The sequence below is a fragment of the Gigantopelta aegis genome, chromosome 4, assembly GCF_016097555.1.
Source record: "Gigantopelta aegis isolate Gae_Host chromosome 4, Gae_host_genome, whole genome shotgun sequence".
In the NCBI taxonomy this organism is placed as follows: domain Eukaryota; kingdom Metazoa; phylum Mollusca; class Gastropoda; order Neomphalida; family Peltospiridae; genus Gigantopelta; species Gigantopelta aegis.
The window spans coordinates 91,633,890-91,756,822 of NC_054702.1; the positions used below are offsets into that span (position 1 = coordinate 91,633,890).

The following is a 122,933-nucleotide window of genomic DNA, read 5'->3' on the forward strand; positions in this document are numbered from 1 at the left end:
AAAAGTTTAATTAACACAACTTACTTCGTTTGGAAAATTAGTTGAATTTTGTAGAATTGGCTGAGCATGCTGGCTAGGGACATGACGTTATTCGAATGATTATATACGTTCAATAAAATATTTGTTTTAGGTTTCTGGTCAGAATGGTTCTTATTACTGTAGGAAGATTAAACATGTATGTAATAAAAAAAATTGTTTTTTAAATATACCATACATGCTTATTATTTTTATATTTTCTTTTAGTGAATTACTTATATATTATAACTTTATCTAGGGTTTCTAGAATTTTCTAAAAAGCCACTAGCTGTGGGATCAGTGATTTTAAAAATCTTCTGTATGTAATTTGTTAACATATTTTTTGAAACTAGAATTCACCGTGAATTGACAACTCGACAAAGAAATTCAACAACAACGAAAAAATAATAATAATTTTAAAAAATTTAAAAATTATGACGTCAGTAGTCATAAAACATATGACCTCATTTGCACATACCCGGCGTATAAATTTAGAAATTGTCTAGCCTTAGAGTCAGACAAATAGTTTCTGGCACGAGTTCTTTTGTAGATTTTTATTTTTATTTTTATTTATTTTTTTGACACTTGTGCCAAAAAAACCATCTACAAAAGGACTCATGCCAAATACTATAATACTATTAATATTAATACTCAGCTACATTGGTTTAACTAAGTAGAAGTATAAATAATGTTGACAAAAGTTTTGATAAATACACATAAACATGCGCGCGCACGGACACAAACCAACTCATAGCGGTGAGAAATATAATTAGGGACGGGAATGATTGAGGCAAACCAAGTTTGGGTCCAAACTGCCTACATTTGATCATGTTCGATAACTCCAGAAAAGAAAAGCTGCGAAGATGTAACAATGGAAGAAAGCTGAAGTGCAAACAATTATTTTGTGATATTGCATTATGTGTTTGGCATATGCATGTTTTCTGGCATTATTTTAACTTTTGAAATATCCATGGTGTTATAGTTATTTTTGTTGCATTTGATATAATATATTTAACTTTGTTTTCTACTTTGGAATCAACTACGCAAGAACTCTCAAAGAATCGAAAGTCGTGTGTGTGTATTTAAATATTTTTTCTCACTTGCAAATATTTTTTCTTCAAATCAATCATACATTACAATGCTCATGTGCAGATGCAATTTCTGGTTAGTAGGCAGTTTCACGGTTATTCGAGGATACCTGGTCAGGTCCAGGGTAATACTCAGGGAGTTGATTGGGCATGGAAGCCCTCCAATCCCATCCCTCACCAAAAACTGATTAAATTTACCATTTATTAGATACATTTTAAGGCTTCTGCTAGCAAAGGGTTTCACAAATGACATAAGTGCAGGACACACATTAAATCAATACTTTTCTAAATGTGCAGGGTGAGTTGCTTCCCTCTATTTAGCAAATTTAAAATTAAAAATGTGGGAGAAAGTTTTGAAGGTTGTTATTTATAAATTTATTTTGTTAATAATGACACAAGTACTTCAATCATGATTTGGACAAACACAATCAATAAATCATGATTACATACTAAAACAGGTAGGAAAAAAACTTGGGCCAAAGAAAGATCAAAATCAGAAAAATATAAAATACTCCAATCATGATTTGGACAAACACAATCAATAAATCATGATTACATACTAAAACAGGTAGGAAAAAAACCCAGGCCAAAGAAACATCAAAATCGGAATTTTTTAAAATTTTAACAAAGATATAGATGTTACCTTTTGAACTGTACGTTGTAACATATTTTTATTGTCACCTGTTCAATAGATTACATTTTTGCAAAATTTTATATGTAAAATGTTCAAACATGAATATATTAATGAAGGGCTGGTTAATAATCCTTTTTTTTTTTTTAACATATTTAAGATTCAAACTTTAGGATAACCCTGTTCAAAGTAATACACATTTTTTATTTCATACTGGCTAGTCTGAGGTGTATAAACTACATGTTCTGTTGCCAGATTGGAGTTTCCTTGTGTCATATTGCAGATGCGGGCAGGAAATTATGCAGATGGGGGTCTAGATTGTGGCAAATGAAGTTTCTAGGGGGTTTGAGTTGACTGCCAAAACATCCACCCTTAAACGCACCTGTATTGGACTGGGAAAATATTGGGTTGTATTGGGTAAATTGTTGCCCTGTTGTTTATAGGTGAAAATTCATGTCAGTTACTTTTAAAAGAAAACAAATATTTACAATTATTTTTAAACTGGGTTATTTAAAAAAACTTTTTTAGTAGAATTGTAGGTTTTATTAAGCAGAGGTGGGAATTCTCCTCGGATCAGCAGTTTTCCTCTCATGGAACATTGCGTTTCCTCGCATTTTAATCATCCTTTCCTCCAAAATGTGTCAGATGACACAGATTTCAAGAATTTCCGGGACCCCTGTAGATTTCCTCTTTTTTACCATTCACCAATTCCCACCCCTGATTAAGGGCTGGGCATTCTGGCACTATACATCTCTGATGATAATTGTTTGGACCATTTAAGCATATACATTTGTAATTCAAATTTGCTTTTATTCATAAAAATTATATGCTAATTCATGTTAAACACTACCAATGTCCCACAGCTTTTGGCACAATTTAAGTTTACATGCAAGAACACTATGCATCTTGCCACTAGACCACAGATTTGCATTGAGCGAACATGCAATCCCTACATAATAAAAAAACAAAAACTTGATTACTAAGTTGGAATGTCACTTTGCACGTCCCTATAAGAATAATAAACTAGCATATGACACTTGTTTTCAGAATGCTGGAAAACTTTCAATATATTTTATTAAATATTTTAGTATTTTGATTTTTTTTTTGAGAATTACCAATGCACATTAACTGTATTATTTGAAAAGTAAAGTTTCTTTTTTTTTAATTGTACTATTTATGACTTTTATTGACTCAAGCCTGGATCAGAGTTGTGACTTAACCTTTTGTGAAGTAAAATGCTTAAAAAGAAAAAGTATTGCTAGAATACTGCTGGAGGAGACTTTCACAGAGATGAATAATCCTAATGTGTTGTTTGGAATTTTATGAATGTGTCGGGTCTTCAGTAGGCTTGAGTTTTATATGAACTCTGATACTGATAAATAAATGGTGATCGAACACTGTTTTATAGTTGAATGTCACCGACTCTTTTGCAAAATGTACAAGAACATTTTAGCTACTCTTTAACCTTTCAAAACTCTGCAGTTTTAGAGTTAGGATTCTACTCTTGAAATACTTGAGTGGACATATTTTTACCCACTGGAAAAATCCCCTTTACTGTAGGTTATACAATATTTATTGTGTACAAAGGCAGAAGAGTGATGCTGCAATGTTCTGTCATCAACCGTAATGGTGCATACATGTATAATACAGTACGATGTCAATTTTTATTAAAATTTGTTTTAAACATTGCACAGTCTTTAAAGTTTTAAAATATTTTGTGAGATTGTTTTGTTGTTTTAAAAAATATTGTTAATGACAAGGCAATTTCATATGAAAATGGTAAATAATATTTTACAGTTTGTCCCCACTGCACACTTCCTACCATTAGGTCAACATTACTTTTGGACAAACACCTTTTTGTGGAACAAACATGTACTGGTAGAGGCTGAGGGTATCCATATTCAAGCTAAATAATAATAATAATAATAATAAATATTGACAAAATTGATGTATTTACTTATAGTAATACAGCCATCTTATTATTTTTCTAGATAAAAGAATGATGAATTTCAAAGAAGCCTACTTGGACACATGTTCAACAGTAGGTACCTTGGCACGATGTGGAGACTTGTTGGGAATGCAGAATCTTGTTTGGAATGGTATGGATTTTGTACTGATCACTACAATCTCTGACCCCATATGTCAATGTTCAAAATAAGCACTTGTCTATTAGTCCTGACAAGTGAAAATGTGCTCAGACAAGCAAAATATAAATTAGTGGTTGTCAAGTGAACGAGTAAAATGTCCAGTGCAGTTTTATTTTGAGCAGTTAAGAACATTGTTGTTGTACTTGGATAAAACAAACCATTTATTTGGGCAAGTACAAATATTGGCAGAAAAGTAGATTTGTATATTATGTACTTCTCCAGTGCACAAGTGAAACATTCTGCTTATTTTTGTCACCTAAAACTGGCAAACACTGACAACTGTCCAAGTCAAACTGGGCCACCGTCTCCAGAACACATCTTCAATCTTTCAATCTGTACAACAAAGCAAAGTTAAAGCACTGTCTGAATGGAGCAACACTGTGACAAGTTTTGGGACATGAAACAAGACTTGATCCAGACAGTGGTAATTTCCATCTCAGCTGGACTCCAACTCTAAAGCATGATCATTAATATAGCTTGAATGCAGAAAAGAGATGCAGAACACACACATGTATTGGTCTAGAATACAGTGGCACAATGCCCAAGACCTGTGTTTTTCAGACTGGCTATCAAATAATTATTTTGGGTAAGCCCAGAGGCCAGTGAAAAAAAATAAAAATACACCGGGCCGTGTTAACAGTTTCTGATCACTTCTCTTTTGATCTGCACTGCCAATAGTCTTCTTAGTACCTACCCGATACTGCACTTTGCAAAGATCTATTTGCTAATAAATTACAAGACTTGCAAAAAATTACTATTATAAGTAGACTACATGATGTTATAACACAAATATGTAACAAAGTATGTACATTAAAAAAACTGGTTCCAGTTTTGTTTCTCAGTTTATTAGGCCTACTAATTGTGAGTGTGCGTAAATCAATATTAAATTCTAATTTATGAGTGAATTTTCAAATCCACTGGACAGTTTGAATAAAATGATTTTTTTTAGAACCCCTGGTATTACTTCTTTTCTCAAGGATGCATACCACCAAGTCAAATCCCAAAGATGACGACAATAACCTGTGGCTAAAGCTGCTACATACAGCATTTCAGTCAATATATACACAATGGATATAAATACTACCACCCCGTAAATAAAATATTGTATGGTGGGAGGGAGTAGGATGTTAGTTTCACACATGATGGGAGGCATCTTAGAGTATTCCAAGGCAGGATTTAGCTCAGTTGGTTGAGATGCTCGCTTGAGGTGTTTGCGTTCCAGGATCGAACCACCTCGGTGGATCCATTCAACTGATTGGGTTTTTTTTTTCAGTGCACCACAACTGGTCAAAGGCCGTGGTATGTGCTTTCCTTTCTGTGGGAAAGTGCATATAAAAGATGCCTTGCTGCTAATGGAAACGTGTAGCAAGTTTCCTCTGATGACTATAGAATTACCAAATGTTTGACATCCAGTAGGGGATGATTAATTAATCAATATGCTCTAGTGGTGTTGTTAAACAAAACACGTTTTTTTTAGTATTTTATTTCTGCACAGAATTGTTATCCTATTTTTAGCAAGACCCTACACAGAATTGTTATCCTATTTTTAGCAAGACCCTACACATGTTTCATGCTGTTATATTGCTGTAGATTATGTTTACAGTATTCGCTTGTTTTCTCTGTTACAGGAAGACCAGTTGATGTCAAGGATAACCGAGGATGGAGGCCGACTCACGAGGCAGCAGCTAATGACCATCCTGGCTGCCTCGAGTTCCTGCTGAGACAAGGTATGACCTATAACCATACTGTATATGTCCTGTGGTGATCTGTTCTGCTATAACCTATTACAATACTGTATACATCCTGTGGTGATCTGCTGAGACAAGGTATGACCTATAACTATACTGTATATGTCCTGTGGTGATCTGCTGAGACAAGGTATGGCCTATAACTATACTGTATATGTCCTGTGATGATCTGCTGAGACAAGGTATGACCTATAACTATACTGTATATGTCCTGTGGTGATCTGCTGAGACAAGGTATGGCCTATAACTATACTGTATATGTCCTGTGGTGATCTGCTGAGACAAGGTATGACCTATAACTATACTGTATATGTCCTGTGGTGATCTGCTGAGACAAGGTATGGCCTATAACTATACTGTATATGTCCTGTGATGATCTGCTGAGACATGGTATGACCTATAACTATACTGTATATGTCCTGTGGTGATCTGTTGAGACATGGTATGACCTATAACCATACTGTATACATCCTGTGGTGATTTGTTGAGACAAAGTATGGCCTATAACTATACTGTATATGTCCTGTGATGATCTGTTGAGACAAGGTATGACCTATAACTATACTGTATATGTCCTGTGGTGATCTGCTGAGACAAGGTATGGCCTATAACTATACTGTATATGTCCTGTGGTGATCTGTTGAGACATGGTATGACCTATAACCATACTGTATACATCCTGTGTTGATTTGTTGAGACAAAGTATAATCTATAAATATACTGTATACATCCTGTGGTGATCTGCTGAGACACGGTATGACCTATAACCATACTGTATATGTCCTGTGGTGATCTGCTGAGACATGGTATACCCTATAACTGTACTGTATATGTCCTGTGGTGATTTGTTGAGACAAGGTATAATCTATAAACATACTGTATACATCCTGTGGTGATCTGCTGAGACAAGGTATGACCTATAACCATACTGTATATGTCCTGTGGTGATCTGCTGAGACATGGTATACCCTATAACCATACTGTATATGTCCTGTGGTGATCTGCTGAGACATGATATACCCTATAACCATACTGTATATGTCCTGTGGTGATCTGTTCCTGTTACATGCACCGTAGTTTTGGAATTAAATATTCAATTCATATTTGTGTGATTTATGTGTGTTATTTAGATGGAGTGAAATTACAAAATCAATAACCTGTTAAATTAAAATAAAAAACCTGAAACACGACTTATTTATGCAGGATATAACACTTTCATACAATTTTAATGACTATTATTATTATTATTATTATTATGGTACTTCAAGTGCAAAAAGTGTTTTTTAAATGCTCAAGATTAAATAAAATACATTTAAATTAATAAGATTAAAAATAAATCACAATATTGAAACATCTACCTTTTGCAGAAGCCACAGATCTTAACTGGGAAACATTTGAAAAGGAAACAGCCATGTTGTTAGCTGCAAGAAATGGTCACACCAGCTGTGTGAGACTTTTGCTTAATTTCAATGCTGATCCCAATCTGTGTACCAACGAAGGCTTCTCGCCACTTTGGGAAGGTAAATTTTGTCATAAATGCTGTCATAATGTTCTCTTTTTCTTTCATTTGTTTTGGTGAGAATGCTAGAGAGAGAGGGAGGGAGTGGGGGGGGGGGGGGGAGATTACATGCATGTACATTGAGTACGAGTTTAAATTTTACTTTGCATTTGTTTAAAGTATTATTTTTGTTGTTTTTTGGACAATCGCTTTATCAGGTATGTTTTTACAGCAGTATTAAATAATTATAAATTTAATAATTAAATACTGGTAATTTTTATTCATATTTCTTTTTAAAAGTCTGTGGTCAAGTGAATTATGTTTTTTCAATAGCATATAATTAACAAAAAGTTAAAAATATCATAAATTAGAAAAGATGTATGTAATAAATAGACCATTTAATGGGGTATTTTTTTTTTCAAATACATTTTTTGTCAACTTGTGATGTGTAAAAACCCTATTTTCACTTGTTGACATAAAAATCGTATTAAAAAACAAACATTAAGTAACCTCTATTTATTATGCATTTGCACAGTGATCAAGAAATAATTTAACTGACAATCGTGCTGTAAACTTGAGTCTGACATACTCAGCAAAATTAATTAGTAGACTTTTTGGTCAGATTTTCCTAGTGAGCAAGTTTTGATCACAAACCATTGCTTGAGTAAATTTTGACCAGGGATGCATACAGAAATTGTGCATGTTGAAAGTACCATATGTAAACAAAAATATCTACTGGCCCTTATTTAATTTGATTGAGTATATAATCCTAATATATCATGAAAACCACACCCAAAAAACCCATTGAAGTTGCTGAAGCAGATTTCCAACTATAGTCCTTCCCAGCCAGGGTTTCTGCCAGAGGGTAAAATGGGTATGGCATATTTTGCATATAGTTTTTTAGTTTTTGTTAATATTTTGATAAAATTAATTGCTCTTTATCATTACTGTATGATTTTCTGAATGCCAACCCTAAACGTAACACATTTTCTTTCTGGGGGAGGCCCTCCATATCCTTTGTTGACTGTGGTTGCATTCACATGCCATGCCATGCCCAAAAATTTCTTTCTGGCAGAAACACTGCCAGCCTCCATGAACATTCTTTTTTGTAAATAATTTCAGTTTTATTTGAAGTAAGAAGAACTGTAAAAGTGTTTTTGAAATAGCAAAAATCACTATTGTTGTGTGCAATTTAGAAAACAGTTGGTTCAGAACTAATGAACTTGTAGTACATACCATTGTAAGAAAACGACCTTCCCTGATGGGAAGGACTATAAAGCACTTGATGTAATTTCAGCATTAGTGGCACGATCCAGAGACTGCATCCGACTGTTAGTTAAACGAGGAGCTGATGTGAACTGTAAGACATATACTGATCACACACCACTCCACTTGGCAGCAGAGAAGGGAAACACGAATATTGTGGCTTATTTTCTCAACCATGATGCTCGACTTGATGTATTCACTGAACCCCATCTTAGTCCGATTTTCGTAGCAGCCCATGCTGGGCAGGTGGATACTCTGAGGGTACTCCTGAAAGTGGCATCAGACAGAGGTTAGTCATCACCAGTTTCCTGATTTTAGTAATGACATTTGTATATACATTAGTTTCCTATCAAAATAAATCACTATTGTCAAATTGGCTACAAAGCAAATCAAAATAACTGTCCAATAATGTATTATGTTTTATCCATGAAGCAGCGATTATAGTTCAGAAACCTACTTCCTGAAATGATATTCATTCATTTCATTTGAACTTATTTTCGTGCTTATATCCAATTACGGTTCAAGCACTTTGTCATGGGCACACACCTCAGCTATCTGGGCTGTCTGTCCAGGACAGTGGGTTAGTTGTTAGTGGTTAGTGAGAGAAGAGGGTATAGTGGTTTTAGACCTAACCATTGAGCTTAATGCTTACGGGTCTGAGCGGAAAGTACTGAAATTATGCAAATCCTATATTAATATTTTTCTTCCCGTCGCCAAACAAAAGTCATAGGAAATCCCGAATGTTTTTTTATCCATATAGTGTTTTACATTTAAAACATGTTTAAGATAAGATATTGTTTTAAGAAATAAAGAAAAAGTAGGATGTGTTTATTTTGTTGGGGGAAAAAACCCAGAACTCTTACTATCCTACAGCATATGATTTTGTGCACATAACGGAATTATCAGAGGGAACATGCATCTATGTTACTAAACGTTTTTGAGACTTCTAAAGACAGTGCCGACTTTGTAACACTGTGGTGCTGACTTTGTATCGACTGCTATGCTGATTTTAAACGGATATATTGTATCTTTCTCACACTGGCAACGTAAGCCTGTTGTCTTATTATTTTCTTTCAAAAAGTGTGTTAAAATCTAGCCCACACATCTTTTTAAATTTTCTGACAAATGATTACAGCTTTTGCACAAACAATCCCTCGTTTATGTTGATACTGGATTTGCATAACAGACAAACAGACGACAGACGAACAACAAACTCGTTCATTCCAAATTTTATGCACAGAGTACTGCATTTGTTTACTCTGTATATATATATGATTGGGTTACAGGAGCTGACGTCACTTCCCTTCCATGCCAGAGTACTGGAGGCGATGAAAAAGAAACATAATGGCTGACCCCAGTTAGCAGGAATAATAATGTTTTTTTTATTAATTCTAAAATTACACATTTTTCATTTGTTAAACTGGCAGTATTTGCCTAAGTGTCCTTTTAAAGGGATAGTAAACTCAAATATAAGCCTTGTGTGTTCGAAAGATGCATACCCGGACCACCAACACATACTGACACTTTAAGAAATGAAAAACACGTAATTTTAGAGTTAATAAAAAACCGAGATTATTCCTGCTAACTGGGTGCAGCCATTTTCTTTTATTTTCGTTGCATCCGGTATTCTAGTTCCTACCAACTCTCAACTCCTGTATGCACAGTGTAAACAAACGCAGTCATTTACGACGAGGTGAAAGTAAAGGGCTTTCATCAACCTCAAAGCTCGAACTTAAGAATTTGTCTCCCACAGCAATTTAAAAACAAAATTGCTGAGGATGAAACGGCCCACCAACAGCTATTTAAAGCCTTTAAAGAGTTTTACAGCAAATAAGACTGAAAGGTTATTTTGCTGAATGTAGATATATTTTAAATGTACTAATTTTATATACTGGCAGCTAATGTACACCAGGTGTAAACAGTTTGCTATTATTGAGGAGCATTTACCAGTAGCACTTTTGTGCTATCAGTGATGCTCCCGACCTACTGCAATTTATATCTCAACGACGGCAATTGCCAAATAGGGTTATACTACTTTTCTTTCTGAAAAAATCCAAAGAAAAAAATGCATACTATTAGGTCTATTGATAGCCTATATTGGAGCAAAAACAACCACTCGTGATACTCAAGTGATAATATTCTTTTCTTTGGGACTACGTAATTGGTCAGTTCTGTGATTTTAGATGGGAAATTCTACTTAATCAAGAGTTTTACAGAATGATTTACCGTAATAAAGCATGACGGCTGATAATGTCCATTACCATTTTAGGGATGGCAGGTATACTTCCTGTACATAATTTTGTGTCTTGACGGCAGTAATTAATGGCTTGCAGGGGCATAAGTAGACTTTTGAAATGTGTACTCAAGAAAATAGCGAAACCACTCAAAATCGTGCCATTCAGTCACTAGTAATTCCAATCTGTAAAACTTATTTTCTTACAAACGCTTGTATTGGTCAAATTCATATGAGATCTTTACGACTGTCATATCTTCATGAAACCCAAGCTTTGAATGACGTTGGGGATTCCCCTAAAGTAGAGCGTTAATACGTAAAGTTGAGAATTTAGTGCGATTGTTGAAAAAAAGGTACTCAAATAGCTAAATTGCATAAAAACATTTTGTCCTCAAATGAGTACATTGCTTACACATAGTTACGCCCCTGGCTTGCCTACCTATCAAATATACACCTGCCATTCGGGAATCACAGGTGAAGGCCACTAAAAATACTGGTATAGACCAATTAACTAAGAAAATACTCCGTTTATCATTTCAGTACGTAGGTTATCGCATGGACAAAACATGATACAGTTATTTCGACACTTTGACAATGGTGGTTTATTTTGTATTGTAAAATAATATATTCTTATTGCTGACTTACTGGGATGGATATTATTACAGAACATTGCGCAAAAATCAGGTACGTTTGTTTCTCAGTTCTGAGACTAATTCCTGACGTGACGCGTTAAATATTAAATAACCACCAAAGGTGTATTCACTGGAATGGTACGAAATGGCTGCGCCCATTATATATAATAGCTGTCACATTTAACAGTTTTATTAATTAAATATAATAATATACTTGTTGATATTAAGCAATAATGTGTATTATATATTGTTGAATATGCATACCAGTCTAAAAGCCTTGTGCGACCATTCCTTTAATATGCATTAATCATTCAGGAAATACTGCAACTAATACTGTTTTATTATCAGCAGAGGTTTTTTAGCTGATTTCTTAATCATTATATTGTTTATTCATTTCAGCTTTATCATTGTCAAGCTGAGCTGCTCAATTTAAGTTTTTTGCAAAGGATATTGACAAGACCAATAAAGTATCATAATTTAAACTGTGCTGATGTATTGTTTAACAAAATACCTTGAAGTTCTTTTCTTTCATTAACTGACTGTTTTTATTTTTATTTTTATTTATTTGCTTAGATCAGCTTTTCCTTGTTAACGAGACTGCTAAAGATAATGCATCTCCCCTGCTGATAGCTGCCCAGGAGGGTCACGCTGAGTGTATAGAACTGTTGCTCGACTGTGGGGCAGATCCAAACATTCAAGTCACAGAAACACAGGCGGCAGCACTGCAGTACGCCATTTACAAAAACCATTTACGGTAAAAGTGGTTACTTTTATATTTGGAGCTTCAACCTAATTTTAGTAGTACTCAATTTAGGAGGGAGGTTTGTGGTGGCTTTGTTTAACAACACCCCAGCACAGATATAACACACGTGGGAAATGCATTAAAAGGCATCTACTCAGTGATTTCCTTGATGACTGACCAATGAAATTAACATTATTGAAACAGATTGCTCTTTGACATATATCAACTAACAGTGCAAGTGCTAATTTGCCATGAATAAGTTATAGTTAAAAATTTTTATTAAATATCTTTTAAACCTGGCTTTTGAGAATATGTAAGAAATAAAATACCACACTCATATCAATTAGATACTATTTATTTAACAACTTGTTTGAAAACATATCTAAAGAACAAAAAGAGTTGGATATGTTTTGAGACAACTTACAAGATAAATGGTATAGGAACAGCCAATTATGTTAAAATCTGTATTTAAAAGCTTTGTTAACTTTTACCGGCCTTGGTGGCGTCATGGTTAGGCCATCGGTCTACAGGCTGGTAGGTACTGGTTTCGGATCCCAGTCGAGGCATGTGATTTTTAATCCAGATACCGACTCCAAACCCTGAGTGACTGCTCCGCAAGGCTCAGTGGGTAGGTGTAAAACCACTTGCATTGACCAGTGATCCATAACTGGTTCAACAAAGGACATGGTTTGTGCTATCCTGCCTGTGGGAAGCCCAAATAAAAGATCCCTTGCTGCTAATCGGAAAGAATAGCCCATGTAGTGGCGACAGTGGGTTTCCTCTCAAAATCTGTGTGGTCCTTAACCATATGTCTGACGCAATATAACAGGAAATAAAATGTGTTTAGTGTGAGTCGTTAAATAAAACATTTCTTTCTTTTTTCTTTTAAAAACTCTGTGCTCATTCCATTTGGATAAATTATTAGATTTACATAACATACTTCATTATACAAAGTACATAATTATGTAATATATAGAATGTTAAGTTCTTGGTCACAGCCATACTTTCTTCCCTTTTTGTCTCTCGTTAATGAAGTATAAAGGCTAGATATAGATATTATTATCCAGGTAGTTCAACATAACCGAGTTAATAATAATCATACGAAGCACACGTGTAATAACAAGTGTAATGACATAATTTTGGGAAGCGACGTCATAACATGACTTTGCTTCTCCAGTCCTACCTCAGACTGTGCATTTGAAATATGATGTCATTTCATCGTCTCCTAGTTGCGGCTGAAACATTTTGATATTTGCTTCTTGTTATTCATAAAGAAATCAACAATAATAATATGGATAATAAAGAAATTATTACCCTCGTGTGTGAGTCGTACTGATTTTAGGAAACTCGTGTCAGGATTTATGTATTACCCTTACTTTCGCTCAGGCAATACAAAAATCCTGACACTCATTTCATAAAATCAGTATGACTCACAAGCTTGTATAATAATCTCCTATTTATTTCCGTCATTGGCAACAACATTTGCTTGATGTTTTCATGTTTAGGTCCATTTGTCAACTAGATTATTGAAACGTAGTTTATTATTGTATATATCTACCAGGGTATGTTTATCTCAATACATTTTAAAACTATTTTTTAATTAATCAATTTATTTTTAAAGAGCTAAATTAATAATGAATTCTACATCACAAATTATTTCTTGATTCACCAAATCGGTGGATGTTAGCCGAGACATTTAATTAAGCAGAATTCTTGTTGGTTGAATTTAAAGAGACAGTTCTTAGCTTGTTATTATTGTTAAAATATTACATAAATGAATGTATGTTTAATGACACCCTGACACAAACATATAGATCAGCTATTGTGTGTCAAACAAAGGTAAACATCAATTACCGGGTAAGATGTTGCTGTCTAATGGACATTTGAATGACTAAAATTGCGTATTAAAGATATTTTTCCTGTGGGGATATATTAAATAGAGGATAATAAATGAGTTATCAGTTATTATCAAATTTATGTTCTGAGTGAAATAATTTTCACTTGTCACGAGGGACAAAAATTTATAATAACTGGGACTGAGTTTGTTATTCTATTTATCCCAGCTATTTGTGGGTTTTTTTAAAGCCTTTATTTTCGATATAGCCTACATCGGCTACACGTCCATGTATATAGAAATAACATAAACTACTTTACTGTTCTGGGTATTGCTTTAACTTTGTATTTTATTCACGGTTCACAGATAATTTTTAAAACCCAAAGTTCTATATATTCTTTTTAAAAAATCTGTAATGATGAATTGCATTAAACTACCACTTTATTACAAGTTTAACACTGAAACCAGAAAGACGTAAGCACAAATGCTTTAAACTATGTGACATCATAGTATATGCTTTGCCAAATCGTGATACGTCATATTTAGTACCGACAAGGTGATTGGTTTGTTGGCATCAAATCGTCCAATAGTAGTGTACGTTAAACCAATGCATGACAATTTCTGAGTGAGAAATTATTATTTTTATTTTCCCTGTTATGAGTGCCTGCTGGGGTAATAAATGTCTTTCTGATCGTCCTTGAGTTTGGGCTACTTACAAATATTCGGTTGATCAAAAACACAATGCATATATATAGACACTGATATTGTAAACAAGAAACTATATTCATTGTGTAATTTTAGTCTTTAAAACATTTTATTAGACGACAACATCTCAGGTCAGTTTGTTTAATATTTCAGTTTATTTAATATTTTTGTTTAATATTTCAGTAACAGTTTTTTTTTTTAACTTTCAGCTGTGTCCAGTTGTTGCTTCCAGTCACAGATCTCACCAAGGCAGCTGCATGTTCCGAGGTATTCATGCATCCACTCTTGTTGGCCCTCAAATTGAAAGACACGAACATTCTTCAATTGTTAATGGATGCGGGCATCGAGGCTAATGTTTCTCTACCTCTCGACCCTGAAGATCATCCCTTGCTGGTGAAATTTATGCCAAAATCCATGCAAACATTACGTGGATCTCTGCTTTGTCACATCGAAGATGACTGGCCTGAACAGGGTGTGAGGTTGCTGTTGAAGTCAGGGTTAACACCAGACAGGCTGTCGGAACACGACGTTCCTCCTCTTATTGCAATGTTGTGTAATGAAAATCTCAGGTTCTGCAAACTGTTGCTGCAGTTTGGTGCTAACCCCAACGTCTATCACAAGCATGTGGTGGGGAACCTGGCAATGATAGTGGCGCTAGGAAACGACCTCTCTATCAGAGAGGAGTGTCGGAATGGTGGAGACATCAAGTTAGAGAACTGGTTTGTCTGGCCTCTGTTGTTGGCTGGTGCGGAGACAGGGAGTCTTTTCTCTGGCAGGATAGACCAGAACGGTCTCCACTCACCAGAAATATCAATCCAGAATTTAATTGACGAATATCATCCATCCAATTGTTTTACAGCATTTTCATCAATTATGTGTTTCTGCCATTTTTTAGACATTCCAAGTGAACTTTTGGAACAATTTACAGAGAAACAGAGAAAGCACTTTAAAAAGATATCAGGTATTTGTTGTTGTTATTTATAGTTTTTGTTTTGCCGTTACGGAGTAAAAAGTCGCAATATAGGAATTACTTTGTTACCGGCAGTGGCGACAGCATCAACTTTTGATTTAAAAGGTATATATTAAAGTTGTTTAGATCAGTTTCTCACAAGCTGTGTCTTAGGACAGTGAAACTTGGTTTATAGTTGCACATATGGGTGTTCATCACAGTGCACCAAATAATTTTATGGTAGACGAGACATCAAATTCTGCAGAATTCTTGTGTTTATTAGTCCCTTACTAACCAGAGGGGATTATATGTTTAGTCTTCATCATTGTCTGTCTGTCCGACATGTAGTGTTTTTAGGATGTATTTTTCCCACAATGCCTCAAGAGCTATTGAGCTAAAATATAATCGTTACAGATCAAGTTTGATTTTCAAGGCAGTTTACTCATTTTTGGCAGAGTTATGGCCCATGAACTTAGCAGATATAAAAATTAGTTTTCCATCCTTTTTTATCATAATGCTGCAAGATTGCAAGATATTGAGCTGAAATTTTGTGTATAGCTTTATCACGTACTGTTACAGATCAAGTTTTATTTTCATGGCAATATATTGAACCCAGTAGGACACATGTATTGCTTTAGCAGTACTGTCAGAATGCTTGTTTAACAATGCATTACTGACCTCAGTGGTGTCGTGGTTAAGTCATCGGTCATAAGGCTGGTAGTTACTGGGTTCACAGCCTGATATCGGCTCCCACTCGGAGCAAGTTTTAATGACTCGATGGGTAGGTGTAAGACCACTACACCCTCTTTTCTCTCACTAACAACTAACCCACTTCCCTGTACAGACAGCCCAGATAGCTGAGGTTTGTGCCCAGGACAGCATGCTTGAACCTTAATTTGACATAAGCATGAAAAATAAATTGAAATGAAAAATAATAATGCATTTTGTGTTATAAACTGTGGGTTATAGAATGATTTGTTTGAAAATTTGGTTAATATGGCCATTTTATCCCAGCCATATGAATTTCATTAATCTGTTGTACATAGAGTATGTAGAGTAGGTTTTGTCTGATACTACATTTGTTGAGTGAGCTTGATAATAAAAGCATAATAGGTCAAACATCATGGGATTTTAAATATATTCTGTAAATTTTCCTACACATGCACAAACATGCATGCACACACACATACACAACGTCTGTGCTGTGGAATGTTAAATTTCATTCCATTTTTCGTTCATTCATTCAAACAACTTTATTTCTTCAAACGTAATCATGTATGATAAATTTAATTTTTTACTTATAGCATCCACATACACCTTGGCACATGTCTGTCGGAAAACTATTGTTTTGGAATTGGCTAAGAAGAAAAACTACAAAAAGAAGAAGATTGAAAGTCTTGGAGCAACAGTACCGGTGGCCGTCCAGGAATATCTCTTGTTTTCAGAATTTGAACTGGTGGCACAAAACATTTTACAAATTAACAATGCTATTCTGTGACAGCAGTGTGTGTGTCATCTTCTGCTACTGTGTTTCAAACAAGAGTTGGCCATTTTCATTGCAGTTTCACCTTAACCATCATGTGATGTGGGTCTCAACTTGTTTGACTATAGGTGTGAGGATTTATTATCTAAGATTAGTGATGTTCTGATTAATCAATTTGTCAAGCATTGAGCGATTGACCTATTTGACCAGTTAATGGAGTATAAGATTATTGATCAAGTAGAACTGGGTATTATGCAGAGATTTAGCATGGGGATTTAGCTCAGTGGATTGAGTGCTCAGGTGCTTGAGTCGCAGGATCGAACCACCTCAGTGGATTTGTTAACTGATTGGGGTTTTTCTCGTTCCATCCAGTGCACCACAACTGGTCAAAGCCCGTGGTATGGGAAAGTGGATATAAAAGATCCCTTGCTGCAGTAAGAAAAATGTAGCGGGTTTCCTCTGTTGACTACGAGTCAGAATTACCAAATGTTTGACATCCAATAGCCGATGATTAATTAATCAATGTGCTCTAGTGCTGTTATTAAACAAAACAAACTTTTTTAATACATAGTTACTTCCCTTCTAGTCTTGGTATTCTTGATGCACTAATGTACAAGTTAACTGTTAAATCCAATTTACTTTTGCTCTTTAATAGTTTATTCAATGACTATATATAATATACTTAATGCATACCTAATAGAAACATACCATGCTATTCAAATATTTACATGAAGAAATCAAACAAAGTATTTAGTCCAACATAATTTTAAAAACAAACCAAACAAAAAACCCTTAAGAAACAATCTGTCTTTTCCTTTCTTGGTATTTAATAGTTTTATAATAGAAACCAATCTACATCTCAGAAGTATTTGGTATAAATAACATGAGGTACATTTAATTGGTTATTGCCTTTATAAGTCTAGACCAAGGGCCAGTTGTTCCGATGTTATCTAGTTTAACCAGTGGTTAAGATACATTATCAAGACCAGATATTAAATGACTACAAAGAACAGTTAAAAAAATATGCTGATATCTGACAACAGCATACGGTATACACTCGAAATAAAATACAAAACTTGTTTTTTGTAGTTATACAAATATATATATAAAGGAAAAATACCAGGTTTTTCAGGGTTAGCTTAACCATGCTTTGAACAGTTTGATTGAAAAGCAGTTAAAGAATGCTTCCCATTGCATAGATTTGAGCAAAATGTTCAAATCAAACATTTTGTGATTTAGTTATGGTATATGACGTTGACCACTTGGCCTCAACATAACAGTCACTTCAAAAGAACTGGTGAGAGGCATTTGTATTAAATATTTTGTTATTAATGTCTTGAACTTAAAATCGACTGTTAAGGACATTGACAGTTGACTGTAAGGGATATCCATTATTATTATATCATGTGAAATTGTTACTCTCCCACAAACCCCCACCAATTACCTTGATCTTGTGCCCCCCCCCCCCCCCCCCCAAAAAAAAACCTTTCAATTTTGTAACTGTAACTTTTTATTTTATTTGACCTGTGACTAGAGATATTCATGGCAGTTAAATGTAGTGAGGCCATTTTGACCATTGATACTAAAACTCATTTTTTATTTTTCAGTAGTCTGTATATACATATTTGGGTTATGTGAAACTGTCATAGAGTCAGTTACTATGGTGTATATTGTGAATATAAATAACCATAGCTGTATTTTTTAGTGACATAAAACAACACATTTAGTACTTTTCATCTAGGTTTTTTGTCAATTGCAGGGCTTCTAGAATTTTATAAAAATCCACTAGCCATGGGATCAGTGATTTTAAAAATTCACTACCCTACTTAAAATAAATACAATTTTACTAATAGTAATAATCAGATATGTCACCTAAAGAGAAGGATTGAGCTTAAAAATCGTTATACTGGGTTAAAAAGAGGGGACAGGATATTCCTATTTACAAAATAAGTAAATGCCGCATTTGACAAGGTGTGTTTTCCACTAGCCGTTGGGCTAGTTATGGTAATCATTTACTAGCCCAACACTGAATATCACTAGCCATGGGAGTGGGGCTACCATAATCTAGAAGCCCTGCTATTGTGCATTTGTCAGCAGGATTTGTAGTCCCAAGTTACAGATCATTGTACCAAATTTAAGTAAAATGTAACTATTTTCTTTTATTGTTGAGTATGTTCAGCCATTCACTGCCATTCCCATCTCACTGTGATACATTTCAAAGATTTTCAATATTGACAAATACAATCGGTCCAAAAAAAAATATTTTCAAAAACTTATACACTACAAAAACCCATTAAATGAGTCAAGATGAATATAAAGGCTACGGTAATCATGTCATTTACCTTCATGAACAGGCAGTCTTTATAAAAATGTTTATATGTGAAGTGCTCTTTAGTCTGGTGGTTGTTACACAAGGTGCTCTCTATAACATGTTCAGCTGTGTTCACAAACACTTCATTAGACTGTAAATGTTTCACAGTAAACAGCATTTCATGAGCCATGGAAATTAGGTTTGCTTATCCTTGGACTATACAGAGAGAGGTGGGATGTAGCCCAGTGGTAAAACACTCGCCTGAGGCATGGTCAGTCTAGGATCAATCCCCATTGGAGGGCCTATTGGGCTATTTCTTGTTCCAGTCATGCCTGATGCGTGATTGGTCTAGGATCGATCCCTGTCAGAGGGCCCATTGTGCCATTTCTTGTTCCAGGCAGTGCATTATGACTGGTATATCAAAGGCTGTGGTATATGTCATCCTGTCCTCAAAATGGTGCATATAAAAGATTCCTTTCCAGTATTTGAAAAACATAGCAGGTTTTGTCTCTAAGACTATTTGTCAAAATTACCAAATGTTTGACATCCAATAGCCAATGATGAATAAATCAGTGTGCTCTAGTGGTGTCGTTAAACAAAACAAATACTAACTTTTAACTATACAGAACAATATAGGAAATAAACAGTTTTCTGTCTGTCTAGTATTATTTTGATGTTGCTTCGGTGGTTTCCAGTTTCAAACCTCACTGTAATTCACAATGCAAGAAGACCTTAAAGGGACATTCCTGAGTTTGCTGCATTGTAAGATGTTTCTGACAAATAACATTTTTCTACGATTAAACTTGCATATTAAATATATTTTCTTGTTTAGAATATCAGTGTCTGTATATTCAATGTGTTTCTGGTCGTCTTAATATTTGTAAGAAGCCTAAACTGTATTTTGTCTTAAATTCATATGTACGAACAAATTATATTTTAGGAAATAAAATTAAATTTAACCTAGTACAAATATTAGACCGATCAGAAACACGTTTAATATACAGCCACCGATATTTTATGCAGAAAAATATATTTGATATTTAATCGCAATCATTAAAATGTCCGTTAGTTGATAACATCTTAAAAATGGCAGCAAACCCAGGAACGTCCCTTTAATGGCAGATTGTTAAACCATACTGTCTGCCATTCGCCAATCTGCAAGTCTTATTTTAAAGATTGATTTATGTTAGTTTTATATTTGTAAGAACATGTTTTTATTATATGTTAATTTAACATTACATGATGAATATATTTTTATGACCAAAGAAACCAAAATTATTACCGATAGTAAGCCTTGTTCGTTTCTTAATTATGGATACCATCAATAATTAAAATTTTACAATACATATTTGTATTTGTACATATATTTAAGGAATGTCTGAATAATACCCTAAAGACACTGAATAAAATAAATGATTCATCCATAGATACAAAATTGTTTTTCTTAACCCAGAAAACAAGGGAAAAAAACAGTTCTTTGTTTCCAGTAAAGTGGAATAATGTATTTGATAATTATCATAATTTCCTGTGTATTGCCTGTGGGCTGTATGCTTTTTAAAAACCTAGAAATACATTATGTGGGTTATGTGACTGTTCTTATTTTATCAGGGCAAATGACTGGCATTTAATTTCATGTGGGGAGGGATTATGTCTTGGATTCCTTCCTGGCATATCCTTAAATGCAAAGAATCCATTTATAATAACATGACACATTTTTTGGCAAATATTTTAATAGGATAAGTTCATATCAAAATCGAAGATGAAGTATCAAATAATACTAATATATATTGTTGTATTTCATACTACAAACGTATAAATGAAAAAGTATATACATGTATAAGCACGGTAACAAATTAAATGGAATACATTGACCCTTTTTATCACTGAGACATCTTGTTTATCCTTCAGAATTCTTGTGTATGGAACATGAGACAAAAAGTAGGTAAAAACATCAAAGCTCAACTTAAATTTGTTAACACAGTTATTTAAACGAACAACAACATAATATTTATGAGGATGGTTTATCCACCTAATACTCAAGTGAGCATATCACAGCACTCTATATCCGTTATTTTATTTATCCTGTAACATTCCAACATGTGGAACATGAGACAAACATAAAAATATCAAAGTGTAATTTAAAAAATACATCATATTATATATACATTTGATTTTAGAGCTTAAGCAGGTATTTAAAAAACCTAGACACTTATAAGCACTTAATACTTTATCAGCATATCACAGCACACTATTTTATACATTATGTACATGGTTAACAAAATGAAAACAAGGTATAAAACAGGAATTTAAATGTCAAACCAACTTGTCTTCTTTTTTTTCCATAACATTGAAATACTGAATAACATCATTAGTAAAAACTGGATATTATCTTTTAATAAAACCCAAAATATAACATTAACAAAGATGCATTACATCAACAAGAAAACAAAATCTATACATTTTTCTAACTATTAAATAGTTGTACTATTTGTTATAAAAATGAGTTTTGTTTTAATTTTGGGTGAATATCAGTAAAAACTATTAGGATAAAATTGATTTGCTGCATTAAATAGGTTATACAGTTTGTAACCGATACTTTTTATTTATGAGCATTGCTCTACATAAATCAGATTATTTATATTCAAAGGTTAGGGTTCTCATAAGTATTCCTGTTTTAACAGTAGACTTACAATTTTATAAAACTTAATATAAAATATAAAAAAAACACATATTAAGCTATGTATATGAAATATAAAATATATTTTATGTAAACATAATGTAAAGATATATGGTGTGATTAGTACACACTACTGAATTATATATTAAATGTAAAAACCAAAATGGTTACAATTATGTATCAACAGATCAGTCACTAGATTAAGATAATACTGATTGCTGACTACACAAGTTGATTATTTTGACAGATGAACAGATGCCTCCATTTTAACAATCACATGAATACATTTTTATTTTCTTTATCTTTTGTTACTAGCACGTCCTTTTCCTCTGCTTATAAAATTATGAAATCCAAACTCACGGCTTTAGTAAAGTCTTTCTCAAAAATTATACAAACAGCATGTAATTAAAGTCTGGAGACTTCACTAAGTATGGAGTGCTTTTAAATGTCAGCTTATGAAATCCAAGGCTTTCAAAGAGATTTTAAAGAGCACAATTTATGTAACAAATCTAAGACAAAAACAAAATACTTGAAAGATTCTTAACAAGTCTGTATTCATACAGATATATAACTAAGCTGAGTACAAAACAATGAGTCCAGATTAAACAAAAGACAAATTGTTTGTTAACCATAATTGAAATATCTGTTGATACATAATTGTTGAGCAACATCAATTTGCTATGGACAAATACATGAGGCAAAAAATGATGGTATTACCCTGATGGCAAAATACAACACTAATAGGGCAACTGTGAAATCAGCAGCATACTATTGTGTTGGGTTGTTGTAACATGATTAGGTAAACTGAAATGGACTTAACACATTTTAAATAGAACATTATCATCATCTTCTTTTTTTATTACTGCAATTGTGTTGTGTTATTCAAAGGTCTGGGGGGGTTTATTATTCTTCTTCAAATAAACAAACACATTTTTCTTTCTCATCCATAAAAAGTGAATAAACTAAAATATGTTTTGTATACAATCTCTAATATGACTTGCACATAGTGTACTCATTTAATTTAATAATCACTGGCAATTGGCTCAGTATTATTCTCTGTGTAATTTAATGAAATAGTATCTTTATTTTTTTTTAACATTTCATCTACCAAAAAACATTTTAAACAATTAAAAACACACAACACATAATACTCCAAACTAATTAATCTTTCACATCAGCAAATACAACCTGGGAATTAAGTAACAGTTTTATATACGATTTGTTATGTCATAAGTTAGTAGTGTTAATGTTAGTACTGCCGTCACCTTTTGGTATACTGGCAGGTACATTCAACCATGCAATTAAAGTCACAGTGATACAAGTTTGGATGCATAAAAAATGTATACCATAACGACAATAGAGAACTGCTGGATAAGCTGTTAGTAATTTGGAGATTACAGATATATTTGCTTTTGTTTTTTGGGGAGATTACAAAGAAATATTTTTGTTTTAGGGGGATTTTACGAAATTACAAATAATCATTGATATTTTATTAATGCTAAATTTCATTCCACATAGGATATTAATTTTAAAAATGTATCTTTATTTTATTAAACATAATCCATTATAATAAAAAAGATATGTATGTATTTGCACTGTGACTAGTAACCAAGCCTATTCAGTCCTAGAAGGAATATCGTCAGGTGGTTTTGAATTTTCCGTTTGTGTATCACAGGGAACATTTGGCTGGATTGTTGATGGTGATGGTCCACCTGAATGGTTGGGTGATGTCTGTGTAGCAATGTCTTTTTCATAAAATATGGATTCTTGTGGTGAGTTGTGCTGTAGGTCACCTGTACTGGCTGCCACTGTTGGAGTAGCTGCAGGGGTCATCTTTTTGTGGTATGGAATCGACATCTCGGATACAGACAATCTTACTGAATTGTTTCCCGACTTGTTCGATGGCCTTGGGGAAACATATTTTGTTTCTGTCACCTCTTCAAAATCTTGCCTGTTTCTTTGAGATGGAATATCTGTCTTGCAGTACTCGTTAATCTTCTCATGATACTCAATAAACATCTGACGCTGTGCAGGTGACATTTGTTTCCATACAAAGGCACCTTCACGCTAAAGAAAGAACAAAAAGAAAGATCAGTTCTAATTTCATAGAATAATAATATAGATGTATTATTATTTAGAAACAAGTGGCATATACAGTTAACACTGTAACAGATTAAAGATGGACGTTATTCACTTTCTTACAAACATGCACTGAGTGTGTGCCTTAATGCAATTTATATGCAACAAGAATTCACATATAAAAAGTTTTTAAATGGAAAGGAATGTTGTTTAACACCACAAACACACACACACCTGGCATTTATAAAGTTATAAAATGGTTGCTCATCTGAATGCACCCAATTCTGTCAGTCCTCTAAAGATTCTCTAATAACACAGGGGGGGGGGGGGGGGGGGGGGGGGGCTTGTGGTTATTACAACAAGAAAAAAAATCTTGTAATAGGCATATAGCTGAAGGTATGCTTAAATTTCAAAGAAAAAGTTAATAAATTATTTTGGCAGAAAGCTACCATTATGCAACTTTCAGATAAAACAAAGTTAACAAAATTAATATACAGTGTAGTTCAATTACAAATTACAGTGTGAGAAAGAGACAGACGGGGACAGAGAGAGACAGAGACGGGGGGGGGGGGGGGGAGTACATCTGCAAGAAACTTTTTTGTCTTCAAAATTTTTATTTGCAATAGTTTATGATAGTAGAAAATTGAGTACCATCTACTGTTTAAAATTTTAGAATTGAATAGCGATCTCTGAAATTTGCGTGGCGAATCGGGATGTGATACTGAACAAAATGTTCCCTGATATGTATTTTTAGTATTTGGGTTAAAATATAAGCTTGGTACCCTTAAACCAAATGGATAATTTGGATCAGCCCTGCTGTTGTAGATATGCTGAAAGGATATATCCTCTTTGAAGAAACGCTGCTTTCCATCTCTTCCTTTTAAAAAGTTGACTGGGACTGAAATAGGGGAAAATTAACAGTCAATACACTTTAAAGCTTATTATTACTAGTATTATTGCCGTATATTTAAGATCAATTAAAAAAACACAAAAACAAACCCCACCCATAGTTGATTTTGTTTTCATCCATATTTATAATTGCACCTTGGATCATTATATTTGCAGTATATATGTATAAGCCATATAATTGTATACATTAACTGCATTATTAACTATTGTCTGTTGGACATTACAAATGTTATGGAACAAGTGCTAAATATGTCAAGTTTATCTGCTAAAAAAGATTAGACAATACGAGTATAAAATAGAATACATAATAAATAAAAATGTGGTTCATGAATACATGTACAATAACAGTAGATTTTTTTCAGTTCTTCAAAACTCTTCTTTTTTTTCTTTTTTTTTGTCAATCACATTACCAGGACATTATATGAGGCTATCCCTTGTTTAATGATTTATTATGGAAGAGTGAAAAAAAACTAAAGTATTTTTTGTCTTTTAACTTAAAAATTACAAATAATTTTAAGGTAGAACCTAACACCAGTATTACCCGGTAATTGTTATTTTAATTTTACGCTGCCTTGGATTGCTTGGTAACAACCAAACAAAATTCCAAAAATAGTTGAAACTGAAATTTGAAAATGTTTGTGGGCAACTCTTTAAATTCATATTACATGTATATTCAGTTTTTTGTTGTTGGATATTCAGTTCTTTTTGTGTTTTTTGTATATTCAGTTGTTTTTGTGTTTTTATATATTCAGTTGTTTTTGTGGTTTTTATATATTCAGTTGTTTTTGTGGTTTTAGTATATTCAGTTGTTACCTGCTCCCAAAGCTGGATCTTTGTTTGGATTTGCAAGATGTCTGTTTGATCCAGGTGGCACCTTCTCCGATTCATAAACAAAATCATCTCGATAAGTTGAATCTAGTGTGTGCTCTGGTATATGATGAGGCTCATTGGATATTCGATGTGGCCACCAGTTACACTCATCCTCTTGAGTATCCCTTGTTGTCACAGTTGCTATGGGTTCATTCAACAGTCGAACATTATGGCACAGAAAGCCACAGTTTCTTGGCTGGGGATTATGTGCTCGGAAGTCTGAAATTGATTTAACTACAGTTCGTGTCTGTCGAATTGGAATATCTGGAAGGAGTTTTCTGGTTGGTAAGGTGTCTTTTTCATATACTGGTTTAATAACAGGTGGTGAGAACCTTGGATGTACTTCCTCGGCTTCCACACTTATCACACGAAAAGTGTCTGGGCTGAAATAATAGATTTATTAAAAATAAAATGTTTAAAATACAAAATTAAAAATTAAATTATCACGGATTTTCATTCTACAGAATACTTATATATTGTATATTCTAGCAACATTGATAAAAAATATTTAATTAACTAATTTAAACCAAACCTATTATCTAACCACTTGCACTGTTCCTAAACACAAAGAATAAAGTCCAGTCTATATGAAAAAAACTTGTCAACCCTATTCGAAACCAACATACTCTATGTTTTAGATAGGGATGTTAGTTTCTTGTTACATCGTTGTACTTGTCACTCGCATATAAATTTAATGTCATGAGAAAAAGTTTCTCAAACTAAAGGTCTATGGCATCCGATATAGGAAACTGTATATCTGATTTAGGCACAGAACTGAAATAATATTTTGGGAAATACATAAAATGGAGGCTGGTATGAGTTAAATTCTGAACCAAAATGTTGACAACTACAATAAATTGCTCTCCTACTTTTATTTTTCGTTAAATTTTACCCACATTTTGTCCAGACAGAAATCTTGAAAAAACAATTATAATGACACAGATTCCACATACTAGATGATAACCATGTCAGCTATATCGACATAATTGAGATCGCATAGGGCAAAAAGCATGTAATTTTGTGTCGTCTGCCATTTTGATTATTTATGGAATATTCTCCAAGAGGGGTGAAAGGATATGACTTAATATGACAACGTCATAACATGTTATGATATAAAAACAAACGTGATGATGTCATATTAATTTTATTTTTATTGTTTGTTTAAAGATACCACTAGAGATCATTTATTTTATATTAATTATGCCACATACTTTGGAGGCTTTCACCCCTCTTGAAGAGTATTCCATAAAATAGCAAAATGGCAGATAGAAGAAAACTGTATGTATTTTGCCCTATGCTATCTCGGCGAAGTCTATACTGGCGACATCGTTAGAGTCTCATATATGGAATCTGTGTCACTGTTATATACTCTTCAAAAAAAGAAACGCAAAAGGGTACAAATGGGTTATAACTCCGATTTTATGTTTCCTACCGGTTCATGCTTTGTGAATATAAGGTCATTGCATGTCCCAAACACATTCCCACGGTTACATTCGATAAAACGCAGCTACTGTACAATAAAGTTCCAAAATGTGAATATTCGCAAAAACGCAGCCACGTGCAAACCATGTCACCACTGCACGTGCGTTGTCTGCACGTGCGTTGTCTGCACGTGCAACATGAACACCGACAGCATAAAAGTGCAGGGTGTTCGCTTGCCTGGCCTCTGTATCTGGCCGACAGTTGACAATCCAGGACATGCCACGTCTCAGTGAACCGCAGAGAAACAATGCCATCGGCCGACTAGACGCAGGCGAATCCAGAACGGCCGTTGCCAGGGCATTCCATGTGTCCCCAAGCACCATCTCCAGACTGTGGGACCGTTACCAGCAACATGGATCAACACGTGACCTCCCTAGATCCGGTCGACCACGGGTCACTACCCCCGGGCAGGACCGCTACATCCGGGTACGCCACCTTCGGGAACGATTGACTACTGCCACCTCCACAGCCGCAGCAATACCAGGTTTGCGCAGGATATCCGACCAGACCGTACGGAACCGCCTACGTGAGGTAGGAATTCGTGCCAGACGTCCAGTTCGAGGTGTCATCTTAACACCACAACACCGTCGACTCCGACTGCAGTGGTGCCAGATTCATCGACAATGGCCTCAACTGCGATGGAGACAGGTGTGGTTCAGTGACGAGTCCCGATTTCTGCTCCGACGTCATGATGGAAGATGTCGCGTGTATAGGCGTCGTGGTGAACGTTATGCGGCAAACTGCGTGCAGGAAGTGGACAGATTCGGCGGGGGTAGTGTCATGGTGTGGGCAGCCATCTCACACACTGGCAGAACTGACCTGGTCCACGTGCAGGGCAACCTGAATGCACAGGGCTACATTGACCAGATCCTCCGGCCACACATCGTTCCAGTTATGGCCAACGCCAACGCAGTGTTCCAACATGACAACGCCAGGCCTCACACAGCACGTCTCACAACGGCTTTCCTACAGAACAACAACATTAATGTCCTTCCTTGGCCATCGACATCACCGGATTTGAACCCAATTGAGCATCTATGGGACGAGTTGGACCGACAGCGACAACCACAGCCCCAGACCCTGCCCGAGCTGGCAGCAGCCTTGCAGGCCGAGTGGGCCACCATCCCCCGGGACGTCATCCGTACTCTGGTTGCTTCAATGGGCAGGCGGTGCCAGGCAGTTGTCAACACACGCGGAGGCCACACCCGGTATTGACTCCAGATGACCTTGACCTTGGTGGTGTGTCCTATCACTTACTCACAATGGACTAGAGTGAATTGTGAACAATCCTGCAAAATTTGGTAATTATCGGACTCACCATTCAATAATTAAATCAATTCTCCAAATGTTACGACAATGTGGTTTTGCGTTTCTTCTTTTGAAGAGTATAGTTTTTGAACAACTTGTGTCTGGACAAAATTTGGGGGAAATGTAACAGTAATTAAAGGTAGGAGAGTAATTTATCGTAGTTGTTAACAATTTGGTTGGGACTTAGTCCGAACCAAAATGTTAACAACTACGATAAACTGCTCTCTTACCTTTATTTTTCGTTAGATTTTACCCACATTTTGTCCAGGCAGAAATCTTGAAAAAACTATTACAATGACACAGATGCCACATACTAGATGATAACTATGTCACCTATATCGACTTTGCTGACATCGCATAGGGCAAAAAGCATATAATTTTGTGCCGGCTGCCATTTTGACTTTTTATGGAATACTCTCTAAGAGGGGTGAAACGATATGACTTTTTCAAACAACGTCAACATGTTACGATATAAAAGCAAACTTGATGATGTCATCTTAATTTGTTTAAAGATATCACTAGAGAACTGATTTTATATTAATTATGTCACATACTTTGGAGGCTTTCACCCCTCTTGAAAAGTATTCCATAAAAAAGCAAAATGGCAGACGGCAGAAAACTGCATGTATTTTGGCCTATGCGATCTGTGGAATCTGTGTCACTGTAATAGGTTTTTTCACAACTTATGTCTGGACAACATTTGGGGGAAATTTAATGGTAATTAAAAGTAGGAGAGTAATTTATCGTAGTTGTTAAAAATTTGGTTCAAACGTTATTGTCCGAACCAAATTGTTAACAACTACAAAAAATTACTCTCCTACCTTTAATTGCCGTTAGATTTCCTCCAAAGTTTGTCCAGACACAAATGGCAAAAAAACCACTACAAATATACAGATTCCACACACGAGACTGCAACGATGTCGCCGATATTGTCTTCGCTGAGATTGCATAGGGAAAAATACATGCAGTTTTCTGCCGTCTGCCATGTTGCTTGTTTATGGAATACTCTTCAAGAGGGGTGAAAGCCTCCAAAGTATGTGACACAATTACTATGAAATCGATGATCTCTAGTGGTATCATTAAAATAATAATAATAGTAATAATAATAATATGACGTCATCACGTTTACTTTTATATCATAACATGTTATGATGTTGTTAGATTAAGTCCTATCCTTTCACCCCTCTTGAAGAATATTCCATAAAAAGTCAAAATGGCAGCTGATACAAAATGACATGCTTTTTCCCTATGCACTCTCAGCGAAGTCGATATAGGTGACTTGGTTATCATCTGGTATGTGGAATCTGTGTCATTATAATGGTTTTTTCAAGATTTATGTCTGGACAAACTTTGGAGGAAATTTAACGGCAATTAAAGGTAGGAGAGTAATTTTTCGTAGTTGTTAACAATTTGGTTCGGACAATAGGCCTAAAACAAATCGGAGCTGGGTCTGTGAAATATGGCATTCTAAAAAGAAATGCATTGAATCCAATACGACAAAACACACATCTGTGCTAATGGGAACAACAAATATAGTAACAGATTACATAAAACGTGCTATGTTTTGACAAAACCAAACACACCAAACCCAGCTTCAAATGTTAATGTGTTTTCCTTAATATTAAGCTATAACGTGCACCAAATATTTTAAAGGAAGGACTTTCCTTTGGCACTGTCACTAACCCTAACCTTAACCCTAACTCTATGATAAGTATTTATAATGTTCTTTATTATAGCCTACGCTACGTGACAGTGCCAAAGGAAAGTCCTACCATTTTAAATAATATATACATAACAATAGAGAAATACGTACTTGTACTTTTGTGGCACTCTCTTTTTTCTGGCAATTGGGGGCATATAAACTGCCATTGTGCTGGGTTTTTTAAAGGTTTTTAATCTGTATTTACTAGTTTGTTACTGGAGTGTGCCGCCATATTGTTGACACGTAGTTACCAAAGTGACAATCTCGATTATTAAAATACAAAAGTACCATATTGACCAAGACTACTTAACAACGGAACCGGAAATAGTTCTCTCTTGACAACGGAAATCAACAGCAAATTGAGCAATGGCGGCTATGGTGCGATTGCAAAAACAAATTGATGGCATTGTCGAAGAATCTTATCTTTTAAAAAAGTGAGTACACCTTGTTTTGCAGACAGTCTGTGTATGTTATAAATTTCCACTTACTAGTATTCCATTTAGTCATGTCTTTAAAAAAAAAAAAAAAATCATAGTAAATGCACTCGAAAGACTCGTCAGTTGTCCTATTTTGGTGGGAGCTTGTTTCGGTGGATGCGTTGAATACGCACAACAGTAAGCATATTTGAAGATTTTGTACCTTGTCTACTTGTGTGGGAAAAGTAAAGAAACGTCTGTAACATTTTAACTAGCCCGAGTACTCTGACTGTAAGAGAGCTAGACGGACATTTGGACATAAACACGCTCTCATTACAGTCAGAGACCAAGCTAGGTCTTTTTTTGGCAATTCCTGACTACCAAACGGTAGGCAACGAATCCCGCTCTAATACCACAACAATCCTATGTTTGACGTCAAATACTTTTACATCAATCATTTTCGAGTTAAGTGATACCAAAAAATCCACATATTAATCACTAATACACATACTACAGAAAGAAACCCGACAGCACCCACATTCAGCTACGCTTCATGACACTCCGTCGCAACAATTACAAAGCTCGGCGATCTATTTCGAGACTGGGCGATTCCGCCTTGTGCAGCAGTTACAGGGGTCGTCTCATAAGAGGAGGCAGTACGTAGCACATACCTTTGCCGTATCCTGTCGATAACACCCCAAATGTATCCTTCAAATTCAAAATGGAATCAATAATGTGTAATTGTTTTGGTTTAATGACGTAATGAAATCCAAATTCATCCAAAACGGCATTAGCCAACTCTTCCATGTTGTAACTTTGCTTGATATGAGATGGCCCCTGTAACTGCTGCACAAGGCGGAATCGCCCAGTGCGCGATCACGTGGTCTACGTCTCGAAATAGATCGCCGAGCTTTGCAATTGTTGCGACGGAGTGTCACGAAGCGTAGCTGAATGTGGGTGCTGTCGGGTTTCTTTCTGTAGTAAGTGTATTAGTGATTAATATGTGGATTTTTTTGTATCACTTAACTCGAAAATGATTGATGTAAAGGTATTTGACGTCAAACATAGGATTGTTGTGGTATTAGAGCGGGACTCGTTGCCTACCGTTTGGTAGTCAGGAATTGCCAAAAAAAGACATAGGTTGGTCTCTGACTGTAATGAGAGCGTGTTTATGTCCAAATGTCCGTCTAGCTCTCTTACAGTCAGAGTACTCGGGCTACATTTTAACATGTGTAGAAATTTTCACATAAACACTTAAAACAGGGCATACAATTTGGCACGAACGATTTTGTTGTTCGTCTGTCGGTTATGCAAACCCAATATCAACATAAACAATGGATCATTTGTGCAAATCTGTACTCATCAGAAAATCCAAACAAACATGTGTTGGCTAATATCATCAATGTTTTGCATGCAGTTGGAATTTCCTGACCTAGACGTACGTCATATGTTCTTGATGGTAATGTTCTAACCAGCCTTTTCTCCATCGTTCATCTACTTTCATTATAAAATGCAACCTGCATTAGCAATTTATCGATGTTTGCTGAAATTCTCAAACTCCTGACATCACGATATTCAGTGTTTGAAGCACATCACAGAAACTTTATGGGTAGTTTCTAAGAATATTATATTATATACCGATGCAATTTAATGACACTGATGAAAACAAAATATGTTTAAAAACAATTATAGATGGGTGTTATGAAAATCTCTCACCGCTATTCCAAGCCAATTGGAATAAGTTGTCTGATTACAGATTCTCCGCGGAGTTCGACACTAAGTCTTTTATAGATTCTTTCAGACTGAATTGGGTCAACTAATAGCAAACGCGATGGCATTCTAATGGCTGTACCTAGTGTATGACAAAATAACTGATAATATTAACCTTGTGTCTGTTAAAGCATGCCAATACATAGTCTCATCTGGTACATGTGAAGGTACCTGTGTAGCTACCATTAGACTGATTTAGTTTAAAACCCATTTTGCCTGTCACAAGAGCATCTAGGCTACCATGTATTACAAACATGCACCACAGTGTGCAAGATCTCGTGCCACCGTTGCAGGAAAATCATTACTATGAATAGCATACTATGGAGGTGCATCAGACGGGGTATAAATATTGACCTCTTGCATTGTCATAGTAGTTAGTTGATTATGTTATAAACATTAGCTTTAATGAAGGTGTAATAATTGCATGGAGCCAGGATTTGATTTATTTATTAATCAGTAAAAAACTGAGAACATACTATTATCTTTATCTTCTTTTCTTTAAAGATCACACTTGGTATATAATATGTAAATACATTTCATTTATGTATTGTTTCAACTCATGTGTCAGGTTACAGCAAAGTGGCGATATACTAGTCTTTTTAAACACAAAGTGTGATATGGCTGGTTTTTTTAGTGAAGCTGAAGAACAGAGGACTTTGGAGTACTTAGCCGCCCGAAGGATTCAAGCATGGTTTCGTGGTACAAGAAGCAGAAGTTATTTGAAGTATGAACTTTATCTTGAATAGCCTATGTATTAAATATAGTTATTTGAAGAATGAACTTTCTCTTGGATACATGTACATATATTATATATATGAACTAATTTTTTCCCTTGATGACTTGGAATATTAAGATCGCCCTGATTCCATTTACCACTCCTCCTTATTGTTAATGAGAATCTGTCAACTCTGTATCTTATGAAGGAATTGTGTATTAAATTTCATTCAGTGTTATTGTATTAACAAGAATGGTGCATACTTAACAGATGCATATATTAAAAGTCATGGACAGAATTATATAGTATACCATAAGAACATTTGTTTTTCAAAATATTATTTCTCATTATACTGTTTTCTGTAGCTATTATTGATTTTTGATAAAGTGACAGTTTTTATGTACCATTTAATGGTGTGTATTTTGCAGATTCTTGAATAGATGTGCCACAAATGTCCAGAGAGCATGGCGTGGATTTTTGGGGCGAAGGTACTTCAGGATATTGGTCAAGGTAGTTAATATTCCATTAACATATCTTATGATAGGATTCTCAGATAATATGAATGGAAAACGATAATAAAATCAACCATGTTAATTAGTAAGATGGAGATGATGGCTCATATATTAGACATGATATATATAAACGGGCATATTTTAATGAAAGGAAACAGTTATGTTTGTAAAATCACTGAGGATGCAGCTGCTTCATCCTACCACCCACACCATACAGCAATGAAGAATTAAAAAATTTAATTTATTATTATTGTTCCACATTATCTCCCACCTTTTCTTGGAGATTTGGAATATTGTATTTTATGTTATGAGATTTTCTTTCACTTGTTATGTGGTTGTGGGGATCATCATGTTTATGTGTTTGAGGTAATGCCGATTAAAATATTTTATTTTGCTCTCTTTCAGAATAGTGTGTTTATCATGAAGTTGAATTTCTACAACACAATGGCCTGGAAGGTAATGCATGTACACAGTGTGTCTCTCTTCCTGTCTCTCTCTCTCTCTCTCTCTCTCTCACACACTCACACACTATCTTTCTTTCTCTCTCTCACACTTAGTTTATTATGGTCATAATTTAAATTATGCATATATGAAATGATCAATAATAGCATTAGGTTCTTTGTATTCAATCTAATCTATTTTTATTTACTACTGACAACTAGATCCAGAAGGTCTGGCGTGGCTATTATGTGAGGAAGTACATCTCAAACTACTACAGCAGAAAGCGCTACCTCGAAGCCTTGCAGGTGAAGAATGAAATATTCAGGTCAGTGATGATTTATTTATGATTGTACTTTGTATTATTATTTGTTGGTGGGTCCATTGAACTATATCTCGTTCCAGCCAGTGCACCACAACGGGTATATCAAAGGTCGTGGTATGTGCTATCCTGTGTAGAATGGTGCATATAAAGGATTGCTTGCTATTTGCTCCTCTCTAAGACTATATGTCTAAATTACCAAATGTTTGACATCCAATAGCTGATGATCAATAAATTAATGTGCTCTAGTGGTGTTGTTAAACTAAACAAACTTTTTAACTTTATTTGTTACCATGCACAATGTATTGGTTAAGAAAATCTAAAAGTAGTAAAGCAATGCTCGAATTTAATGACGGCCATGAGGCAATTTGCCGCAGTGCCCTTGTATACCCCAGTGCCCTGAAAACTAATTGGCCTTGCCCTCTAATTTGCCAAATTCAAGGCCTGGTAAAGAAGTCTGATACTTTGCATGGAAAAATGATCCGTGTTCATACCACAGCATCTATTTTGTAAAGATACATTTTCCTGCTTTGACAAATCATATTTTAATAAAATTGCTAATGATGATGATGTGTGAAGAAATTATGTTTTAATTTGTTTTTACTTTTTTCATATTAGAACTGAGTTGACTGAATTTGCTGAACAACAGGCTCAAATAAGAGAGAGGATTGCTGAGCAAGCCCTGAGGAAACAGCAGGAACTGTCTGCATTTAAAACTCACTATCTCGTTAGCACAGAAGTTATTCCAGGAATCTATAATTCTCCATATCAGCCGTACGTTTACAACTTTTAACTAGATGATATGTTGTTGTTGGTGGGGTTTTTTTTTAAGTTTGGTTTTTTCGTTTTACATTTGACTTTTCCTGTACAATTTTATGTCATCTGCTGGCAAGTTGTCTGAAGAAAGGTTCAATCACTGTTACTCTGCCCACTATTTTATCAAAATATTGTTTATATTTTTTTTAAATAATTTTTTAATTGGTATACAGAAAAAGGAAACCATATGGTTAGAAGTTGTTGTGGTGTTGTATTTACAAGTTGGTTGGATTAAAGCTATATTTTTTTATTATTTTTTCAAGGTGGATCAAGGACTAATATATTTAATGGTTATTTTGTCTTCACATCCAAGAACATACATTGTACTGATCAGTTGGCAAATATGAAATCTGAACAATCATTATATTATTTATTTTTTTGTACCCATGCAGGTATCCGTCAGATGAAGAATTGCTTTTGCGGAGTGTGAAACCTGTTATCAGACGGAAGAAAAAGCAGACGGATGGTTATATGTTTGATCCTGCTTGGCTAAGCTACAACCAGCCTCGACCAGACAGCTTGCCACCATTAAATAACAAACCACAGGTATTAAGGATTTTAGCGCAGATGAAACAAAATCTCCATTATTGTCATACTTTTTGGAAAATGTATAAAAGGTACATTATTTTTATTTAAAAATATATCTGTATTATTAATAGTGTACAGTAATATCAGATCGAAAATAGTGAAAGAAGACCCACATTAATAGATCATATGTGGTGGGATTTTGTTCTTTTTACTTCATTAGAATTTTTTTTTCAGGGGCCATTCCGCGAACCACAAGAGGTGCAGAATCAGCGGTACAAACCATTCCAGCCTTCACTGCGGGTATCCACTTCCTTCTATTCGCTGGAAAAAGCAAGAGATGAGATGAAAGCCGAGGAGTGGGTTACTCGGCTGATTGATGACAAGTATGTGTCTATGTGTAAAACTAGATCAATATCAGGGATTTCATACTTATATGCTATATTATAACCAGTGTTAGCTAAACATGGATCAAAATAAAAGGTTCTAAATAGTCTTTTTAGTGAATTTATTATATAATGTATTTGCCAGTCTGAACCTATGTTTATATTTGATAAACTGATTTTATAGTGAAACCCCTCTAAACCGGACACCCATGCTATTTTAAGGGGTATCCAGTTTAGAGAAGTTCTGTTCTGTTATTTAAAAAAGAGACTGTGAAATGTCTGTTTTGATGGAATTCTGATTTACCATGTGTCCGATTTTGAGAGGTATTTGTTTGTGTGTGTACAGGCCCGTACGCAGGAGGGGGGTGGGGTGGGTGGGTGCAAGGGACCTGGTGTATATCTATCTCGTTATCTTATCTCATCTCATCTCATCTCATCTTTGTATTATATAACTACAATCAATGTTGTTTACTGGGGAGCAATTTAGATGGTCTCAGTTTATTCCAGTTTAACAAATTATTTTCTGTTTTTATTGACCGTTTCCCTTTAAAAAAAAAAAAATTGTCTTTCAGGTTTATTCCATTTTCAAAGTTGGAAAAACCATACCAGCGTCTTCTTTACACTACATCCAAATTTGGCCATCTCCCATATGGTAGCAAGTACTTTCGAGAAGAGCAGGCCGACAAGCATGTTACACCCAAGGTAAGTACTCACTATGGCTGTACAACCAGTGTTAAGTATGATAAGCCACTAAAGGCACAAGCATTTTGAGTAAACTTATAATATAACTACTTTTATTTTCCTGCATATGTCTGTGTTGTATATAGAGGGAAGGTGTGTGTCTGTGAATGTAATAATATATATATATATATATATATATATATATTTAAGACAATTTTTTTTAGCAATTTGGTAAATGTGCTTAAATAAAAAGAAAACATATTACTTTCAAAGTGAATAGGAGATACGTAATACGTGTCTTTGAATATAGCTTGGAGGTACATGTAGTAGCATCAAATTGCTAAACGTTTTGTCTTGATATGGTAATAAAATTGATTGTATGTTCATAATTTTAACCAAATAACTAGACTACAGATTTTCAAAGCTATCTTTGCTCTATGATATCGTAAACTTCCGAAAGCTATGACATCAGAATGACACATACTGTAGCTTAGTATAATGCAACTATATGTTTCCTATTTTTCAGTCATTCAAGACGATTGTTCCACCAATTCCAATATTCAGCAAGCTAAACGATACATATTCACAAGGTCAAGTTTAAAACAGATTTAGAGATGAAATTATTCATGTTATGTAACCTAGCTATTGAAAGTTCTTGTGGGAACATTTTCCTTGGACAGCTAACATGAAATGTGATTAATATTCTAAGAGTGGAAAATCTGTGACTTATCAATGTTGACATTTGAACGCTGGAATGAAATGTTTATCTGTGCTATGACATTACTGAAACTATAACCTAGTTTTTTTTAATGGTTTTCATCAATATGTAATATTTAATTTTGATTTTTCTTCTTTTTTAAATCCCCAAAAAGTATTTAATAAGTCACCATTAGCATGTGTGGACATATTTATAAAATCTGAAAATAATGTTGAGTAGTAATAAAATTGTATTAATTTTTAGTTTTTTTTCTTCACAAATACCAATTTCAAACACTTGTCTTAATACTTGTTTTTGTTTTATCATTGATTTGTATGTTTTTTACCATGTTAAGATAGGTGATTAATGTGTACATATTTTTTAATTTGGTTTGTTTCTGTAATATTTTTATGTAGCATATACATTATATCTTCATAAATTATTGTGTATTTTTTGTATTGTCGATAATACATATCAGATTCTACAAATAACTTGTGTTTTATATATCTTAGTTCGTTGTGCACATTTGTGATTATCTCATCAAGTATACATTTTTACATTAGAATAGTCTGGTCTTGAAAAAAGTTTTAAGAAAAAAGAGTATCATTATTTATTATATTTATGTAAATACATATTATACATGTAAACAAGTTGTCAAAACATATTTCGTCATTTCAGGTTTTGTATAAACTATTGGATAATAAAACAAAAGATGATATTTGAAATGCTTTTCTGTATGGAATTACTTGATATCAGTGCCAATCTTTTAGTGTTGATTAAAATTTGACTGATCTGTGATGGTTCTGTTGTTCTTAGTGTACGATTACTGGAGTGAAGATTCTATTTATGATGTAAACATGTTTCATGGTAATGCTGAATAAACCTATGCTAATCCAATGTTAATTCGATATTGTTCCTTCCTTGCCAAATGGCATGTATGGCCCTCTGGAGACCCCTCTGTTTAGCACATTAAATCCAAAGTTTGGGTGAAAAAAGTAAAGTTTGTTTTATTTAACGACGCCGCTAGAGCACATTGATTTTTTTTATCTTATCATCGGCTATTGGACGTCAAACATATGGTCATTCTGACACTGTTTTTAGAGGAAACCTGCTGTCGCCACATAGGCTACTCTTTTTTTACGACGGGCAGCAAGGGATCTTTTATTTGCGCTTCCCACAGGCAGGATAGCACAAACCATGGCCTTTGTTGAACCAGTTATGGATCACTGGTCGGTGCAAGTGGTTTACACCTACCCATTGAGCCTTGCGGAGCACTCACTCAGGGTTTGGAGTCGGTATCTCGATTAAAAATCCCATGCCTCGACTGGGATCTGAACCCAGTACCTACCAGCCTGTAGACCGATGGCCTGCCACGACGCCACCGAGGCCGGTCCAAAGTTTGGGTGAAGTCGCCAGTTGAGATTATAGCAAGCTAAGAGTTAAAGTGATACCAGTTAGGGGCCTAATTCACAAAGGTCTCTTGGGCTGTGCTGGACAACAAAGCATCCTCTTTGCAAGTCTTTTAGCATTGCATTGCGAGATCACAGTTGTGAGAGTTTAGTGAATTAGGCCCCTAGTGTCCAAGAGAGAATGAAATGACAAGAGTGAACAAAGCAGGGTGAATGAGACCTGAGGGAGAGAGGGTGTCAGTGCCTCTGTGCTCTTCAAATATTACTCAATATATATTTAATAAATATATTTTTAACTGAATGCAAGTATAAGTTATATATTTAAAACCTCAAACGAACCAGCCTTATAGATTACCACTTGGCTACATGTGGGATATCAGATCTATGTGGTTCAACTACCAGCACAAATAACCAGTTAATAAGTTGTAAGAACGGTCATCTCCATCTTTTCTGACATGCCTTAATATGAATCACTTGTAACATTGAACTCCCATTCATGCTAGCCCCTGATGTGTGGAACCTTATGCTATTCCAGAAACATCATTTCAAAGGTAGATTTACAACAGTTGTCCTACAAACTGGCCCAACAAAAGACTTCTTGAAATTATATACAATTACTAAAAATCTCAAAACGTACAATAGTCATCACATTTACTTGTCAGTATTTTGGTATATGACTGCATAATGCGTATGTGGACCATGAAATAAACAAATTTGTTATTAGTTTAAAATGGTTGCTAAAAGTTTACAATGGTCAGCTGAAGAGATATGCAAACACCATGTACATTTTAAGTTTTGCAATGACCTTGCCATTACAAACAAGCATTCTGAGAGTACTGCTAAAGCAATACATGTCCCCTACTAGGCTCAACAAATTCTTGTAATGCCAACGTTCAACTCTGTGAAAATGGGTAAATCACCAAGAAAGTTAAACCTGATCTGTAATAGTACCTGATAAGGCTACATACAAAATTTCATCTACCTGTACACATCTTCAGACACTGCGAAAAAAAAAAAGGTCTGGAATTTCCACACAATCCCCCCCCCCATCCCCCCAAGGTCAAGTGTGAAACTGAAAAAAAAAGATAAATTGCCATTAATGTCGAACTTGATCTGTAACAGAACATGATATAGCTGTATAAAAAATGTCAGCTCAATATCTTGAGGCACTGCCAAAAACAAAGTCTGGAAAAATAATTTCTGTATCTCCTAAATTTGTAATAGTTGACTATAAAGCTATACACAAAATATCAGCTCAACAACTTGAGGCACTGGAAAACTATATGTAGGACAGACGAAACCTAGTCACCTCCGGTTGAACTGGTAGTGGACGAACAGAACATTTCCACTGAATAAATATGTCATAGATTATTTTGTAGCTTATTATCCATATGGTTCAACATGACCGAGTTAATAATAATCATACGAAGCACACGTGTAATAACAAGTGTAATGACGTAATTTTGGGAAGTGACGTCATAGCTCAGACTGTGCATTTGAAATCCTGACACTTGTTTCGTAAAATCAGTATGACACACAAGCTCGTATAATAATCTCTATTTATTTCTCTCTTATTCGCACACTCACTTTTTGTAGCTTACTAAAACCTTTAGTTTCAAATGAGATATTCTCATGGGATTTTATCCGTCTGGAAGATGATTTTTATTTTCTGTACAGAATTTTAATTCCAATAATTCATTAACAAATTCACATTCTTACTTAAAATAATATTCAACATGAATCTAAATTTATCAAAATAAAACAAAAACTGAAACTCAGTGAAAATAATTTATATTTTATACAAAACATGTACAATGAAATATTAAAGACACTGTCCCGTGTTTGTTGCCATTGTTAAGATATTTCTGGCTAATAAACTCTTTTAACGACTAAAATTACATATTAAATATAGTTTCTTGTATAGAATATCAGTGACCGTTTATTCACTTTCTTGTCATTCTAACATTTGTATGGAGTCCAAAATGGATTTGTCTACAAATAATTTTGTATGTACCAAAAACAAATTTGTATTATGAAATAAAATGAAGTTTGAACTAGTACAAACACTAGGATGATCAGAAACACATTTAATATAAGACTACTGATATTTTATACAGCAAAATGTATTAATATTAATGTTTAGTCATTCACATCTCTGTTAGTCGACAACATCTTAGCAATGGCTACAAACTTTGGAGGCCCTTTAAACAAAAATGAACACTTACATACAAAACAACATATACAACAAGTGGAAAAGTAATCTGTTGTGTGTATTCAATGTGTGCCTACAGGAATTCAAAGTGTTAAATAGCAGTTGACGGAATATATTGATATTGATTGAAACTATTAACCAAAGATGGTACAAATGTCATGGATTCATCAAATGTATTGGTAGCCATGACTTAAAAGAAGAAAAAAACCTTGCAGAACACACACTTTGAGTACAGATGAAAAGAAGTCATATGTAATATGCAGTCACAAGCAACAATGAAACAAATCAAACAACTCCAATAGGATGTTCAGACTCTGGTTGTTCCTCTTTCTCCATATCCAGGAGAAGTTCAGACGTTACCTCTGTAAACAATCTATCCCAGTCCCATGGTCGGTCATCCTGCAAACAAACAAAAAGATATATATTATACTGATGGAAAGAAATAAGGGAACACATGGAATTGTAGATCAAATTTAATTCACTACTAGGGTAATAATGTCTGTATTTCATACCAAGTTGTAACGTGGGATTGAATGTCTGCAGTATTGAATGTGTTGCCTATATGTTCCCAGTCAACTTCCGACAATATGAATTGATTTTTAATGCAGTCATTATTTCTTGTTGCTATCTGTGTGATCCTTTATTTCTTTCTGTCAGTATATGGTAAATCATGAAATTAATGTGAACAAGATACTAATGCAAGTAAGATATGAATGCAAAAAGCAACATCACTTATGTCAGGACTTTAACACTAGACCATACAACCCACAAAATATTATGTAACAATTGGAGACAACCCCACCATTCACAATCAACTCATGATATGGGTGTAATATAATTTTAACATACTGTTTTACAATTTTGAAAAACGCAGATACATATTTCAACTTGATTTATAATAATTATTGAGTGTTTACATCTAGCTATAACTACATATTAAACATTGTCGCCATCACATAGCATTTATGAGAAAAAAAACCCTCATATATCTATATATATATTTAGTAATAAAAAAGTGTGTTACGTAACACTGTTCAGTACATCCACCCCCTGTAAAGCTACATAACATTTGGATATACATCCAACCGTCCCCTAAGTGTTACATAATATTTGAATGGCCCCTAACTTGCAAATGTTATAGTCATCATTTTAGCTGTTACTCACGCATAGTGTCAGGATGAAAATGGAAGACATTAAAATGGTAAAAATTAAGTTAAATATGATTAATAATAGTAAATTATTACCTCTATTACATCTGCCTCAGTTGACAATGATTTAGCCAGTAATTTCAGATCAACTTCATTGTCCTGGAAAACAATCCATTTATAGTACAAATGTAAACAATGTTATTTATATTTTAGCCAAAACCTTAATGAGTGTATGCATATATGCAGCAGAAATAAGAAATACATTTTTTTTAATTTAACTATGTAATAATTATCTTATAGTGAGAGATTATCCAATGTTCTTGTCACATTCCATAACATAAAACACCTCACCTGCCACAAACTGGTGTGATGTAAAAAAAGAAAAAAGTAAATCTAATCCTACATTATAAAATTTCATGATTAATCTACTTCTATTTTGTAAATACAATTTTTTTAAAATTAATTACAATTTAATGGATTTTGTTTTGTTATCAAGCATTATGATGAAATTATATGGGTACAATTTTGATCCAAGTCTCACTATGATCCTATTGTTGGCACTGAAAATGTCTCTCAACTTCTGACATCATCAAAGTGAGACCATAAATAGTTTTAACTAAAAACAAAACAAAAAAGAAACACTATTCTATGGACAAAAAGTCCACCTGTTATAGGAAATGGAATTAACTTTAATATTTAGGCTAAGCCCAGGATAGTCTTAAAAGTAAGCTGGCCACAACATGTTTCTCAGTCCAGATTAACTGCTTCTGCTGACAATGCTAATGTTAATATGCAGTTCAAATAACCAGACAAGATACTGAAGAAATGAAACTAATATCAGCTGTGACAGACAAAACGTTTTCAGATGAGAAAGCAAATAAATGGTCAATGTGTGGCACACAATTACACTATCTTAATTCTTTGTAAGATAAAAGTGCAACATTTTTTTTATCTTTTTTCTGAATCTTGTCCGCATCAGAAAAGTTCCCATAAAATACATCCATACTTACTAAGGTAAGAAATGCTGCCTGTCTGAGGAGGTCACTATCCAACTCTCGATAGGTTGCAACTCGGTTCACAGCCACACTAAAGACAAATAAATATTAATGTTATCTTCACTACAGTTGCATCATTTTTAAATTCTATATGTAACTTATTAAACAAAGACACTTATTGAAATAGGTGATACATTAAATCTTAAATGTTCATTACAATTCTTCTTACTACGCCATCCCATTTAGAAACAAATTTCAGACACTTCCGTTTAACTGTATTCTAAATTTAGTATAATTTTTAAAATTATAAATACAAAGTACAACTCATTTAATAGAACCGTTTAGGGTAAAATTTCTTATGCCAAATAACACAATATATCAAACTTAAATCAATGACTCATAGTGACCAATTTCATGATGCTTCTTTTCAGTATAGTTTACCACATAAACAGTTCGTTTTGTTTAACGACACCACTAGAGCACATTGATTAATTAATCATCAACTATTGGATGTCAAACATTTGGTAATTCTGACACAGTCATCAGAGGAAACCCTCTACATTTTTTCTAATGCAGAAAGGGATCGGTTATATGCACTTTCCACAGACAGGAAAGCACATAACACGGCCTTTGACCAGTTGTGGTGCACTGGTTAAAACAAGAAAAAACCCAATCAGTTGAATGGATCCACTGAGGTAGTTCGATCCTGTAACGCAAGCACCTCAAGCAAGCACTCAACCAACTGAGCTAAATCCCGTCCCAGTATAGTTTACCACATAAGTTATATAGTTATTATTAGCCATCATAGATCTGACCATGTGATCTGTGATAACCTATCGTCTAGGTGTTTACAGTGCTCTTCTACCTATATCTGACCATGTGATCTGTGTTAACCTATCGTCTAGGTGTTTACAGTGCTCTTCTACCTATATCTGACCATGTGATCTGTGATAACCTATCGTCTAGATGTTTACAGTGCTCTTCTACCTATATCTGACCATGTGATCTGTGATAACCTATCGTCTAGGTGTTTACAGTGCTCTTCTACCTATATCTGACCATGTGATCTGTGTTAACCTATCGTCTAGGTGTTTACAGTGCTCTTCTACCTATATCTGACCATGTGATCTGTGATAACCTATCGTCTAGATGTTTACAGTGCTCTTCTACCTATATCTGACCATGTGATCTGTGATAACCTATCGTCTAGGTGTTTACAGTGCTCTTCTACCTATATCTGACCATGTGATCTGTGATAACCTATCGTCTAGGTGTTTACAGTGCTCTTCTACCTATATCTGACCATGTGATCTGTGTTAACCTATCGTCTAGGTGTTTACAGTGCTCTTCTACCTATATCTGACCATGTGATCTGTGATAACCTATCGTCTAGGTGTTTACAGTGCTCTTCTACCTATATGTGATCTGTGTTAACCTATCGTCTAGGTGTTTACAGTGTTCTTCTACCTATATTTGACCATGTTATCTGTGTTCACCTATCGTCTAGATTGCTCTTCTACCTATATTTGACCATGTGACTGTGTTCACCTATCGTCTAGATGTTTAGAGTGCTCTTCTACCTATATTTGACCATGTGACTGTGTTAACCTATTGTGTAGGTGTTTACAGTGCTCTTCTACATGTATTTTACACTTACTTCGGTGCCACTGCTACCTTGGATGTCATATCCTCTTCTTGTTGGTCTTCCAGTTCAGGAATAGCTGGAATTTCTAAAATCAAACAAAATATAATGACAAAAAGCTGTGTGTTGGTTATCCATCCATCCAAGATTTTGCACATTTTGTCTTGCTGTTGGATCAGATAAACTATAAATGGTCTTGATTACTATAATTAATCATAGTAAATATGATACTCCTAAAATGTTCCAATATATAACAAATTAATTATAATCATCTATTTGCAGGTAAAAATAATGACATACAGGTGGTAATTATTTACACTTAAATTACAAAATAGGAAGTCTTCAGAGATTTAAGAGGATTCTTGAATGTTTGTTTAATACAGATTGCCTGAGACTGTAATGTATATATCATTTGTAAATATAAACATATTGCCCGAGACTGTATTTATCATTTGTAAACACACCAGAATCAGAGTCATCGTCATCTTTCTCTGGGGACCTTGGTCGAAGTCTCTCACTGAAAGAGATCAATGTCACATTGAAATAACAACATGAAATAGATTAATATATTAACCACATGCATAAAGGAAATTCATATTCAAATAATTGGTACTATCTAAAAAAACATTAATTATAAATGTAAGTACATTAAATATTCCTGGAAGTTGTTACTATATTAGTCACATAAATTGAACAGATCATGTAAAAACATGCCAATTAGTATTTTAAAGTAAACAAAAATTAAAAATTAAATAAATAAAATTTAAAATTAACAAAACCCCACAAAAAACCCATCACCAAACATTGTAATTAAAAATATATAACATAATTAGAGTCATTTTAAATTATAACTCTAGTCAGTACATAAATTTCAATGTATTATTTGATTCCAGTATTATTAAAATGAATATTCAATAAGATATTATTTAAAAACCAAGTATAAATTACATAGATAACAAATACTTCAAAAGTACATGTACACAGCTAACACATAAAAGAAGTCACGTTATACTTGCAACCACCACAACAGTACCAAAAATTAGTATAGGTAAATTACAACAATAACTAACCTTGTTTGTATTTATGTATTATTGTTACAAAGTTTAAAGAGGTGTCACGCTATTCCACATAGTTGAGTCTATACATGTGTTGTCAAGTATTGTGGCTGGTCTTTGTATACACAACCAAAACCAGTTGTTATCATAAACCTTGTCACAGTTACAGCTTCATCTTTGCTTTTTCATTGTTGTTTTTTTACTCTTCCAGTGAACATAATCCAAAAGTACACTATATTAAATTAATGAATGCATTACAATGTGTATTAATGGGTTTAGGATATATAAGGTGGGAAATAACTAATGAAGTCCATTATATTTTATGTTAAATGTAAATACATCAAGGGTTATTACATTAAAAACCTACCAACACAGTGCCATTTTATTTCAGTTTGCATAAAGTGTATTGTTTCAATGATCAGATTAATCAAAAAATATTTTGTTTTCAAAATATTGACTAGCGACAGTTGAAATTTGAATAATAACTACAACACACATATGTATTTATTGTTTTATAATTATGTAATATCTGAAACGTCCAAAGCAAATCGTGATGAGATACTGAATAAAATTATGGAAACATCAGGGCTATTTGTGAAAAAAAGTAATATATGCCAATCTGGGCATATTAAATATATTGCCATGTAAATAATATTTATTTTTACCTGCCTGTTAAATAGTTATTACCACTATTAGATCTACCAGCAGAATGTTCGGATTATTATACATATGTAGGCCTATCTTTATCTGTGATTTTACTAATGGAACCTAAATATATATATAAAATATATTTCTTGTATATACATTAATATATAATCACTTGTACCAATTTTAACATGACACAAGTATAACGCTTCTCAATATTCTTAATCTATTACATATATGAAAAGAAAATGAATACTATAACAATGTCATATAAAATCTTCACAAATTATTGTGTTTATCCTGTAACATTTAATGTGCATGCATGCATATCTCATTAACACATAATAGATTAATTGACAAAGCACAAAGGCACACAAAAAACAAGACCAAAACAAAGATGAGTGCGTTTAATTTCAAGAATATGTGTACTGATAGATATACGAGTATTAAAGACTTGTTTACACAATCCACTCAACCATACATGTATATTACCCTGAAGAAAAATAATCTGCATCTATGTCAAAAAGTAGATCACTGAATAAACAAGAATACATACAGATGGTTAGTGAATAAATGAAAAATATATTATAGTGAAAAAAGCATTAATACATTAGCATTAAGTTAAATATAAATTCTTAAATCATAAACAATTAAAGCAATGTTACAAAACATGCAAATGTGAGAGCAAGAAATGAATATGTTTAAACATTTAAAAGAAAATCGACTAAAGGTACATGTAACATGTATAATGTAATTCATAAATTACTTAATTTAATGCTGGAAATTGCTAAATTAAAATAACTAACTAAACAATTTCAGCTTCTGAAAATTAATTAATTGGTAATTACACAAGTATCAGCATTCGCAAAAAGAAATATCAATAATTTCCTGAAATATAATTTTTTTTTGTTAATTGCTGAATACTGAGATATAGATTCATTACATTACATGCGTATTTAGATAATTAACAATGAATTTATTATTTCAAATAAAAAATATAAAACAATTAAATTTAATTTTAAATATTCAGAACACAACTTTAAAGTACACTTATATGAGACATTCTATGTGTATATTGGCTCCTTATATAATATAATGCATATTTTGACATTTAATAAATCACTAATTTGAAAGTAACTTTAAAAATACTACATTTGATCAATATGATAGAAATATATTTTAATAAACTGTTTAAAATTGTAATAATATTTTACAATAATCTTCATAAAAGACAAAGATAATTATATACAGTAAAAAGTGCTCAAAGCAAACTGCAAATTAAAGAAAAAAAGACAAAAACAAAAAAGACTAACTAAATTTTTGCAGGAGCTATTTTGGAAGAATAAAACTAATTTTGTAAAAACCTTAAATACAGGTTGGTAGATCATTAAACTTTTAGATGTAGAAACATAATGTAGACCTATGAAGTACCAGAGCATGTATATAGTACTGATGTTTTTTGGGGGTTTTTTTTAAAAAGAAAAAAAAAGATTAGAGACAGGGATTTATATCAACTGACTTAGCTAGTGAATGATTTAATGACTGTCATATTGCCAGGTTGAGCTAACTTGTCACACAGATAATATTATAAACACAAAAGTTGAAAAATTGGTTCTCAAATCATTTGAATAACCCTCTGAAAATCAAAGTCACCCCATCAAACTAGATGTGAACATTGTTTATTCAAAATCCAAAAGTTACTATCCATCCAATAATTATTTTTACAGTGTCAAAACATGATAATAATCTCACCCTTTTCTTAGCATGGACACTTAACTGATGTATTAAAAACTTGAATGGACATGCATTTTTAGGAACAGCTTGCTCTGTTTAGCATGTTAAATCTAGTCTCAGTTCTTGTTGGCAAATTTTAGACTCCTATAATTGTGTGTTTCACTCAAATCAACTACTGGTAATCATTATTTCAAAACATTAATCATAATTATGTTTAAATAAAAAATAATCTGCTAAAATTATAAAATATCTCTCTTGTTGAGAGAAGAAAAAACAAAAAAACCTGACGCTGGCCAATTTCATAAAATTTTTATATTTATGATAAGCAGGTTACATCTGTCGTAAAGGCCGACATAAGAATTTATGTTTGTCACTAGTTTAGCGAAAGACTCTCCTAGCATTACATATGTTTATACTTATTTGTGAAATGTTCTTCAATTTTAGATTTACATTTATATGGAACTAGGCCTATTTTGTGAAATTGGCTACAGATTTTTGAAACTATCTTAGCGCTACGATATTGTAAAACCATTGTAGGCTATGACGTCACTACAACACATGCCACAATGAGGTCATTTTCTAAGATAGCTTTGAAAATGTGGGCCCTGGTACTTAGTCACCAGCCCAATATAGCAGATTTAAACAATGACTCAAAATAAAATCATAAACTAGGTTTAAAAAATGCCAACAACCTGAATTTGAAGTTTTATTCTACGTTTGCACACATCTATTAAGAGAACACTGCTACAAGACACAAACTGTACCGTGCTAGACTTACTCTTCAAAATGTTCAAATCCCTCTCCTAGTTGCCTGGAACTGTGATATACGGACAAAAAGAGCACACATCGACGGAGGAGCAGGCAGGAGGCAGGCACCAAACAAAACAAGACAGCACCAAACTACATACATGTAGCTACACACATCAAGCATAGGCAATAATTAAATTAATAAATCACCCCCTGCAATTAAGAAAATGTCCACAGCAAAAAAAACCATGTCACTGAGAAAAAAACACCTGAATAGAGTCCAAGGCAAAAAAGTGCTGTGGAGAATTAAAAACTCCATGGCATTGCCAACTGATAAATACAACTTATGAATCTATATGCATTTACTTCATATTTAGCCAATCCCAAACTTTAAAGAGAAAAAAAAAACACCTTCCTGAACAGTAATCCAACAGCCAATTATAGTAGTGGGTCAGTCAGTTAGTATGTTTTTATTTCATTTAAATTTGTATGAAATTTGTAAAATAATATCTGAGAAAACCTGGATCAATTGGTTTACAAAAAAAATAAAAATAAAAATATAAGTGTTTGCCTAAATAAGTCCATGATTTTGGTAGATACAATGAGTAGAAATCTGCCCCTTGTATTACTTAAGTGTTTTTCTTTAATGACAACACTGATGAGCCTTCAGAAGAAAACTGCAACATATTTTCATCAGCAGCAAAGTATTTTTCACATACACTTTCCCACAGAAAGGACAGCACATACCATAGCTTTGATATAGCTGACGACAGTTAACGTAATTATTCAACAGCAATGTAATAAAAAATAATAATAAAATTATTAGCCAGACTAAATGTTGTAGCCACTTTGTATAAAAATTAGCAATTGGCTAAATTTGCAATGGACCAGGCAAGCCCCGACATTAGTTTTAACTACAGTTAGAATGAGATGTTTTCTTTAAATTTTTTAACAGAAATATCTGTTCAGATATAATACAATAATCACACCTTTTTATATGCTGCAATTGTAATAGTGAGGCATTTATACTACAATCCCCACATAGGAAAGTTTTATTTAATGACACACTCAAAACATTTTAATTAGTTATATGATCATATGGTTGAGAACCACACAGAGAAAAACACCTGTTGACACCACACAATGTGCTACTCTTTCTGATTAGCAGCAAGGGATCTTTTGTATTCAGCATCCCACAGCCAGGATAGTAAATACCATGGCCTTTGTTACACCAGTTGTGGAGTGCTGGCTGAAACCAAAAATAGCTCAAAGGGCCCATCTATGGGGATCAATCCAAGACTGACCGTGCATAATGCGAGTGCTTCACCACTGGACTACATCCCCCACCCCACCTAGAGTCAGTTGACTAAGATTATGACCCATCAGTCAAACCTTTTGTGTAAAAACATATATTAAAAATGCAAATATAAATATATATTATATAATAGTTTGGTATTAATAACATGCAAATACATGTACTACTTATTATAAAACAAGTAATATAGTCTAGATGCAACATGCAAATAATATTATGCAACGAAGGCATTGTAAATGACATTCATCTAATAATTATATGTTGACAGTTGTTAATAGAATTAATAATTAACAAAGCAATATTATATAATGACAATTAAATATATTGGATACTGATTATAGTTAATATGTAGTGAGTGAGTGTGGTGTGTGTGCATATGTGTGTATGTGTGTGTGTGGGGGTATGTGTGTCAGAGGTCAGCATAAATGCCCAAAAATAGTGATTCTGATAAGCAATTCTCAATATTGAGATCAGCTCATTACTTACTTGTTTTTTTTAAAAACTGAAACATTTTTTAAAAACCCTCAAAGATTGCTAGCAGGCCTCTACGTTAACTATCCCACCAGACACCTACTTGTATTTTAGTCGCCAAATGAAAAAAATGGTCACAATGTAGAGAGCTGGTTTGTATCAATAAGTATTTTAATAATATTTTTGGATGATTTGCACTTTAAAAAAAATGACTTATAGCTCCATAGGATTTTCAGTTTGAGTGAAGCCACAAATTTTAAAAGCTCATAAACAATTTAGTTTCATGGGTTACCACGTTATGGTTGAGCCCTGTATAAATACATAGTATTGTCTGGTAAGCAGATGTATGTAGTTGTTAAATGTCTTACCGTCCCCTTGATTTGGGGGTTTCTTCTCCCCAACCAGACATTGCTTTAGCAGGTCGACCTGGGGGTCCATTCTGTTAACAAAACATTATTGTTTATTATTATTAAATAGTATTTCTGCATTAATTTAAAGTGATTTCTATTGACTTTAAAACAAAACAGAGCACATCAAGATCATTAAATGCAGTCACAAAATTATTTTTCATTTTTGAAATCTGAGGCGTATCTTTAATATATTCAAACATAATTATGTATGATATATTTCAACTTTGTATAGGCACACACATATAAAGTTTCAATTTTTTTTCTTCTAATATTAACTTAAATTTCCTGATATTTATAATAGATACTTGTGCAGAGGTTCATTTTTATCAATTTCAAGGTGAACAAATCATTGATATTGGTTGTGATATTTGTGGTATAACTAATATCTCTTTCTATATATTATTTTTAGGTATTGAAAATATGTACCATAAAAATGCAAAATTCTAGAAGAATACGTTTTCACAGCAGTACTCATTTTTATCTGGTTAAATCCCATTACATTAATATTAAGTGTTTTGGTTTTGTTATCATACCTCTTTTGATGGTGGTGGAGTGGAAGAAACTTCTTCTTCTTGGGGTTCATCTGCCACTTTATCAGGAATGTTTTTAGCTCGTCGACCTTGTTTTACATTCTGCAAAAATTAATCAATTTATGTACAATATAGCCAGGTTTAGCAATAACCATTACATGGTACTATTGGTCCAAGGATCAAGAATAGTTTAACTCGATAGACATGGGACACAATGTTTTTGGAAGTTATTGTTCTAATACAATCCAGGAAGCATTTTTTTCAGTATCGTGTCACGATTCACTACACAAATTTCAAAGATTGCTACACAATTTAAAACATTAAACAGTAGTTGCTAATCAATTTTCAACTGACTAGAAATATTGCTAATCAAGTCTCAAAACAAAATGTTCCCTGCAGTCACAAGTTATTTACCTTGCTAACTTGTACTGCAATATATGACAATTTAAAATAATAAAATATGTAGCACAGTATGATCAATCATTAGAGACCGGCCTCGGTGGCGTCGTGGCAGGCCATCGGTCTACAGGCTGGTGGGTACTGGGTTCGGATCCCAGTCAAGGCATGGGATTTTTAATCCAGATATCGACTCCAAACCCTGAGTGATTGCTCCGCAAGGCTCAATGGGTATGTGTAAACCACTTGCACCGACCAGTGATCCATAACTGGTTCAACAAAGGCCATGGTTTGTGCTATCCTGCCTGTGGGAAGCGCAAATAAAAGATCCCTTGCTGCCAATCGGAAGAGTAGCCCATGTAGTGGCGACAGCGGGTTTCCTCTCAAATTCTGTGTGGTCCTTAAACATATGTCTGACACCATAAAACCGTAAATAAAATGTGTTGAGTGCATCGTTAAATAAAACACTTCTTTGATCAATGATTAGAGATGTGTAAATTTTCAAGTAGTTCCAGAACAGTTTGGGTAATTCTGGATTGCTGTAAAAACTCAACAAAAAAAAAGAAGAAAAAAAAGAAAACTAGGGTCACCTCAACAATATTGGAGCAATGACATTAAATCGTGACCATTCCAGAAAGAGCACAAGGCTGTAATCAGTTTTGATTTAAATCATAATCAGTTGAAATACTATAGGAGAAGCCACGGTGACGTCACATGTTTTGATCACGTGGTACCGCGTCAGCGCTGGTAGGCAAGAAACCAGTTGACAATACTGGCATTAGTAGTAATGAACAATCGAATGTTTTTCCGTCAATTAAATCAGTGTAGACTAGTTTTGATGAATGGTATTTTGTCATGGTAATTTCATACGTTGTTGTTAGATGCACAAGTCACTGTAATAAGGATTATGAAATTAGTTTCATCAAATACAGTGGAAGCGAAACGTTGAACAGTTAAAGCTGACAACAATCAACTTTGCCCATCCCACAACGGAGATCGTCATTTTATACAAGGTTTGTTGTATGTTATTCATTCGTAATACTAATACACGTCAGTATTTATTGAAATGAAAATTGAAAAGATAATAAAATAAAAAATAATAATAATAAAAGCCCCCACCAAACTGACATGGAAACAAAGATAGATACTCTGTGAACAGTAGGCCTACCCAGTCAATCGACAAACAACGTTTTATGTAACTTTTTGTTTGTATTGACAGATCCATTATAGTGGGTAAAACAAAAATCTGAATATATTTTATATTGTATTATGCCATAAAATATGTAGGTGGCTGGAGTATTTATATTTTTAATTAAATAACAGGGAGCTGTGCGTGTGTGTGTGCAATCAAGCATATATATATTGTTTCATATGAAAATGGTTCTGAAATATTTCCATTTATTAATTATATTATATGTTAATTATAATGTTTTACTTTTTTTATTGAAGAAGTGATCCACAGGTGTATTTGTAATGTGTAAGTTGATTTTTTAATAATAAAATAAAAGGTATAAACATTTCAGGGTGGGATATCAGATGTATTAAATCATTTGTTTGGGATTAAAAATAAATAAATACTAATAATAAAACTGGATATTGATCCACAAGTTGGTGATAGCCACCATATTTTATTAAAAACATAAATTATGTTACATGCATTTATTATACAAGTTATCTGAATTTGTTTTGCAGCAAATAAAGAAAGAAAAGGGGAGCTGATTGTATTTATAAGTATTATTGTCATCAGTGACAGATGTCAATATGTCTTCACAAATACATTTATGTGTATTCAAATATTTCAATAATATTCAATATACACAATATAAAACTTTCATACTTATATATCATAGAAATTTACCAATTTTCTTATTTTTTTCTAGGTATCAGTGATCCCTGTTTATGGACAAAAAGAGAACTGGCAACTCTTGGATGAAAAATGGGCCTTTCACGATGAATTAAGGGCGTTCAAGTTTTAGGGTGAATTAAGGGATGCTAAGGAGAACACTGGTATTAGATTCAGCGATTCTTTTCTACAGTATCTCATGTTTCTGTGCATAAGAAGGATACCAGAACCTTTTTCACTGACTTTCCAAACTACCATATGCAATATTATTGGGGCTATTCAGTATGTGATGATGACTTTGATAACACTTGGATTTAATCTTTTTTTACCAGGATCTCTATTTTCTAATAAAAACAGACTTTACAAAATCAATAAAATTATATCGAGAAACAATAGACAACACATATTTATTATTTTCTTTTTCTATTATCATTATAAACCAATGATCAAATGATATTTGCATTGTGTTAATGTGTGTCTTACATTAAAACATTGTATTGTTACCATTTACAGTAATTTGTTGTTTTAACTGGTTTATTAATCAGGTTGAAAGTGATAGCCTTTGAAACTGTGCCTCTTGTCAAAGGTAACTGACACTGTTTTAGATTTGAAAGGAAGGAATCTTTTATTTAACAATGCACTCAAGTCATTTTAATTACGGATATATAGAGTCGGACATGTTTAGGGATCACACAGATAATATTAGGGAGGAAACCTGCTGCTGTCACACAATGGATTACTCTTTCCGATTAACAATAAGGGACCTTTTATATGTATCAGCCCACAGACAGGATAATAAATAGTGTAGCCTTTGTTACACCAGTTGTAGAGCACTGGCTGGAATGAGAAACAGCCCTATAGGACCACCAACAGGAATCAATCCTAGATCGACTGCGTATTAAACTATGTCCTGGCCTGCATGGGATTAGGCAATTAAAATATTAATGGCAATTTTTATGTATATATATATATATATAAAAATAATGCTACAAAATGTTCTGAAGATGGAACCACAAAGGTGAGGGACCAAGTAAATTTGAGATGTATCCGGTTTAAAAGGCTAAGTTCTGTACTAATATTTAAAAAGGGACGCTGTAGCTAGAGGGAGCAATGTATGTGTGGTCATGGAACATGTATGGAAACTAAATTTAGGTTCCTCCATTTTAATACAATGTGTTAATATGTATCCGATATCAGCAAGTTTAAGGAATAAAAAAGGACTTGATAAAATTAATAGTTTTATTAAAGTTTTTGTAATTTTTCTAATAAGATACTTGCTTAAATTTATTGTTGATGAAAAGCCTTACAAATGAACCAGTAGACAAGTCTGATGTGTTATATATATATAACTACTGTCTATATATTGTCTACTGGTTGTTCATTTGTAACAAATGTTCATATATATATATATATATATATATATATATATATATATATATATATATATATATATGTGTGTGTGTATGTGTATCTATATGTACATATATATGTATATGTATATGTACATACATATATATATATATATATATATATATATATATATATACATATACATGTATATATACATATATATATATACATATATATATATATATATATATATATATATATATGGGTTATTTAAAATTGTTTAAAGAAATAATTTCCTTTAACAAAGTGTAGGCCAATTATTTCTTTTAAACAGTTTTAAATAAAAAATATAGGCCTACTCGTTTTATTTTATTATTTTTATTTGTGTGTGCGCGCGCTCGTTTGTAATGCTTTACTTGAAATATGGACCAGACGCTTTAAAAATACATGGACTAAAAATATTTATTCAGGTGAAAAGAAAAAGAAAAAAAAGGAAGTTTGCTATAGTTTTGAACTCGGTCAATCGTCAAATTTTATGGGTGGAAAGAGTACATGTATCTCCTCCATACAGGAGCTATGTAGAATAGCGTTCCCGTGCTACAAGCGGTAATTTAAGCACGTGTTGGCCATTCTTTGCTATTCACGCTACGCTAGTTCGCTTTGTTACTAATGGCCATTATGATAGACTTCTGCCTACCAGATGCGCGCGCATGTTGATACGTGACGTCACTTCCCTAAACACATGGCTTCTCCTATACATGGTACAAGAAGAAGGAATTTAAAAAAAACCTGATAAAATGTTTCGATTCGGAAAGGATCAAATCAAATATAGTCCGTCTCATCCTTCTACAAAACTGTTTTTTGTTAATAATTTCAGTTTGGTTTTAGTAAGAAGAAAAGTAAAAATGTTTCGGAAATAACAAAAAAACCATCAAATATTTTTGTGTGCAAGTTAAAAAACAATCAGCTCAGAAATAAATAATTTGTAGTAAATTCCATAGTATAAAAACGCATTCCCTGTGGGACAGACTATAGGTGTAATTTGTGATGGTTCATATTAATATACTCAATACTGACATTAAGAAAGAATCCTACACTGGTAGTTAACACAGTTTCAGGCATGTGATTGAAACATTTCTAAAAAAGATGAAAATGATACATGCGTGCCGAATCGAGTGCAGAATGCAGAATGCACAAGATGACTAGGGGGTTCTGGGGGCATTAAACAATTTAAAAAAGCAGAATTCCACCAATTAGCAGAAGAATCACATGCCTGTAGTTTATTAGACAATGCTACTTATTTATCTCATGTTGTACGTTAAACGAAACTGTAGAAGAACCATCAAAGTCTCAACTGCATAATTACATCCAGACAACAGTTTTTAATCACTAATAAATATCTGTGGTGATATGCAACTTATTTACATTTTGAGAATAAAAAGACTGATAATTTTTTTTACATTTTTGGTTTGGTTCTTTGACAAACTAATAAAGCAGCTGAGTTGGTGAGTGATAATTTTGGCTGATATTCATAACATTTGATAATCGATTGGACCTCAGTTTGGGGTAGGGGCAGGCCATAGGCATAGGCATAGGCCCCATGATGAATTTCAGTGATTAATGATTCTTTTATCCATGATAACTATAATTATTAATGCAGCAACAAACAGATTCTTTCTTAATATTTAAATACTAACTCTGGATTTTGTTGTACCAAAATCAAGATCTTCGTCATCCATAACAGAAATATTTCTTTCTCAAATGATATAAAATGCTTCCAAGGTAAACAAGAAAGAGAAATATGCAAAGGGAGTAGTTATTGTTATGCAAACAATTTGTAGATAGGTATACTCTATTATTGCTACAAAACGGAACTGAAGACAATATATAAAACAACAATATTGTTATTTATTGACAAAATATAAATATTCTAAGATAATGTAAAATATTCTTATTCTTGTGGTTAGACAAACGTTTGCACAATTAAGGTTCCCCTGTCATGCACTCTTTTTGTTGGGAGTATTGAAACGTAACTTTATCATTCGTGATTGTTCGGATATGTTCGTCAGTTAGCTCTCGGGTTCAGCGGAAACATTCGAACCGAATTTGGAATGCATGTGCAACTAGTACTAAAATATGACAATACAAAAATTATGATAAAATTATTAAAATTACACAGAACAAAAATGTCTTTCCCCCATCCCCCACCATCTATTGCACCTGTCCACAAAGCTATACAAGAAAACAAACTATAGTGTGAGACCGTGACCGGAAAAAATTGGGAAAGCACGTTTCACACGAATGTTTATGCGAACGAAGACAATTACGGTTTTTATGATTGTATATGGAAATGTATAAATCGTAGAGCGGAGTAAACGAGACAGCAACTGCAGACCCTACTTCACATGCCATTGTCACCCTGGTCAGCAAGATGATTAGATTTTTACCTTTAGTGAAACACGTTTGTAAACAAGCAAACATCCAAAGCCAAAGTTTTCAGCAGTGTCTGTCGAGGCAGAGTATAGTGTTCAGAAGGCAGGCTACTACAAAAGTAAAACGTTCGTTTGAGGTGGACACAAATGTTAAAGACGACGTCCTCGTCTACTCGTACACCAGTGATCGGTTCTATAAACTGTTCACTTACTGTGGCGTCATTCAGTGTTTGACTCTGAGCTATCTTGGTGTCAGTGCCTACCAGCTAAAAGATGAGTCAAAAACGGTGCAGCAAGAACGTCTTCAGTCAGACCAAAGTGGACGTCTGACATGGTGGGCCGAAAAACTAATGAATGTGGCTGAAGGAAAATACAAAAATGGGGTGTCCCTCTTGTGCTTTTTCATTGGTAATCTATTTTCAAGTCAAAGTTTGTTTTGTTTAACGACATCAATAGAGCACATTGATTTATTAATCATCGGCTATTGGATGTCAAACATTGGTAATTTTGACATTTAGTCTTCCCACTACATTTTTCCATTAGTAGCAAAAGGATCTTTTATATGCACTTTCCCACAGACCAGATAGACAATACCATGACCTTTGATTTACCAGTTATGGTGTTCTATTTTTCATCATCAATTAATATGTTTTGATATTAGTTTTAGTTTATTATTAATATTATTATCCATATGGTTCAACATAACCAAGTTAATAATAATCATACGAAGTACACTTGTAATAACAAGTGTAATGACGTAATTTTGGGAAGTGACATCATAACATGACGTTTCTCCGGTCCTAGCTCAGACTGCATTTGAAATATGACTTCATTTCATTGTCTCCTTTAAGTTGTGGCTGAAACATCTTGAGTTGGGTCTTGTTATTCATAAAGAAAATAATAATATGGATAATAAAGACATTATTACACTCGCGTGTGAGTCGTACTGATTTTACGAAACTTGTGTCAGGATTCATGTATTACCCTCGTTCTCTCTCAGGCAATACAAGAATCCTGACACTAGTTTCGTAAAATCGGTATGACACGAGCTCGTATAATAATCTATATAATAATTTAGTTACACCAACTTCAGTTTCTTTCACACCTTGAGACAGAACATGGCAGGGGACAATATTTCCATAAATTTCTCATAAATTATTCTAAAAAGTTCCATGTGCTCGAGAGAACTTTTGTTTGTGTAAACATGACATGTTTGTTAATTTATAGGGGAAAAATAAAGACTTACAGTTAACACATACTTCTTTTCTTTTCAGGATACAGTTTCCTCACTATCACTATAATATATCCACTTCGGTCCGTCCGCAGTTTGTGGTTGTTACGTGGAGGAAATGAAGTACACATACAGACTCAAAGCTGGTTTGGTAAAAGTGGTTCACTGAACGTGCCACTAAACAACGTAAGCTGCATGCAGGCTCGTGAAGGCTCGGCATCTTACATACCAATGAAAGTGAAAGGAAAATTTCTTTTCTTTCTGATTGATAAATCAGGAAAATTTCACAACACACAACTCTTTGATTATAGTATAGGATTGATGAGAAGCCTGAAGTAAGCTAAACTGTGACTAAAAATGTTTTCAACATTTAACATGTTAATTAATTACATGATGGGTCGATATTGTCAATGTGTTTTTTACATAGTGGGCCAGCACTACCAGTAGATTATAAAACGTTTTCTGCCCAACAAAATGTTACTGGCTATATATTCAGTTTTATGCAAGTGTGGTAAAGAAATTATTTGGATATTCAATACTAGTAGTAGTCACAAAGTTAATAATACAAAGCACTAATGGAGATATTGTGTAGTTGTGGCACTAGAAGTAGATGACCAACAGACTAACTCTGATGGCTAGACCAGACCAGCATAAAATGAATATACCATAGCCCTTTAAAAGTGTTTTTAAGCCAGCATTGGTGTAGATTTTTGCTAGTACATGTACTTGTTAGAATCTCTAGCAGGATTACATTAACAGGATTTTTCCCATTGGTATTGTTCATTCTAAATGTGTGAGAGTATGAATAAACATATATTTATTATTTTGATTTAAAATGTTCTTTATGCACTGTTAGGTAATACAACACCTAAATCACACTGACTTTTCTTTATTAATATTGCTACTTAAAAACTATCACCTATCAAATAACACTGTTAAAACGGTCAACAAACCAGCTATATGCCCTTATTAAACATTTGCAGGTAGGTTGTACATCTTTCTTTGGTTAAGGGACAGAGATGGCATACAAAACACTAGTATTCAGTTAGTCCCCAACCAAGTCCCATCTGTTCCACATACATGTAGTTTTCCACTCTTTTCCCCCCCACACCCCACAATGTCTCAAGATACTAAGCTGACATTTTGTTTATTGCCTTATCAGGTACCTTTACAGATCAAGTTCGACATTCATGCTGATTTACCCTTTTTTGACAGTTATGGCCTTTGAACTTGCATCCATAACAGGTGTGAGCTAAAACAGCTTGCCCTGAAAGTGCCTGTTAAATTATTTCCAAGTCCCAAGTACCATTAAATATAATTTCTTCTGTCTGGTTTATGAATCATTTAGTAGTGATAGTGTTTTCTTTAAGACACCACTAGAGGACATCAGAGACTGGGTGTCAAACATTTGATAATTATAATCTTAGAGGAAACATGATACATTTTTCCATTAGCAGGAAGGGCTTTTTTTTATTCACTTACACACAGGAATGACAACACATGCCATGGCCTTTAATACATCAGTTGTTAGGATGGGGGTAAAGCACTCACCTGATGCAGTCTGTTTGGGATCAATATTCATCAGTGGGCACATTTCTCATTTCAGCCTGTGCACCATGACTGGTATATCAAAGGTCATGGTATGTGCTATCCCTTGCTAATAAAATAATGCAGTGGGTTTCCTCTTCTATATGTCAAAATTAATAAATCTTGACATCCAATAGCCAATGATTTATAGATCAATATGCTCCAGTGGTATCGTTAAATAAAACAATATTTTTTAGGTTGGGATGGGGGAAACACAAATTAGAGAATGGATTCACAAGTGCCTGAGGAGAGTGCTCAATGGACTGAACTAGATCCCACCCTCCATTTGGTAGTAACAAGACGTCTACTTGAAATCTAACCTTACTGCCACACTGTCTTCGTCTACATGTCTCTAGTACTACTGTAGTAGATTGATTGGAAGTGAGCCAGTAGCATTTTTTGTCCAGGTGACCATTCACTGTGAAGTCATTCCAAATGTATTAATTACTATTAAACTAGCATAGGTTATAGTTTTGTTTTGGATTGTTCAAATGAATGGTCATCTGGACAAATAAGATTTCCTTTTGTTACCTCTACCATTTGTAACTAATGAAGTAAAAGGAATATTAAGTGACCAGTAAGATTTGATTTTAATTAGACCGATAGAGGTTTGAAAGTATTTGAATCTATATATATATTTTAACATTTGTTCATCAAGTAAAAAGTTAAAACTGGAAGATTACAACAGTATCCTGATCAGTACAAATCTCCACATGAAGAAAAGCCCAAAATAAATTATAGCCGAGTGACTGGCAATACTAAAATATTGATACACGTACCAGAGATTGTTAGAAATATGGCTGTGGCCTGTGCTCTGCTTTTTATTAATTATGCTTGTAAAGTTATTGTTTTGTTTAACGACACCACTAGACACACTGATTTATTAATCATCAGCTATTGGATGTTAAACATTTGGTAATTTTGACATAGTCTTAGAGACAAAAAATGCTGCATGTTTCCATTAGTAGTAAGGGTTCTTTTATATAAGCATGATCCCACAGAAAGGATAGGATATACATGTATCACAGCCTTTGACTTTGATATATCAGTCAGGTAATGGGTCATTTTGCCCTTATTACTAGTTCACCGGTAGTTTTGAGTAGGGTTGGTTAGTACCTCCAACCGAGTTGTTTCGCCCTATATTTCGATTCACCCTAATTTTTACTGTGTTAATAAGTACATTTATTCATTGATTTGTCCTATATCCATTGATTTTTAGATGTCACATATTGCAATATAGTGTTTATATTTACAGATAAAAATATAATTTTGTTTATTTCCAATATCATTTACTCAAGCCATATACACAAAATACGTACATGCCTTACATAATATACAGACAATGTATTCACATTAATAATTAATTTATGAAGTCACACTGCATACTACTGATGTGCTGTGGTTTGTTATTACATGTACTACATACCCAACTAATGTTCAAACACCGAAAACGACCCGGATTCATCAGTCATGGTGCACTGGCTGGAACAGGAAATAGCCTACTGGGCTACTTCCCGGACCTGTTTGGCTGCCAAATGGAGTGACACTGTCATTATGTCATCCAATAGTTACAAGTAGTCCTCTCTCCATGGGAAAGAATTTGTATAAAGCAATTTGTATTAACAAATTTCTATATCTTTTAAAGCGTTCTGGAAGAAGGATTTGGATTAGACTATGATTACCTGTATATTATACACTAGATAACATAAAAACAGAATTCTAAAACATTTATGAAATATGATTTAATAGCACAAGTATTGTCATATATACCAGCAATTTGTCCAAGATTTTGAAGACACATATGCTAAGAATTTTGTTTACTAATAGCTGAACAAACACATAATTTGGATGTTAAACTTACTGAAAAGCAAAATTAAAAAAATCTGAGATAATTTTTTTATCTAAATAAAAATTTACTATAAATTTGAGTGCCATTCCACAATAACAATCTTATTTATGAGAAAGTTCTTGCAATTTACTAGTGTATAAATTTAGACAACAATATATTCCAACAAAATCTGCAGATTGAAAAAAACAGAAGTCAAAAATAACTTAACGGTCTATTCAGTTTCAATATGTAAAACTGCTAAGTTGTGAAAGTAGATGATTTATATCTTCCAACACTCACAAAATAAAAACTATTTTACTCAAGAACTAAAACAAATTTTCTAGCTTCTAAAGATAAAAATTATCAAAATCACTAACAGATTTATTTCTTAGATCTATACAAGAGAGTGAATATGTCGAATGTACAACAATGTTTTTACTTGTTGAATATATATAATCCCCAGCACCAATTTTGTCAACTGTTTGTTAAGGATACTTAATACATGTAGATGATTGAAGACTAACAACCTGGGCCCGAATTCACTAAACTTTCATAACTTTGCGATCTCGCATTGCAATGCCAAAAGACTTGCAAAGAGGATGCTTTGTTGTCTAGCAGAGCCTAAGAGAGCTCTGTGAATTAGGCCCCTGATCCCATATTTTCGAAGCCATCTAACACTATGAAATTGTAAAACCATCGTAAGCTATAACGTGTGCTATAGTGATGGCATATGCCAAGGCGGTTTTACTAAGATGGCTTCACATCATCTTTTTGCTGTTCTACGAGATCACAAAGTTGCAAGAGTTTAGTGCATTAGACCCCAGAACTGGTTATGTTCACTCTGCAAATGTGACAGAAGTCTCGTATTTTACTCTCCTTTTTTCTGTTTTTAATGTAAGCTTTTGGAGGACATACAGTATAACAGGAATGATGGATAGTTATATAATTTGAATAAATAAAATTGCTTTCCTTTTAAATTTTTCTAAATAATTTTAAACATAAAAAGCTGTTTTTCTGAAAACTTTAACTTTGGACATAACCAGTTCCTGTCTTCAGCCCTTGGAATTTAGTTGCCCTTTACAACTGGAAAATATTGCATTACAATTTGAATGAAATATACTCATCACACTCTGGTATTGTAAATGAATGCTGATATTAAGTGTTTAGTAGACATCCAACAGAAAGTGCTTTCACTGCAAAATGGAAGTCTAGGACAGATGGTGAGCATTAAGAATATCAATACACATAATAAATACAATGATATTATTTACAAAAGATGATTACATTATCAAAGATCAATTCAGTGGTGAAGATGTCCTTTAATCCCTGAATGACCAAAGAAAAAATGTAATTTTGCTGTTAAAAGAGAAACCCAATATATACTGCTGGAAAGAAATAAGGGAACACATAAATAGTAACAGCAAATAGTGGCTGCAACCAAAACTCTTATCCACAGTATTAGAAAGTTAATCCAGTGCAAAGGTACCCCCCCCCCCCCCCAAAAAAAAAAACACCCCACAAAACTCTGGGGGTCTTATGGTCATTAGAACATTTTTCATCCAGGTGTAACAGCACATAAATGTGACATTAAAATGTGAGGCTCTCTGCAGTTTTACCAGAATTTCAAATTCAAAAATAGTACCCCAGTACTAAGTGCAAGCAGTTTATATTTATTACTTTCTCACACAAATATTAAATGCATAAACTTGAATTTTTTAAAAGTGCATTTTTATGCAGTGATTTTTTAAATACTGAATTTAAATATTATTTAAACAATTAAATAATAATTAAGACATATTATGTGGTGAACCATCATTGTAAAATGAGTTTGTTTTATTCCCTAAGTTGTTAAACATTTGTCAAGCTCACAAGGTAATGTGTGTTTTTTATTATTAGATTGTGGAAGTGCAAAACAATACAAAAAACTTCACTTTCAGTTACAATGAATGTTTCAAGAAATTGCTTTCGTCTGTTTAACCAAACATTAATAAATTCAGAAATATTCACAAAATTTTTAATAACGTGATTTATCCTACAACTTACCCATAACATCTGTCATAAACCCATTTGATATTTACCATTATTAACCCGGTTAATAATGTTTTGAGGTCAATGGGTCATTTGTTTACAGCCAACAAGATTTGTATTCCCAAGTGTAACGTTTTGATGAGATTTAGTTGAAGTGTGTGACATCATATTGTTGGTGAGGCTACTTCAGAACTTTGATTTACTAAATATCGAATAAAAATGTTATTTTAGGATAAATAGAATTTGCTACTCATGACTTTTAATATGTAAAATATCAAAATATCCTGGCAGAGCCTCGACAAATACTGATTAACATAGACTCGGTTGTGACGAATCCTCTATATAGGAATACCGGTAATCATATTTACAACACATTAATTTGAACCTTATTATTACAAAAAATACATACAATAAACGTGTTCTGATCAAAGGAATGAAGACTGATAACCTATCAGCACTATGTCTTGTCTAAAAGATAAATGTTAATGAACCAGTAATAAATTACAAAATAAAAATCTTCATTTGACATTATTAATGAAAAATTGTCAGCATAAATAAATGAACCTAATGACTAATAATTATTAGTGTGGCATGTTAATCCAACTACCAGATAACACCTCATCTCCATGTGTTTATTTCAATATGGAGGTTTTTAAAACTCCTTTTAATAACTAGAGAAAAATATAGAAACATGCAGATTGGGGATGTTCTGTACACACACATTTATAACACCAAAAGATAACATGACTAACAACTATTAACCAATATAAAACTAGTTTAGCTCACTATATATACTTATCAGAATGATACATACATATATATATAAATATCCTGGAACATGACTGAGACAGAAAAAAGACTTGTTTGTTTTGAAAACACACCATATCGTACTACTGTTGATGGATTTTATTAGTGACTGAATATGTACAGATGGATCTATGGAAGGAATGGACAAGTCTAAAGCTATTTTGTTCTCTTCATAATTAAGTCATTTGGATGTAGAAACATACCACTTATGTGGCATGTGGCATGGTATGTTGCCGAGAACATGCATATCAATTGGGAAAAAGTACAAAATGAATTACTACTTGTATTTATACTGAATAGGACAACAATACAGTGCTCTACAATGCAAGTAAAATACTCTCCATGGTGACTAAAAACATTCCCTGGTGTCTAAAATATAAAATCACATTCGCCAGTTGGCGACTGTCCAATGTTACTTTAATCTGTAAACAAAACTGGACATCAGAAAACAGTGGACCAGTAGCAATGCATCTTCCACAAAACATGTTTTCTATCGGTAGTTTGTTGGAAAAATAAGTTTAAGACAAGTTAATCGGACTATAAACAACGGTGACGTTAAGGGAGGTAATACTTCGTTATGATGTTATCTCCCTTAACTTGAATTTCAAGCGTTTGGAAATAATTCGGCCCCAGTTCAGTTTTGGACCAAGTCGGTCCTCTCCCATTTAGAGCCAGGTTTTATTTATGTATTAAAATGAGATTGTTGATTCACTGTGTGTCTTTACTTATCTGTTTCAAACTCAAACGTTAATTATTTTAAATGTCGACTTATATATGTGCTATGCTGGGCTCCATGTCATGCTTATCGTGATAATGGGTCCCCCCACAATAACGACACATCCAGTCATGAATGTTGTTTTAATCACGTTGGAAGTCGTGTTCACCAGTGGTGGATGAAAACATGTTTATATTTTCATGACGCGACTTTAGATGGCTTTAAAGACACAACTATTTACAAAACAGTATTTACAGATTTGCAAGGCAGTATTTGACGAAAATAAATATTATTTAAACCAAAAGTAAGGTAGCCGATTGGTAACTACTAGTAACATGTTGAAGCCTGGTAATTATTATCACAATGCTTTTATTTAACTTTTAATGAGTACTACAATTTAAATGCATATCTTAGCAGTGCCATTAAAATAGTAATTCGCTTAATTTCGTTTAATAAAATTATTGGGTACAGAATTTGATAATGATAGTTAATAGTTCTTCACTGTTTTAGTGGAACCGGACACAAACAGTAACTTGTAATTAGTATTTAACTAGGAATTACCCCTTCACAAGTTCATTCAAATGTGGTACTAATAACAATTGCGGCATTAGTAATGTGCCGTAAAATGGCAGATGAATCGATTTAATTACAAGAATATATTAGCTGGCGACTAAAATATTATACTATACTGGCCAGGGAAGAGTAAATTTGAACTGGCTTTGTAGAGCACTGCAATATCCTGAATAGGACAACAATTTGGGAACAGTCAGACATTGTCACCTGTCATACACACTCTTCCCCCCCCCCCCCTTTTTTTTCTTCAAAAAAGCTTTGATTACTTAAGGTTACTTGGACAAGACACTAAACTACTGGCCCTTTTTAAACAATGGAATTAAAGGGACAGACCCTAGTTTTTAAAACACTACGGCATAATTTCCATCTAGACTAGTTTTAGCCCGTAAAAATGGACACCAAGTTTGGTTAATTTACAAACCTGTAACAAATATGGATACAACAGAGTGTAACAAGAGTCTGTGATGTTGAAATACCCTTAAAAATAAATTAAAACGCGACTCCATAACGAGTTTAAAAATATGAAAAAATGCATTTTGTGGTATTAGAAACACCAGGATAACCAGAAACAATTCGGTTGTATGGAAATGGATAATCTAAACAATAAAATATAAGTAATGTTGGATTTCAGTGATCATAAACAGCTCTAATAGTGAAAAATATGCCTTAGTGTTTAAAAACTTGGGTATGTCCCTTTAAGTATCAATACCATAAACTGATAATAAACATGTGATAAAAAAAAGAAATAATTTGTGATGTAACATTCAGGCAAGGTTCAACAAATCTACCAGCCTTCAGCCTGGGCTAGTGAATGTTTTGTTTGAGCTAGTATTACTAATAATACATACATGTAGAAAACTAGCTAAAACTTCTTTGAGGGCTAGTAACTTTCAAACATTTGTCAAACACTGATTCAAGATTAATCTAATTTAAAAAAAAAATAATAATAACAAAATTAAATTAAATTTAAATATATAAAAATAATCATTTAATATTTAAATTTTAAACATGGGTTGAGATGAACATTTATAATTTCAGCTGTAAATCAAGTTTCATTGATCTAAGACTTATCAACTTATAGTTTGTGAGAAATGAACAAAAATTTGAAAACTTAACAGTAGAGCTAAATGCAAATTTGACATGTTGTTATGAGAAAAACAATACCCATATTTCACCTTCTGACTCTGTCAAAGTGAGACAAAACATAAAAATTGATGCCAAAAGATAAACAGAAAAAAAGAAAGAAACATGAACATTTTGGAACAGTGAAATATGTATCTTTAGTACACTCTCTCCATCCATACATAAAAAAAAAAGCCTAGTAAAATTTAAAAGCACAAAAATAGAGCTCTTTTTTTTCCATGTAACTGGTGGCCAGGAGAATGTTGTGAAATCTTTGAGATCTTGTCCAACTGAACCAATTAACTATTTGATAACATGGAAGTGCCATACTGCAAGTATCTAAAATCATAACCAGAAAATGGCAAGCTTTAGCACTAAACACCTGCAATAGAAACAGTACACATTGGGAACTACTGCACATTGCACTCCTGTTCACCATCTTCTGTTGGCTTGTCAAGTTTCTGAACGGGACGTTTCAAATGTTTCAGTTCAGGTGACTTGTTTAGACTAAGACACCTCTGTGCTGTTCCAGCTTTTTTGTCCTTTTCAGTCTTCACAGGTTTCTTCTGAGGACTATTAGAAATGTCCTTGCCAAATGCACTTCTAAGGGTCCTTTTGGGGCTTGTGGGTGCTGGAATATATTTAATACAGACACTTGTTATTACATGTACATTCAAAACACATAGGGCTCAATTTACGAAGCCTGTTTATCTTAAACGCAGGTTTTGAAGCATTGTAAATGTATGTAGTTACACACGTATAAGACATCAGCAGGCTTTGTAAATTTGGTCTATCAAGTTTTAAACCATATATTAATTATTGATATATTTTTAAATATGTCGTCAACATAAAAATTTAGACAAATGATTCTTTACATGTTTTATTGTGTCAACTGGATTTGAATTCTGAAGGCAAGAAAACATGAAAGCATAAATGGTTCTTGTAAGTATTTTCTCAGAATCTGATGACTTATGTAGACAGGTACTTATAAATAAACAATACAAGAAAGCAGTTGTAAAACATGACAACTGCTGTAAACACACTCAAGCAGTTGTTAGTTAAAAGCAGGAAACAAACACTGAAAAACTGACCACCATTAATAAACCTAATTAGGAAAAATCTTGAGGCAACACACATGCACAACTTGTTAATTGTTATATAACAGAGCAAGCTATGCAGTTATATGACACTGCATAACAACAAAAATGAAGGGAAGAAATGTTTTATTTTATAAATAACAACACATTGAACATATGTGGATTTGTACTTTGTTAAAGATCACATAGATAATGAGTGAAAACCCAATGCCCCTACTCCATAGGTACTCTTTGGTTAGCAGCAAGGGGTCTTTTATATGCACCATCCAAGAGTACCATGCCTTTTGTTGCACTTATTGTGGAGCAGTGGCTGGAACCAGATATAGTCCACTGGGCCCACATATCAGGTAATGGCTTTACCACTGGGCTTCAATCCTGCTACTTGTATATAAATAATATATATAAGGATTGTTTTGAATTGTGGGTAATAAGTCACAGGGTTTCTGGGAGAGGCCCCCCATATCTCCTGTTGACTGTGGTTGCATTCAATTCCATATCACCATACACAAAATTTTGTTTCTGGCAGAAACACTGAGGCAGATCCACTAAAAAAAATTTATTTTGTTATTGTCAAGCCTTATGGGACCTCAGAGAAATATTCTTCTGACATCTATTGTTAACAAATAAGAAGTTAAAAAATTATATTAAAAAACAACAACAAATTTTCTGAAAACATTCTGTTAAGTATAAATTTAAGAACAGTATCAAACAAACCAAAGTTGTGAATACAAACCCTGAACAGTTATATCACCAACTACAGACTGTGTATATGTAGTTTTGGGCTTTTTATTTGTTTCAGCTTGTCTTTCAAAAAATTCTATTTGTTTCTTAGTTCCACCTGAAACAAACATATGTTTATCTGAGAAACAAAACTTGTGATTCCCAGATATATAATCTTTTTTTTTAAAAGAAACAATTCCTTAACTTTTCAAATCCTAACTGTCTTTTACTCAATGCCTGTCTAGTGATATCAAAGAGAAAATGGACTACAGCTCCATCATGTAAAATTTGAACCCATCTACCTTTCTATGGAAAACACTAGTATATTGATTTGATGACATAAAGCAAACATGAATCGGACTACAAATGTCCAGAGCAGTGTAGTCCAAAGTCTATGAGAAAAATGTCCTTGGAATTTGTATTCTAGTTGCTCTAACACCCTTGGAGCATGTTTGTTGCCGTGATGACTGCATTTCTACATTTAAGTACCTGTATCATTTTAGACAGAGCTGATATTTTATTTTTGACTTTACTTCCAGTATAATTATTTAACTTAACACATTAGCTAGTCCTAAATTAATAATCCATTTTTAAGTTCATGCTCAGGCAAAATTCAAGTTTTTGGACAAATATTAATATTACAACTAGTTTGATACAGCATTCTTGTTCCACTGGTCGTTTGTGGTGCATGTAGTACAAGTAAACATTAACACAGAGCAGTAGGGTTACTTCTCACCCATTCCAATCCTACTGGCAGATATATTTTCTGGATTCTAGTAACCCTGTGCACACCATTTTTTAATCACAAGTCATAAAATATTTTTACTGCTTGAGATAGTTTTTTTAAGACTATATTCAGCACTATTTTATGGGATGCCAATATGCTTTTAAATTTAATATTTGTAATAACACAACCAGGTTATAGTAAAACGTTTACAAGGACCATGGTAAAAACAAACTACTGGATATATAACTAAGTCCTACTTTTGTTTTTCATGTAATAAGTTTTAATGCATATATTAAACACTGTGAAACCACTTAACCCATACACATGAAATTATTAAGTAAAGCATAATGTTAAAGCATCTTCTTACCAAATGTTAATAAAGTTAAAATATTGTGCAATGGCTTCTTGTTAGTAATTTTTATAAAGGCAGCAGAAAAGCAATTCCTTAATATGCCGGAGTTATTTGATTCATTTCACCATCTATTTTACCACACTTATTTTTTATACTAGTTTGACAATATATTAAATATATAGTTTGCCAGTTAAAATTTCCTTGTAAGAACATAAACCAAATTTCTGTGACTGCTCTCCTTCAGATGCAGGTGGATAATGATATATTAAACAAATCTTTGTTGTTATTTGAAAGGAAAACTTACCTCTAGAGTTTACTGGAACTGGTTGTTCAGAATGTTTTCTTTTTCCCACTTGAGTTTGTTCTTCTTTTGGTTTAGTTACCTAAAATAATAATTAAAAATAATTTAACATTCAAAATAATACATACAGCCAATTTTGTAAAGGACAAATAAAATGTAATTACCAGTGTTATGTTTTGGGGGTTTTCAAGATTTTATTTCTTGAATTTAGTGATTTTGACATGTCAGTTTTAAAAAGTTGAGCAGATGTGTAGTTGTTTATGAGCTGTAAAGATGTATTAAATATTTAAATGTTTGATTTTGAACAATGGCAAACATGTAAGTTATGATGCTACAGTTCTTCTCATTATCAAAGATACCAATCTATCAAGCAGATATTTATTATACTAGGTAGTAAGAATTTCACAAACCTAATGTTTCAGTAGAAACCATATCTTCAAAACAATTAACTGTTTCTACAAGCTTAGGGAAAACTATTTTGTTTACTTTTTTATGATTGATAAATAAAAAACAATCATTAGAGAGAAAAATTTGTTAGTAACGCAATAATAGTACCCATCAGTTATTAAGAAAAAATCCCAATAAAATACAGAACGTGAACAAAGATGACTTCTTTTTCAAAGAAAATTTAAACAACTGACCTGTACTGACTCTGCTGACCTAGGTTCACTGGTCCTTGTATTGTTGGCAACTGGAGCAGACTTTTTACTGTTGGCAACTGGAGCAGACTTTTTACTGTTGGCCAGCAGAGCAGCCCGTGTTTTGTGTTGAGTCCTGGCAAGATTCTCTTCCAGAACACTCTTCAGTTTTACCTCCAGTTCTTTACAGTGATTTCTTGAAGCAGTCATTTCAGTCTCTAGTTCTTTCAACTGTTTTTTTAACTTCATGATTTCTTTTTCAAGTTCTTTACACTGCTTTGCTAAAACTACTTTTTCATTTTCTGCTTTCACTTTGGCATCCTCTGCAATATCACATTTTCTCTCTGCTTCAGCCAGTTGCTTCTGTACCTTTTGTACGTTGACTGCTTTGGTTTCAAGTTCACTTTTTAAACCTTCAATTTCTTCAATCAGTGAACGTTTGCTTTTTTCAAGGTTTGCTTTTTGGTCCTCAAGTGTCAAGAACTGGCTAAGCAATTCTCGCTTCTCATTTTCTTGTCTTTTAAATTTATCTTTAACCTGTTCATTTTCAGTTCTTAGTGTTACTGCTTTTGTTTGAAGACTTGCCAGTTGTTCTCGTAATCTGTCCACCGAGGACTTTTTAGCTGCCAAGTCTTTTTCCAACTCACTGTACTTATTTTTAAGCATCTTGTTTTCTTCGTTTAACTTTGCTTCACTCTGTGAATCATTCTTCAATTTCAGTTCTTGTTCTTGTTTTTCTGCACTCAAAGAATCAAGACAGTAATTCAAGTTTGTATTTTCAGTTTGCAGTTTTTCCACCAAAGTCTTGTGTTCATTCTCTTGCACAGCATTTCTCTCAGTAACAGTTTGTAACTCTTTTTGCAAACTAGCAATCCTTTTGGTTGATTCTTCAACATCTTTCTGTAAAGCTTCCACACTTGATGACAGGTTATTTTTTTCACCTTCTAATGATGACACTTCCATTTCCAATGATTCAATCATATCTTTGAATGTTTCAACATCTGTCTCAGCACCGTTTTTGGCCTTCTCAAAAGTGTCCAGTTGAATTTTCAGTTCTGAAATGTCTTTTTCGTGAGTTTTTATCTTATCTCGATAAGATCCAGCATCAGCCTGAGCTGATTTAAGCAAGTTCTTGACTTCCTTTAGCTTCTTGCTATGCTTTTTGCATTGCTCATCTTGACTTTCTATTGTTTTTTGAAGATACAAGCAAGTATCTTTCACCTCTTTTATCTCCTGATTACTGGACGACATAGTGCACTTCAACTCATCATTCTGTAGTTTGGCTTCCTCCAACAGTTTATCAAGATTGGAATTTTCAAGTTTAACATTTTCCAGTTCTTTTTTCAGGTTTGCAAGATCACCTTTGTTTTCTGTCAACTCACTCTTAAGCTGAGTACAGTGATCCTGTAATTCCAAAAATGAAGTTATTTCATTATTCAGTTTTATTTCATAATCTGATATATTTTGTGTTTTCTCAATTTCTAATGTTTCACATTTGATGGTGGCTTCCTTTAACTGACTTCCCAGTGTCTGGACATTTTGTTCCATTTGTTTCTTTTCCCATTCAGTGGAATCTGACTGTGATTTTTGTTCTTCTAGAGCAGATATTAAGGCATAATTTTCATGCTCCAGACTTGTTACTCTATTTTCAAAATCATCATGTTTCCTTTTCAAGTCATCTACCTGTTTATCTTTGTCAGCGATTTCTAGCCTCAACTCTTTAACTGCACTGGTAAGGTTTTGTTTTTCATCCAGAAGTTCATCTGTTTTTGCAGTTTTTTCTTTCAAATCATTTTGTAATTCATCTACTGTTGTATTTGCCATAGCCAGTCTATTAAACATGTCTGCCTTCTCTTCCTCAAGATCACGTAATCTGTCCTGAACGGTTTTACAGTCCTCTGTGACTTGATCAACTTGTGACTGAACTATTTGGGAAAATGTCTGAGTAGACTCCAATTCTGACTGAGTACCAAGTAACTGCTCTTGAAGAACAGAATGACTAGACTGAAGATTTGTGATGGTCTTTTCAAGATTTTCAATAAGAATTTGTTTGTTACGTGTTTCATCAACTGCATTTTGTAGTTCATCTTTCAGTTTCTCTTTCTCAACGTTACTGCTTTCAAGATCTGTTTCAAGACATGCAATTTGTTCTTCCTTTTCATCAACTATTCTTTGAACATGTTTTTGGTTTTCTTTCATTTGAGCAATTCCCTGATTTTTATTTGCAATAAGTTCCTTTAGTTCATCTAGCTGTCCACTGAGCTCTACTATTTTCTCCTCTTGCTTTTCCAATGAAGTTTGTAAGTCATTATTAACTTGTTTCAGTCTATTGTCAGAATCATTATGCTCACAAGAAAGAATACCAAGTTCAACCTCCTGTGCAGAAAGTTTGCTTTTCTTTTCCTGAATGTCCACTTTTAACAACTCTATTTCTGATTTCGCTTCTTGCAACTGCTCCAAGAGCTCATCTGAAGATTGTTTGGCATCTTCTAATAATCTATAGTTGCTTTCATGCTCGTTTTTTCAAGGACAAAATTTCAGATTCACTCAATCTGAGACTTTCTTCTGCCTCAAGTCTCGCTGCTTCTGCCTGTTCAAACTTGATTGTTATGTCCACTTTTTCTTCTTCCAAAATCTGTTCCTTTACTTTTAAAGCAGCAATCTCATCATCATTGTTTTTAACAGACACCGATATTTTCTCAGACAGTGTCTTCATCTGCTGTGACTGTTCATCTATTCGTTGTATACTTTCTATTAGTTGCTGCTTTTCTGCATTCATTTGTGTGATCTCCTGCTCCAAATGAGCGACAGTTGCTTGTAGATTTTTAATTTCATCATCCTTCATCTTCATTTCCTCTTTCATCTCACATAAACATTGTTTTTGTGACTCATGTTTATCCTCTGCCAATATTAATTCCTGTTTATGTTCCCTGACCGCATTTTCCAATTCACCTTCAAGACGACTCTGCAAAGATTCAAGATCAGCCAATTGGTCTTTTAACTGCTTATTCTCTGCTCTCAAACAATTCAATTGGTATGAGGTATCTGCCGCTACACTTGAAGTTTCTTCTACTTTGGCTACCACCAACTCCTTATCCTTTGCAACAGACTTAATTTGCTCTTTAAGGTTTACCACAGTTTCTCTCAGTCCATCACTAGCTATGGACATGTTCTTAAATTTTTGCTCTGATTCTGTTAACTGCTGCTTCAAATGTTCTCTCTCATCCAAAGATAATACTGTTGCGGTCTGATGTTCTTGTAGGCAGTGGGCATACTCATCTTGTATCTGGTCATGAGCATTTTCAATACTATCAAGTTTCTGTTTCAGTGTTTCTATTTCCAAAGACAATGTCTTAGCTTCTTCAACCTTGTTTGCAAATTCAGAACTCAGGTGACCTATTTTGTCTTCCTGATTTACTGATGATGTCTGTGCATTTTCAAGTTCAGCTTGTAGTTCTTCTAACCTGACCTCCAAAGATGTCTTTGTTGAAGATACATCTTTGATATCATTTTTTATTACTTCCATCTGTCTCTTCAGCTGTTCATTTTCTTCTTCTTTCTCCTCAAACTTAACACCAATATCTGTGAGTTGTTGTTTTAGCCATACCGTCTCTTCAACAAGGGATTCCATCTGTGTTTGCTTAACTGTCAAGTCCGATTCATTCTCATCAACTTTAGATGAAAAACACACTTTCTCACTCTCTGTTTTAGCAAGTTGTGTTTTAAGCTTTTCACACTGAACATTTAGTTCTTCAACCTGATCCTGCATGGCTCTCTGCATCTCACCAGCATCATTATCAAGTTTCTGCTTGATGACTTTCAGATTATTCAATTCTGATTCCAGAGATCTCAGTAGGTTCTCTTTATCCTCAAGGTTTGTTTTATTAACTGTGAGTTCTTCTGTCAAACACAGATTCTCCTGTTGTAACTGGTCATTGATCAATGTTAATTCATTAAGTTCTTGTCGCAATTTCCCTTCCATGGATTCCATTTCTGCCATTTTCATATTATAAGAATCCTGTAGCATCCGGTGTTTATCCTTCAATGCAATCAACTTGGCCTCCAAAGAACTATATTGATCAACACCCTGAGAAAGCTTCAACTCAACTTCTTGCTCTTTTGCTATCAACTGTTGGCTTAGAAGCTCTATTTCTTCATTTTTTCTAGTCACTAAAGTACTTGCTGTAGAGTTTTCATTTTTCAAAGACATGATCTTATCCTGATTCTCACTATCTTTAGACATAAGCTGATCAGCCATATCTCTTTCTAGCTCTTGCCTCTTGTCCTCACTGTTTTGAAGACTAACTTCAAGTGATGAGATTTTTTCTTCCAGTTTTGACTGTTCTTCTTTCTGCCACCTAGAGCTATCATCCATCTTTGTTTTCAAGTAATTCTGGACATTTGCCTCCTCCAGAGCATTCTGTTCAAGTTCGGATAATTTGCTTTCCTTGTCACAAAGTTCAACTTTCAGATTTTCTATTGCAGTTTCCAGCTCCCTGATATTTTCCTTCCAAGTTTCACTCCGTGTTTCATACTGTGCACAAGTCCTATCAAGTTCTTCTTGGATGTTAACACTTTTCAATATTGCTTCTTCTGTTTCTGCCTTCTGATTAACTAGTTCTTGGGTTAGGGCTATTGTTTTTTGTACAGCTTCCTCATACTGAGATTTCAACATAGAACTCATATTTTCAAGTTTCCTCATTTTAGCATTCAAATGTTCTTCCTTGGAAGTGAAATCTTTATCAGTGTCCTCTTTCTCCAACTGCAAAAGCTTCATCTCATTTTGAAAATCCATAAAAGATGCTTGAACCACAGAAAGGTCATCTTCCAATTTCTTGACTTGTTTTTGAATATCAAATTTCTCATCTTCAAGCTGTTTGTTATTCAGTCTGGATTCTTCAAGTTTCTTTTCAAAAACATCTTGCTTGTAAATTAACTTGATGTTCAGGTCTTCAACTTCTTTGTTTGTGTCTGCCAGTAGTGATGAATATGTACTCTCCAAGGAACTAACCTTTTCTTGCAAAACGTTGTTCAGTTCAGTCTGATTAACAAGAGATTGCTTTTGCTGCTCAAACTGTTCTTGTAGACTATCCAATTCCTCAGAAAGTTTATAGCATTTTTCTTCAAGATTTTTAATGATTTTATCTTTTTCTTCAAGTAATGTCTTCAACTTCATTATAGCATCTTCTTGCTCAGCAAAACAGTTATCCAACTGCTCAGTTTTCATAACAAGTTCAGCATTGTTATCTAATGCAGATGTCAACTTGATGTTCAAAGTTTCGAGCTGTTCATTTGAATCTGCTAATGAAGATGAAGACTGGCTCTCTAATGAATCCAATTTTTCTTGCAAAACTTGGTTTATTTCAGTCAAATTTAAGACAGTCTGCTTTTCCTGGTGAAGCTGTCCTTGTACGTCATCCAGTTCTTCAGCAAGTTTACCACATTTTGCTTCCAGCTCTTGACTATTTTCATTTTTTCCTTCCAGTACACTTTTCAACTTTGCTATACTTTCATTCTGCTCAGCAATGCAATTATCCAACTGCTCAGCTTTCTTAACAAGTTCAACATTGTCATCTAATGCAGATGTCAACTTGATGTTCAAATTTTCAAGCTGCTCATTTGAATTGGCTAATGAAGATGAAGACTGCCTCTCTAATGAATCCCACTTTTCTTGTAAAAGTTTGTTTAGTTCAGTCAAATTTACAACACTTTGCTTTTCTTCCAGCAGTTGTGCTTGTATTTCATCCAATTTTTCAGCTAGTTTGCCACATTTGACCTCAATATTTTCACTGTTTTCATTTTTTTCTTCCAGCAAAGCTCTCAACTTTCCGGCATTTTCTTCTTGCTCAGCAATGCAGTTACTTAAGTGCTCAGTTTTCTTAACTAGTTCGGTATTGTCATCTAATGCCGCTGTCAACTTGATGCTCAAATCTTCAAGTTGTTTCTTTGAATCAGCCAATGCAGATGAAGATTCACTCTCTAAAGAATCCAACTTTTCTTGTAAAACTTTGTTTACTTCAGTCACATTCACAACAGTTTGCTTTGCCTGGTGAAATTGTGTTTGTATGTCATCCAGTTCTTCGGATAGTTTTCCACATTTTGCCTTCACGCTTTCAGTGTTTTCATTCTTTTCTTCCAACAAAGTCCTTAGCTTTTGAATAGTTACTTCATACTCTGCAATGCAGTCGTCCATTTGCTCAGTTTTCTTAACAAGTTCAGCATTGTCATCCAGTGCAGATGTCAGCTTGACATTCAAAATTTCAAGCTCTTTGTTTGACTGTTCTAATGAAGACGAAGATTCAGTTTCTAGGAAATTAATCTTATCTTGTAAAACTGAATTCAGTTTGGTATGCTTTACAAGTGACTGCTTTTGTTGTTCAAATTCTTCTTTTATTTTCTCCAATTCCTCAGTCAGCTTACAACATTGTGATTCAAGGCCATCACAGATTTCATGCTTTTCTTTAAGCGAGGTTTCCAGCCTTGTAACAATTTTTTCCTGATCTGTAACATGCTTTTCATGGTGTTCAATTTTATTTTTAAGTTCAGTATTGTCAGTCAAGGCAGCTTGAAGACCTTCTTTCAGTGTGCAGCATTCTAATGACATTTCTTCACATCGATCATGCTCTTCCTGCAACCGACTGTTACAGCTGTCAATAAGGCTTTTCTGATGCTCCAGCATCTGATCAGTGTATTCCTTCTTGTCTGTCATCTCCTGCATCATGTCTTCGTACTCTTTTAATCTTACTGATGATTGATCTAAATTCTTTTGTGTTTCATCTAACTGTTGTTCTTTTTCTGCCAGTGATTTCTTCAGGTCCTGTACACTCTGCTCTGCCTGCTGCAGCTGTTCACTGAGAGCCTCAGAAGCCTGTTCACCGTCTTCTAAATCCATCTGCATCATGTCTAGCTTGGTCTGCATCTTTGAATTTGTATTCGTTAATTCTGTAAATTCTTGCAACAGTCTGTTCTTTTCATTCTTACTTTCTTTTAAAGCATTGTCATATTTCTCACTTTCTTCTTCCATCTGCTGTTGCTTTTCCTTCAAACTTTCTTCATTGGCATGCAATCTGGCATTTATTTCTGCAGCCTCTTTTTTAAGGTTAGATAATTCATTCCCAAGTGTTTCCGAATGATCAGTCTTTTCTTGAAGTGCTGTTTTAGCCTGATTAAATTTCTCTACAAGATCAGCATGTTCTGTCTGAAGCTGTGACAACTGACCACCAAGAGATGAACTGACTTGATCTAAGTTTTTCTTTGTCTCCTCTAATTCAGTGTCTTTCTTCTCAATGTCTAGCAACAATGTCTCCATCTTTTTTGACTGTGCAGAATACTGAGCTTCTAGATGGGAATGTTGGTTTTCAAGTTCCTGCAGCTTGCAGCCTTTTTCATTGAGACATTCAGCAAGTTCTGAAAGAGATTTTTCTTGAGAGCTAATTTGTTCTTTGAGATTTTCTATATCACAGTCTTTTGTTTGTTGAAGATGTTTCATTTCCTCTGCTTGGCTCATTGCAGCAATGTGTTCACATCTTAACTGATCCATTTCTGTTTGCAAACATTTTACTCTCTTTTCCAATTCAGCAAGGTCTCGGTTTTTCTCATCAATAGCTTGCTGTTGCTTTTTGTTAGTTTCTGTCCAGGTTTCTTTAGAATCTGAAATATAAATAAGATTGTACAGCATCTTTATAACATCATGATTTTAGTAAACCTATTTATTATATTGTAAATATCTGATTCAATTAAAATATTTTAAGTAGTGATTTTAGTTGTCATATAGCAAATATTTTGCCTTTTTAGATTCCATGTAAGACACAAGCACTTAATGGCAAACACTCAACAAATAAGGGCCATTTCATATAAGAATCTCCTTTATGTCCTGTTATTACAAACAATATTAAAACTAAAACAATGATTACAACTTGTGTAATGAAGTAATTATTCCTAGGCTCAGTGCTGCTTGTATACAGGTTTTGGTCTCTTAAATTTTCAGACATTTAAAAATTATTTGCAATGAACAGTGTTCTGGACAAGACAAAAAGAAAATTCCATTATGAACTGCTTGATAAGGGTTTTAAAGAAACTAAAGTCCAAACCACATTGTTAACAGCTACGATAAATTCAGGACTTCTAGAATTTTTATAAAATTCACTAGCCATGGGATCAGTGATTTAAATTTTTTACTAGCCACGATTAAAAATTCACTAGCCCTACATTACTTTATGTTAATATAATTTTATTAAATAATAGTAATAATTGGATATCTCACCTAAAGAGGTAGATAAGAGTTTAAAAACACTAATAATGGGGGGTTGGGGTGAAGGCAGGATATTCTTATTTACAAAATAAGACTTAACTGCAATATTTGACCACAATATTTTACTAGTCATCGGGCTTAGTAGTTATTTACTAGCCCAACACTGAGTAGCACTAGTCATGGGAGTGGGGCTACCATAATTTAGAAGCCCCCATATTTTATGCAGACAAAAATCTTTGAAAAAAAAACCCATTACAATGATAGATATTCCACACACTAGATGATAACTTTATCACATTTATTGACTTCATCACTCATATATCCATTTTAAACAATCCAAATTACCGAAGATATATCAGGAAAAATTATCCATTACCCACAATCTGGACTTTAATGGGAAACAGCTGATATAAATATTATTAAATTTAATTGAAATTTTTAAGCAATATTTTAAAACTAGATAGGTGATATCCATTTCCAAACAGAATTGTAGATGATCTTTTAAGAAGATGAAAACTCTATACTACATTAATCACTGTATGGGAGTGACACCGGATATTGGTACTAAGGGAATCGATAGAAATGTGTGAGAAGACTACACGTGAGGTAAGATTTCTGAAAATTACTACATTTATAAGTAACACACATGAACCAGATTTTACACTTTCATTTATAACAATTTCCGCCATCAACCAAACCTAAAAGTATACTGATTTAGTTGGGTATATTTGATAAAGCTCATTAAACAGGTCATCTAGTACCGACAAAATGTTGCGTCTGTCAACTTCATGTGCAGTAAAAACAGTTTCTAATGACTTAGATTCATACTTATTATGTCATTTCTGTTTGATTATTTTCTACTATTAACGTAAATGTGCATTTATTTTAATTTCATTTTAAATGAACGTCAAAATCGTAAAGAAAACTATTTCAAAGGTGTACGGAAGCTTGTACATTATTAAAAAATATGTGTACGGCATATTGGTATGGTAGTGTACGGCATACTGACAAAGACAGACCGCTAAAACATGATTATAATAGCGCATAGACAATGTATAGGTTCTCAGTTATTGATACAAAGTAGTGTAACCCACCCACCAGTCATAGGCAGTGGGTGTACCGAATATAAAATTGTTTTTATACCAAAGTTTGTGATTAATTTGTATTTACATATTACAAATTCAATTCTGGTTGGATCCAGCCATTTGGGACATGAATTATTTTCACTGCCTCAAACTACCTACTTGTAAACTTAAAACACACTGGAACCAATACATGTCACCAGTACATACAAGTGAAATCTACATAGTTATAAACCGTAGTAGTGCTTTCTGATTATTTCGGGATTTTTACCTTCGTCCTAGATGAACAAAACAGCAGTATGATGTAGTTAATATCTATTTAGCATCCTATGTCTATTAACATATTTTAACTTACTCTTTGTACCTATTTATCAATAAAGTAGTAGTGCTTTTTGATAACATTTTCATAAATAAAAATAATGCTGTAATATTTCAGAACATGGATGTATCCAATGCATCACTGGATATTTCAGCTGAGATAGACATTAAGCCCGAAAGTGTTAGAAGATGTCCTGATCAAGCGTGTGGATACACAACAAAGTACAAAAGCAACTTGAATAAACATGCAAAGAGGATGCACTCACAACCAATGACAAGTACTCCAATAAAATCATCATCAGACCCTCGTACGTACATTTGTGACGTGTGGGAAGATCTACAAAAATTGGTTTGTCTATAATTTACATGTCAAAAATATACAAACAAACGATTTTATCAAAGAATTCTTCTACTTTTCCTATGCGTTTTAGTTCTTCAATCACCGATGGAAGAAGTGAAATAATCTCTTTATAAACAATGTAGCTTCCATCTACAATGTCTTGATACTGACTGTCTTCAAGTTCTGTAGTAGTGTTGAAATCTACGTTGCTATTCTCAGAGACTTTGATAAGTTTTGAACATGGACTGTCTTTTGGAGCGCTATTAGGTCGAGATAGATGTACCTTTCCTCGCCTGTGTTAATGGTAATTGTTCTCCCTTGCTTTTTACATAACTCTGGAATGATTTTAAAATTGCAGTTTGGATGACGTTCCATCATGTGTAAATTTCAGGTACTTGTGTCTATGTTAGGTGAGATATAATGTCTGTAAAAGTGGAACATATGCTTCGGCAATATGGGCAGTTATACCTTAACATCCTGGAAATAGAAAAATAATTGTTTGCATAATATAATTGTTCAATTACATCTTATCACATCACTTAATTACCTTAATCCACTTTTAATTTTTATCACTTCCAATGCCTCAAATGGTTTTTTTTATATGTACATATTGGTTTTGGATGTCTTGGTAAAATTTATTTGTTATATACACGATATAATGCTTAATATTTTTGAAATAAGGCATTTTAGAAAAATGTTGTTTTCAAGAAGCCGTACACCTTCCATACGGAGTAAACCAATATGCCGTACACTCTACATTCAAGCCGCCATACACCTTTAAAATAGTTTTCTTTGCGATTTTGACGTTCATTGAAAATGAAACTAAAATAAATGTACATTTACGTTAATAGTAGAAAATAACCAAACAGAAATGACATAATAAGTATGAATCTGTCATTAGAAACTGTTTTTACTGCACCTAAAGTTGACAGACGCATCATTTTGCCGGTACTAGATGACATGTTTAATAAGCTTTATCAAAAATATCCAACTGAATCAGTATACTTTTAGGTTTGGTTGATAGCGGAAATTGTTATAAATGAATGTGTAAAATCTGGTTCATGTGTGTTACTTATAAATGTAGTAATTTTCTGAAATCTTACCTCACGTGTAGCCTTCTCACACATTTCTATCGCTTCGCTTAGTACCAATATCCGGTGTCGCTCCCATACAGTGTTAATATAAAACTAAACAAGAATACCAGTGAGGTACATGATACGCCCATCAGGAGTTTGTTGGAAAACCATAGATATTAACGAATATGTTACGGGTATGATTCAATTCTAATTATGTTAATATAGACAAAGTATTTGATTTGTATCACAGTGACCTAGTGTGACACACAACCATCACAAGTTGTTCCTACATGGGAGGTTTGATGGTCCTGTATGCAAGATATGCAGACAAGGATTTACTGTTATGTGCAGTAGACTGTGAAAAGTAGGTCACAGTGACCTAGTAATAGTAAGTGACACACCACCATCTCAAGTTGTTCCTACATATGAAGCTTGATGGACCTGTATGCATCAGTATGCAAGATATGGTCCAGACAAGGATTTATTGCCATGTGCAGTAGACTGTGAAAAGTAGGTCATAGTGACCTAGTAATAGTACGCGACACACCACCATCCCAAGTTGATCCTACATGTGAGGTTTGATGGTCCTGTATGTATCTGTATGCAAGAGGCATAAGAAAAAGTTAACAGATGGACGTATGGATGGAAGGACAACGCCATGCCATAATACGACTCATCATAGGCGTATAAAAAAAACTTTCAGTGTTCAGGTCAAACAAAGTCTACATTATGTAAAAATAAATTTGTTTTATTGGATAGGACATGAAAAATAACTTTAGTAAGTCCAGTCTTTATTTTATTTTTTTAAGTTAAGGTGACACCACACAATATGAGTGCCTCAAATGAGAATAGAATGACAAGACAAACATTACGATTTCATCAATTGTTATGCATTTGATTATTCTCGTGGCTACTCTCATATCGTGTGGCATCACCTTTTGCCTAACAATCACATTTCATTGATATATCAGGGGTGCAGAAATGGAAAATATTTCACTAGCCCAACAGATCAGAACCAACTAAAATTTACTATCCCGCCAGCCTATAGAACAATATATTAATTATTATTTTTTAACAATATCTTTATAATAGCATACCCCTGAACCCCCCACCATAGCATTTTCGCCCACTTCGGGGGCTCAGTATATATCCAACTATTTTACCAACCCTCTGAACAAAAAGCTCACACATATTAATAGCTAAAACATTATTAAGGACACTTTGTAAATGATCAAGATCACGTGGCAAACGAACGAAATCAAACTCAAAAGCTATTAGACAAAACTAGGTTTTCACATTTCTTTTATATAGATTTACAAAATTCAAGTGACATCCCGATAGTATTCAAAATACATCGGTAACATATTTTAACTTAAACAAATCATTTGTAGGAATCATTGACCTGTGACCGCCTCCGTTTCCGAGGAATGAGACTAAACTGAATTACTATAAAACAGAACCATTTTCGTGTTGTTTTGTTTTTGTTTGTTTGGGGTTTTTTTTTGTTATTGTTATTGTTGTTTTTGTTTGTTGTTATTGTTTTTTTTGTTTTTTTTTTTTTTTTTTTTGGGGGGGGGGGGGTTTAGCTATGTATCAATTGGCAAAAACAGTTTTGGGGTGTTAAAACCTGAAAATGTTTGGTCTGAACATCCATTATTAAATGTTGAATAATGTAAACAACGCATGTTTGTAATGCTGTTTTAGCCATACATTTTGTGCTTTCATTTGAGCCATATAGCCATAGATTTTAGTGCCGTTTGAGCCAATGTTAGGTTCCATTTTGTCCAATTTGGTTCCGTCTTCACTATAACCCGTTTCGGGAATATCATACTTGCGCAGTTCAGAACTATCAAGTAGTCTATTGGCAATATGGTACATGTTTCATTGGATAATTCATCATCATTCTGAACCATTTGTTTGAATGGTTTGGACTTCTGGCATGGCTGACGTGGAGTTATGGATTCAATGCAAAAAACTTTTAAAAATAAAATAAATAAACTTAGGTCAGAAAACCCCCCCAGATCACCTGCCGGACTGGTAGGTGCATTTTTTAACTCGTCAGTCAGAATTGTTATTCGCATTTAACGAGCAGGCAAGTACTTTTTGCACCCATGTATATTCTTCACTAGTTAGTCCCCAAGTAATATGTTACCCTTCAGCTGCTGGTCTTTATGTTTCAGTGCCTCCATTGTTGATTCCAGCTCTGATGTTGTCTTCTGAAGTTGTTCTTCTTTTTCAGTCAGCTGCACTTTCAACATTTCCACAGAGGAGGATAATGAACTGTTGATAAAAAAAATAAAAACAACATATTAATAAGGACATTATGTTTGAATTGGTTCCTTTACCAGGATAAACAAAAAACAAAAAAACCCCACAGAAACTAAATTATTCATTTATTAATGTACATTTGAATTAAAAATAATATATTTCAGAAATGTCTATTGCAAGTGCCAGTGTAATTGACCCACATGTTTTTCCACTTGTTCCAGATTAATTTTTTAAGTGCTTCACATTCAACTCTTCCAAAACAAATTTTGATGGATTTCATTATAGAAACTGCAGCATTTATCACAGGTGGTAGGCATTATAAATTTTGAATCCTAGTTCTGTGCTTGTGCTCATGTAGTCAGAAGATTCACATATTCTAACAGATGTATCAGAGAACTTTTAAAAATGCATTTAATTCTTGGTAGACAAATTCGGACATGCAAATAAAAAAGAGAGAAAAATGTTGATCACCTTTGATCAGCTGTCAGCTGTGCCAGTGATTTCTCAGACCGTTCTAATTTTTCACTCAGAAGTGTCTTCTCACTCTCGCAAGTCTGAATAACCTTTTCCATTTCGGTACGTTTAGCAGTGCAAGACTCTAGCTGATCACAAGAGGACTGATGTTCTGCTTGCATTTCTATAGCAAACAAATATAATGATTTAAAGTAAATGAAAACTTTGACAGTGGTGGGAGTTCTCAGAGGCATTTAAAAATGCCAGTGTTATGTTTCTAGCCAGCAATTTGTTTTTAATTTAACAAAAATGAATATGACCCTCAACTGGGATTGGATTTAATATATAATTATGTTACTTTTATAAAACTAAATGAGTATGGGATTCAAACACAGTAGTACAAAAACTGCCTTTTAGCTAGTTCAGAAGAATTTTAGACGCAGAAATATAATGACTAACTGCTTATGAAACAGAACATGTTTGCTGAATTATACAAAGCATCGACTTTGTAATTTAGACCAGTTCTTGGGTGTCATTAGAAGAAGTTAGACACTCAAAATGGTGGACAAAGTGGGTTTTTAAAAATCATATTTATTACAATCTTAAAATAGGTGGTTTGTTGTTTAGCCAATGAGTTAAAATCAATATTATGGCCTCCCGCACCACTTTGCAATAATACAGTTATACATTCAACATGACAAACATGGTACCATAACTCAGGAACAATATGCTTACAAAATAAAAATTAAATTAAAACAAATCTAAGAATGATAGTGAAGAATGAATATATCAGTGTACTTTATGGAACAATGACTTTTTTTTTTTAAAAGATCCAAACATAAATGAAATAACATTATCGTATACGCAAATATGTTAACTAATAAAATATACCGCAAAAATCACGAACACGTTGATAGCAATGCGATACTTATTTCACATGGTTCTGTAAACCTGCATGGTCACATGGATTTGATTGAAGTGACACAGAGTTGGGTGTAAGTCTGTTGTTACATAATCTCAGTTTTGTTTGTTTTCTTGGTAACCTTGAATGAAAGTTTGTGGGTACCAATAATTAAAAGTTATTTCTTCTTGTATCACATGTGCGTGTTTCAGTGATAACCTGTCTTATCAGACATATATACAACACTGACGTCTCACTGACAGCATGGTGAACATGTCCAAGTGTGTGCATGAAATCTTCATTGAAAAAGAGTTTGGCAAATGAAATAGGGGTAATTTTGATTTTATTATTGGGGACAGTGGCATGAAAATAATTCCTCGCAAAAATGTAAAATGAAAGCCTTATCGCGAATTATTTTAGCTGCAAAAATATTTACGTATACGGTATACGGTATCTTTGAAACAAGGCTCAGATCTCCAATTAACAAAGTAGTGTAGTTAATGGTTAATAAATTTTATTACATCTGAAAAAAGCTGCTTTGGATTGTTTAACACCTGTCAGATTTATTTAACAATTTGTCTATGATGGTAACCACTCAGCCAACTGGGACATTATATCTTATATATATTAACCTTTAGACTACTGGATTAATTTTTGACAAAAACCACATTGAGTTTATAATTTTTACTCACATATAAAAAAACTATTTTGTTTTGTTTAACGACAATGCACATTAATTAATCATTGGAACATTTGGTCATTCTGACTCATAGTCATCAGAGGAAAACTGCTACATTGTTTCCTAATGCAGCAAGGGATCTTTTATATGCACTTTCCCACCGACAGGAAAGCACATACCACGGCCTTTGTCCAGTTGTGGTGCACTGGTTGGAAAGAAGAAAAAAAAAACAATCAGCTGAATGGATCCACAAAGGATGTTCAATTCTGCGATGCAAGCACCTCAAACGAGCACTTACCTGACTAAGCTAATCCTGCCCCCTACTCACATATATTCACTCAAGTGTTTTATAAATACATAAAATAAAGTTCATATTTGAATCAGTAAATATTATTTTTGTCTTTTTTCCCCCTAACTTTTATGATATTTTAGATCAGTTAATATGGATTAAAATCAGGCAAAAAATCTAAAAAGTTGTGTTTACTTACCGGCATTTGTGGCCAGCTGTCCAGTATTTATATTCATTATTCCTGATAACAGTTGGTTTTTTACCAGAATCTTTTTTACAAACGAACTATGATTCATATCCCAATATTCGGTGATTTTCATTATTAGTAAAATGATCAAATTTATTATTAAATTAGCTGTCACAGTCAGCTATCGATCCTTGAAAATGACCATGACGTGCTGGCCACTGTTGTCAAGCAAAAATACTTGCCGAAAAACACTTTTGAACACAAAATTCAAAGGTATTTTTCATTGAAAAACAATAAACAATAGTCATCATCTTGTCAAGAAATCTGTTTGCTGTATTATACATCCGTTTCCGGTGCGTACCGTGTGCAAAACGGCAGGAAATATGAATTGGGGGATGCACTGTATACAGTGTACAGTATGTCAACTGGCGTGACATCAGGCGAGATATCTCGCCTGCACTAGTCAGAAGATTAAAAACTATACCATAAAAAGGACATATAGAAAAAGTAGGGATTTTTGTTGTTAATATGTGAAAAAATTAAGATATACACATATAATTTTTAAAAACTTTTTTTAATTAACTCAAGCCTAACCTTTGAAATATAACTTATTTGATTTTTGTTTTCTTGGGTAGTGTGGTTTGGAATAAGAATGACTTGCCAAAAGAAAATAAACTTACTTTTCAGCATTTGTTGTGACATCTCCACATTGGACTTCATGTTCTCTATCTGCGTTGCATGCTGCTCTTCTAGGTTTGTCTTGTCACGTTTCAAGTCTTCCAGCTTCTCACCAAGACCCGTGCAGGTCTTTTCAGCCTCACATTTCTCTTCTTTTAACTCACCAAACGATGCCTTCAGCCTGTCGTATCCGACTTGCAACTCGGAGAAACAGTGACGTACTTTATCAAGTTCCAAAGTGAGCTGACTCATTTTAGTGTCTTTGATGCTCAGCTCTTCTTGCTTTTCTGTCAGCTGCATTTGATAGAGCTTCTCCAACTTATCTCTCTCTTCCACAAGAGAGTTCATTTTCTTCTCAGAGTTGTGACCTATTTCGGATATTTCCTTTTCCAATTTCTCCACTTTTTTAGTTTGGACATTATATTCTTCATTTTTCTGCTCAAGAAGTGTTTGATAATGACAAATCTGTCCTTTCAAAGCAGATTCTGTTTCCTGTGATTTAGCCAAACTACTGTTTAGATCATTTTTGAGTTGAGATATTTCCTTACTGGCTGCAACCTTTGCCTGTAATTGAAAGAGAAACAAATAAAGAAACTCAATTTGTGATCTTTGGTGTAATGAAATGTTTTGTAAAATCATCAGGCATTTTCTACCAGCGCAATTTCAATTTAGTTTTAATTTACAAACAAAAACAACAACAATAATAATAACAAGGCACTGAAAACACTGCAAATGAGCCTCTATTTTTGGTAATAAATGACCTTTCATGCAGAGAGGTGAAATGTGAACTTGTTTAAGATATCATGATCCCATTCCTATATGTGAAGTTTTATGAAAATCAAATGAGAAATGAAGTCAGTAGAGCAGTGATGTCATAATTTCTTATTTTTTTAACAATGACTCAATCTAATTAAAATTAGCTCCACTTAGTATTACATGTGGATCTAACAGCAGCCAGTTGGAGCTCATGTCCACCAATGAAAACCTTACTTTCAGAATCATGCGAGTGATTTAAAAATAATTTGAAAATATTTCCGAATTATCCTGAGGGTATATGATATGTTTCATGTGAATTACGAATGCCTTATTTAGACCAGTAGAACTAATTTTAATCAGATTGCTAACAACACTGCGTAGTCTCCAATGTCCAGGTAACATTTCGTCTGTAAATAATATTTTAAATATTGACCAATCACACTTCGCCTTTTATAACGTTATTTGGGAGCATACAAATTCTAAAAATATCGGGCGAGTCTATTTTAGTGGCCGCAGTACAGCGAACCATACCAATACGTACGGTAGGGTTATCAGTCTTCAATTTTACATTACAAATTATTTATTTTATAAAATAAAATATGTTTTAAGACATTCGTAATTCACACGAAACATGTTGTATACCCTCAGGATAATTCGGAATATTTTCAAATTATTTTTAAATCACTGGCATGATTCTGCAAGTAAGGTTTTGATTGGTGGACATGAGCTCCAACTGGCTGCTGTTAGATCCACATGTAATACTAAGTGGAGCCAATTTTAATTAGATTGACAATGACTGTAGCCTTTGTTTATGAAGTTTCATGAAAATTGGATGAAAAATGAAGTCACTAGAGTGTGACGTAATTTCAGTTTGTGTGTCCAGATAGTTTGCAGGTAGTGTAAATTATCCTGACTACATACATGCATAAAATAATAATTACGGTGTCTCTCTCCCCACCCCACACCCAGGTCACTAACTCCGAAGAAGGACTATTAAACTAATGTGCTTTATCACTTTTATAAAAGAGCAGTCATGTATAATACCTCAATTAAACATAAAGCATGAATAAAAGCATTAAAGATTAGGAAAACAAACTAAAATTAATATAAAAAACCCAATACATTAGTTTACAACACAACTTTGTACTAAAGTACTAATCAAAATTATACCCAGGTGATTTTCCAGTCTTATATATTAGTTATGAAAATCACTGGAATGAAAACCATAAAAATGTGTGAGTATTATCTTGACTTGTTACGGTATTCAAACAACCGGTACAAAAAATGACAATAAATGACCTGTTATAGATAGAAATATGAGATGTATTTACAATTTTACTGCAAAACATATGTAATTTGAAACCGACTATAATACCCAGGTTGATACTGATTACACCTGACAGGTGAAATCACAAGTACCAAGTGTAAGAATACATAGCAGTCCAGCATATTAAATCAAATAACTAAAATAGTTATATAAATTTGCTAACAACAAAATTACTTCTGTTGTATTCATATAATCAATGTGCTAATAAATAATTTGTTCAAAGCTTAATCTGACAAGTCAGTATATTGGAACTTCATTGTATTGGAAAGGACAGGTGTATTATTTCTGCTATCAATATTAACCTGGGTGTTATAGTCTATTTCAAATTACATATGTTTTACAGTAAAATTTTAAATACATCTCATATTTCTATCATTTATAGTCATTTTTTGTACAGGTTATTTGAATACCATAACAGGTCATAATAATACTCACACATTTTTATGGTTTTTATTCCAGAGATTTTCATAAATAATATATAAGACTGGAAAATCACCTGGGTATAATTTTGATTAGTACTTTAGGTTGTTTAAAGCTATTCCACAACACTGACTTAGCATGAATACAAATATTGAAGTCTTGGAAAACAAACTAATATTAATAAAAAACAATATATTGGTTTACAACACTATTCCACAACACTGATTTATTGACAATATTTTGGTACATGGCATCTTTTATTATTTTTATACATACACATTTTAGTCAAATCAAATTAAGGCTATACGTTACAAATCAACAAATGTGACGATTTAATCAAAGGTGACTGAATTGATTTTAATATAAAAGCTCTTTTCCATGAAAGTCTTTTTTTAAAACATTAATATACCTCATTGACTTCTTGCTGAATCTGCTTCCTATTTTCAAATTCCATCTTCTCCATTGTCTTACTCTGCCTAGTAATTTCTTCTTCTTTCTGCTTCAGAACATTTTGGCTGTGATTCAGTTGAGTTTTCATGTCTTGCTCGCTTTGTCTCAAGGAGCTCAATTCATGCTTGACACTGTTCAGTTCTTTCTGGAGCTGACTCATCTCCTGTAGAACTCGATTTCCTGCATTCTTCTCCTGTTACAGAAAACAAATTAAAACTTCTTAATTATGCTAGTGAAACAACCATTCAACTTTTACTTTATCATATTCTTTTAAATAAACTAGAATGGCAAAGCCATGATGGCTCATATCTCATAAGCTGAATAGTCAAGGCTCAAAATAGCAGCCTGTGAAGCAAAAAGCAGTCCAAAAATCGCTTATCATTTTTCAACAGCATGTATGATTATCTTGCCTGCTATTTAGCTTCAGACCCTCGTTTTTTTACAGGCGCGAGTGCTATCATGCCCGTGAACCCCCATCAACTCAATCTGACGGGCGTGAAATAACGCGCCCCTAAATTGAACAAATCACGCTTGTGTTGTTTGTTTTTTAACTCCGCCATTTTAATTGTTTATTGAATCCAATCCACAACGCCACAATGCAGGTAATGATCGCGAAATGTATTTATACTGTCGTCGTTTTGATCACGTACAGGAAAAATAATAGGTGTGTTGTCCAATATATATGTTTAATGTATAATGTTTATACATGTTGATATCACAGTAAACACGTACACAAACAAAAACGTAATTTAGTAAAGCAGGTTTTGTTTTCGTTAATAACATAGCGATGTACTCGTAGACATTTCTACTTTCTATTTCACGATACTGCCACGTGATTTAAAGCAAAGGACATTGCCCTTGGTAGAGTCAGATTTCTTGTACATGTGATCGGTTGATGGGACCCTGAAACAAACATACACCGATTTAATTTCAAGTCAGTAATTCGAATTTACCGAGTGTAAAGCATGTATATTTTAAAATTAAATTTACATTAGGGTGGTTATGTTGGGTTTTTGGGTTTTTTGTTTGTTTTTTGGTTGCTATGATTCGAGTTAGTAGTATAATAAATGACGTGTTAACTACAGTACACCGATAATTAAAGTTAATCCTGTTTGTAAAAATATATATTTATAAAAATTGTAGTAAGATATATTTGGGTAGAAAACAATAGATGTTGACATTATCTCTGTTATGATATTATTATTATTATCATTTTTAAGTAGAGAATTTGAAGGTACATGACGTATATTATATCATGATAAATGTGATAACCCTGTGCCATGTGGTTGTTACACTTTTAATGTCTTTTTAGTTTAAATGATTTACAAATAGGCCTACTGACATTATTTTTGTGAGTGTTTTATTAGATATTTTACAGTTAGAATTCTTAATAACAGTACCATAGTTGTTACAATGCCAATTCACATTCAGTTCACAGGTTTGTGTCCATAGAAAAATCATATCATTCTGCGATGAAGATTAAAATTATTGTACTTGTTTTAAATAAAACAGAATAAACACAAACAAATCAGTTTCAATTCTTTATTCATAAATAGTCCACAGATTTTCATGATTCAGGGCACAATATTTCACGCGAACCGCCGTTCTGTTCGCGTGTCGGTTACGCAAAACTAAATTTACGCGAACTGCAAATTGCTTACGTCATGAAATGTAAACGTTCAGAAATTAAAACTTGCAAACTTCACGATTACAGGACGTTTATTCACGCAGACATACTACTAGTATTTCGACTAAGTTTTAGGCTGAATTTTAGATACTTGATGCGCAACAAACCAGTAGACAACGTTATATTGCAACAGTTGTAACTTGCAACCAGTCTAAAGTATCTGCTGCTATTTTATCTCTAAAGGAATATATGTAGACATAATATTGGATTGCCTATAATTTTACATATGTTAAAAACAGTTTTAACATAAACAGGAATCCAAAAGTGTCACAAAAATTGAAAAATACTAACATCGCATAACGAGCTTTAAAAAACAAACATTTGGAACGTCACTGTAGAATAGAAGTACCATCGATAATGTGAAAGTAGCGTAACCAGCGCAAAACGAAAAAAGAAATCCCTTCAAATAATTATGTATCTATTTCAAAGACGTAGTGCCCATTACGCACAGTACGCATGTGCGTAATGCAAAAACATAATCCGGGAATAGGTCGAGGCTTATGTAATTGTTCTATAAAATATCCTCTTAAAACTGACTCGAAAAAAGATAGAAAAAAATGCCTTCGAAAAGGTTCAGAATGCATCTCCAGTGGTTCTGAGTTTAAAAAAATTTCACAGGAGGAGACCTCCCGAATCCCCCAGCTCGGGCACACCTTTGGCGTGCAAAATGCTAAAAAAAATGTCTGGTTATGCCCCTGTATTTTGTTTCAGTACTGGGGCTAATATTCAGTTCTTTTATACTATTGTTAACTTTAGCAAGCATTAAAGAAACATTTTTTTGGTAAAATGTTTTCTTTTGTATTTGTTTAAATTTTTATGTTTGAGCTAAAAACTATGTATTTAAAATATAATTTCAACGTAATTTTGAGGTAACCAATCAGGTAACCCACGGGTTACGCAAATATAATTCATGTAAACGAACAATTGATTACCTAGGTAAAAACCACGTGAACCGACTTCCGGTTACCTCAGATTTCGAAATATTGTCCCCTGATGATTCAGAATTTTAATGCAACATAATATGCATATAATATATAAAAGATCGATAAATGTTGTGTTCATGGTGTTTCTTTTTCTTGTGAAAGACTGCAATGGCCCATTCCTTCATCTTTAAGAACAACTATCATATTAGTTAAATTAAGATATTTATTTTGAAAACACAAAACATTAACTCTTAAGATATTTAATTTAGAAATCATTACTCCTCAAACTTAATCATGTTCATGGTGCAATTCCTCTCGGTCTCTTACCTCTAATTCTGATTATTTTGAGGAGTGCGATTTTCCTCTCCTCTGCATCTTGAGGAGTGTCATTTCTACTCCCCTCTTAAGCATTTTGAGGAGTACGATTTTTAGCACTCCTGGGTTTTTCAAAAACGAAGGTCTGTAGCTTGTGATTTTAATTCCATAATGCTTTAAAATACATGATGGAAGGAAGGAAGGAAATGTTTTTATTTAACAACACACTCAACACATTTTATTTACGGTTATATGACATCAGACCACACAGATATTGAGAGAGGAAACCAGTAGTTGCCACTTCATAGGCTACTATATTTGATTAGCAGCAAGGGATCTTTTATATGCACGATCCCAGAGCAAGGATAGTACATGCCACGGCCTTTGTTACACCAGTTGTGGAGCACTGGCTGAAACGAGAAATGGCCCATACATGATGGAAGGAAGGAAGGAAGGAAGGAAATGTTTTATTTAACAACTCGCTCAACACATTTATTTACGGTTATATGGCGTCAGACATATGGTTAAGGACCACACAGATATTAAGAGAGGAAACCTGTTGTCACCACTTAATGGGCTACTCTTTTCGATTAGCAACAAAGGATCTTTTATATGCACCATCCGACAGACAGGGTAATACATACTACGGCCTTTGATATGCCAGTCGTGGCGCACTGGCTGGAATGAGAAATAGCCTAATGGACCCACCGACAGGGATCGATCTCAGACCTACTGCGCATCAAGTGAATGCTTTACCACTGGACTACACCCCACCCATACATGTTGAAGTCCTATCCCAAATCATCCCCTCACTCCCAAGACCGTATTTTTTTCTTAGCAGGACATATTTATTAAGTTAAAAATATTTGTATTCCTATTTCAGGCCCTGATAGTAAAAACTAAAATAAATCCACCTAACTTCAAGGCAGTTTTTAAACAGCAGGGGAGAATTAGTCTAACTTTAGATTCATAAAAAACCCCACAATTTATAATACAATCCTTAACCCGATTTCATTTAATAATATTTTCTGGAATAACTTAAAACTGTTTCAAACAATTAAGTTTCTTTTTATCACATTCATGAACAGAGAGAAGTGCATTTTAAAGAATATTACCAAGTGGAAATATATAACAAATATTAAAGTAATTCAAGAAAGGATTTAAAAGTTATAATTATAAACCTAACAAAGTTCAAAATGACATTGACTTTACAATGGAGTCATGCTGGAGCCCCAAGAGGTATGAGGTTGAAAGACTCATCCATTAAACAATTCACAAGTTAAAGGTAATAAGAGAAACTAAGCAAAAATTAAACCAGTTTAAACATGCATAAACTAAAAAAAACAAAACTTATTTCAAATAATTTTACATAAGTAAATAACATTTCTTTCAGGCTGTTGTTTACTATGTACATCAATGAGCATATAAAAGATGAGTAAACAAGAAATCAGTACCTGATTCATTTCCTGCATCATCTTATGTTTGGTCTCTTCCAGCAACTTTTCTGCAGTTTTGGCGTTTTCCATCTGCTGTGATAACTCTAAGTTGAGATCCTTCTCCTTGTCTTTGAGTTTCTGTTCCAGCGTCTTGTGAGCTGCCTCAGCATTGTGCTGGTTACAGGCCATTTCTTGTTTCAGTTTCTTGTTCTTCGTCTCCAAATCGGAAATCTGAATACATATTAATTTTTTTTTTAATCAGGGTTGGACAATCATTACTGTCGACAAACAAAGAATCTATTATATGTATATTTCCACAGGCAGGACAACATGTATGACATTTGATACACCAGTGGTGGGATGATGGACACAATCAAAGTCTACCAAGAGAGTTCGATCCTACGACCCAAGCATCTCAGGTGAGCACTCAAATGACTGAGCTAGATCCCACCCTAAAATATTGAAAAAGAGTATACACAATTTTTTTTCGCGGCTAAAATAATTCACAATCGTACTTCAATTTTACATTTATGTGGCTGCGCCCCCTAATAAAATAAAAACAAACAATATTTTCCAAACTCCTTTTAGTGAGTTTTATGTATACACTCTGACATTCTCATCATCATGTCTACATCACTTGAGTGTTCCGATAAGGCATGTTATCGATCAAACACATGCACAAGATGCAGAAGACTGAAATATGCACATCACATATTAAACAATCTTTATTGACGGTAGGCCTATTCACAGGTTTTCAAAGAATATAATGTACAATACATTTGTCTGGCCTACTTTGCAGACCTACAAAAATCACAAGACAGACATGTGATCATATCCAAAGCAAGGGTTTATTAATAATGGGTCAAGAACTCCAAAAATGTAGGCTGTCATGGGTAAACAGTGGCCGAGGTCCAGCACTCGCAAACAATTTGACTGTACTATCCATTACATCACCATAACCTAATCAGGGCATAAAATTTGATTTTTTCAGACAAACGATATGTCGTTCGTGTGGTTTTAGTGTCTGCACAAACAATTTTCTCCAGTGGTTCAGATACAAATGAAAAGGTTAACCGGCAACGGTAATCAAATGAGAATCTACGATGTAGCTTTTCTCCAAATTCTTATCATAAATACTAAATTATTATTATTATTTGGTATGCTGGGACTAACTTGAAAGCTGCCATTTACATTTCAGCACACTACCCCATCGGTTCTGTTACAGGGGAGTACTTGTTGGTGCCAAACAATAGTCTGAACGAAAAGGGGATTTCCCAGAAGCTTTGAGCTTCCGGGTCTGAACGGAAAGACCCAAAGTTCTGCGAATCCTCAATCGATCCAATCGATGCTGCAACTCAGTGTTTCATCATGTTCTAATTGCCACTTCATTATTTTAAAGTCCCTTATTAAACGTACTGTTTTCTTCGCTGGGTATGTCATATTTTAATAAATTGATTTAGCAAGGGTTGTACTTGTTTTCATTACAATACATGTTTCAGAATTAATTTCCAAACCGCAGATTGTATTCCGCACATAGCGAAATGATCAAAGGGAACGTGCGACAATGTTACTAAATGTTATTGACACTTCTAATGACAGTGCCGACTTTGTAATTGACCGCGATGTCGAGTTCAAACGGATACATTGTTTTTTTCTCACACCTTCAATGCTAGGCTCGTTCTCTTATTATTTTATTCCAATAATAGTTATATTAACCAAAACACACCAGTTTACATTTTCTGACGAGTGATTATAGTTTTTGCACGAATGATCTGTCTTTCGTGTCAATACTGGTTTTGCATAACCGACAGACGAACGACAAAATCATTCGTGCCATATTTTATGCCCTGCCTAATGTTAAGGGCGCAAAACAGTCTTGCAAGTGACTGCTCATCCTCCTGAACATGCCTTATGTATGCATCACTGAGATATTAGCACTCTCATTGGAAACGAGAACTGCTCTGTTTTAATTTTTCAGCAATACCGTACATTAATTTCATCATACAATTGATGGCAAGCTTGGTGTATTATGTTTGTTTATCTATGAACCTTCTTAACAGATATATCGGAAATAAGTTGGCGCATAATTGAATCTGCAGTCATTATGTTCACTGTATATTTTATTTATGAACATATTTGTGTATATAGTAATTCTGTTAAATTTAATATTTACATGAAATGTCAAAGTTTTACCAGATCAAAAAAGAAAGAAATGTTTTATTTAACGACGCACTCAACACATTTTATTTACGGTTATATGGCGTCAGACATATGGTTAAGGACCACACAGATTTTGAGAGGAAACCCACTGTCGCCACTACATGGGCTACTCTTCCGATTAACAGCAAGGGATCTTTTATTTGCGCTTCCCACAGGCAGGATAGCACAAACCATGGCCTTTGTTGAACCAGTTATGGATCACTGGTCGGTGCAAGTGGTTTACACCTACCCATTGAGCATTGCGGAGCACTCACTCAGGGTTTGGTGTCGGTATCTGGATTAAAAATCCCATGCCTCGACTGGGATCCGAACCCAGTACCTACCAGCCTGTAGACCGATGGCCTGCCACGACGCCACCGAGGCCAGTTTTACCAGATCAGCAAAGCAGGAAATATTTTATTTGCCACATGACATTTACATTACCCAATGGCAAACTGGTGACTGATTGGTATGAGCCTAAATTGAAATATATGATTTTAAAATTTCCTTATTTCCAGCATGTGATATATCCATTTAAAACTCAAATGTTTTAAAACCTGAAGACTTATATACTATATAGTAGTTAAATAGTTATTTTTTCAACATTTCAGATCAATATCTACTTTGTAAAAATAATTAGATGGCAGAATAGCTGAAATTGGATAAAAACAGGGCTTGCTCTGAGCTATTAGAAAATTTTGCTAAATTATCTAAAAAAATGCAAAACCTATAGCTATTTTCTAACAAAAAATCAATTATCACACAATTTTTTTTTTTCCAAATTAAAATAAAATTTGCCAACTGTTCTTAAAATTCGCAATTGGCGAATTTGGCAAGTGGAAGGGCTAGCCCTGAAAAATTACATCTCTTTTATTTGTTTGAGCAAAAATCTGATTATTAATTATCTACCTTGTTCTGTAGGTGTTCAGTCTCTGTTTTCAGCTTTGCACACTCTGCCTTACATTGCGTTATCATCTTTTCCTTGTTCCCAGTTTCACACTCAAAATTACTCATGTCCGCTTCAAGCTTCTGCACTCTGGCATTCAAATCATGAACTTGTTTATTTTTTGTCTGAATCTGGATTTCCAGGTTGGCATTTCCTGTTTTCAAAGCTGAAATGAAGAAACATTGACATGAAACACTCTTGACACACATCGCCCATTGCCTTAATTTTCTTTCAAATATTGTCTTAAATGTCTAAAGAAATTGGCTTTCTCACTTCAACAAGGAAATATGCAAAAAAGGTTGTTTGAGAATTATTTAACAGAAAAATCAGTTCCATAACCTGGTGTAACGAAACATCTGTGCAATATTACCAAGAGTAAAATAAAATACCTTATTTTCTGTACTTGGATGTTTATTTAAAAACATGCCACTTCTTTGGTATTCTCTGTATTAGTACAATACAAAATGCTAAGATCACCGTAACAGGGAACATTTTGTTCAATATCACATTGCGATTTGCTACACAAGATTCAGAGATCACTACACAATTTAAAAATATTAAACAGTAATTGCTTCATTACACAGTAATTGCTAATCAGTTTGAAAACAAAATGTTCTCTGATTAAGTGCATGACAGTATTAAGTAGCTTATGCACTTAAGGTGATCAAAATTCTTACTGCTAAGATCACTGCATGGAATAGGGATCACGGCTATTATTATTATGATTCAAGGCAAGCATATTTATCACAAATGAAAATCAGAAATTTCTTATTCCAATTCAGGTGAGCTAGTTTATTCCAATTCTGCTAATTTATTACAAATTACGGCACTAAAAGCATTTCAGGTGAGATAAATGTCATGAATACCTCAAATAATAGGCAACATAAAAATAAATACCATCATTTTCTTTCTTGAATTTGTCTGCAGTTTTCTGTACGTTTTCAAACTGCACACCATGGTTGTTTTGCCTGTTCGGAGATACTCCATGTATGCTGTTTCCTGTTGTTTCAGTCTGGCTGGCCAGCTTCCGGCTTAGTTCATTTTTCTCTCTTTTTAAGCTATCAAGCTCCAATAAAAGCTTGTTACAGTCTGGGTTATTCTGTATTTAAAACAGAAAATAATATATAACAATTAATTATCACAGATAGTGGTTATTTCCCCTTATTATTCATAACTGAAGGTCCCGATCTTTCTTTATTAGTTTTGTGGAAGGTAAATATGCCAACATACTGGAACAAATACTCCTACCTATTACATGTTTTTCTCTAACAACCCTTCAATACAATACAGTCAAAGCCACAAAAAAATTGTTTAAAAAAAAAAAAAAAAAATTCCCAAACACTTCACTGAATTATTCGATAAATTGAGATGTAAAAATCTAACAATTAGCCCCAAAAGAACACAAAATACAGAGCATAGATTCTGAAAACGGTGAACCATTATGGAAATGTAAACATTAATAATGCAGTTTTTGAGATTAAATAATTTGGGCAGTATCCCAGATGGATACTAACATTTCAAAATCTGGTATCCCACCTGATACTTTAGTATCCCACTTGAGGGAGATATTGTTATGGCATAGCATTAGACTGGGTAAGAGCTCGAAAATACTGTGACATAACTTCACCAGTAAATGATGACTTTCATTGTTTCAGCGAAAAATAAAAACACAGAATTAAAAAGAAACCCAACATTATATGGTATCCTGGTAGAATACTGGATTATTGAAGTCTGGTATCCAAAATTAAATTCTGTTATCCCCAGGATATCGGGATAGTTAATCTTGAACACTGATAATGTAAGATAGTAACTCAACAAATGTTCTTATCTCCAAAATTCAAAAATGGGTACTTCGCCATATAAGTTAAATTGATCTGTAACTACATGATAAAACTATACATCAAATTTCGAGGCATAGAAAAAATATATATTAAGAAAACTGTATTTGGGACTGACAGACACACACTGACAAAACCTATAGCCCCTCCAGTTGGACCAGTAACAGATGTAATCACTAAAATGAATGTGTATTAGTATTATTACCTGTGACTGAAGCATATTCAGTTGATCTTTGAGTTGTTTATATTCATTTTGCTCTTTTTCTCTTTGTAAGGTAACTTCCATAAGTTGTTTCTTCAAGTCTTCTGTATTAACTGTAAATATTTTATAAATGTCTCTGCATTAAGTACTATTTACTTAAACTCCTTGCAGTCTAATCAGTGGCCAATAGATGTACATAATACAGTATATTTACGTTATTTGTCAATAAAATAATTGTAACATAACAAATAAATGTGATAAAGGTCTTGGAGCAATAGAGTAAACCAAGTATGGAAAGGTTATAATATCGAAGAAAACAATACATAGTGAAATGGGGAGATAAGTTTCTACATCACAAACCACATTTTAACTATCATATGTATGTTATCAACTGTTTGATTAATACTACATACAGCTAGATGCACAATAATAATAGTAGATAATAGAAAGGGGTGGTAAAATTACGAAAATGGGATGACATTTTTTTTAATTAAGTACTGGCTAAGAGATGATTACAAGCTTCAAATAATGTCAGTAATAAATGGTCAGTATTTCAAGACCATTGCTTAAGACAGCAGATTTCAAACAAAATCTCTCATTTATTTAAAAGGAACAAATAAACAGAAAAATCTCCAAATACTTTTAGGATATAAACTGGTAAATGATTTTATTCTACTCATACCATCACTGCTTGCTGTGTATGTCGGCACCTTGCTGCTGCTTCCAGCTTGAACTCCTGGAAGTCGCTTAAGTTCCATCTCCAGGAATCGAATCTTTTCATTTTGACTTTCAAGCTGTGATTTCTGGTGGTTAGAATATTCTTGTAATTTCTGATGGTCCGCTGTCAGTTTCTCATACTTCTTGACTGATTCGGTATGAGCATGCTGAGCTTGTTCAACTTCACATTTTAACTGGCTAGCCTATCAAAAGAAAATGTTATTCAAAATGAAATGTTGCAAAAAAAAGTACAAAACTTAATTATTAAACATACCGTGTATTGCTGTGTATTAGCCAACTTTTCAAGCCTCTAAATACCATCATGAAAAGAGGGGTCGGCCAATACACAGTCAACAAAAAATGTCTATGCAAATACAACAAAATATCAGCGTGTACGGAAATACGATACTAACGAAAATGTGCAGATCAATCTCGGCTTCAAAACCTTACTGTTGCTTTATTTAATCAATATTTTTATCAGCCTGTATTAAGTCCCATACAAGTGTCCATTTGATTGTTTGAAACACACAATAAAAGTTATATTTTATTTGAGAAATGAACTGAAATTTATTTTATTTTTTTGTGTCGACAATACCCAGTAAAAGCCACTATCAAGTATTTGGCACCCAAATGTGTCACATGATCGTAACGGTCATTAAGTATTTTTATGACCGCTGATATTTTGTCCTCAATTTAACGATGGTCATTGTAACGAGGTCTGACTGTATATCTATATTTTTAACTGTTTTAACTACATAAAAGATGAGTAGGCTTATACATCATACCAACCATTTTATACCAGATCATGAGGGAAAAACTGAAGGGTTGGCTTATTCAGTCGGCTAATATACGGCGATATACCATAGGCAATATATGGTCAATATGATGGAAAATTTAACATCTTCCTCAAATATAAAAAGAATTTTTTGTTTTTTTATTATGATAAATACAATAACTGGTAAAGTACACTTTTCATTTTTTATATTTTACATTGCCTTGAATGTCATAGAATGGAACTTGTAGCAATGAATTTTGAAAACATTTGTTGGAAATACCCCCTGTAAAATCCTTCATACAGATCTAAAGTTAAAGTAAAGTTTGTTTTGTTTAATGACATCACTAGAGCACACTGATTTATTAATCATCATCTATTGGATGTCAAACATTTTGTAATTTTGACACATGGTCTTAGATGGGAAACCAACTACGCTTTCCATTAGTAGCTAGGGATCTTTTATATGCACCATTTCAGACAGGTTAGCACATACTATGGCATATGTAGTCGTAGTGCACTGGCTGGAACAAGAAATAGTTCAATAAGCCCTTTGAGTGGGATCGATCCCAAACCAACCATGCATCAACCTTTACTACTGGGCTACATCCCACCTCATCAGATCTTTTCTTATTATAAATATTATTCTACCTTGTGCGACTCCGAATCAACATTTTGTTTGCAGTGAGAGAGCTGGCCTTCCAAACATGCTAGATGGTTTGTTTTTGTGTGGAGCTCTTGTTGAAGTTTCTCTCTCTTCTTCTCTAAATCCTCACATGCTTCGGACAGAGACTGATTGTCTCGTTTTAGTTGTACTTGTTCATTCTTTTCCTCTTCGCATTTACGTTTTTGATTTTGTAATGCCTACAATTAAGAACAAACTAAACATATAAAACATTTAAGTTTTATCTCAACATAATTTTTAACAACCTAAAAGTAATTTTTAAAATACACCAATATGGCAACAGTGCCCAGTAAATAAAAATATTTAAGCTAAACAATAGGCTTGCACAAATGTAAGTTCTACATAACAAGTTTTAGAGCATCAAAGAAAGCTAGACCCAGACCCAGACCAACTGCATAATTAACAGTAGCCTAAATGCAGAAGGTGAAAAAATTATGCGACCCACTGTAAGTGGAAATACAAACTCACTTTGAATTATATGATTTTCAATGTTTACCAAATTACATATCTTCATATTTGGCACCCAAACTGTCATCAGCTACAAACCTCTGCAATTGCAGAGATTCCTGCAGTTTTCAATTCTCCACGGAACCTTTTTTTCTGTGAACTATGGGTTGTTGTTTTTTTCTCTGGATTTATTTTTTTGCCGTGGACATTTTTTCAATTGCAGGGGTTGATCTAGCAAGTATCTTTTAATGATTAAGATAGTATTTTACATCACATAGATCTTTTTCTTAGTGAGGAAATAAGATAAATATATTTCCCATTAAGAGTGAATGCTGGAGTAGTAAGTTAAATTACCTGTTCCAAACTATCCAATTGAAATTGCTTTTGATCTTTTTCTTTCTTTACACGTTCAAATTGTTTCTCAATCTGTTCAATTCTTTGTAAAGCCCGGGCTGGCAATCCATCTTTCCATTCATCAGCTACCCAACTCATGTTGGCATTTCTGAAAAAGTCAATTATATACATATATATGTAAATATCAAATATGAAAAAGGATTTTTTTTAATGACTCTTCAGCACAAACTACAGCTATTTGGTGTCTAACATATAGTGAATTTGACAACTGGTCATGAGAAAGAGACAGAAAACCAGCTTTCATCACACAGGCCGCTCCTACCAAAAAAGCAGAAAAGCATGGCCCAAACGAAACAGTGGCATGACAGTAATTGCCTTGGCTGTGATATGAATTGTTGGGGATGTAGGGCTTTAGCGATGAGTTTTTGTGCTGCTGGATAAAAACTATTGCCCCAAGTTGAAAAGTTTGCCAATAACAAAAACATTTTAAAATTGCTGTAAGTAACAAATTCTCAAGTTTGAGTCTAGGAAAAGGATCTTTTAAATATATGCACTAGACAGAAGTACATGGGCCACTGGTTGGATGGGAAAATTGTTTAGTCCATCATCCCTTCAAACAAGCACTATACCACATAGAAGCTGACACAAGGCAGGAATTAAATGCTGCTCAAAATGCACAATATGTTTGTTTTATTTATAATTAGTTTCACAAGCAACTTTTGCTTTATACCTTAGTCCTTACTTGACAGTATACAAAAATTCTGAATTTTCAGGAAAAGTAAAGTTTGTTGTATTTAACGACGCCACTAGAGCACATTGATTTTTTATCTTATCATCGGCTATTGGATGTCAAAAACATAGGGTCCTTCTGACACTGTTTTTTTTAGACGAAACCTGCTGTCGCCACATAGGTTACTCTTTTACGACAGGCAGCAAGGGATCTTTTATTTGCGCTTCCCACAGGCAGGATAGCACAAACCATGGCTCACTGGTCGGTGCAAGTGGTTTACACCTACCCACTGAGCCTTGTCTGCACTCAATCAGGGTTTGGAGTTGGTATCTGGATTAAAAATCCCATGCCTCGACTGGGATCCGAACCCACTACCTACCAGGCTGTAAACCGATGGCCTAACCACGACGCCACCGAGGCCGGTGAATTTTCAGGAGTGATAATATAAATTGTAAGCTTTTATCTGCATTGGTTTCAAGTTTTCAGCATTCTAAGTCCAATAAGCTGTCTGATTTCCACACTATTCTGTAGACATGCTTTCCTATTTCTAGTATTTGCTTCCGAATTAACATTGCCTCTCATATTACAAAATGAATTTTGAACCTATATCAGCTGTGTTAAGTAATAATATGGACAGTCATACTTGAGTAGCACCAAGTGTTTTGTTTTACAAAACCTCAGCACATTTCAGACTACGGCTATTTAGAGTCAAACAAATGGTTACACTGACACTTTGTCAAGAAAAAGAGACAAAACCCACTGCAACCACAAACTTTAAGGCTACTCCTAACAATAAAGCAGCCTGTGTGCACTTTCCAATAGACACACCAGTCTTTTATGTATTAGCTGTGGGACTGGTTGAAACTGACACTTTTGAGTTCCAAACTGCACAAGCTGGTCAAATGTCAATACTTCCTAAAAATGGCTTGTTTGTAACGTACAAATTAAGTTGCAGGTTTGTTTTGAATAGATTCTTCTGTTAAATAATTGCAGGATGTCACTTGAATTTTGTAAATCTATATAAAAGAAATGTGAAAAACTTTGTCTTTAGTAGAATATTTTTTAATTAATTTATTTGTCAAGCAAGGTCTGGCGGACTAGTAAATTTTAGTTGGTTCTGGTCCAGCGGGTTAGTGAAATATTTTCCATTTCTATGTACTCTCACCTCTATTAAGTTGTACCATTTGGGATGTCCCTATGTTCTGGACTACTGCGCCACCTAGCAGTTGTTTACATTAGCAGTCGAAGGAAAAGAAGTGCCGACAACCGACTGCTTAAAAAAATTGAATTATGTTCAAGTTTTTGGTAAATATTATGATAAAAATTAATTTTTCATACAAACATAATTTAAAAATATGTGTGACCTGTATATATACATTAAAACATCTGTACTTTTTTTTTTATTAGATACTAATGGATCCCCAAAAACATGTCAAAGTGTTGTTTGCAGTCAGGTATATATTTAGACAGAAGTGATGTCACACAGCTAGGACAGCCGTGTGTAGATCGCTTAAGTAAGGCGGCAAATAAGGGCCACAAAAAGAAATTTGAAAAAAAAGGAGAAATTGTATGTACATTAAAAACGTGTAAAAGAATATATGTAGATCTAAATACAAGTATAAATAGCATTTCATCCAAAAAACTATTAGATGACAATATAAATATACAAGGTTTAATACACATATATATATACTATTTTAATATTTTAGGACCCACATCACAAGAAATCAAGACAACAATATTATCAATATGATGCTGCTCATTTACAAGAAGCTTTTAATGCAACAGTTTATAGAGCAGCTAGACATTTTCATGTTCAAGAAACAACACTTAGGGACAGAACTAGTGGAAATATATCCATGGACTCGCATCTAGGTGCAGAGAAATTGTTTTCAGAAAAAAGAGGAACAACAGATTGTTGAACATTTGAAATACATGGCAGAAATTGACTATGGTTATACAAAGACAAAAGTACAATATCTGGCAGCAGCTTTTCAGTGTCATGCGGTAAGGTCACAAGTGAAAGACCCCTCAGTGATTGCTAGTTCTACGCATTCATGAAAAGGTTGTCTGACGTAAAACTTGCAAAGCCCCAGAAGCTGTCCCTGCTGAGAGCAAAATGTACTGTAACTTCTAGAGATGTGTTGGACAAATACTATAAAGAACTTCCCAACAGTCAAACATATGAGTGATAAACCTGAGAGGATTTTTAACATTGATGAGACAGGGTTGAACACTGAACACAAGCCACTGAAAGTAGTTTATGGTACAGACACAAGCAGTAACATTGTTCAGATCCTCTACTTTAACAGTGATAGCATGTGGTAGTACAACAGGAAACCATACACCTGGTGACCACCGTATTTAGTTTTTACAGGAAAGAGGTGGTGCAGTGATTTATTACATGATGGCTCTTTTTACCAAAGTCATTAAAAAAACCCAAGAAAGATAGACTCTTTTTGTACCGCCTTCTCTCACCAGTCATCTCACACAGTCACTTGAATTGCAGGTACCCTGTTGAAGATAAAAAAAAAGGTTGCACGACTTGACATCATGCAAGCTAAAAAACTGGTAAATCAGGAAAATTTAGAGAAAGGCAAGAAATCAAACCCACTGTTGTAAAGCATTTAAAAACCTTTTTTTTTTTTTTTTTTTTTACCAAACTCATTAAAAAAACCCAAGAAAGAAGTTTGTACCGCCTTTAGTGCCATCCGTCACCCCTATTTAAATGCCATCCGTCACCTATTAAATGGTAATTTATTAATTAATCATAAAAGTGTAGAGACAGGACTTTCCTTTCAACCTTTGGCACGGTCATGTATAAAGAACATTATAAATATTTATCATAAATAGGGTAAACAGATTGTTTTGCCCATTACTAGATTGCCCGCGTCGTTTCTCCCTAATTTTATTTTGTTAATAAAAACATTTATTCATTGATTTATTATATATGCATCAGGTTTTTCTTTTTTGCGGGGGGGGGGGGGGGGGGGGGGGGGGGGGGGGGGGGGGGGGGGTCCCATTGCCGTCAAAATAACCACAGTTTGGTCTAATATGCGGATGGTTTATACTAAAAAAAAAGTATAGCTACTGGAAACGAGAAGCGGTCCACAGTTACATCTTACAACTGATGTTTCTACCTACTGTTTCTACCATCAGCCCACATCGTGGAAACGTTTAGTCCTGTGAGCTCGGGCAAACAACAGGCCACTGATCGACTTAACGGATTACATGGATTGGCAGTGGATAAGGAACCCTGTTTTTAATGTGCCATCGTGGTGTGTGTTTGGACTGATAATCTGCGAGAACAAAGATGTAGACGGTAGTCCTATATATTGTTATTATCAATTAAATTCCTAACTTGACAAATAATTAATTTTTAAATTTACTTTAATTATATTTTATTACAATCATGCATTCATGAATACACATACACATTTCAGACCCAGCAGCAAGGACCTGGCATGTACAGTTTACAGCATTAAATGTAACAATTGATATAATGTATTTATATTTGCAGGTTGGCAAAACAGGCTGAATATAAGGGCAGGGCAGGACAGGCAGGTCTCAGTTTCTACCAACCGGCTACCTTGTTGAGGAAAGAATCGGAGTTGGTACAACTCAACGTCTCCTCTGAAGACCTGGAGTGATAGATAAACACATTCCAGGTATACCAAACTGGAACAGAAACTCAGAGAAGCTTGAGATGGTTATATGGCTAGACCTTAGCACAACCAATTTTCTGAAGACGTGTGCCCATCTGTACGGCTTAAGTGATGATGGCTTGTAGAAGTTTGAGGTTTTTGATAGAGAACACCACAAGCTTGAAACATGTATGGGGTACCTGTAAAAAAAAGTACTAAACTTTTGTGTGAAACTAGGGGTGTTGTAAAATGATTTGGGCTGTTATTATTCATGGTGGTCGCTACCCTGTGGGAAGGACTATAGATGGACTAGTGGATAACTATTTGATTAGTTTTACAGTTCAAACTAGGTAAGAGTTCATCACAGTCCACTGTAGTTGTGGCTCATGAACACAGACCTCTCAACCTCGAGGCACTGGAAACATAGACACTGAAACCCAAAAACCTGGAGATTTCAGTAAAAAACCTGGAGATTGACCTATTCATACATAATCAAGTGCTAAGCAAAATAAAGTGGTCGTTTTTTTGTGTAGGGTGTATACTACCAAATCAAATCCCATAGACGACAATAGTAACATATGTAGCTAAAACTCCTACCTGCAACGTATCAACCGACATAAACGTCACGGATATAAATACTACCACCCCTCACACTTAAAGTGAATCAGAAAAAATTGGGGGTCAAGCTGCTCGTTTCTGAGATAACGGGTAGTGTCTATGACTACCCTAGTTCCACACAAAATTCGAGTACTTTTTTTTACAGGTACCCCATACATGTTTCAAGCACAAGGCTACTTGACACATTGGTACTAGATGAAATAAAATTGCATATTTTTTTTACCCAGATGAAATTATTATTTTTTTACAACCAACACACTCACATGTATAACCAATCACAGGACTTGTGGTGTTCACTTCTCTATCAAAAGTTGGGTGCACCTTGAACTTTGACCCAGCCGGAAGTTATTTGGTTTAGTACTACCTATACTGATAACATACATTTTTCAAAAAGTGTCCAGCTATGTGTCTTTATGACAACCAGGGTCTGGTGTATTCTGACATAAACTGACAACCTCACTGAAACTGTTGTTTCTACAGTGCAACCTAATATAATGTACACCTCAAAAGGCATATATATTGCACAGAGTTTTGTACAAATGCAATATGTCATATTAAATAACAAAATGTTTTAAAATAAAAATCCTGAAGATATTTACTTTCAGTTGGGTGTGTGTACTCAGGAGTATATGTAGAGACAACAAAGATAGTCAGAGTACCTCTACCTCTTTAAAGAATTCCATTAAAACACATGCACTTGATTGACCCCTAGATTATGAAGACCTTAAGAGGCACACCAAAGAAATATCAGTATTAAAAATATGCACTGTCTGAAGAAGGAAACACCAACATGACTGTACCTGTATGAAGTAATGACTTAATGTCCTGAACATTAGTGTTGGGGGGAAATCCTGTATGCTGGGTGTGGGTGTCTTCAAGTTACCAGGTGTGGGAATTTCAAATCCATCGGCCATGCTGAGTTTCATAATGAATCATCAAAACCATTGCCAGCCACCAATATTCCTGACTATATTTTATTTATAGCCTACTGTAGTTGGAGGTTTTAATAGTTGTGATATCTGGAATTATCATGCAGCTTTCACACATTTATTTTTGATTAATTACTGAAAAAAAAACTACTTTTAAATAACAAAATTACCCGAACATCTATTTTCTTGCATTATTTTCTAATCCGGATGAATACAATATGTATATTAGATGTATTCCTACAATCTGTAATCCAGCATTTTATTTAGCTGGTAACATTAGGTAATACAGCTTTAACAATAAAATAAATTATCAACTTAATCCAAAGCAGATAATCAAATCTGAAAAAATTGGTTTTGAATCTAGTATAAACTCAAAATGCTTTTCATGAGAGCTAACTAAGTGATTATTAAGAAGAAAAAATTATCTGGAGATCTAAGTATATGTTTAACAACCTTATTGTTATGTACAAATAAGAAGAGAAGGCACAATAGTGACAACAAATTTAATTATGTTTTTGGTAAAGTTTTTCTTCAAATTTACTTAAAATTTTGCATAAAACTACAAATTTGTCTAAAATATAACTTAGCACCCTATAAATATGTCAAAATGACAATAAAAATCAAGTTCTTTACAAATTTGAGTTTTCAGAATTTCATACATAAAAAATTAACAATGTTAATGGAAACTAAAGACATTAACCCACTATTGGCACATGCTATTTTTAATATAAAAATAAATTGCTATTAAAATCTTAGTTCAGGTTGCCTATATATACCATACCATATTTAAGAGCAGTTGTATATGGCAAGTAAAATACCATGTAAAAAGAAATTATTGAAATCTTTACAGTATGAATTATAGGCCAAAACCAACTTTTCTTCAGTGCTAACTTTGATTCAAACTCCATTCAGAGCCATGTACAGAGATTATTGTCAAGGTCAAGGTCATTGTGAACTTGCATGGTCGAGTGATGGCTAATTAATCAACCAGTATAGTTTAATTAAATAAAATGACAAAATTATAATATTTTTTATTATGCAATGAATATGTGCTATAGGGTGTATACTACCAAATCAAATCCCATAGACGACAATAGTAACATATCTGGCTAAAACTCCTACCTGCAACGTATCAACCGACATAAACGTCACGGATATAAATACTACCACCCCTCACACTTGAAGTGAATCAGAAAAAATTGGGGGTCAAGCTGCTCGTTTCTGAGGTAACAGGTAGCATCTATGACTACCCTAGTTCCGCACAAAATTCGAATACTTTTTTTTACAGGTACCCCATACATGTTTCAAGCACAAGGCTACTTGACACATTGGTACTAGATGAAATAAAATTGCTTATTTTTTTTACCCAGATGAAACTATTATTTTTTACAACCAACACACTCACATTTATAACCAATCACAGGACTTGTGGTGTTCACTTCTCTATCAAGTTGAGTGCACCTCGCACTTTGACCCAGCCGGAAGTTATTTGGTTTAGTACTACCTGTAGAATAATAGAATCTATCACCGTTGTGAGGTATAGATAAAGCAATTCCAACCCAAGGGACAAAATGTTTTTGTGAGGGCTGAGGTTGTCCCGAGGGTTGGAATTGCTGTATCTATACCTCACAATAGTGATTGATTCTTTTTCCTGCCCATTTAATTTCAGTAACAAAACATTAATTTTGTAAGCAACGGTTTGTTTATTATAGAACGATTCGTAAACATTTTACCTACAAACTCATTTAATTATACGCGGGGAAAATATAGTCCACCTCCTGCAACGACATAAAAATGTAACAACTTATCAATAAATATAAAGTTGAAAATATTAATTTGTTTAAATATTTTTAAAACAATGATACAAAGTGAAACAGACTACTAAAACCGGCCTCGGTGGCGTCGTGGTTAGGCCATCAGTCTACAGGCTGGTAGGTACTGGGTTCGGATCCCAGTCGAGGCATGGGATTTTTAATCCAGATACTGACTCCAAACCCTGAGTGAGTGCTCCGCAAGGCTCAATGGGTAGGTGTAAACCACTTGCACGGACCAGTGATCCATAACTGGTTCAACAAAGGCCATGGTTTGTGCTATCCTGCCTGTGGGAAGCGCAAATAAAAGATCCCTTGCTGCTAATCGGAAAGAGTAGCCCATGTAGTGGCAACAGTGGGTTTCCTCTCAAAATCTATGTGGTCCTTAACCATATGTCTGACGCCATATAACCGTAAATAAAAATGTGTTGAGTGCGTCGTTAAATAAAACATTTCTTTCTTTCTTTCAGACTACTAAAAACCATGAGTTATGACGTCAATCGTTGTAAAGCATGACTTATGACGTCGCGCGTATTTAGAAATCGTCTAGCCCTCGAGTCGAACAGATTTATCTAGCCCTATAGGGTCAGACAGACTTTTCTAGCATCGTGCAAAAGCTGGATAACCCGGTCCAGTGGGCAAGAAAACGATATTTGACAGGATGACGTCAGGGAATTTTCACTTCTACGCCACGCTTTCAAACTCTCAACGAGAATGCGAGAGATTGGTAGCGATAACCTTATTTGACATTGATCTTCTAAATATGGGTTGCTGTTTCCAGTCCTCTAACTTTGTTTGTTATTTCTGGCCGGCCTGGCCGAGAACTCGACTGAGCATGAACAGAAATTCTTTTAACTACAATGGATTTTTATCGCAAGAGAAAAATCGTGAGATTTTGCGGAAAATCGTGAGTATCACAGCAAAACTATGAGACTTATGAGGTCTGTGAACACAGTACTATAAACAAAAATATTAGACTAATAAATATATAATCGGGGCGAATCAACACACTTGGGTTTCTGCCAGAGGGTAAAATGGGTATGGCGCCATACCCAGATTTTTTGGCAGATTAAAAAAAAAAAAAAAGAGTTAACCTCTTGACAAAATTAATTATTCTTATCATTAATGTATGATTTTCTTAACCCTAACCCTAAAAGTAACCCATTTTCTTACATGGGGGGAGTTAACTGATTAAAAAAAATCCACATATTAATCACTAATTATGATCGATGTAAAAGTATTTAATGTCAAACATAGGATTGTTGTGGTATTAGAGTGGAAATCTTTGCCAATCTAATTAAAATTAGCTCCACTATTACATGTGGATCTAAAGACAGCCAGTTGGAGCTCATGTCCACCACACAAAAACTTACTTGCAGAATCCTGCCAGTGATTTAAAACTAACAACACTGCGTAGTCCCCAATGTCCAGGTAACATTTCGTCTGTAAATAATAATTTAAATATTGACCAATCACACTTCGCCTTTTATAACGTTATTTGGGAGCATACAAATTCTAAAAATATCGGGCGAGTCTATTTTAGTGGCCGCAGTACAGCGAACCATACCAATACGTACGGGGTGGGTTATCAGTTTTCAATTGTACATTAAAAATTATTTATTTATTTATAAAATAAAATAAAAACTAAATCAGTCTTCAGTTTTACATTACAAATTATTTATTTTATAAAATAAAACATGTTTTAAGGCATTCGTAATTCACACGAAACATGTCGTATACCCTCAGGATAATTCGGAATGTTTTCAAATTATTTTTAAATCACTGGCAGGATTCTGCAAGGTTTTGATTGGTGGACATGAGCTCCAACTGGCTGTCTTTAGATCCACATGTAATAGTGGAGCTAATTTTAATTAGATTGAATCTTTGCCAACTATTTGTTTGTCGGGAATTGCCATTAAAATACATGAGAGCGTATTTATGTCGGAACCAAATTAACAACTACAAAAAATTACTCTCCTACCTTTAATTGCCGTTAGATTTCCTCCAAAGTTTGTCCAGAACCAAATCGCAAAAAACCCACAACAATTATACAGATTCCACACAAGAGACTGCAACGATGTCGCCGATATCGTCTTTGCTGAGATTGCATAGGGAAAAATACATGCAGTTTTCTGCCGTCTGCCATGTTGCTTGTTTATGGAATACTCTTCAAGAGGGGTGAAAGCCTCCAAAGTATGTGACACAATTAATATGAAATCAATTATCTCTAGTGGTATCATTAAAAATTTTTAATAATAATAAAAAATTATAATAAATAATATGACGTCATCACGTTTTTTTTTCTCTATCATAACATGTTATGACATTGTTAGATTAAGTCCTATCCTTTCACCCCTCTTGAAGAATATTCCATAAAAAGTCAAAATGGCACCTGGCACAAAATTACATGCTTTTTACCCTATGCGCTCTCAGCGAAGGTGATATAGGTGAAATAGTTATCATCTGCTATGTGAAATCTGTGTCATTGTAATGGTTTTTTCAAGATTTCTGTCTGGACAAACTTTGGAGGAAATCTAACGGCAATTAAAGGTAGGAGAGTAATTTTTCATAGTTGTTAACAATTTGGTTCGGACAATAGCTCTCTTACAGTCAGAGTACTCAGGCTAGGTGGGCTAGTGACAGTGCCAAAGGAAAGTCCTTGCACTGTAGATTACTTGGCCCGTATTTTGTGGTGGAGCCTGGCGATCTCGCCCCGTGTCGATCTCACCCTGGCGAAGTCGCCCCGGGCGAGTTCGCCAGGACTTATTTTCATCGTTAGGCGAAGTTATCATACATATTAGACTTGCTAGAAGACATATATTACAACATATATTATAGTATATATCTACTGTCATTATCAGCATGTTTTTGTGCCAAAACTACAGGGTTATACCACTTATACTACTAGTTTTGTGTTGGGACATGCTGTGGCGAGATCGCCATATTTACTTCCGTGTTGCATGTCTGTTTAGCTAAGTCGCCAGTACATTATAACTCAACAATACTCAAGTTACAAGCTGTTTTATGTTTACTTCATTAAGTAAATACATGTGCAGTAGTCATGTTTTGATTATCTTGTTGTAAAATGTAATACATTGGTAGTTTACATTTCTGACGATTTCACTTGCAAGCCGGGGCGAGATCGCCAGGATTTTTCTTGTTTAAGTTTACAGTTTATTATAATAAATACACGTAAAGTACACTTTTATGGTTTGTTTCATCATGTAATGTAACATTTTTTAAGTTTACATTTCTGGGATCACGGACGCAGCAGCTCTCCACAAGGCTGATTCAAAGTCAATCACCAGACGTTGTACCCTCGGTGCCTGGGGCAACATCCCAATGATCGCCCCCAAAACAGCCTTGTAGTCCTTTTTGCGACATTCAGACATAGGCAGAAAACAAGTGGTATCTGTTTTGCACAGTCTTCATGCCTGATGAAAGAATGTACGCTAAAGAGCTGCGTGAACGGTTCCTTCACAAGCTTGAAGGTACCGTCTGCGTACCAGCACTTGGATCTAAATAACAGCTGCAGCTGTTGATCTGTTGAAAAGATCAAAATTAATGCCGTTTTCTTCCAGTAGTGACATCTCCTTTAAAAGTAAATTAATAACAATTAAAATAAATAAATTAACAATGAACAAAAAATAAATCAAGTAAATCAATAAAATTATATCAACATGAATAAACCGTATATAATGGTTTAGTACTTGAAAGTAGTTAAAAAATAGCAATTTAAAAATATTTTATGGGCTTATAGCTTCACGTGCAAATAAAGGTTTTAATTGTTTGTCACCTTTTAAGAAGTTGTCTGGGATGAAATCCATTTTCAACTCGAATTCCAAGTCGGTTGGATTCTTCGACCGGCTGGTCTGGCGACAGTAGTTTGCTGTGTGTACTAGACGATCGATCGTTGGCAGCGCTGGGCAGGGAGCCGGACCTAAATGTTCCTGGACTAGCTGATCAACGATACTCCCTGCTGATCTGAAGGGATCACTCTTCGCTGCCAACTTCATGTCTACAGTCATTTTCGCAACCACTGCACCTCCTATTTGCTGTACAATTAACTTATATATATAATAAGGCAAATAGTATGTCCGGCATCAATTAATTATTTACATATACACATTTGAGAGAAGAAATTATAATTACCTGAACCTCGGCAACGTCATCTCTAGAGACTTCCATGAGTTCATCATAGTAGTCGAGTTCTCGGGTGCTTTCAGCCACAGGGGCACCGATGGTGTCCTCCTGGACCGAACACCTAACGCATGTCCAGTTAAACAGCTCCTGTGAATTTACTAACTGGCGATATCTGGTTCGACTCATGCCACTGATGCACGTCCCGTGTTGCCACAGGGTGCAACCGTCACAGAGCAAACCCTCCTGACGTGGACGAACTGGATGATCGCAAACAAGGCATCCGTTAGCAGCCATATTTTGTAAATTCTATCTCAGTATTTGAAAGCGAATGATGTGTGCATATTTGTGAGAAGCTTTTTATCAAAGTTAATGGATTAAGAGGTTAACAACATTAACTGATTAAAACAGCAGTGTAATTAATAGAACAAGGCATGTTTTGTGAGTTCCGTTATGAACAGTGAATACTGTGCACACTGTAATCGGGGGTAATGGTGAACAGTTAATCAGTCAGTAATTACGGCATTAATTCAGTAAATTGTGAACGGTACATTTATTTATTTACTGTAATGAAATAAATGAATATGCATCACTCAATAAAATCATAGTGATTTGGCACAGCTTGTTGAAGTGGAATGGACAGAACTAATAATTACGAATATATCACATTATACAAGAAAACAAACAAGTAAGTACTGTTTATGTATTTATTATTAAAAAATTGCACATTACACAATAAAAACAAAACAATAAATGAATGTTGTCTTGTTCATATATTTATTATACCAAATTGAACATCAAAGTGTGCACTTATGACAAATAGTTGCGTAGTAACGTGTGACAACTTCACCCAACATAAAAATGCTACACTGAGAAAATCCTGGCGATCTCGCCACAGCCTGAAAAGGTGAAATAATAAGAAATGTAAACTTAAAAAATGTTACATTACACGATGAAACAAACCATAAATGTGTACTTTACGTGTAAATAAACTGTAAACTTAAACAAGAAAATCCTGGCGATCTCGCCCCGGCTTGCAAGTGAAATCGTCAGAAATGTAAAATACCAATGTATTACATTTTACAACCAGAAAATCAAAACATGACTACTGCACATGTATTTACTTAATGAAGTAAACATAAAACAGCTTGTAACTTGAATATTGTTGAGTTATAATGTACTGGCGACTTCGCTAAACAGACATGCAACACGGAAGTAAATATGGCGATCTCGCCACAGTGTGTCCCAACACAAAACTAGTAGTATAAGTGGTATAACCCTGTAGTTTTGGCACAAAAACATGCTGATAATGACAGTAGATATATACTATAATATATGTTGTAATATATGTCTTCTAGCAAGTCTAATATGTATGATAACTTCGCCTAACGATGAAAATAAGTCCTGGCGAACTCGCCCGGGGCGACTTCGCCAGGGCGAGATCGACACAGGGCGAGATCGCCATACTTCTTTGTGGTAACCTATACATGGTTACCAGACAATATGCTTATTTCGATGCCTGCGACATGTCATGTCATGTCATGTCAGACTGATAGGGTTTTACTGCACATTCAGAGCAAGCTGTTGTAGCGCACGCCTGTCGTGGGAGCAAGAGGCGACCTTGGCCGGCTTATCCGTCCATGACAGGAAAGGTGGGGGGAGGGGAAGGAGGGACCGCCGGCACTGGCAGGTGCAAGGGAGCACCAGCAGCCCGATTGAATCGGTAGCAGGCGGGTTAAGGAAATGCAACTTTTATAATATAAACATGGGTGACCGTGATGTGATGGAAAACCGTCGTGTCGGGCACTTGCTCTGCTCTGCCCGCTCAGAATTACTAATTAGGCTTTCGCGATTTTGTTTTAAGGCATGAACAGCAACCTTTTATCAACTTAATTATTAATTTACCTCCTTTAGACTCTGGTTAGCCTGTAAAGATTCACCGTAAGTTATTAATCATATTTGTAAATATTTATACAAAACAAAGTTTTCAATCCAAACTTCAAATTTACCGCTAACGCATGCGCACAGCTAGTACAATAAACCTTGAAAACCGTAACGAACCGTAAAATGCGCGTAAAACTATCCTCGATAGCGCAAAAGATTGGTGGGTGCTGGGTATATTTAAAAACAGTTTCATAGGGTGAAACATGTCATGTCAGACTCATAGGGTTTTACTGCACATTCAGAGCAAGCTGTTGTAGCGCACGCCTGTCGTGGGCGCAAGAGGCGACCTTGGCCGGCTCTTCCGTCCATAGGGTTACCGACCACGGTCGGGCTGCTGGTGCTCCCTTGCACATGCCGGTGCAGGCGGTCCCTCCTCCTTCCCACACCCACCTTTCTTGTCCTGGACGGCTCTTGTGCCCAGGACAGGCGTGCGCTACAACAGCTTACTCTGAATGTGACCTGACCTGTGAAAGGTGTCTGTATGTGTGGGTTCTTTTTTTTGCGGAGTGGGTTTTTTTTCTGGGGGTTGAGTGTTTGGGGGTGCGGGTTTTTTTTGGGGGAGGGTATTTATTTATTTATTTATGTCTAAAATGCATTGTTTTCTAAGTCCGACATCTTAAATACCATTTTCTACTTCACACATGATATATAGCCTACTGGTAGCAGCCTACCTAGTATTAATTAAACTTCTACGGCCCTACACTATAGTACATGTAAACACTACAAGAACAAGCTTGACATCCTATTCAAAACACAGCTGGTTTGAAAAAGAATGTAAGATTTATTCATAAGTTGAATAACACAGAAATTATCAAATTAGGGGAGACCGGGGTTGGTTGTCACACGGGTTGGTTGTCACAATCTGGGGCGGATCTAGGGGGTGGGGGTGGGGGGTGTCCAAGGTGTCCGGACCCCCCCCCTCAAATTTGAGAAGTGCCCCTTTTATTTAGGATTTTTAGGTTTTTTACAAATTTATTTATTCTGTCAATGTATAGAACACTGTAGAATACGTCTGCCAGCGTCACTATTATATTATGGTCCATGTGAACCGTGTGTAATTTTTCAATAGTGCCTTTTCATAATGTTATGGTGCCCTTTTTGTCTTGGACCCCCCCCCCCCATCAGAAAAGTTGGATCCGCCCCAGACAATGGCCATATCTCTTCCATTAAACGGCGTAAGCGTACTGGACTAAGACAATTATGTGGCTTAAAATGTTTATATTCCGCCATATTTAAATTACAAAGAATTCACGGCATTTTTATGAGATTTTAAAAGTTGACATTTTGTTTCGCTCTGTATGTATTTTTTTTATTTTATTAATGTCATTATATTCTAGTTTTTACCAATTGTACATTTTGTTTGAGATTAGTACAGTGGTAAACAGATATGAAAGTCTGCTTCGTATGGTATAAACTTATAAGCAATAGACTAGTACACTGGTCTGACGGACAGTAATTATTGTGAATGGGTCGTGAGGGGGCAGGTTGTCACACGGTGTCGGGGGTTGGTTGTCACATGCAATAACACGTGACAACCAACCCCGGTAACGCAAAAGCATGGTGAATTGCAATTTACATACCTGCATGCATGCAATACCTATGTGGATGCATACGTACATACGTGCATGCATGCATGCATACATACGTACGTACATTCATTCATACATACATACATACGTACCAAGGATGGTATATCAATTGCTGTGGTATGTACTATCCTGTCTATGGGATGGTGCATATGAAAGATCCCTAGCTACTAATGGAAACATGTAGCGGGTTTCCTCCCTAAGACTAAGTCAGACTTACCAAATGTTTGACATCCAATAGCCGATCATTAATAAATCAATGTGATCTAGTTGTGTCGCTAAACAAATCAAACTTTAAAATTTTACATGTCCATACATACATCCATCCATCCATCCATCCATACATACATATGAGGCCAAAAATAATTTGATATACACGTCTGTAGGCTCCATGTAGGCTATATCCTCGGCTAACATTCTTTTTATAATGTCTCGGTGCCCAAGCGGTAATCGTGGTGGTCAAGAAAATGTGAGCGATTGGGTGCCATATGTTCTCGAGTACCGGCAACGGCACGAAAGACACTCTGAGGCCAAAAAACATATGCTTATCTCCTGTGCCCATCAAATCCGACATGTATACAATATAAAGATATTAATACATTTATAAATACATACATACATATACTTTTGAAAATTCAAGTATATGTATATCGTTATTGTTTAAAGTATGGCATATTAAATAATTACTTTGTTGAAAATATTTTTTGTTTTTAAATTAATAAAAGTCTTAAATTGGACAACACTGAGTTGTGATATCCAATTACAAGAACTTCAACTTATTGTGTTTTACTGTATTTTCATACCTTAAACATATAGTGACAACCAACCTCAGGACCTGTGACAAGCAACCCCGTAACGGGGCAGGTTGTCTCAATAATTTTAATATTTTCAATAGCTCGAATCATATATTTAAATGAAGCTGGGAAAAATTTACCTTTACACTATATGGCTGATATAAACGACTTCAACTTTACAAGAAAATCAGTTGACAATAAGATTTTATAAATTGTAAAAATGTAACGACATAAAAAGTGTGACAACCAGCCCCGGTCTCCCCTATAGTCCATCCCGCAAATAGCGCCGTTTTCTCAGTATGGTATGTGCACTACAAGTTATTTATATCTGAGCAGATTGTTTTTTAAATGGCACACACAAATATAGGGGGCTTTTTGCGGGGGTTTTTTTGTTTGTTTTTCTTTTTGCAAAACACTTACTTTTTTTCAAGTAAGTGAAATCAAACTGAAATTATTTACCAAAAATCATTGTTCACGGAGGCTTATTGCGTCAGATTCACCTGCGTTTAAGCGTTTTCAAAAAGAAAATCGATTATCACCAATTTCATACATTCCACTATCCAGACCGGACACCTCGTCAGTATCTGCCTGAATGTATCATAATATGTTAAGATGAGCCCCAACTAAAATCATTTCTAGAACGGCTCCAAACTTTTTCATGAAATTTGTTTGAATCAATATCTACTAGCTGTTCCCACAAGCCAGGAGTGAAGGCAAACAAAGGTAGATAATCCACTCTTTTTTTTCCCACCATCTCTATATTTATTATACGCTCATCTATGATTGGTCGTATTGTGGTATGGTATTGTACGTCCATACGTCCGTCCGTCCGTCCGTACGTCCGTCTTTTAAAGGAGGGGACAATTAAGGCGTTTGGCCTGGTATGCATATTCAACGATATATAATACATATTATTAATTAATATCAACAAGTATAATCGTATAGTTAATTAATAAAACGGTTAAATGTGACGGCTATTTTATTTAACGGGCGCAGCCATTTTGTACCATCCCAGTGAATACGCCCTCCGGCGAGCTAGTGGTTACGTAATACCTAACGTGTCACGTCAGGAACTAGTCTTCGAAATGAAGAAACAAAACATACCTGATTTTTGCGGATGCATCGCAATGTTCTGTAATAATAGCCATCCCAGTAAGCCAACAACAATTAGGTATATTACTTTTTCAATACAAAATAAACCACCATTGTTAAAGTGTTGAATAACTGTATTATGTTTTGTACAATAAATTAACCCATGTACTGAAATAATAATCGGAGTGTTTTCTTGGTTAATAGACCTCTTTCACATTCCCATTGCGCATGTGCGCGAATAGTACCGTCCCTTGCCGAATTGGACCGTATCGAGGCTATATACAGATTGGGGCATGATCGACAGTTGTCATGAGCGTCGTGAGTAGCTTCGTAGGAGCTGTGAATCTTTAGCGACTAACGTACATATTTCGTACAAGATATTAAAATGGCTGCGAAAAACGGTCTACTAAAGTTTACATCGGAATTAATGGTTTAAGACCAAAAGCAGTGAAACATTAACTTAGACGAAGTCTCTGGAGCTGCCTGTCAACGGTATTTTAACAATGTAAAATTAAAAGATTCATACAATAAAATTAACTTTAGTGGAATGTGGTTTTTTACTTTTAACAGTTAGAATTATAGTTAAATACTCACGCGGATTTCCAGTGATGTTTAATTCTTCACATGTATCAGTATTATTATTATTATTATTTTTTTTTTTTCTCTTTTCTCTTTCACAATTTAGACCAATAGTCCAGTCTGTAAGATAAAATGAGCTGTTTTTTCCAGTTCGCCTCTCTTTCCATAGAGTTTGGTGTGTATGGCAGTTTCGATTGGCCACTCAGCTTGTCTCAGGTCTTGATGAATTGGACACGCCTGTAAGATGTGTTCTGCTGTTTGGTCTTCCAGGCCACAACTGCAGGGTTGGTGTTGCTGCAAGTTTAAACTTTCTGAACATGTGAGCATTCAGTCGGTTGTGGCCTGTCCGGAGTCTCAACAGTGTTACTTGTTCCAAGCGACTGAGAAGGTGGTAATCATCTTGTTCTGTCTGGGGTCTGTTGGCTGCCTTTATCAAGGTGTTTCTTCTCTGAGAAGCTAATGTGTTGCTGGGCTGTACATGATTAGCTCCTAGCTTGGCTAGCCTGTCTGCGTCCTCATTTCCTGGAATCCCACAATGTGCTGGGATCCACTGTAGAGTACTCGTCTTTCCTTTGGCTACCTCTTGCATGGCTTCATTCAGGTGAGGAAGTTTTTCCCCTTGCAAGGCTTGTAGGACTGAGAGAGCATCTGTGAGGAAGACAACTTGTTGGACAGTCTTCTTTTGCATCCTTGATCATTGTAGCAGCCTGAATAAGTGCATGGGTTTCTGCATTGTAGTTGGAACTGTGGGTGCGGTTGGTACTTTTGCAGTTAGGGTATTTCTTGAAGGGAGCTTGATAAAATGCCTGCCCCTCCATTGGCCACAGCATTTGTTGACGAACCATCAGTGTATGCATGGATCCAAGATTCTTCTGGGTAACCGGTCATGATCATAGCCATTGCCAGTGACCGTTTGACCAGGTCGTTTTGGGAGTCTGCTGAAGCCAACTGTTGGACAGACATGCTGATCTGAGATTGGCTTGTTCATCATTCCATGGTTGTGGAAGATCTGTTGGGCAAAATGGAAGTGTCTTTGGTAACGGGTTTAGCTTGGTGTTCTCTAGTAAGTCTTCTGCTTTGGTGGATGGAAAACTGCTACGTTTGAGACGATTCTTTGTCAGACCATCCATTCTTGTTTCATTGGAGGATTGGGCAGGTACCCTGAACGTTTCTCTGCCTGGATCATGATCTGGCATCTCTCCTCTCACCAAGGGGTTGTATTGCTGCAGTTTTTTCCATGTCTTTAATGGGTGGTAGACTTCATGGATCCCGTTATGATTCGCAGAGCTTGGTTTTGAACCTTGTCTAAAGCTTGCTGGTTGGTCTTTGCAGTGGTTGACCAGGCTGATGAGCCGTATTCAAGATGCGGCCGTACAGTTCCTTGATATACTCTCTTGAGAATTGTCTCATTGCTCCCCAGCTA

The 122,933-nt window shown here is 34.3% G+C and overlaps 8 protein-coding genes across 9 annotated transcripts; 3 read left to right on the forward strand and 5 right to left on the reverse strand.

Moving 5' to 3' along the window:
- The first annotated feature begins 879 nt into the window (after positions 1-879).
- LOC121372372 (ankyrin repeat and SOCS box protein 3-like) lies at positions 880-17,361 on the forward strand. The gene is made up of 8 exons (XM_041498675.1): positions 880-1,087; positions 3,726-3,833; positions 5,510-5,608; positions 6,997-7,149; positions 8,425-8,682; positions 11,832-12,012; positions 14,749-15,500; positions 16,793-17,361. Exons 2-8 carry the CDS (start codon positions 3,734-3,736, stop codon positions 16,984-16,986), a joined length of 1,737 nt encoding a protein of 578 aa, XP_041354609.1. The 5' UTR covers positions 880-1,087; positions 3,726-3,733; the 3' UTR covers positions 16,987-17,361.
- A 3,693-nt stretch (positions 17,362-21,054) lies between these two features.
- LOC121371410 lies at positions 21,055-30,580 on the reverse strand. The gene is made up of 4 exons (XM_041497283.1): positions 30,421-30,580; positions 25,761-26,200; positions 24,821-24,936; positions 21,055-24,026 (listed from the first exon to the last, which is right to left on the reverse strand). Exons 1-4 carry the CDS (start codon positions 30,474-30,476, stop codon positions 23,574-23,576), a joined length of 1,065 nt encoding a protein of 354 aa, XP_041353217.1. The 5' UTR covers positions 30,477-30,580; the 3' UTR covers positions 21,055-23,573.
- Positions 30,581-30,598: 18 nt separating this feature from the next.
- LOC121371411 (spermatogenesis-associated protein 17-like) lies at positions 30,599-38,380 on the forward strand. The gene is made up of 10 exons (XM_041497284.1): positions 30,599-30,743; positions 33,130-33,219; positions 33,639-33,720; positions 34,128-34,178; positions 34,385-34,488; positions 35,101-35,256; positions 35,691-35,844; positions 36,061-36,209; positions 36,782-36,911; positions 37,417-38,380. Exons 1-10 carry the CDS (start codon positions 30,676-30,678, stop codon positions 37,489-37,491), a joined length of 1,059 nt encoding a protein of 352 aa, XP_041353218.1. The 5' UTR covers positions 30,599-30,675; the 3' UTR covers positions 37,492-38,380.
- A 2,391-nt stretch (positions 38,381-40,771) lies between these two features.
- On the reverse strand, positions 40,772-57,330 carry LOC121371412 (intraflagellar transport protein 43 homolog A-like). 2 transcript variants are annotated; one of them, XM_041497285.1, is made up of 9 exons: positions 57,187-57,330; positions 51,904-52,002; positions 51,329-51,399; positions 49,206-49,244; positions 45,458-45,510; positions 45,009-45,081; positions 43,367-43,442; positions 42,453-42,515; positions 40,772-41,607 (listed from the first exon to the last, which is right to left on the reverse strand). In XM_041497285.1, exons 1-9 carry the CDS (start codon positions 57,226-57,228, stop codon positions 41,494-41,496), a joined length of 630 nt encoding a protein of 209 aa, XP_041353219.1. In that variant the 5' UTR covers positions 57,229-57,330; the 3' UTR covers positions 40,772-41,493. The 2 variants fall into 2 exon arrangements, with proteins under 2 accessions (XP_041353219.1, XP_041353220.1); XM_041497286.1 differs by lacking the exon at positions 49,206-49,244.
- Positions 57,331-57,744: 414 nt separating this feature from the next.
- LOC121372373 (transmembrane protein 223-like) lies at positions 57,745-59,975 on the forward strand. The gene is made up of 2 exons (XM_041498676.1): positions 57,745-58,329; positions 59,196-59,975. The coding sequence occupies exons 1-2, from the start codon at positions 57,921-57,923 to the stop codon at positions 59,489-59,491; spliced, it is 705 nt and encodes a 234-aa protein (XP_041354610.1). The 5' UTR covers positions 57,745-57,920; the 3' UTR covers positions 59,492-59,975.
- Positions 59,976-67,285: 7,310 nt separating this feature from the next.
- Positions 67,286-73,976, reverse strand: LOC121371414 (myosin-11-like). Its single transcript, XM_041497288.1, has 3 exons — positions 71,651-73,976; positions 71,013-71,091; positions 67,286-68,443 (listed from the first exon to the last, which is right to left on the reverse strand). Exons 1-3 carry the CDS (start codon positions 73,844-73,846, stop codon positions 68,223-68,225), a joined length of 2,496 nt encoding a protein of 831 aa, XP_041353222.1. The 5' UTR covers positions 73,847-73,976; the 3' UTR covers positions 67,286-68,222.
- Positions 73,977-74,040: 64 nt separating this feature from the next.
- LOC121371413 (centromere protein F-like) lies at positions 74,041-103,781 on the reverse strand. The gene is made up of 12 exons (XM_041497287.1): positions 103,644-103,781; positions 102,809-103,021; positions 101,351-101,588; positions 100,672-100,781; positions 99,526-99,727; positions 98,592-98,794; positions 95,502-95,714; positions 91,082-91,315; positions 88,172-88,733; positions 85,454-85,619; positions 84,867-84,994; positions 74,041-79,297 (listed from the first exon to the last, which is right to left on the reverse strand). The coding sequence occupies exons 1-12, from the start codon at positions 103,779-103,781 to the stop codon at positions 74,157-74,159; spliced, it is 7,548 nt and encodes a 2,515-aa protein (XP_041353221.1). The 3' UTR covers positions 74,041-74,156.
- A 17,931-nt stretch (positions 103,782-121,712) lies between these two features.
- LOC121370061 lies at positions 121,713-122,198 on the reverse strand. The gene has a single exon (XM_041495161.1). It carries the CDS (start codon positions 122,196-122,198, stop codon positions 121,713-121,715), a length of 486 nt encoding a protein of 161 aa, XP_041351095.1.
- Positions 122,199-122,933: the final 735 nt, after the last annotated feature.

What these genes read in the sequence shown, in the direction of transcription:
- LOC121371411 (XM_041497284.1), top strand. Translation starts at nt 30,676, where the DNA reads ATGGCGGCTATGGTGCGATTGCAAAAACAAATTGATGGCATTGTCGAA. An exon ending in ACTCGGCTGATTGATGACAA is followed by an intron (nt 36,210 to 36,781) that starts GTATGTGTCTAT and finishes ATTGTCTTTCAG; the next exon opens with GTTTATTCCATTTTCAAAGT. An exon ending in ACAAGCATGTTACACCCAAG is followed by an intron (nt 36,912 to 37,416) that starts GTAAGTACTCAC and finishes CCTATTTTTCAG; the next exon opens with TCATTCAAGACGATTGTTCC.
- LOC121372373 (XM_041498676.1), top strand. Translation starts at nt 57,921, where the DNA reads ATGATTAGATTTTTACCTTTAGTGAAACACGTTTGTAAACAAGCAAAC. An exon ending in CCTCTTGTGCTTTTTCATTG is followed by an intron (nt 58,330 to 59,195) that starts GTAATCTATTTT and finishes TTTTCTTTTCAG; the next exon opens with GATACAGTTTCCTCACTATC.
- LOC121372372 (XM_041498675.1), top strand. Translation starts at nt 3,734, where the DNA reads ATGATGAATTTCAAAGAAGCCTACTTGGACACATGTTCAACAGTAGGT. An exon ending in ATTTACAAAAACCATTTACG is followed by an intron (nt 12,013 to 14,748) that starts GTAAAAGTGGTT and finishes TTTAACTTTCAG; the next exon opens with CTGTGTCCAGTTGTTGCTTC. An exon ending in GCACTTTAAAAAGATATCAG is followed by an intron (nt 15,501 to 16,792) that starts GTATTTGTTGTT and finishes TTTTACTTATAG; the next exon opens with CATCCACATACACCTTGGCA.
- LOC121371410 (XM_041497283.1), bottom strand. Translation starts at nt 30,476, where the DNA reads ATGGCAGTTTATATGCCCCCAATTGCCAGAAAAAAGAGAGTGCCACAA. An exon ending in AGATCCAGCTTTGGGAGCAG is followed by an intron (nt 24,937 to 25,760) that starts GTAACAACTGAA and finishes CCCCTATTTCAG; the next exon opens with TCCCAGTCAACTTTTTAAAA. An exon ending in ATTATCCATTTGGTTTAAGG is followed by an intron (nt 24,027 to 24,820) that starts GTACCAAGCTTA and finishes TTCTTTCTTTAG; the next exon opens with CGTGAAGGTGCCTTTGTATG.
- LOC121371413 (XM_041497287.1), bottom strand. Translation starts at nt 103,781, where the DNA reads ATGAGTTGGGTAGCTGATGAATGGAAAGATGGATTGCCAGCCCGGGCT. An exon ending in ATTCAAGAAAGAAAATGATG is followed by an intron (nt 98,795 to 99,525) that starts GTATTTATTTTT and finishes TCTTCATTTCAG; the next exon opens with CTTTGAAAACAGGAAATGCC. An exon ending in TGATGCAGGAAATGAATCAG is followed by an intron (nt 91,316 to 95,501) that starts GTACTGATTTCT and finishes TTTCTGTAACAG; the next exon opens with GAGAAGAATGCAGGAAATCG.
- LOC121370061 (XM_041495161.1), bottom strand. Translation starts at nt 122,198, where the DNA reads ATGCAAAAGAAGACTGTCCAACAAGTTGTCTTCCTCACAGATGCTCTC.
- LOC121371414 (XM_041497288.1), bottom strand. Translation starts at nt 73,846, where the DNA reads ATGAAAGAAAACCAAAAACATGTTCAAAGAATAGTTGATGAAAAGGAA. An exon ending in GGTCAGCAGAGTCAGTACAG is followed by an intron (nt 71,092 to 71,650) that starts GTCAGTTGTTTA and finishes TTATTATTTTAG; the next exon opens with GTAACTAAACCAAAAGAAGA. An exon ending in AGTTCCAGTAAACTCTAGAG is followed by an intron (nt 68,444 to 71,012) that starts GTAAGTTTTCCT and finishes AATATATTCCAG; the next exon opens with CACCCACAAGCCCCAAAAGG.
- LOC121371412 (XM_041497285.1), bottom strand. Translation starts at nt 57,228, where the DNA reads ATGGATGACGAAGATCTTGATTTTGGTACAACAAAATCCAGA. An exon ending in ACCCCCAAATCAAGGGGACG is followed by an intron (nt 49,245 to 51,328) that starts GTAAGACATTTA and finishes CGTATATCACAG; the next exon opens with TTCCAGGCAACTAGGAGAGG. An exon ending in GGATTTGAACATTTTGAAGA is followed by an intron (nt 45,511 to 49,205) that starts GTAAGTCTAGCA and finishes GATCTCTTTCAG; the next exon opens with TGAGAGACTTCGACCAAGGT.